The sequence below is a fragment of the Felis catus genome, chromosome D4, assembly GCF_018350175.1.
Source record: "Felis catus isolate Fca126 chromosome D4, F.catus_Fca126_mat1.0, whole genome shotgun sequence".
Classification (NCBI taxonomy): Eukaryota; Metazoa; Chordata; class Mammalia; order Carnivora; family Felidae; genus Felis; species Felis catus.
The window spans coordinates 94,027,630-94,163,760 of NC_058380.1; the positions used below are offsets into that span (position 1 = coordinate 94,027,630).

At 60.6% G+C, this 136,131-nt stretch overlaps 3 protein-coding genes, 4 long non-coding RNA genes and 1 other non-coding gene across 15 annotated transcripts in view; 4 read left to right on the forward strand and 4 right to left on the reverse strand.

Annotated features, from left to right (window-relative positions):
* The first annotated feature begins 4,058 nt into the window (after window positions 1–4,058).
* On the forward strand, window positions 4,059–11,987 carry LOC109494040. Its single transcript, XR_006588760.1, has 2 exons — window positions 4,059–4,518; window positions 9,832–11,987. It is a non-coding gene; the product is annotated as an uncharacterized LOC109494040 (long non-coding RNA).
* LOC109494041 lies at window positions 10,867–22,788 on the reverse strand. The gene is made up of 3 exons (XR_006588761.1): window positions 22,675–22,788; window positions 16,773–16,918; window positions 10,867–12,261 (listed from the first exon to the last, which is right to left on the reverse strand). It is a non-coding gene; the product is annotated as an uncharacterized LOC109494041 (long non-coding RNA).
* Window positions 22,789–25,919: 3,131 nt separating this feature from the next.
* On the forward strand, window positions 25,920–28,397 carry LOC123381582. The gene is made up of 2 exons (XR_006588762.1): window positions 25,920–26,054; window positions 27,487–28,397. It is a non-coding gene; the product is annotated as an uncharacterized LOC123381582 (long non-coding RNA).
* A 23,052-nt stretch (window positions 28,398–51,449) lies between these two features.
* LOC111557672 lies at window positions 51,450–51,575 on the forward strand. Its single transcript, XR_002737906.1, has one exon. It is a non-coding gene; the product is annotated as a U6atac minor spliceosomal RNA (small nuclear RNA).
* A 2,704-nt stretch (window positions 51,576–54,279) lies between these two features.
* WDR5 (WD repeat domain 5) lies at window positions 54,280–74,023 on the reverse strand. 3 transcript variants are annotated; one of them, XM_045043654.1, is made up of 15 exons: window positions 73,885–74,023; window positions 70,839–71,027; window positions 70,124–70,232; window positions 69,724–69,797; window positions 69,263–69,352; window positions 68,938–69,027; window positions 68,667–68,750; window positions 65,264–65,319; window positions 61,306–61,352; window positions 59,695–59,754; window positions 58,890–58,965; window positions 58,106–58,139; window positions 57,712–57,786; window positions 57,090–57,177; window positions 54,280–56,042 (listed from the first exon to the last, which is right to left on the reverse strand). In XM_045043654.1, the coding sequence occupies exons 2-15, from the start codon at window positions 70,917–70,919 to the stop codon at window positions 55,942–55,944; spliced, it is 1,065 nt and encodes a 354-aa protein (XP_044899589.1). In that variant the 5' UTR covers window positions 70,920–71,027; window positions 73,885–74,023; the 3' UTR covers window positions 54,280–55,941. The 3 variants fall into 3 exon arrangements, with proteins under 3 accessions (XP_044899589.1, XP_044899590.1, XP_006939681.1); XM_045043655.1 differs by lacking the exon at window positions 73,885–74,023 and adding an exon at window positions 73,189–73,520; XM_006939619.5 differs by lacking the exon at window positions 59,695–59,754 and having other exon boundaries at window positions 73,885–74,022.
* A 1,794-nt stretch (window positions 74,024–75,817) lies between these two features.
* BRD3 (bromodomain containing 3) overlaps window positions 75,818–136,131 on the forward strand; it is a 64,647-nt gene continuing 4,333 nt past the window's right edge. The window contains exons 1-11 of one of the 4 annotated variants that reach the window (XM_019816736.3): window positions 75,818–76,814; window positions 119,024–119,348; window positions 120,087–120,224; window positions 120,868–121,015; window positions 121,829–122,043; window positions 123,938–124,309; window positions 126,853–126,981; window positions 129,049–129,240; window positions 130,378–130,619; window positions 133,954–134,246; window positions 135,374–135,499. In XM_019816736.3, the coding sequence (XP_019672295.3) occupies window positions 119,136–119,348; window positions 120,087–120,224; window positions 120,868–121,015; window positions 121,829–122,043; window positions 123,938–124,309; window positions 126,853–126,981; window positions 129,049–129,240; window positions 130,378–130,619; window positions 133,954–134,246; window positions 135,374–135,499 (2,068 nt within the window). In that variant the 5' untranslated portion in view covers window positions 75,818–76,814; window positions 119,024–119,135. Of the gene's footprint in view, window positions 76,815–105,763; window positions 105,913–118,682; window positions 118,818–119,023; window positions 119,349–120,086; window positions 120,225–120,867; window positions 121,016–121,828; window positions 122,044–123,937; window positions 124,310–126,852; window positions 126,982–129,048; window positions 129,241–130,377; window positions 130,620–133,953; window positions 134,247–135,373; window positions 135,500–136,131 lie in introns of those variants that run through there. The other 3 variants (XM_023242981.2, XM_023242982.2, XM_011288711.4) reach the window with 3 other exon arrangements.
* On the reverse strand, window positions 101,413–105,639 carry LOC123381769. The gene is made up of 2 exons (XR_006589177.1): window positions 104,961–105,639; window positions 101,413–101,725 (listed from the first exon to the last, which is right to left on the reverse strand). It is a non-coding gene; the product is annotated as an uncharacterized LOC123381769 (long non-coding RNA).
* Window positions 115,615–118,426, reverse strand: LOC109494043. Of its 3 annotated transcripts, none has more exons than XM_045043657.1 (3): window positions 116,961–118,426; window positions 116,166–116,311; window positions 115,615–115,857 (listed from the first exon to the last, which is right to left on the reverse strand). In XM_045043657.1, exons 1-3 carry the CDS (start codon window positions 117,331–117,333, stop codon window positions 115,744–115,746), a joined length of 633 nt encoding a protein of 210 aa, XP_044899592.1. In that variant the 5' UTR covers window positions 117,334–118,426; the 3' UTR covers window positions 115,615–115,743. The 3 variants fall into 3 exon arrangements, with proteins under 3 accessions (XP_044899592.1, XP_044899591.1, XP_019672297.3); XM_045043656.1 differs by having other exon boundaries at window positions 115,615–115,845; window positions 116,927–118,426; XM_019816738.3 differs by having other exon boundaries at window positions 116,927–118,426.

The window sequence follows — 136,131 nt, forward strand, 5'->3', positions numbered from 1 at the left end:
CGTCGGTTAAGCGTCCGACTTCAGCTCAGGTCGTGACCTCGTGTTCGTGGGCTCAAGCCCCGTGTCGGGCTCCGTGCCGACGGCTCGGGGCCCGGAGCCTGCTTGGGATGCTGTGTCTCCCTCGCTCTCTGCCCCTCCCCTGCCTGCACTCTGTGTGTGCGGATCGAGAAGAGCTGATCGCACAGGCACATGTTGTTCTCTCCCTCGGAGATGGGTGTGTGGGAACCCGGCCCTCCCGCCCTCCTGCCCCAGAGAGGCTGCACAGGCAGCCAGGATAATGATGCCCGGCTTGGGTTCCACGCTTCCGCCAAGAACAGAAATTCTGGGGCCGGGCTTCTGAAACCCTCCTCCTACAGGGGGAGATGGAAAGCGGGCACGTCCGAGAGCGAGGGGGGCCCCGGGGTCTTTCTCTGTCCTTTCCCCAACCCAACCAGCTTTGCTGATGATAAAGGCAACACGTGCTCGCTGCGGAAACGTAAATAATACGTCGGAGCCGGACGAGATGTGTGAGTGACAGCGTGTCACCGCCCCGCCGGCCCCCAGCCCTGGAGAGGGTCCGGGGGACACTGGCACGTGGCCACCAGGGTTTCCAGGGCGTCTGCAAAGATGCCGTTTCGGCAGCCGTCCGTCCCCACCGGCAGGGACGGGGAGAGCTGGCGGAGGGCCGGGCTTTCCAGTGAGGAGACCCGGCCGGGACTCCCGGCCCTGTCACCCTGTCGCCGGCGCACCTCGGGCCTCTCACAGCCGCGGGAAGGAGACGGCAGCACTCACCTCCTAGGGCAGCCTTTTGTTTCCAAGGGGCTGGGGGCGCACCGGCCAGCCTCGCCCAGGGGAGGGCAGGGGCAAAGCGGAGGTCCGGTTGCTGAGTCAGGAAAGAGGAGTGTCCGTCAGGATCCGCCCCCTGCTTTCACCCTTCGGTGGCTCCCCATCGCCCCAGGCAGGACAGGCCCAGATTCCTCACGGCCTGCGGTGATGAGGCCTCCCCGCCGTCCCCTGCTGTGCCTTCTTTTGGGTGTCAGCAGCTGCCTCGGGGAACCCCAAACCTCCACCACGTGAACGATTCTCACTGCGGTCTTTTTAAGCTTTTATTTAGTCTTGAGAGAGAGCGCGAGCGTGAGCGGGGAAGGCGCAGAGAGACAGAAGAGAGAGGATCCCAAGCAGGCTCCGCCCCGTCAGCAGCTGTCGGCATCGAGCCCAACGCGGGGCTTGAGCACACGAACCGTGAGGTCGCGAGCCGAACCAAAACCAAGAGTCGGCGTTCCGCCGACCGAGCCGCCCAGGCGCCCCACTCGCCGCCGTGCCCACCAAAGGGCTGGGCTTCCAGAATGGGACACAGCCACGAGGGCTCAGCCCAGCTTTGGGGCCGCGCCACCGCGGGTGCGTTAAATGGCTACGCCTCGTCCAGATGAGGAAACTGAGGCCTGGTGCGCGGGCCCAGCAAGGGCACGCAGCCCAGAGTGGCCAGGCGGGCTCCACGGAGGCCCCGAAGCCACCGGCCCGGGCTCCGGGCCCCCACCCTGCACTGTGCGCCCCCTCCCTGCCCCCGCCCTCCATCTTCTGAACCCAGAGGTGCGCTTTAAGAGAGATGGCCGGGGGCCCGTCCTCTGGCTTTTCTTCCAGCAGAACTCTCAGCTTCCTGTTTGCCAGACGAAAGACACGAGGCCAAGCCGTCAGACTGGGGGCAAAGTCCTTCTGAGGAGCTTCGGGTGAATAAGTTGGAAACCAGGTGGAGAAGCCCCTACCGTCCTGACACCCCGGCATGAAAATGCAGGGAAACGTGTTAAGGACAAAACTCCAGGGCCCGCAAAGTTCCCAGGCCCCAGCGAGTTCTGGGGACCCAGCAGCGTGTGGGGCGGAGGCAGGACGGGGCGCAGCCAGCTTGGCCCGTGGCGCCCATCGGATGAGTCTCCCTCAGAGACAGCCCCAGCAGGCCGCAGCCCAGAGCCACTCTCTGAGTCCCCCCAGGCCTCGGTTTACCTGGCTGTCAGATGGGCGTGCGAGCGCTTCCCGGACCAGCCCCAGCGGGGCCGCGCAGAGGCCAGCCATTCGGAGTGGGCACGTCCTCCTCGAGGAAGGCCAGGGTCGCCAGTCGTCCCCAGGGGGCTGGTTACCCATCGTCTCCAGCCCCCAGCAACTCACCACAAACCCGTTTGTCGGGGACTTGGAAACCAAGCAATTTGTACCTGCCTCTGTGGGCACCACAAAGAGCAGACACCCCTCAAAACTTCCGGGCGCTCCGTCCCCACACCTGCACCCGCACCGACCCGGCAGGGCAAGCACAAGGCCAGCCGGAAAACGCGTCGCCTCCCTGGGCCTGGCCTGGAGTGGCCGCCCTGCTTTCGGGCTGGGGTCGCTGGTCCGTGGGCTGCAGGCAGGCAGGGGGAGGACGGGGGCTCCAGGGCACCGGGCAGGCGGGCAACAGGAGGAGGGAAGGAGAGGGGGCGAGGCTACCTAGGTGGTGGGGAATTAGGGAAAGAATGGGGTGATTGCGGCCAAGAGAAAGGGACAGGGAAGCACTGAGCAGGGCCGGGATCAGACCCAGGGTCCGCAGCCGCCATCCCTCGGGTCGCCGGGCACAGGCCCCGGGCTCCCCAGTCCCCAGCGAGGGCGGGGGGGCCGTGGGAGGAGAGGCGTCAGAGAGGACACGGCAGCCCGGGAGCGGGCACCCCGGCTCTGCTGGAGCACCCAGTGCATACGGAGCACCCGCTGGAGACCCTGTCGGGTACAGAGCACCTGCTGGGGCATCCCGCCAGGTGCAGCTACGGGAACACGAACAGGAATGACAGCCATCCACACGGGCCCGGGGAAGCCTGAGGTGCACGGTGAGCGATTCCCAGACCCCGGGAAGGAGCCCACCCTCCCAGCACAAGAGTGACCATCGCTGAGGGCCCTGAAACCCTCGAGGGCTGGGCACGCCCACCACGGAGGGGCCTCTCTCCGTGGCTGGGAGTTAGTAACCTCGGGTCTCAGAGCCAGGTGGGAAGGAAGACCTGTGGCTTCCGTGGGTCATCCTGCGGCCCAGGGCCTCACCGTGATCCCTAGCCGGTGTCGGCTCGGGCACAGGAAAAGTTTCCCAGGTCGCAGGGCAAGCCGGTGGCCCCTGGGGACGGGGTCAGGGTGGCATTAGCTGCGTCCGCTCGGTCACCGAGTGCTTCGCCTCCTCAGCCTAGGCTCCCCACCCCGTCTCACACCCTGGGGAGCAGAGGCCCAGGAGGTGAACAGCACACACACATCACGGGGGTTCTCCAGCTTGTGTTGAGCCCAAAGCCCCCCCGTGACCTCGGGCCTGAGGCCCCCTGGCCAGAGCCTCTGCCCTCTGCTGGGGCCTGGACACGCTGGGGGAAGGTCAAGGTCCCCTGTGACCACGGCAAGCAGAGTAAGGTAGGAAGAGACTGGAGGGAGCCCAAGAAGCGAGAGCCCCAGAAGGAATACAGGCTGCACCTTCTCCACCCCACCTGCCCCTCCAGGCGTGGATGAAGGATCCTCCAAATGATGTCATAAAAGGCTTCTCTCTTGAACAGAAAGAGCCTCTCTTTGGTCATATTCCCCTTTTTGCCCTGTCCGCCAGGAAGCTCACCGCGGCACTCAGGACGACCACGTGGTCCCTGTGCTTGCTTCGCCACCCAACCATGCCCCCTGGAGTTGGCTTTGCTTTTCATCTGTCTGTCTTCTTTGAAACGCGTGTGTCCCTGGCAAGCCTCCTCAGACCTCGGAGGAGAGAGGTGACTCTGTCTTCTTTTGCCTAAAGCCATGTGCCAACAAGGCTGATGTCCAAAGGGGCCTCGAGCTCAGGAAGCAGTGAGGCCCGGGTACAGGTCCCAGAGTGAGAAGGGGTGAAGGGGAAGGTTCCGTGGGGGGTCACTCAGGAGCCCTGCTGGACATCAAAGGGCAGTCGCTGTGGGGGCTGGAACCTAGTAGGGCCGGAGGGAGGCACCGGGCAGGGAAGGGGGTCCGGGAAGAGGCCATCTGGGAAGACCAAGACCGAGGTCATGCTCCAAATCAGCAACGGCTGGGGCTTTGGGGGGCGTGGGGGGTGCTGGGGAACTGGTCCCTAGGGGGCCCACCCACCCTACAGACCAGGACCCTCCCACGCCTCCCCTGCACGGTGGGCCCTGTGCTTGCCCCGGGACAGTGCGGCTGCCTAGACTGCGTCCAGCCCCACGTGTCCTGCTCTGGGGCGCACCCAGCTGTCCCTTTAAGGAGCTGGGGGCTGCTGCTGGCACAGCGCACGGCCGGCCAGAGAAGAGACGGGCACGTTCCTGATCCTTCTGGAAGGCTGGCTTGCAGAGGAGACAAAATGTTCTTGCTCAGCTCAGTAAACAAGCCTGAAGTGCTTTGAAAGCCTCTGCCGATACAAAGGACTGAAAAACACACAAGCCTGGCAAAAGGAGGCCCAGCTGCGGGAGGAGTGCGTGTGGGAGGGCATCCGGGCTGCCCCCGGCCCCGGCTCCCTCTGGGTCACCTCAGAGGCCACCACGGGTGCGCCCGGGCTCCCCACCGCGGCCTGAGCGTGCAGAGGTGGGTTGTGTATGTGAGCCGGCAGGTGGGAGCCCCGGGGCGGGCGCCCGGGGCGTGGGGGTGCCGTGTCTGTGCGTGTCGCTTGCCACGCGTGTGGGTACGCACGGCTCCCGGCTCATCCCAGCACTTCCTGGGAACCCAGCGGGAGGAGACCCGGGTTAGCACCGCCCTTGGACGGGAGCAGGGAGCCCCGCTCCCCGGGGAGCTAATTAAGGGCCCGTGGAACGAGGCGACCCCGCGTCTGGAGGCAGGGCGTCTGCAGGGGCTGGCGGCCAAGGCGAGCGGGGCGGGCAGGCGAGCCTGGGGCCCATCCAGGAGTGCTGTGCGCAGTAATCGTGCCGAGGGCACAGGAGCCCCCGCGGGGCCGCCCCAGGCGCGGGGAGAGGCGGGCCCTTGCGTGGTCCGGACGCCAAAGCCTGGCCTTCCCGGCAAAGGCCGGGCTCTCGAGCCAGCTCAGCCGCTCCCGGCTCTGTCGACCTGAGGCAAGTGGCCACTTGCCTGGTCTGTAAAATGGGCAGATGTGAGGTCCGCCCGACAGGCCGCGCTGACGGCCACCACCGCCCACCTCTGCATCGCAGGCGGGAGGCGTGCGGCCGCGTCCGGGCCCTGCTCGGTGACTGGGTCAGGGCCCTCGGCCTCGCCCGGCGGAGGGGCCAGAGTCACCTCCCCCTGTAATCTGCCCCCCCACGCCGCCAGACCTGGCCGTGTGCCCGACTCAGGGCCGGGTGCTGGAGGGACGGCACCGTACTCAGGCCGGCTCACCCTGCTGGAGGGACACGCACAGACCGGGGCCTGGCCGGGCGAGAGGTGCCACGCTGTGCGAGAGACACACGTGTGGCCTCGGGCCATCAGCCTGGCCTGGGGGGTGGGGGGAAGATAAGGCATGAGGCCTGCAGGCAGGGGCAGCCAGAATAGTGACAGGCACACAGTAGGTGCTCAGTTAATGCCTGATGAGTAAGTGAAATGAACCCTGTGAAGCAGGAGAACACTGAAACCCAGGGGAACGTCCTTCTAAGGTCACGGGTGCCCCCTATTTGCCTGGCCCCAGAGCTGCGCCCCTCCCTGCCCGAGAGGCCAGGCCGGCACCCCCGGACCTGCCCACAGAGCGAGGATGGGGCACACACACAGCTTGCACCTCTCCATGCGTCGAGGCCCCGGGGCTCCTGCCCGGGAGCCCGCTCTGTCCTCTGTTTTGCTGGCGAGCCAAGCGGGGCAGGAACGGCCAATTCCCTGAATTCCTGCCCAAACCCGGGGGGCGGCTCCGGGCGGGCAGAGGAGCTCCCTGCGAGCCTGGCTGCTTCACGAGGCTTCCCCGCCAGGAGGCCCATTTAGGAAACGGGTGGCAGGGAGGGGCTGCGGGGGCGTGAGGGGTGACGGCTGCCAGCCAATGCCGGGGCCGCCAGCCGGTCCACCCCTCGGGCTCCCAGCGGCTGGGGGCGGGGGGAGGGTGGCACTCCCCGGCAGGGCTGAGCCTCTGGGTACCTGTGGGCCAAAACCACTCAGAAACCACAGGCCAAATGAGTCCACTTTCTAAAGTGCCCAGGGAGTGAGGGAGACACCGTGGTTTCTGTTCCAGCATCCCGGCCCGGTGAGGCGCGAGGCAGCGACACCACGGGAGGGACGGGGAACGTGCCCCGAACTGCCCCCCGGGTCTTCGGGCTTGCGCTGACCGTGGGCCGCGGGACATGTGTTCGGGACACCCTCCGGTGTCTGACAGGTCTGCTGATGCCCGAGGTGTCCTCCCCCAGCCCCAGGAAAGCAACAAAGGCACCAAGCATGTCCCGGCAGGGAGGAAAGAGGCCAGGAGGGGCGACCGGGCCCAGCCGCCAAGACTGACGCACAGGGGACCGACCTCTTGGCCGCGGCAGTGTTCCTGCCGCAGTCTGGGTGCCCCCTCCCGGGGGTCAGGCTGGGTGTCCCCTCCCTGGGCCCCAGTGTCCACATAGCACCTGCTGGCCCTGCCCTGGAGGCGGCAGACCCCGGGCTGGGTCCCCCCTGCACCGCCTCCCCTCCTCGTCATCTGGGAACCGGGCCCCCAGACCGCCCTGGGGGAGACGACGCCGGTCCAGCCAGCACGCCCGGGGGCACACGGTAGGTAGAGCGACAGACCTTGGACCCAGGGCCTGCTCCTGTTCCTAAGGGCTAAATGGCTGGGTCACCAACCCCTGGCTGCCAAACCCCACCTTGGGGAGGGGAGAAGGGAGGGAGGGAGGAACAGGGGCCCCCCAGCTCCGAGGGGCAGGGAGGGGGCAGGTGGGTGAGGCCAGAGAGCAAGTGAGCGTGCCACAGGAGAACACAGCGTGCCACCCTGTCGGGGGGAGGGGGCTGGGCAGGAGGACAGAGCCGCCCCTCCCTGCCTGCGTGCAGGAGGAAGCCAGGGTGGGAAAATTCAGCAGAGGGTGCAGTGGGAGGAGGCAGGGGGTGGAACGATGGGGACTAGGAAGATTTGGGGTGGGGGAGGGGGCAGGCCACAGCGGCCACCGGCCGGTGACCCTGAGCCCCTCGGCCCCTCCACGGCCCCCTTCCCCATCGGGAAAGGAGGAGAGGTTGCTGGAACAGGTCCCTTCTCGCCGGGGTCAGGGCAGCAGGTGGACGGGGAAGCAGCCCCAGGCCCCGTGCCGGGCTCCGGGCTCCGGGCGACACCAGTCCCGCCTCAGACGGAAGGACACGGGCCACGGGGAGGACTTCCCCCGGTGCCCGGTGTCCTCTAGGCTGCTCCCGTGGGTGGGGCCGCCCTTCCCGGCCGGCGGAGCCCTGAGGGGTCCCCTTAAGCCTGCACGCCTTGATGTCCCCAACACGGCCCTCGCCTTGTGGGGAGCAGGGCCAGCCGGGGCTGGACCCGTGCGGGCAGGTGGGGGCTCCCGGGCCTGTGGAAACGAACAGGCGCGTGTGGATCCCTGAGGAAATTCTCCAAGCAAGGCCCCAGGGAGCCGCCATGCAGAGAGAGAGAAGCGGTCCAAGCAGGAAGAGGAGACGAGAGAGGCACAGGATGGCCCTCTGGGGACCCAGGGGCATCTCAAAGATGCAGAGGGGGCGCCCAGCCCGCCAGGGAAAGCGGAAACAAAGCTGAGAGTCTTCTGGAAAGCAGAAACAGGCTTCCCTACCCCCGGGACTTCAGGGAGCGCCGAGAGGAGGGGGCCGTGGTCTGGAGCAACAGGGGTGCTGGGTGGCGGGCAGGTCTGGTTAGAGGCTCCACCTCCCGCCTAGAGATGCCCTTTGACCTGCACCCGGGCTCCCGGGACCTCTGTACCCCAGTGCCCTTTCCCCAGGGACACTGCTAACATGTCATGTCACAGAGCTGGTGTTCCAGGAGCAGCTTCCAGGAGCCCCGGAGCGGCCTCCCCCCTCCCCCACGCCTCCACCAAGCCCTGAGGTTCATCATCAGGGAGACAGGGGCCTTGAGGTCTGGGGGGAGCCCCATGCATGCGACAGGGCCACCAAGTCAGGCTGCCACGTCAGCCGAAGGCTTGGTGAGCTCTCCAACAGGCCGTGAGGGTCCCGGGTCCCCCCATCCTCAGCCTCCTCTGCCAGGTGTTTCTCAATGGGGTTTAGTGGATATTTAAGAGCTCGGAGCCCCCCCCCCCCATCTCTGCCACCAGCCGTCCACCACGCGCTCACTGTCAGCATCAGCGTCCCAAAAACGTGGGTGCCAGCCCATCACACGCTTGCCGAACAGCCCTCCTCGGCTGCCCAGCCCCCCACAGGGAAAGCTGTCGCCATGCACGGGCTCCATCGCCCTGTGCCAGCCTCCCTTCCCCCGTGCAGTCCCCCAGCCTGAGGCCATACCTCCTCCCCCCGGGGCCCTCTTCCCAGGAACCCTCAGGATGTGCAGCTTCCCCAGAGGCACCTCCCAGCCTGCCCCGCTCCCCTCGCCACAAATGGCCTGCACCCCGTCCCCTCCCTCCCGGCTCTGCGCACAGGCTGGCTGAAGAGCTAACTCAGACTAGAGTGGGAATGGCTGCAAAGTGGGCTGTCGAGTGACTTTGCCCTGGAGATGCATCACTATTGACAAAGAAGTCAGCCTTTAGCCAAAGGGGTGGGGTTCCAGAGCAGAGAAAGACCCTGGGCTCCAAGGTGGGGTGCTGCCTAATTCACAGTCCGCTTTGCAGTTCTGACGGCTCCCCTCCCTTCTCAAGGCCCACAGTGGGATAGTGACTTGACCAGCCTCTCCCCCAGCCAGTGGCAGGGCTGGGTCAGGATCCCAGGGGTCTGGCCTGCACCGGACCCAGCCGAGAGCAGGAGGCGGAGAGCCCTCTGACCCCCAGAAGGGTCCCCCGGTCATGAGACTCCAGGAATCGGAGAAAGGGTCCCACGGGAGCGGCCTGGTGGGGGGTGGATCCATGGCCCCGGTCGCCAGGCAGGCGGGGAGGCCACAGGCCTCCAAATTCCAGGCTAATTGGCATCTGTCAGAGCATGCTCCTCCACAGCAGGCCTGACTTTCACATCCTGTCCCACACTCTGACACGAGCCCCGGAACAACCCCCCCCCCAACCCCCCGACATCCAAACTGACACGGCCCTGTCCCGCCTGGGCCGCCCCAGGAAGCCTCTGACCCGAGCCCTCTCCGAGCCCAGAGGCACCAGGGCGGCCGGGGCCACAGGCCTGGAAGGAATGTGTCCCTGACCCGCGGGTCGGAGCATTGCCGACACAGGCCCCAGAGGCTCAGGAGATCAGAGCCGGCCGCGTAAACAGTGATAGGGAGCCAGGGAACCGCGTCTGCTCTGATCCAGACCCCGGGATGAGGAAACCAAGCTCCGGGCAGAGCACGGCCCCACAGGAATTGCCCAACGGGTCTGTTGCAACGGGTTTGGATTCCGGGGTCAGCCCTCCCAGCCTCCCTGCCTCCCGGCTGCCCTGAGCGCCTGAGGTTTGGGGACACGGCTGCCGGGCAGGGAGGATAGGTGTCCCTGGGCCCCCACACCCCGTTGTCCATGGACCGGACGTGACGGGGCAGAAATGGGGCCTCGGGGGCAACAGTGGCTCAGGGCCGACCCTTCCCCTCCCGGAACAGTCCTGGCTGTCACCTGGGAAGCCGGGAAGGCAGTGAGGCCTGACAGACAGCCTGCCCACGGGCCCAGCCCCCGAGGGGCAACCCGACCTTCCCCGCAGCAGACAGCTCACCAGCAGGAGGGCACTTCGCCCTGCCCCTGGGCTCACGGGGGCCCACCTAGGCGGCCTGGCCTCACCCTTCCTGTCACACACGGGCTGCCAGGCCACCTTCAGCCGCCCCCCTGCTTTCTCCTCCCAGGAGAAGAGGCAAGGCTGACCGCCATTCACCGTCGTTCCCCAAATCTCTCCTTTTTTTTCCCGCAGAACCTAATTTCTTTTCGGTGCAGCCCTTTCACGTGCAGGCGGCTGTGATGCCGTCTCCTCCCTGCACCCCACCATGAAGCGGGTGCCGTCACCCCATTCTGCGGGTGAGGACGCCGAGGCCAGAGGAGAAGGGATCAGCCAGGACCACACCCGGAGCCGCGGATTTTACTTCTTGTTCCTGGGCCAGCAGCGAACCAGGTACGGGGAGACAGGCCCTGGTGCGGCCCGAGGTCAGATGGACCCCCCTGTGGCCTGTGCCTCCCCGGGCGTCTCTCCCCTTTCCAAGCTGGGGTCCCGGGAGGATTCGGGAGGACTGTCCACGGAGCAGCGGCTGCCTTCCCACAGTCTTCCGGGTCAGGGAGCTACCCCGCGGGAGAGTACCTCCACCGGCTAGGGGACCCTCTTCTGCATCCATCCCCCTGGTGAGATGCCCACCACCCCGGGGCTCAGCCCCCCACCCCAGGGACACGCCTGGCCTGGCGTCCAGGGGTCAAGCATGTGGCTCACCAGTCAGGAGCCCGGACATCCTCTGAGAGCCTCAGGCTCGCCTCCCGAAAGGGAGGGGTGACTCACCCACCTGGAGAGCTAGCTCGGGGGACACACGTGTGACACGTGCCCGGCACACGGCAGGCCAGCACCGTCCTCCTTAGCAGGGTCCTCCCTCTGCCCCGCCTCCCGAGACAACCAGCACCCCCCACACCCCCACACCCCGCTCCAGGCCGCCTGGTGTGGGGTCCTCGTCCCGCTCAGGAGGTCTCAGAGCCCCGTGTCCACACCAAGGCGCTGTCATTGGGATCCCGGCGGCCTTCTTGGCGGGCGCCTCCGTGCCACGTGCTGGGCTCTGGGCCCCACCTCCAGCGCAATCCGCCTGGCCGTCGTGCAACCCCAGGCAGGAAGCAGCACCTTCAGGAAGGTTCGAGTGACCCTCCTGGGCCGGGAGCCCTGCCGTCCAGCTGTGGCCACGCTCGGGGCGGGTCCGGGCCACCGGCCGGCCAGTCCACTGCAGGACCCACGTAATCTGCCCAAAGCAGCACGGCTAGTTAGAAGTTTTATTGATTGAACACAATCGAGTGGAAATAGTAAAAGTTCTCCCGATGTAACCCACTTTTTCTTAATGGGTAATCTCAGACACTCGAGTTTGTATGTTAAAGGAGCTTTAGGACAATTTAATAGCTCATAAAATTTTATAGTCCCAGTTGAAATCAGAGTGATAACTCTGGCCTGCACAGCTATAGTTTGCTAAATGTCTCTCGTCTTTTTTTCTTTCTTTCCCTTCCATTTATTGGAGAGTTAACATCTGCTCGGCTATGGGGCGGTGGGGGGAGACGGAAAGGAAAGGAAAATAATCATCTGTTTCTCCAGAAGAGAGGGAAGACATTCGGGCTCTCCCGGCAACATCTCAGTTTCCAAGCACGTGGTTTTCCTTGAAGTCAGAAAGAGGTTGAGGTTGAATAAGCCGCCTGGCCCACCGCTGCGAGGCATCGGGGCCCCTCCGGTGACCGCTGGTCCTGGTCTGCCCCGGGCCGCAGCCACGTCCTGGGGTCGGCCGCAACCGGGAGGGGCCCGTCGAGAGTCACAACCTGGCCACTTATAAAGTGCCCACTGTGCACACCGCCCGGAGGACCCACGGAGAAGGGCAACATGAGCTCACTGCCTGGGAGGTGCTCACGCTCAGAGGCCGAGGCTGAGGTCCTCACCCGGGCAGACGGGCCAGAGGGGCCGCCCTTTGAAGGCTTCATGGAGGAGGCGGAGACGGGACGGGGAGCCCGGGGGCGGGCAAGACGCAGGAGCCGCGTCCAGAATCCTGGCTCCACCCGCACGGCCCCCAAGAGAAGAAGCGGGAAAAGGCGTATGCCACAGCACGGGGAGCCCCCGACGCGTCCTGTCGCGTGAGCGAAGGCAGACGGGAAAGGTCGCGTGGTGTCGGGTCCCTTTTACGCAGAGGCAAGAGGCAGGTTGGCGGCGGCTGGGGCTCGGGCTCGGGGCCGGGGCTCCTCCTGGGGTGGATGAAGAGGTTTCGGAACCGGGTAAAGAGGTGCTTAGCTGTGCCGCACCGTGACCGCGCTAAATGCCGCTGGACTGCGCACTTTAAACTCGTTCCGTCCATCGCGTGTGAATTCCATCTCAATAAAACAAAATTCCTTGAAGGGAGGAAATTCGTACCGACAACGGGACATATGCAACACTCACCGGGGACAGGCCCCGGACCCCGTGCCTCCTTTACCTCTCCAGCCTGTGCAGGGATCTGACCCCGGAAACTCGGGGCAGGGCAACCGGTCAGCGGGGCGGGACGGGGCAGGGTTGAGGGCGCAGGCTGGCTGCTCCTCGAAGCGCGATGGCCTGGCTGTGTCCTGGGGGCCGTGGGAAGGGCTGCGTCCCATCGGAGCTCACTTACGGGAGGGCGGCTTTGCAAAGAGCCTGGGGTCAGACCTGCGGATCAGAGCACGTGCTCCGCTGGAGAACCCACAGGGGTCAGAGCAGAGCCCTCGCCCTCCCGGGACGCCCCAGGGAGCCTGCCTCTCTCCCCACCTCCCCGCCACACCCCTCTCCTGCCTTCTCTGGATCCCCCCAGATTTCCCGTTCCTAATTCCTGCCCGGGAGAGCCCTCCTCGGAGGCAGCCAGACCCTTGGCGTAAGGCTGGCTGCCCCGAGAGAGGGCCTGCCCCCCACAGCAGCCACGGAGAAGGCCCCGGCCACACGTGGCCACCTGTGAGGTGGGTCCTGGGCTCTCTCACTGAGCCACCGCTCCCTGGACACCCTCCTGGCTTTTGCCCAGCGGCGGAAAGGATAGAATGAGGCCACAGGACCTTTGTCTCCTGCCACGTGGAAGCACTTATGCACGGTGAGTCCACACCGTCACACAGACCTCGGACGCCGAAGAACAAAGCGGGTGTCCAGCCGGGTTCGTTTCGGCGGGACGGGCCCCCACTGCCTGCTGGGATTCGGGGATGAGGGGAGGCTGGGCTCAGGCCCGAGGTCTGCCCTGGACAGGCTGCAGCAGCCACCCAGTACGTGAAACCTCGCTGGACCAGCAAGAAACATACCTGCCAAGGAATCTGCAAAGCCTCACTTTCGTCAGGGCCCTCGGGGGCCTGGCAACCCCGGGAACGCAGGCAGGCGTTAGGGAAAAGTGCACGGGACCGCCCTCCTTCTCACGAGACTCCCACGTGACCCGGGGACTGGTTTCTCAGAGCGCTTGGCTCTCCTCATTTTTTTTTTAATTGTTTTAATGTTTATTCATTTTTGAAAGACAGAGGCAGAGCACGAGCAGGGGAGAGGCAGAGGGAGAGGGAGACACGGAATCCGAAGGAGGCTCCGGGCTCCGAGCTGTCAGCACAGAGCCCGACGCGGGGCTCGAACCCGTGAACCGTGAGGTCATGACCTGAGCGGAAGTCGGAAGCTTCACCGACTGAGCCCCCCAGGCGCCCCGACTTTTCTTGGGGTGGGCTCGGTGCTTTCTCTGACCAGCAGCCGTCATCCACCTGGGACACCTGTGCCCCTGAGGAGGGTCTGGCTGCGGCAAGTGGGCGGGCGGCCCGTCGCGGGAGCCTCGCGCTGGTCCCGGCACCCAGATCCCATCTGCAGCTGAGGCAGAGGGCGAGATCCACATCACAAGCCTACGTGGAAACCTTGCGAACGGCTGAAACAGCACAGGACGCTGCACAACACTCCCGGGCGCCCCCTCCAGCCCCCCGGCCTTTGCCGCCCCATCTGTCCAGAGCAGGCACCTGTCCCTATGCATCTGCCCCATCTGGGTGGCCTCCTCCAGGCCGTCCTGACCCCGCGCACAGAAGGCCCGGCCCCCGCCACCCAAGCAGCCCCCTGTGGCCTTTCCTCGAAGCCCTTGGCCGCATTTAAGTCATGTGATCTGTGGTTTCATCCACCTGTCTTTTCTGCCGTGGCCTCCGTGGGGCCTGACGTGGTCCCTGCAGGCTCGCCCGAGCACTGAGCCTCGGAGGCAGGTGAATATTTGCCAGACGATGCCCGAGTATTGAAACGGAGAACACTTTCCGATCCGGACACCTGAGCTCGAATCCTAGCCCTGCTGCTGAATTGCATTGTGACCTTGGGCCGGTCACTCAGTCTTTCCCGTCCATAAGATGGAGACAGCGGCACGGAGACGGCGGGCCAGCCTCTCCCAGCACTCCGCCGGCCCGTGGATCTTAAGAACGAAAGGGTCTTTTTAAGAGGTCTCGCTCGCACCCCCACCCCCACAGAGAGCGGCTCCTTACAGGGCCCCTTTGCTCTCAGGAGAGACTCCGATGTCTTGGCAGAGTGCATTGTGGGAGCCAAAATAATCACATTGCAGACGAAGGGAGAGAGGGAAGGGGAAGATAATTGAATATCAGAGAGGAAGCTAGTCTCAAGCCAGCCGTTTCATGGTTCCTTCTCGTATTTATGTTTTCGGGGAGGTCCCCCAAATAAAACAGCGCTATTATTTTATGACTCATAAAATATACGTTACGGTTACAACATATCATAGCCATAATCATAACCACACTTACTGAATACCTACTATGCGCCGTAAAACTCTCAAGGCGGGTCTGACCCTCTCACTTGGCAGCTGGGAAGACGGGGGGCCACGGGGCCACGCTGGTCTCCGCCCAGAGTCGAAGGCAGCGCTCTCCCGGCCCCGCCACCCATCCAGAGCCCTTTCTGGGCTCCCCGGCCCCCGGGCTCAACCCTCTCCCATCACGGGGTGGCGTCACACCCTTTTCATTTCCAAGTCTCGTTGCTACAGATGCAGCATGAAAAATGAGCCAATAACCCAGTAAATCCGAGCCACTCGGCACGAAATGTAATAACAGCTGTGAGGCAGTGCCAGCCAGACAGATTGAGCAGGCTGCGCCTCCGAGAAGCTGCCCTCTAGGGCTCCGGGGGACGACGTCGAGAGGGCACAGAAAGGTCTCAGCCCTCCAGACAGAGAGGGTCACGGCCCGGCGGGGGGCAGGTGCCCGGGACCCGCGCACACACGACCCGCGAGGGGCTCCGGGTGGCTGACTTTGCTCCTCTGTCCCTCAGCCTCCGGTTCTGCGAGATGGGGCGCCCGCCTGGGGTCCGCCCCGGGACGCGGAGAACACGCGCAGCTGGGGAGCCCCTGCGCAAGGTGAGGCCCCCCCCCCGGCACGGGCTCACCCCGGGTCGCACAGCGGCGTATGACCTGGCTCATCAGGAATCACTGCTTCCCGAAAGAACAAGGTGGTGAAGGCGTTTCCAAAGGAAGACGTATATAGTACAAGCTGCTAGGCCTCACCACGCTGCCTGTCCCCGCCCCCTGCTCCCACCCCTGACCCGGGAAGGGTCGGGGGCAGCCTGACAGCAGAAGGCACTAGAGCAACTTACCCCCCGAGACTCACAGGTCCACTGGCTCTCAATCCCGGCTGAGCCTCCTGAGGCGGGTTCTAAACATTTCACACCCAGGCCCGGGGACGATTTCACTGGCCTGGTGTGGCCAGCTGGCCAAGGACACTTGACCCCTGTGCCCTGCAGGGCACCCAGCAAGCGGGCTTCCCGCCTCTGTGCGCCCCTGAAGGGGCCAGGAGACTGCAAAGCCCCCCGAGCAGGCCAGCACGGCCGGTTCCACACCAGCACCGGAGTCACGCGGCCTTTCGGGTGAAGTGACACCGCCCCGATGGACCTCACAGATGCCCACGGGGGCCCAAGAGCCCCTGAGTGCCCCGGTAGCTCTCAGAGGAGTGTGGCACCCAGGGGGCCATCACCCTGGCCTCCCGCCTCCCGTGCCAGGCCACGGGGCTCTGAGTCTGTCAGACAGGGACCCAACAAGGCAGCAAAGTTAGGCCCCACCTTGACGGGTACTCGGCGGTGTGGCCACGAAGGGTCTGGAATGCTCTGAACATGACGGGGCCACGTGCCGTAGGGCCACCGCGAGCGGATGACCCCCTCTGCCAAGGAGACAGCCCTGAGCAGCCTGCCTCGCTGAGGCGAAAGGGAAGCACAGCAGTTCTGACCCTCTTTTATTTTATTTATTTTTTTTTTTTATTGGGTGTTTGGGGTGTTTTGTTCACTGTGGGTATTTTAAATTAATTATAACTTCTAAGAATATTCCATTAAAGCGTGATTTCTCTTGATTGTGGGGCTCCCTGGAGCCCAGATCGAGAGCCTGGCTTTCCACACCCCAGCCCCAGCCTCGAGTCGCCTGTGCTCTGTCCTGCTGGTGTCGCCCTGCCCACTCTCTGTGCCTCTGGAAACTCCGCCGGTCACGCGGGTGAGTCCCCAGGCCCCCAGCAGGTGAAGGCGCCCTCTGTTCAGGCTCCTTGTTTCCCAGACTACATCGTGATGGTTAAAAGTTCAGTGGCTTCAGGGGCGCCTGGGGGGCTCCGTCCGTTAAGCATCTGCCTTCGGCTTAGGTCATGATCTCAGGGTCCGTGGGTTCGAGCCCCGCGTCGGGCTCTGCGCTGACAGCTCGGAGCCTGGAGCCCGCTTCGGATTCTGTGTCTCCCTCTGCCTCTGCCCCTCCCCTGATCATGCTCTGTCTCTCTGTGTCTCTCAATAATAAATAAACGTTAAAAAAAGGAAAGGAAAGGAAAGGAAAGGAAAAAAAGAAAAAAAAAAAAAGAAAAGAAAAGAAAAGAAAAGAAAAGAAAAGAAAAGAAAAGAAAAGAAAAGAAAAGAAAAGAAAAGAAAAGAAAAGAAAAAAAACAGCTTGGTGGCCTCGGCTCCAACGGGGTGTTTTGGAGTCAGGAAGTGCTCCCGGGGTCCTCACGACGAGCACGATGTGGCTCCGTGAGCAGTAAGGGGACCCCTCGTCGTGTAGACCCACGCCAACAGCACTGCCTGAGTCTCACCCCAGCTCTGGATGTCCCACTGACGTCCTGGGACGTGAAAGGCTGTTTGCGATTTACCCAAACTGGAGCCTCACAATCCGCGAGAGTCTCGGGTGCGTGTTCACGAACCGCTGGACTTCCCAGGAAAGCACCTACCTGAGGGTAAGAGGCTTTGCTCTGTTGGGAACGTCACCGTTTGGGGAAGTCACGTCACAGACGCGGCAACGGCCGCCCACAGTCTCCCGGGCACCTCCAGCTGCGGCCGGGACTGCGGATCCGTGCCACCGGGGCCAGGCTTCCTGCTGGAGATGGGGCGGGCGCTCACACATCGAAAGACACAGTACCTGAGTATCAATGATTCCCCTTTAACCATGGTAATACACCCTTTATATTACACTCAGAACGTTATATTGACTTTTTTCGAGATCCTACGCGAAGTGAGTTTTATTTCCCGTGATTTTCATTTCAGGACAGTCAAGGGGGTGCGGAGGGGTCCGTCCAGGGATCCAGGCTGCGCAGCAAATCGCCTGGGAACGTTACAAAATGCAGGATGCTCCTACACCTGGTCTGGGGAGGGGTGAGGGCAGGAGCGAGGGCAGGGGTCAGAAGGGATGCTCTCCTGTGCAGCCACAGTTGGGACGCTCCGAGTGCCCTCCCAACCCGGGCAGGTGGCCCCGGGCTCTCCTGGCCTCTGCTTCTGCATCTATAAAATGAGAACGTTCCGGAAGCACCCAGAGCCGGGCACACGGACACTGGAAAGCAGTTGCTGTCACTGTGATTCACGCCCTCCCGGCTGCACGGCAGTCTGTCTGTCTGGTGGCCTCGGCACCGCACAGCCCGGACCCTCCACACGGGGCTGGCACGCAGTAGGTGCTCATCAAACGTGTGTCTCCACCAAAAGAGCCCCCCCTCCGGGGCCCACAAGGAGGTGAGACTCCCAATCCTCGAGGGGGGCCGGTGGGGGCTCCCCTGCCCTGTGGGGGGACATACGTAGCGCGGTTACAGGGGGCCAAGAGCACGATGCGACACTGCAGACACAGGCGACCGTGAGAGCAGCCACGTGCTACAGGGGCCGAGGCAAAGGTTCGTGACTTCTGCAGACGGAGGGAGGGAGGGAGAGCCATCCGCAGTCGCTATTCCCATCGGCGTGCGATTCCCGCAGGGGGCTGTCGGTGGCCAGGGAGTGGGGGGCTCGGGGGGCAGGGGTTGGGGAGACCACCAGCCCTGCATGTGGCTCTGGAGCTGGGGGGGCAGGGAGGCGGATGCCGGCGGGAAATAGGGGACAGACCCCTACCGGGAGCCTCCCTATAATCTCAGTTACTGCTATGGAAGGGCAAATGGGAAGCCCCCACCTTGGAAGGGGCCCCGATGCTTCATTAGCCCGTCAGCTTCCAGCCATCTGACTGGAATGGGAAAGCGGGCCCGGGGGGCTGAGTAGCTGTGAGATGCCAGCTCCGACCTCCACCCCCGTCCCCCACACCGGCATCTTTTGGGGGCGGGTTTGCTTTTGGTGTTTGGGGAAAGTCCCCAACAGGCCAGGGAGGCCAGGAGGCTGGGCCGGGGCAGGGGGGGGGGGGGCAGAGAGCCACCTGAGAGCCCAGAGAGGGACAGAGGGACAGGGTTTCCGAGCGGGGCGTCTGGCCCAGACCCGTCCCAGGCTGCCGACTGTGTCTGCAGCAAAGGAAAAGAATCCTTTTTGCTGTTTTATTCTCGTATAATGGACACGCGGCAAAGCTCACCCTTCTCCGCGTTCGGTTCTGAGAGTCTTACACACGCACGTGGTCGCGTAACCGCCGTGCGTCCCGACACCCCCAACTCCCCTGTGCGTCCAGCTCGCCCCCCGCCCCCCGGCCACCGGCAGCATCCGCTGCGCTTTGCGTGGCCGTGGTCCGGCCACGGCGGTGGAACAGGCGGCGTGCGGTCTTGGAGCCGGCACGTTGCCCGCGAGGCTCACCCACGGGGCCGCAGCCTTTGAATCGCCGAGCGCCACCCCTCGCAGGCACGGGCCTGGGCCGTTTATCTGCCTCCCAGTCGAAGGACAGCTGGGCTGTTTCCAGTTTTCGATTAGCCAAGTTCCAGAAAATAGTTTCTCAGCCCAGAACAGGCTTCCCAGCCACCAGCTCTGGAACTGAGCCCCTTCCACACGGGTGGCTGTGTGCGGACATCTGGGCAATCACGAGAATTGCTGGGGAGCCGCGAGGCTCAGGGACCCCGGGTCACCAGACCCCCTCCCCCACCCGAACACCCATGCACTCAGCAGGTCAGTGTCGCTGCCGACTGCTGCCTCCCACCCAGAGTCACGGGCCTTTTTCAAACCTGGGGTCCGGGGGTGGCTGGGCGTGGGCTCTACCCTCTCTGTGCACCCTCCCCGTGTGGGTGGCACCCAGGGGCTGTGCCTGCCCTCACCCGGCCGGCCCAGACATACCAGGCTCCAACTCAGCACGGCCGAGGGGGACAAGGGAGACCCGTGCTGCCGTTTCTCCGCCCAGCCAGCCACAAGGTGCGTCCTTTGGTTCCCGAGGGAGGGCTGCTGGGTGGCCGGGCTCGCTGCCCCCTTGCGTCCCCGCCGCCCGCCAGCAAGGAGATCACTCAGGCACTGATACGATCGCCGCGGGACAGACGGAAATTGGAGTGTCCCCGGTGCTTGATCGCGCCAGCCGCGGCCGCAGGGACATTAGAGGCCCGCGTAATGGCCCATATTCAGCTCCCCTCACAGCCCCATCGTGACCTTGGGCGGCTGGGAGCCCGCTGCTGTTTTAATGAAAAATCAGGACTTGGGGAATGGCTATGGCTTGGTGGGGGGCAGGAAGGGGGAGGGCTCTGTGCAGCTGCCCTCAGTCCATCTGTCCACACCGGCCCCTCATGGGGGTTGGGGACCCCTGAAGACACAAAGAGAGCCCCACCTCGCGTAATGCTGGGTCTAACCTGTGAGCTGGGGAGAGGCCGGGATGGGGCGCAGCGGGAGGGGGGGGGCGGGGCAGACACAGGGGGAGGGGCCGCCGTGCGTTTGTTGCTCCCACGCCGGGACAAAAGGACCCTCCGTCCAGGCTGGGCTCACCACCCACTCGCCAGCCTCAGTTTCCCCGTTGCAAACAGCTTGGCCCCTCCCACTCTCCCAGCGAGAACTGACAGCTTCCATGGAGCACCTACTGAGTGTGTCCCCACTGCCCCCAGAGCCCCCTGGGACCCTGGGCTACCATTCACCCCATTTTCAGATGGGGAGACAGAACTGACTGCCCAAGGTCATGCAGCAAGGGGAGGGCAAGCCGCCGGGGTGCCCTGGCTGGGTCCAGTGGCCCCCATGCACACCCTGGGCTGTTTCTCCCAGCTTTTTTCGAGAGGCCAGACCCAGGCTGCCCTCCGCGGCCAGGGCCCTGCCCCCCACCGCCCACCCCCAAACCCTTGCCAGTCCTCTGGGCTGACAGCACACCAGCCAGGTGGGCACCTGGCTCTCTGCAGCCAACTCCAGGCCCACAGGGAATTTAAGTGCCAAAATCAAGGCCAGGGGCTCCTGGCCCTCCTTCCCCTCCAGGGGCCTGGCAGGAAGGTCCACCAGGCGGCCGGCCACCCCCTTACAAGCCCCAGGCTGACCCCAGAGTATCGGAGTAGGGGTTCCCAGCCCCGCCCTGAACTGGGCAGGGCCCCCCGGCCACCACCGTCGGCCCGCTCTGCCCTGCCCGTGCGGATGGAATTGGGGAGCTGGGGAGGGTCCACTGCAAGTGGACCACTCTTTCTGGCTGGGCTGGGGTAGGGGGAGTCCTCCTGCACCTCCCTCCCCTCCCCAGAGGTGCAGACATCGTCGCTGGGCAGAGCAGAGAACAAGGCCCTGAACTTGGGTCGGCGAGGGGCTTCAGACTGGATGCCCCCAGCCGGACCCATGATGCTGGCTGGCTTCCCCGGGCAGTCCCCCCGAGACTGAGCCTCTCTGTTGGGGCTCCTCCTTCCCCCACTGCAGTCCAGGGCTAGCCCACTGGTAACCAGGCCAGCTGCCTGCAGGAAGTTTCCTGGAAGCCTTGGCCTTGACCCTCTCTTGCTGCCTCTTTGTTCTCTTCTCTCGCCTCCTTGGCCTCTCCTGGGGTTCGAGAAGGAGCCTGCCCTCATTAGCCTCAGCTGCTCCAAGCAGGCTCAGAAGGGCCCTTCTCGCCGCTCATAACCCCCTCAGAACTCCAGGTCGGCCCCTCTCTCCGAGTGGCTTCCTCGGGGACATCAGCCCTGCTCTGAGGTCAGAGAGAAAACAAACTCCCAGTGCTGATGGCCAACAGGGACAGGGCCCTCCCCCGAGGCCGGCACACGCGAAGGGCCCCGTGTCTGTCCACGCTCGAAAATTCGCAGCAACCCCAGACGGCAGGGATCAGCATGACCCCCATTTTTCAAGCCAGAGCACGGAGGTACAGAGAGATAAGATGACTTGCCCGGGCTCACACAGCTCCCAGGTGGGGGTGGGGGTGGGGGTCCAGGATGCAAACCCAGACAACGAGTTCCAGAATCTGTGCCCTGAACGGTCAACCCGCCTTCCACTGCCTTGTCGTCCTGTAACTTCCCACGCCTTTTTAGAAAGCCACGGAGTACTGGTTCCGTTTTCCTAACGTGGCCTCACGGGAGCCTTCCTGGCCAACCACCGCGCACATCCCACCTCCCTGCGTAGCCTCCAGAGCCCCGTCCCCAGCACGTGCAGTTACTTCCCCAAGAGGCCTTGGACGGGCCAACCCTCCCCCCAAGACGGCGCCCCCGGAACCGTGTCTCCTCCTCGCTCCTGGCGCATGGGAGAGACTGCGCAGGGCAGGGGCTCGGAAATGCTGACTCAGTCTGGAACGTTGGAGTCACGGGAGTCTGTGGCCCACAGGAGAGCGGCGACCCGGTGCCCACAGGTCCCCAGGGGCCCGAGGCAGGAAGGAAGGTCAAGGTGGGGGCGGGGGAGACACCACTTACTGAGCGCTCCCGGGCCCGGCTGAGCCCGCTGGGCCGTCTGCACCCCCCACGTGGCCTGTAAGAGCCTCGTGGCACCTCTGAGCCAGACGGCACCTGCTCCCGGGTGAGGAAAACCGGGCTCCAGCAGGTGAACTCGCTTGGCCTGCACGAGGCAGGGCTGGCGTTGGAACCCGGCACTTCTCCCTGGTGCCAGGACCCACGGCAGGTGTCGAGGGCCACGGGAGCATAGAGAGCCCCCCTGCAGACCCGCTCCTGCCGTGAATGCGGCCCGCAGCCACCCCACGGCGCGAGCCCAGGGCCCCCCGCGTCCCAGCATGGCCCGCGTTCAGAGCCCCGCGGGGTTTCCAATCAGTCCCCACACGGAGCGCAGATGGGACACGGCTGCCTCCACCCATTGGATTAACACAAGGTTTTGGTGGCACCCACCGGCTGCTTGCTTAGCTCACAGCGAGTCGCCCTGGACGATTCCCGCCACGAGCCAGCAGCAAATATCAGCCATGCCTTCCCCTTGCCGGGGGAGGGGGGACAACCTGGCCGTCTCAGGACCCGGAGGGGAGGGAGGCTGGGGGTCACTGCTGCTGCTCGTGGGGCAGTGACGCCGATCCTCCTCTGGGCTGGCCACTTGCCCACCCTCACTCCCGGCCAGGTGGACTCAGGCTGTGAAGCCAGTGAGGGGCAGGAGGGCTGGGCTGGAGTGAGGCCCCCCCCCGGCCCCACAAGGAGGAGGGAGGCAGGGAAGGAGGAGGGAGGCAGGGAGGGCCTGTCCTCACCAGCGCCTTCTTCCCACTCCAGGCGCTAAGAATGGCACCCTGTCCCCCAGCCTAGAGTCACCGGCACCCTGCAAGGACCCCCTGGTCCCCCCAGGCACCTCTGTGGTCACCTCTGACGCAGCCCCCCTCCTGAGTTACACCCTGGAGCCCACACTCCGCTAACAGCCAGCAGCAGGTGGCATCACCTCTCCGAGCCTCAGTTTCCTCATCTGTAAAACGGGTGCCTACGCCACAAGGCCCTAGTATGTTTTCTGTGAGATAAGATGGGTCACCCAGTAGATACAGAGCCTGGCTCGGGAAACGCCCTGCAACCAGGAGCCGTGACCATTGGCGCTGTCCCTGGGGCCCCGTGCCCTCACCCAGCCGTCCTCCAGCCTCTCCCACCGTCCCATTCTCCGCCTGAGGCACAGTGTTGCTTGCCTGGCTTCTCCACTCCAACACTCCGAGACTCATCCTCCCTCTGCAGGCCGGCTCCACTGCTCCCCAGACTTCCAGGCCCTCCCAGAGCTGGCTTCTGCCCGGTGGCTGCTGGTCACCGGGGACCCCACGCTTCGCCCCGTTGGCCCAGGCCGCTCCCTGCAAGGGAGGCCCCGTGGAGCTACGGCCTACTTGGCCGCAGGTCGGCCCAAGTGGTTGGGCTGGTTTGTGGTGGAAAGGACACCGGGCCAGGGCCCAGGGAGGGTCCGATGCCTCCCCGGAGCCCGACGACTTGGCTGGGCCGCCGCGGCGAGCACGCCAGAGGCCCAGGGCCCACGGACACCCAGGCGCTCCAAGGATCTCTGCCCTGCTTGGAGACCAACGGGGCCAATTTATCCCTGCTACACAACTAGGCCAGCAGGCTTCGCAGAGAGGGCTGGTGGGGAGCGTTCGGGCTGCGTGGAAAGAAGGCGAAAGAAAGAGGAGAGTCAGCATTTGTTTGCCAGGCCGGCTTTCGCCCCTGGAGAGCATTTCAGGGCCCCGAATGCCAATCACAATGTGCTCGTGGGCGACGAGACCAGGAAAGTCGGGGCGGGGGTGGGGGGCTCCAGGCTCGGGTTCCAGCTCTCCCGGGGACGCGCCCAGCCGCCAAAAAGTCCCGGTGAGCGCACGCGCACAGCCGCGGGAAGTCGTGAGGACGTGGCACACGCGGGACCCCGCTGCCAGCCCCGGCCCCCCGCGCCTCTCGGAGGCTGGGCACAAGCCCTGTCCCCACGCGGGTGGGGGTGACAGCGCCTGCCATCAGGGTCAAACAAGAGCGGGAAGTGGGACGGACCCTCCACGTCTTCTGAGTTCACGTGGCTTCCACTCTCCAGACGTTAAGGGGTCCTTTGGCCCCGAAATCATGGTGATAACGGATGGCTGGTGGGTTTTGTCTGTCTGAGTGTCTTCGGTCAGTAAAGGGAGAAGTTTGCAGCTCTGTGCCAGGCCCCACGTGGGCTCTCTGGACCCGGTCTGGTCCGGGAGCCGAGGGACTCGAGCCCGAGGGAGCAGCACGTTCCGGGCCATCCTGGGCATCCTGCCTGTCACCACAACACCAGCTCCTTTCTTTGTTATTAATTCAACAAGTCCGCTTGGAATCTAGTCATGAGCAGCGCACAAAAATCTACTGCTTTAACGGAACTTCCATTCTAGGGATGGAGACAAACAACTTGTGAGTAAAGAAAGAATGTAGTTTCTGACGAGCCGATGAATACGCTGGATGTTACGCAGCAAACACGCAGGGTCGGGGACAAAGAGGGCGCAGAGAGGGAGTCAGGGCAGACCCCCAAGGATGGGACCCTCCAACTGAGAGCTCATGCAGTGAGGGAGTGAGCCTTAAGAACATGCGGGGAGGTACTCCAGCCAGGGGCACAGCAGGTGCAAAGGCCCTGAGGTAGGAAGGAACGTGGCTGGACGGCAGACACGCAGAGGACAGTGTCTCAGGGTGTCCAGGAGAGTCACAGGGTCAGCAGGGCCAGGTGGAGAATAACGGGGCAGGCAGACGCGGGGAAGATCGCGTCTCTGGTTTAGACACGCCAATTTTGAGCTGTTAGGTGATCTTAAAATTAAGGTGAAAGGTGTCACGTTCGGGTGCTGAGTGGGTGGTGAGATGTTTACAAGTATGGATCTCAGGGTGGAGGTCAGGGCCGGACAGACCCATGTGGAAACACCACCACGGGTGACACTTCACAGGTTGGGTCCGTGGGACGTCGAGGGGGAGGGGCATGGATGGACTGAGCCGCGGCAGTTCGAGGACGAGGACGGGAGGCCATGAAGCTCCCAGGGCTCCTGGGAGGCAGGAGAAGGGCTTGGAGCGCTCCTGGGGGGCTGCTAGACCTTGGTGGGAAATGAGGAGTCTGGAATGAGAGGGTGTGTGGGGTCCGTGGGGTCAGCTTGTTGGAGGTTAGCAGGAATGAGCCTGCATGGAAGGAAGTGCGTGGCCAGGCCAGAAGGGCTTTGATGCTGTCCCGGTCCCCGCTCTAGAGACCCGGTGCCCATACCCCCAGCCCCGGGCATCCCCGCGGCCAGAGGAGGAGGGTTTTCAGGCAACGAGGAGCCACAAGCCTCCTCTGCTGGCGCCTACGGGCACCCCAGCACCCTCAGGGCGGAGGACGGGCTCTGGCCTTGCCCCTTTAAGGCCCCGCCAGGAAGCCCTCCCCTGTCCCGGGGCTCACTGCTCACTGGGGTCCACTCGCCTCCGCCCCTGAGACCGAGCTCCGGAGGCCCCAGCGGTGCGGCCAGCCGGGCTCGGAGAGGGCACCGAGCCACGGCCACAGAGCCACAGCGCGTTGCGGCTAGGGGGGACCGCGGTGGTCGGTGGGCCAACCGTGCACCCCGGCACCTCCCGCCCCTCTCTGCCTCCCCGCTCTCGTCATCCAGCTTCCCCTTGAATGCCCCTTGGGACGAGGCGCTCAGCACGCTCAGGGCAACCCTGTCCCCACTCTGGTCATTCCGTCCCGGAGTCAGGTGGAGGCTGGAGCCGGGGGCCAGCCTGTCACGGCCACGAGTCGGGGTGCGCGCTCCCCGGCTCGGGGGCTCTGCCCCTCTGAGGCCCGGGCACCCGTCCAGGGTGGGCGACTGCACTCCGCTGACCGGGCCCTCGGACATGGGAACCCGTGTGACCCAGTGGAAATCCAGCACCCGCCACCCGAGACAGTGTCACGCAGGTGCTCCTTCTCCGAGCCCTCGGAGGCCCGCCCCCCGTTCACACCCCTCATCCGGGGGAAGAGCGCGTCCTTTCTGTAACGCACACCCTCTCCGCGGAGGCGCTATAAATATGGCGAGATGACATCGCCAGCAGCGGCTCCTGTGAGTGATGTCATCCTGGGGGTTGCCTAGCAACCCCGACAACGTTTGCGAGGCTCTAATTCTCGAGTAGGGTAAAGTCACATTTCTGCAGCTCAGTTAAATCGGCTTCCTGGCAACTCCACCACGATGATCTCATTTTATTCATGATTATTTTATGTGAAACGCACTTTTAGCTCTAAGAGAACACAAAGATCTAATTCAAAACCCACTATGGCTTTATGTTTCCAGGGTGCCGTTAACACGGCATCCACGCAAATAACCATGGTAACACACGGGTAATTAGTACGTGCAGCACGCGGCATTAACACGGAGCCGGGGCCAGCTCCCCAATCAGCGCGGATTACCGCACGTTATTACCGGAGTAATTACCTGCAGCAACACACAAATTGAACTAAATGGTCAATTGAAGTAAAGTGAATGGCTTTTTATTCTAGTCCCTAAATAATGTGTCTGCTTGGCTGAGCCGTTCAAGGTAAGTAAAACTCTCAGACTGATGGCCTCCCCGGGCCCGGCCCCGTCGTGGGTGGGGGGGCTGGCCCCGCCCGGACGGGTACTGGGGCTCCCCGCTCGCCCGCCACCCCCAAGCCGCCGCAGGGCCCGGCCCTTACGTGACAGCCCCGAGGACGAGGACGAGGACGGCTGTCCTCCTCGTCCCCCCAGGGAAGAGGGCACAGAACTTTCCAGAAAGAGGATGGGGTGAAAAGGCAACGGCCTTCCTCCCTGGGATGTTGTTCTCGCCCCTCTGGTAGGTGGGGCTTCCTGTCGCAGGATGTGAGGGGGAGGGGAGGTCAAAGGTTACTTCTGCCTTATTAACAGAGCGTTTCTCAGATTCCACACACTTACAAGATCTTCAAACAGGAAGTCGCCCGGGCTCCTCCAGGATTCCGAGTGGAGCTGGGCTGCGTGGCCTCCCCTGGAGAGGGGAGAGCGGCGGGGAGGCAGGGAGGCCCCACAGCGGGTGGGAGGGACCTGCTGTCCTGTCCTTCCCCGATGGGCGAGGCCCATCACCGTGGCGAGGGGGCCCGGGGACTTTGGGCGGAAAGCTCCCAGTCCTTCCCGCGACCCATCCCAAGGGCCGGCCCTCAGCACGACGGCCACCACCCTGCGGGCCGCCCATCCAGGCGACGCGGAGCCGCGAGGACACCAGGTGCCACGGAGGCAAAGGACAGGGCTCCAGGAGCGCGACAGGGGCTCCCCGGAGGGAGTGAGGATTATGGTGGCTGCGAGGGGGAGGCAGGGAGGAGGGAGGCCCCGAGTCAGAGGAACCGAAAGAAGGCCACCGATCTTATCACCACCTTGATGTGCCGCGGACGCAGAAATACGGAGGGAGATCGAGATGCAGAGAAAAGGAAAATGTGACTTCAAAACCCACAGCTGTGCCTGCACCCCGTGGAGGTGGGGCAGATTCGCCTCGGGGGGAGCTGCTGCTTTCAGAAAACATTCTGAAAGGTTTTGGCGTTCGGGGCGGGGGCATCTCATCTACCCTGGATGGGAGAGGCCCAGACGGCCAAAGGCAAGAGATCTGACTCCAAATCAAAGGGGATTTCCAACCAAAATAGCTGACGGGTGCACACCACTGCTGGGGCAGCATAGAGGAGGTGGCCCCAAACATACGGTGGGGCGGACAACACAGTGACCCCCACCGCCCAGAGACAGAGACAGAAGGTGAAGGAGGCGCGGCCGGCTGAGCCCAGGGCGCGGGCAGGTCTGGAGTCAGCACCCCCTGCAGGGAAAGGGGGACCTAAATCCCGGTGGGGCCAGGAGGCAGGAATGGGAGCAGGGGAGCCCCCACAACAAGGCTGAGAGCAGACCGTCACCCACAGATGCTGAAACGCAAACGACTAGCAAACTGAACTCAGCCGTGAAAAGGCCAGCGCGTAACCAAAGAATTGCGTTTATGTCAGAAATGCAGATTTGGCGATCCTCAGGAAGCCGATCCGTGTAAGTCACCGAAGTGACACACACGAGGAAGAAAAATCAGACGCGGGTCCTAAGACATGTGGCGAAGACACTTGTGAAAATCCAACATCCGCTCGTGATTAAAACGAAAAGAGCTCTTACAAACCCGGAGCCAAAGGGGGCCTCTGATGCCGTGGAAGAGGGCCTGCGGGAGGCCGGCACGGTCGTCATGCTTGGTGGCAAAGCCTCGAAAGCTTTCCTTCCAAAACCAGAAGCGAGGCCGGACTTCCTCCCCTCGCCCCTTCCGCTCGACATGGTGACAGCTGCCTCCACCACTGCAATAAGGTAAGAAAACTAAATAAACGAGGGGCTCCCGGCTGGCTCGGTCAGGAGAGCATTCGACTCTTGACCTCGGGGTCGGGAGTTCCAGAGCCACGTCGGGTATAGAGATGACGTAAATCAACAAAACTTAAAAAGAAAAAGAGATAAACCAGAGGCGAAAAGACTAGAAAAGAAGAAACCAGACCGCCATTTTTCGCCAGGCAGGCGATTCCGAACACAGGAGGTCCGAAATGACCTGCAGATCAATACTGACAGTTTACCAAGGTTGCTGGATGTAGAGTTAACACGAAAACTCAGATTTCTTTCTATGTAATGGGGGCAAATAGATAGACAATGGGAATTTTTGAATGATACCACCTGTGATAACATCAAACCAGGTCAAGCGCCTGGAAATAAATACAGTAGCATACACACGAGACCTCTAGAGAAAAAAAAATCTGAAATTTTATTGACAGACATTCACGAAGACCTAAGTAAAGAGGGGACATTTGTTTATGTTTATAGTTGATGGTTTATGAAGTCCTTATGGTTTAGAAAATTCAACATTATAAAGATCTTAATTCTCCCAAATTGATTTATGTTCAAGTTGAGTTCATTAAAGTATCTATCTAGAGTAAAATTCTCCCTGTTTTAGGGGCATCTGGGTGGTTCAGTAGGTTAAGCATCTGACTCTTGATCTCTGCCCAAGTCTTTATATTTAAAATGTTTTTAACATTTATCCATTTTTGAGAGACAGAGAGACAGTGTGCAAGTGGGGGGCGGGGGTGGGGGGCAGAGAGAGAGGGAGACAGAATCCCAAGCAGGCTCCGGGCTCCGAGCCGTCCGCACAGAGCCCGACGCGGGTCTTCAACCCACCAACTGTGAGATTAGGACCTGAGCTGAAGTTGGACGCTTAACTGACCGAGCCACCCAGGCGCCCCGACCTCTGCTCAGGTCTTGATCTTAGCATCGTGAGTTCAAGCCCCTCCCCCCGCCATTGGGTTCTGTGCTGGGCTTGAAGCCTACTTAAAAGAAAATCCTTTTTTAGTGTATAGTTCCGTGAATCTTTACAAACTTAGGTAACTGCCATGGTAGAGAGTATATCCATCACCTCCCCAAATCCGTGCCTAGCAACCTTGCTCTATGGTTCGTCCTGATAGTTTCTGTCTTTTCTAGAATGTAATTTAAATGAAATCAGACAGTCTGCAACATTTTGAGCCTGACTTCCTTCGCTTAGCATAATTCGTTTGAAATTCAACCCCGTTCGCGCACGTGTCCATAGCTCGTTCATTTTTATTGCTGAAAAGTATTTCATTATATGGACGTACCGTGGTTGGAACAACACGCGAGTTGCTTCCAGCTTGGAACAAATACAAACTGAGCTGCTGTAGGCATCCACGCACAGATGGCTGGGTGGTTTTCTTGGGTAAATATCCAGGCGTGAAATTGCTGGGGCTGGGGCATAGTGTAAGTGTACGTTCGCCTCTGTGAGAAACCACCAGACTGTTTTCCAGAATGGCTGGGCCACGTTGTGTCCCCACCAGCGATGTGTGTGAGTTCCAGTGGCTCTGCACCTTCACGTGGAGTTGTCGGTTTTTAAAAGCCACGACTAGGGGCACCTGGGTGGCTCGCTCGGTGAAGCGGCCGACTTCGGCTCAGGTCACGATCTCGCGGTCCGTGAGTTCGAGCCCCGCGTCGGGCTCCGTGCCGACAGCTCGGAGCCTGGAGCCTGCTTCCGATTCTGTGTCTCCCTCTCTCTCTGACCCGCCCCCGTTCATGCTGTGTCTCTCTCTGTCTCAAAAATAAATAAACGTTAAAAAAAAAATTAAAAAAAATAAATAAATAAAAGCCATGACTACAGGTTGCCGTGGCTCGTCCTTCAGCGCTGACTGACGTAATGACTGAGACCACTGAGCATCTTTTCATATGCTGATTTGACCCCCATATGTATCCTTTTGATGAAGCCTCTTGTAACCTCTTTGTCAGGTTTTGGTATCAGAGTAATGCTGACCTCATAAAAAGAGTGGATTCCTTCCTCCACTTCCATTTCCTGGAAGAGGCTGAGTGTGGGTGGTATTATTTCTTTCTCAAGTGTTTGGTAGAATTTGCTGCAAAACTCACGTAAGTCTGGAGTTTATTGTTTTCAGAAGGTTTTTTTTTTTTTTTTTAATGTTTATTATGTATCTTTTGAGACGGACACAGAATGAGAGTGGGGGAGGGGCTGAGAGAGAGGGAGACACAGAATCCGGAGCAGGCACCAGGCTCCGAGCTGTCAGCACAGAGCCCGACACGGGGCTTGAACCCACGAAGCCAAATTCGATGCTTGACCAACTGAGCCACTTAGGCGCCCCAATGTTTATTTTTTTTATTTTTTATTTTTTTTAAACGTTTATTTATTTTTGGGACAGAGAGAGACAGAGCATGAACGGGGGAGGGGCAGAGAGAGAGGGAGACACAGAATTGGAAACAGGCTCCAGGTTCTGAGCCATCAGCCCAGAGCCTGACGCAGGGCTTGAACTCACAGACCGCGAGATCGTGACCTGGCTGAAGTCGGACGCTTAACCGACTGCACCACCCAGGCGCCCTTGTTTATTTTTGAGAGAGAGAGACAGAGCATGAGCAGGGGAGGCGCAGAGAGAGATGGAGACACAGAATCCGAAGCAGGCTCCAGGCTCCAAGCTGTCAGCACAGAGCCCGACACGGGGCTCGAACCCACAGACCGTGAGATCATGACCTGAGCTGAAGTCGGCCGCTTAACCGACTGAGCCACCCAGGCGCCCCAACGTTTATTTATTTTTGAGACAGCAAGAGACAGAGCATGAACGGGGAGGGTCAGAGAGAGAGGGAGACACAGAATCCGAAACAGACTCCAGGCTCCAAGCTGTCGGCACAGAGCCCGACACAGGGCTCGAACCCACGGACCATGAGATCATGACCTGAGCCAAAGTCAGATTCCCAACCGACTGAGCCACCCAGGCACCCCTGTTTTGAGATTTTAAACAACCAACTCTCTAATATACATGGGACTATTGGGGAGCCTGGGTGGCTCAGTCGGTTAAGCGTCCGACTTCGGCTCAGGTCATGATCTCACGGTCTGTGGGTTCAAGCCTTACGTCGGGCTCTGTGCTGACAGCTCGGAGCCCGGAGCCTGCTTCGGATTCTGTGTCTCCCCCTCTCTCTGTCCCTCCCCTGCTCACGCTCTGTGTCTCCCTGTCTCTCAATAATAAATAAACGTTAAAAAAATTTTTTTTAATATATATACACCGGACTATCACCTATTTCTTTTCTTGAGTGAGTTTTGGTAGTTTATGTTTTTGAAGGAATTTGTCTATCGTAAGATTGTTTGTAATATTATTTCTTAACATTTTAATATCCGCAAGATCTGTAGTGATGCCCCCTTTTCCATTCCTGACATTGGTAATCTGCGTCTTCTTTTTTTCTTTGTCAGTCTGCCTAGAGATTTGTCAGTCACATACGATCTTTTCACGGAGGCAACTCTGGCCTCATTGATCGCACTTTGCTACAGCCTTTCTCTCTCCTGTTTCATTGATTTCTGCTCATCACTGCTTCCTTCCTTCTGTTTGTTTTGAGTTCAGTTTGCTTCTTTTCCTAGTTTCTTAAGGTGGAATTTAGATCATTGATTTTCTTTTTCTTTTCTTCTTGTTTTTTTCTGTTTTCAGTGTAGTGGACGCACGGTGTTACGTTAGTTTCTGGTGCACAACTTAGCGATCGGACAAGTTCACACAGTTATGCACGTTACGCATTATTATCACTGACTGTACCCCTTATGCTCTGGTTTGTCTTCCCATGACTTACTCATTCCATAACTGAAGGCCTGTATCTCCCTCTCCCCTTCCCCATTTTGCCCAACCTCCCACCCCCCTCCCCTCCGGCAACCATCAGTTTGTTCTCTGTATTTATAGTTTTGATTCCGCTTTTTGTTGGCTTTTTTAGATTCCATTTATGATTAGATAATATGATATTTGTCTTTCTCTGCCTGACTTATTTCACTTAGCGTAATACCCTCTAGATCGATCCCCGCTGTCACAAATGGCGTGATCTCGCCCTTGTTTATGGCTGCGTAATATTCCACAGTACATGCCTACCACATCTTTATCCATTCGTCTGTCGATGGACACTCGAGTTGCTTTCTTGTCTTGGCTACTCCAAATTATGCTGCAATAAACAAAGAAGTGCATGTAGCTTTTCAAGTTCGTGTTTTCCCTGGATAAATACCCAGCAGCAGAATTACTGGATCGTATGGTGGTTCTATTTTTTATCTTGTAAGAAACCTCCATAACCTACTGTTTCCCACACAGCGGCTACACCAGTCTGCATTCCCACCAACCGTGCGTGAGGGTTCCCCCTTCTCCACACCCTCGCCAACGCCTGTTATCTCTTGTCCTTTTGTTTTTGCCATTCTGACGGGTGCGAGGTTGTTTTGATTTGCCTTTCCCCGATGATCAGTGACGCCGAGTATCTGGACGTCTTCCTTGGAGAAATGTCACTCCAGGTCCTCTGCCCACTTTTTAACCAGACCGTCCACATTTTTGTTGGTGTTGTAATTTTCTCTTTCGGTGTGAGCCTTCAACGATGAGTTTTCCTTTGCAAATTTCCTATATGTAAATTGCCCACAAATCAATTTACGCTATAATTTTCCCCTTAAATGTTGTTTTAGCTGCATCACACAAAGTCGATATGCCATGTTTTGATTTTCAGTCAGCTCGCGATATTTTGTCATCGGCCCTGCTGTAACCTGTCCTCCACACTAGCCGCACGGCGCTGGGCAGCTGGGGCAGTCAGGGGTTGGGGACCCCCTGCGTGGAGGAGCGCCGAGGGACTCTGGGACCACGCAGAGGTCCACAAGGGGAGACGGCGCAGGGCCCCAGGCCCATCCCAAAGGAGCTGTTCAAAGGAGAGAGAGAGTCGGGGCTCGCTGGCCATCCCAGGCAGCCCAGCATCCAGGCCCCGGCCTTCCTGACACTCCGGAGAGGTTCACACCCCAAGGTCACTCACCCCATTCTCCGGGATGAGGGACCTTCACCCGTGTGTCCCGTGTCCACACGTGAGAACAGCCGTCGAGAAGTCCCCACTGTGCGCCAGGGGCCGCGGGCCAGCACTGTCCGGTCATTGTCCCCCAAGCCCACGATATTCCTCTCAAGTGGGGGGTGTTATTGCTCCTCTCCTTGTTCTCCGTGGTCACTGGGCCAGTGGGGTCCTGTGTCCACAGAAGCCGCAGGGCAGGGGGCTTGCCTGTGTGATGCACGGAGGCCCCCCCCACCCCAGAGTGTTGTCACAGGAAGGAACGAAGCAGGGAGCCAGGACAGGGGCTGGGGGGGGGGGGGGGAGAGTGCCCTGTGGCCCTGCCCACCGGCCCCCTAGTTCCTTCCTTCCAGCCTAAAGGCTAGGTGGGTGTTTGTGTGTCTGAACCAAGGACACGGATGTTTTTGAGGAGAAATGCCAAGTCCTGAACCGGGAGCCTCGCCCCACAGCCAGCTGTGACCCGGGCACCGGCACTGGGGACCGTGCTACCGAGGGGCCGTGCCCACCCGGAGACACCCAACTAGGGAGCCGGCTCATCCCAGGCCGGGCAAAGGGGTGCTTCCCGAGTCCCGCGGGGTCCCTGCCGGGCCCGTCACACTACGCTCGCCCTGGATCTCCTGTCAGTCCCCACACAGGAGGGGAAGACTGAGGCGGGGAGCTTGTGGGACCCACCTGGGCGCGCTCAGGTGGCCCAGGGTGGCTCGCAGAGCCGCTGGTAGGCGCGGACCTCGGCTCTGCCTTCGCCCTGGCCTGCGAAGGAAAAGCTCCCTTTTCCACCAGCGGTAGGTGCCCGGCCCCAGCGCCCTGGCTGAGGAAGAGGCTGGCGGGGCCTGAGCCCCCCCACTCGCCAGGCCTCTTAAGCAACACCCCCCATTCCTGCTGCATCTGGAACAGGCCTCACACCGTCCTCTGTTTCTCCAAGATGCAGAAATGGCCAGTGGCATCCGCGTTCTTGTACTAAATTAGCCACACTTGACTCAAGCGCCTGCCTCCTGCCCCTGCCCGCCCGCCGCCCATCCTCCGGCCCACGCGCCCGAGCCCTCGGCGGGCCTGACTCACTGGCTCGATGCCACTTGAAGTCACAAGCAGTGAGTCGTGGGCTCTCACCCGTCCCCGCGTGATCACCAGCCCGTGATTACTGGCCTCCAGGCCCCGCTCCGCTCAGCTGCTGTGTGACTTGGGGCGGCGTGCCTCCCCTCTCCGGGCCTGGCTTCCCCCTGCATAAAACAGGGGCTGGGGCTACACCGGCCCTCTGTGCCCCCGCCGGGCCCATCTACCCGGGAGGAGATAGGGCTCAGGCGGGATCCAGCAGCCAGAGCCCGCCTCACGGTGAGCCCCCCCACCAGCCCGGCGCGCGGCTCCTGGACCTCCTGTTGGGGACCGTGCCACTGGGGGGCGCTGTGCCCTCCGGAGGACCCCCGAGGCCACTGCGGGCAGTGGCAGAAGACATGCTGGCTGGGGCCAAGACACGGAGGGGTGGAGGTTTAGGAAAGCGGGTCTGGAGGCTCTGGGCTGAGGCCCCACCCCGCCGCTCTCTGGCGGTGACCTTGAGCAAGCCCGGCCCCCTCTCTGAGCTCCTCGTGTACAACGCGGGGCACTGACGCCCGCGTCACCGGGTACGGCATCTGAAGGACGCGGCACACAGCCTGGCACCCCCGGCAGGCTCTGGGGGTTCGCGAACAGCCGAAGAAAAGAGTACGTGTGCGTGAGCCAGCTGACAGCACTCCGTGGGCTCCAGGCAGCGGGGCTCCGGGCTCAGGTCCTGGGCTGCTCCCTGGGCAAAGTGACCCGAGCCAGGGCGGGGCTGCCCAAGGAGCACTGGGTTGAGGGTCCAGAGACCCGGGCCTGCGCCTGGCTTCGTGTCTCCCCACCCGTGACTCTGTTGCCCCCCGATCCTGTCCCTTCCTCACCCGTTGACCCCAGAGAGTAACTCCAGGTGGGCAGGGGGGAAGGAGCCACACTCTCAGCCAACGGAGGCTGCTCGGGGGGCCTTGGCTCCTTTGCTCCCTGGCACAGCAGGGGGGGACTCAGGTAGCCTCTTTTTGTGCTTAAAAAAATTACACATGAAAATGATGTCAAACCTCCTAGAGCTGTAGGCTCACCACTGGTGCACTTGACTGTACAGACGTTAACCTTAGTTTTTTTAAGGTTCTAATTTTTTTTCATGTTTATTTTTGAGAGGGAAAGAGAGGGGAAAGAGACAGAGCATGAGCAGGAGAGGGGCAGAGAGACAGGGAGACACAGAACCGGAAGCAGGCTCCAGGCTCCGAGCCGTCGGCACAGAGCCCAACACAAGGCTTGAACCCACAGATGGTGAGATCATGACCTGAGCCGAAGTGGGACGCTTCACCGACGGAGCCACCCAGGCACCCCTAAAAAGTAGTTTTTAAATCAAAACACTAATTCAGCTTATTGGACACAAAGCCATCACTCCAGAGACAGCTCACTGTCTCGGCCTACCCGCTCCCCATTCCCCAGGGGTAACAGGGTCAAAGGGAGTCAGGGAGGCCGGCTCCCGAGGTCCAGAGGTGGCAGACAGGCCCTCGATCCCCTTGCTGGACACCCCTCCCTGCTGGGGCGCTGGGGACGTGTCACAGGGCTGCCCCGGCAGGAGGTTCGTGGCCTGCAGGAAGGAGGAAGTCCCGGCGATGAAGCCAGGTGGGCAGAGCAGAGGGAGGCCAGCCAAGCCTGGAAAGGAAAGGTAGGCCGTCCGAGCCCACACAGCGGCCCCGGAGCCGCCCCTCCCTCACGACAGCCTCTTCCCGCTGGGAACGTGTTCTTGCACATGAACTGAAAGTCCAGAGAAAGCACTCGGCCTGGGCGGCCCTGGGGTGGGGGTGGGGGTAGATGACGCAAAAGACACACAGCCCCCTCGGTCCCCGATTCCAGGGAGCCCCCCGAAGGCCCGCTGCTGTTCTCCATCCCCAGCCCTTCTCTTCCATCAGCAGCAGGCTCGGGGCTTCAAGATGCCAAAGGAGGAGGGAGAACAGCACAGGGGAGACAGCAAGGGCACCTTTCTGGAAGGTTCCAGTGCAATGCCACAGCCAAAATCGAGGGAAGCTCTCCCAAGGGTAGAAGAGGCACCAGCCTCCTCCTTGACTTTGCCACCACAGTCCAGCCCTTTCCTCGTCCGGCGCCCTCCCACCCACCCTTCTGCTTCCTTGGCCCCCCTGGCCCAGCGCCCGTCAACCATGGGTGCCCCCCCACCTCGGCCTTCAGCCCCCCCACCCACAGCCCACCTGCAGCTCTGACCCCCTTGCCTGTCACCTGCGAGTTTCTGTGCCTCGTTCCTTTCCCCAGTAACACCCACTCAACCTGCAGGAGCTCCCGGCTCAGGGTCCTGTCTGGGCATCTCAGGGCCCAGTGCTCGGAGCCCTCAGGAAACCTTTGTCAAAGTGACAGGCAGTCACTTGTGGAGGAAGAAGGAGCAGCCTTGGTGGAGGCCAAGAGCTGAGGCCCCACCCTGTGGGGTCTAAGGGCACTGGGGAGCCATGGAGGGCTTGAAGCAGGGGAGGGCCGGATCAGAGCAGGTAGCAGCTCCTCCTGAAAACCTACCTCCCCACCCCTCCATCCCCACCCCCCTCTCCCCCCAGGCCTGATCTCCAGGCTTTGCCTCGGGGTGGGGCCTCTTGTAACTCAGACAGCATCCAGTGGACAGACAGGTGGCTTCAGGGCCAGCTACGGTCGCCACGCCCTTCCACCCCAAGGACTGGACAGGACTAAACAGGGCACCCGCACTCATGCACCAGGGCCCCCTCGCCACGCTGGCCGCTGGGCACCCCGCCGTGGCCGGCCCAGACCCAGACGGCACACATACGAAACACACTCCTGGTCGCAAAGACTGGCACGAGAACCGAAACACGCACGAACCCTTGTTTTTCCGTCGCGTGTTGGGATGACCACGCATGGGGTACGTTAGGTCACCCAAAATAGATCGTTGGAATGATTTCACCAGTTTCTTTTGGGTTTTTTTCTCTGTGGCTACTAGAGAATTTTAAATTTTGTTCATGGCTCCCACACGTGGGGGTTGTCGTGGCTCCTCGGATGCAAGGGACCCGGGAGTGGAGACACGGAGACGCCGAGGGGGGCAGAGGGCCCAGGCCGGGAAGGGAGAGGACCGGCGGGCGGGGACGCGCCCCGGTGGGCACCAAACGGGCCTGGTTACAGCCAAGGGGTGTGGCCGCGGGGATCAGCTTCCTGGGCTCTGGGCCCCCATCCCCACCGCTCCGGGGTCCGGGTCCCCGAGCCTGGACGCGGCTTCCCTTCCTGTCTCCCTGCTCTGGGCTGTGGCCCTCCCGGCCTCCCCCTGCACTGGATGGAATCAGGGAGCGTCCAGACCACCCTCCTCGCTGCAGCCACTGGGCCAGCAGCTCCCACCCTCGGCTGCCGGAGGAGAGAAGAACCAATTCGCACCTCCCTCCCCGAGACCCTGAGACCTGCGCCCGTTCCTCTGCTTCTCTCCTCTCCCTGACCTCCTCTGCCTGCCTGCCCCCTGCCTCTCCCTCCCGCCCGCCCGCCCCTGCCCACCCTCTCCCTCCAGCACCAGCGGAGTGGGAAACCACAGCAGCCACACGCGGTAACAAATCTTCTGCCTCACCCCCCTCCTTTATTTACACCGGGCGCCCAGCAGCAATTCAATCTGAAAAAGTGCCGTGTTTTCGGAGGCGTGCAGCCCGAGAAATTGATGTTTGTGTTAATCAATCTTGTAGGAGCCTGCGGGGCTCAGAGAGGTACCACACGAGAGATTTCTTCTATTGATTAATTGGATTCCGAGCGGGCAGGGGTGGGGAGGAAATCAAACGCTCCAAGCGCCTGAAAGCTCAGGAGATGGGTCGGGGCTCTGTCCCCGACCCTGCACCGCCCGAGGTGTGTTTGGGGGCCGCTGGGCCCTGGGTTCCCGTAACTTCCTCCCCACTCAGCATCCAGCACCGGCTGGGGGTCAGGACCCCCAGCATCGGGGTCAGCTCTGCCTGACTCGTGAGACGCGGGGACTCTGTGCTGTCCGGAAACATCCCTGCTCACGCCGTCACCCGGGGTGATCTCACGCCTCCAGAAGCGCCAGGCCCCGTATTCTGAAAGGGACCCACGTGGCCCCGTGGCCAGCACAGAGGGGACGGGGCTCTGGACAAGACCGCATGTGCCACAGGGGAGGACCAAGCCCCACGCCCCATCGGTGGAAAGTCTCTGGGCCCTGGTCCAGAGCCGCCCGTGGCTGGCTGGGCCTGCGGAAACGAGGCTGGCACCCAGGTATTGGAGCAGCCCGCGTCATCCAAGGCAGGCTGGCAGTGAATCCCGAGGGCGCACCGCCTGGATTCAGGAAGCCGAGGCCCAGCCTCTGGAGCCTGCTTCAGGGGCATCAGCTGGTCCCTCCCAGGGCCCGGGAGGGCCAGGAAGTGGCGGGCAAGCAGTATGGGAAAAGTGTGGCAGTGCCCTGTGTCCGATGAGGCTTGTAGGGCTAACACAGAGAAGGACCCCGCCCAGTGGTTCTCACCAACGGGGCGGGCTGGACAGACCCACTTTACAGACATGAACACCGAGGCTCCAGCTGGAGAAACACCGGGCCCTGCTCCCCAGGAGTCCAGCGACCCGGTGCCCGGATGTCATCCTCGTCACTCGGCTTGGTGGTGGGACATGTGAGGCGGGCCCACTCCGGGGCATCCCTGGGAGGCTGGCCATCTGACCGCTTCCTGAACTCTACACATTTGGGGTGTAGGGGCACCCACAGGGCCCATCAAGAGAGCCGCTAGACTCTCCCTTCCGCTCCGGGCCAACAGCCTCGTGGGAATCCTGGAAGCAAAGCTGTCACGGCAGAATCCAAATTCAGCCCTCTCTCGTCTGCCATCGCCATTGAGTACCTACTGTATACCAGCACTGACCCTCATTATCTGATTCTATCCCTGCAATCATGACCCTTAAATGGGCGCCTCTTCCCCATCCCGTGGCCGTGAGACAGACCACACCTGAGCCGCAAACAGGTGTCTCAGCCGTCCCTGCAGTCGGAGACCAGGCAGGAGCAGGAGAAGGGTCCCAGTCCTGCAGAGGCCTCTCACTCGCCAGGCCTCAGCTTTCCCATCTGCAAATGGGTCCGAAGAGAGACCTCAGCCATAGCCCCACCCAGGGCATCGTGCTGGGAAAACTGTCGGCCGAGCAGGTCTTGTCTGGAACAACTGTGATCTCCAACCAACTGGATGGAAGGCACTGGAAAGAGCCCAGGGACCACCGCTGGCCTCTGGGGAGCCGCTGGCCTCTGGGGAGCCCCCGGGTGAGGGATGGGGGGAGCATCGGCTTGGACACCCTGGGATCCTGTCTTCCCTGCACTGCCACGTGCTGGAGCCCTCTCGCTTGCCGCGTCCCGACCAGCGGGCTCTCCCGCGACGCCCGGACAGCCAGGAGCTCAGGGCAGGGGACCCGGCACTGCTCTGGACTGAAAGGAAACGGATCTTTTAAAGACAGTCAAGCCTTTTTTTTTTTTTTTTTTTACCGTCAATTGGGTGAGTCTTGCCCCATTTCCTACGCACGCTTGCGCACACACGCTCACATACCTTTGATTTCCCAACAAACAAACAAAGCGTGATCTCTGTTACTGCACAGAATGTCCTGTTTAGCTTGGCGAGAGCCAAAAGGGATGACCCCAAGCCATCCCACCACGAGATGCATTTCCAGGAAGAGGCCGATGGCACGCGTGCGTGACCCCCACCAGAGAGCCCCCCGTAGCGAGAGCCGCCCTCCAGCCCACCTCGGCCGCCTGGTGGCCGCACCCTCCCCAGGCTGCCCCCCCCACACCCCCAGCCTCGCTCTAAAATCGACAGACACCAAGACCCCCCGACCAAGGACAGCAACTGGGCTGCATAGAAAAAAAAGTGAAACGTTCCGCGAGAAAAGCAAATCAGAAAGCTAACGGACAAACGACAGATTTGGAAAAATATGTGTAACATACACGGCTGACAAAGATTTTATGAAATTCACATATAAAGGGTTCCTTGCAAACCGTTGAACTTCACAAAATTCAAAGGTTGAAGGAGCAGTGACATCTCTTCGCCTGTGCCGAATTGGCAGTCTTTTTTTTTTTTTTTTTTTTTTGCTCACACCTAAAATTAACGAGACAGAGGGAACAGGCACGCGGGGTCCCTCCCTATCGTCCCTGGCGATTTTCACACGCACACAAAGTCGCACACGGCATGCCCTCTGACCCACGGCCTCCCGTCTTGCTTTGTCCGTCAGGGACGTGGGCAAGGATGTTCGTCTGAACGCTGCGGTTTGTTTCAGCAAAACGAGTCAAAACGGTTCGTGGGGGACTTAGGGTAAATTAACTGCTGAGTGTTTATACAACGCGACACCTCGTGGGCATTTAAAGTCCTGTGGCAGAAGGACCCCCCCCCCCCCCACGCTGGGATCTCACAAGAAAAGGGACACGAGGGGCAGCAGTAAGGCATGATGCCGGTGAGGCTTACGTGGACACACGTGCACACACACGCACACACACACACTTGTGCACACGCACGCAGACGTACACGCAGGAAAACAGTGCAAAGATGTGCCCCCCAGTGCCGACCCCGTAGAGCTGGGTCTGCGGCTGGTGGAACTGGTCTCTGCCTTTTCGCTTCCCCGTCCCTTCTGTTCTGTGTTTGATGAGTCCGTTGGATTTTTTTCATGACAACAAAGTACGAGAACTTACCACTCCTCCAGAGCCCTGCATGGAGCCCAGAAAGGGGCTCTCGAAGGGCGCGGGAGGATGTGTCTACACCAGCTGCACTCCGTCCCCGGCCTCTTCCCTGTGAAGGGTGGCGACGCCTGACCCAGCCGCCCCGGGGTCTCTGAGGACCCAGCCGGACCGGAGCTGTGACCCGGCCCCCCAGTTACGGCAGCGGCCCCCGAAACCACCTGCCGGCCTCTCTCACCAGGGGTGCTGGGACTCAGCCCTCAGTACCCACGGCCGGAACCCCACCCGCCACCCTGTGGGAGCACCCATCTCGGAGCCCCTGCACAGAGAGGGGCTCACCCCCAGTGCCGCCGGGGCAGGCCACATGCCTCTCCAGTGACCCCCCAAGGGGGAGAGGCCTCACACAGAAAGCTGGGTACTGAGGCGGGAGCCGAGCCCCTGCCCGTGGGGAGCCCACTCCCCCAACTTAGCAGGCCCAGAGTGGACATGGAGCCGCTTTGTCCCCCCCGAGGCGGGACAGTGGGGCACAGACAGCGATGCGGGGTCCTCGGCCCGTAGAAGGAACAGGAGGCCTGGCCTGGAAGAAACACTCACAGGCCGAGGACGGAAGGGGCAGCCCTCGGGGACCGAGAAGGGGCAGGGGTACCGGCCGGGAGGGGTCCCGCGGCCCACGGGGAGGAAGGAAGGAGGAGGAGGAGCAGGGGTGACAGTGTGCAGGGTGGTGACGGCCCAGCTGGAGAACTGGGGTCTGAACGCTGGCTGCGGTCACGTGGAGGTCACGGGTGACTCAGGAGGCAGAGCCCAGTTCGCGTGGAGGGGTTCACGGGCGAACAGCTCGGGGAGCAGGCGGGGCCCCTCCCAGTAGCTCCGGCCTCGCTCATGCACACCTGCAGCCTGACGCAGTCAGCGACTGGGGCCCCCGCCCCCAAGACCCGGGCCTGGAAGGAGGGCAGCTAGCAAAGGAACCAGAATCCCAAGGTCGCAGGGCCAAGCGTGAGGGTGCTGAAGCCCAGCTGAGCAGAGGCCTGTGGAGGTGGGGGGGACGGGCAGCCTGCAGGGAGCCTGGGGCGGCACCGAGTTGGGGGGGGCACCCTGAGGGGGGCTGCAGCCTGTCCGCTCAGGCGACATCAGAACCTCCTGTGCCCTCTCGGCCCTGGGCACAGAGCCTGCCCACCTGGGCCACACCTGGGCTCCCGGTCAGGCCTCCCTCTCTGCACCTGCCGCCTGGAGACCCTCTCCTTCTCCCTGCCTGCTGTCCCCAGCCCTTGCTTGTGAACTTGGCTGGAGCCCCGCCCCCCTCCCCGGGGGTCAGGAGCACAGCAGACCTGGAGACCCTGAATACCTCCAGTGGGCAGGTGCGAGACCCTGCAAACTACGAGCCGCAGGTGTGGGCCACCTGGAAGGGAACGGAGCAGGGCTGAGGGCGTCCCGGGAGAGAAGGCGCTGGAGGGGTGCAGGCAGAGGGAAGACGCTACGGAGAAGGGAGAGGGGTGTGTGGACGAGGTAAGGTGGGGGGGGGGGTGCCGGCCTCCGCATCTCGTTCCGGGCCTGAGGGAAAGGTTGATTGTGAACCCAGATCCCCGGGGTCTATGAGCCCCTGGATCGGTGTGCCTACAGAGTGGCATTTTTCTGGGGAGGGGACAGGCTTCTATCAGAGCCTGAAAGACCCATGGCCCCTCCCAGGCCGGAATCTTCCCGTTTGACAGGTTCAGGAGCAACTTCTCCAGGGTCGCGAAGGGCTGGTGACAGATCAGGGCCAAAACCCGGTCCTGCTGCTTCACTGGGGCCTTGAGATGAGGTCATCCAAATGAGGGTGGCCCTACACCCAGTGACAAGTGTCCTGATGAGAGACAGACGAGGAGAGGCCCTGTGAAGACGGTGCAGACTACAGGGTGTGGCCACAGCCCAGGGGCTGGGGCACCAGACACGAGAGGCAGGAAGGACCCTCCCCCAGAGCCCCCAGGGGAAACGCAGCCCTTGACCCCTGGACGTGGGGCTTGTGGCCTCCAGAACTGGGAAGGACACATTCCTGTTGTCAGTCTCCAAGCCCGTAGGCCTTTGTTCCGGCAGCTGCAGGAACATCATTCGGAGGCCAAGCAGGGGTCCGGCCACGTGGGAGGGCACCAGCCCTGTGCCGCCCGGGACTAAGGGCCCCAGAAGAACGGGACGGGGCCCCTTCCGGCCCGATTTCGGGTCCCCGCCACCCCCCAGCACCAGCCCACACCTGGGTGGCTAGCGGGAGCTCCCGGGACCGCGTCGTCTGCAGCACGCCCAGGCGCCCAGCGCGGTTCCGCTCCTTCACGCGGGCAGCAGGCCGGGCGTGGACCCTGCAGGGAGCTGGGGACGTGATCAGGCCCGGGCTCGGCGGGACCGGAAATAGCAGAGGCTGCTGGGGCACAGGGACACCAGGGTCACGGGGTCAGGGGAACCGAGGATGAGCCGGGCCAGGCCTCCTCCCGGGGCCGCCCCCTCGTGCCCCACCGCGAGACCTTCCCAGGCAGGCCTGCCTCTGGGGCTGTGCCCTCTGCGTCCACTAGAAGTCCAGATCGGGGCCCTGGGCACATGACCCGAAAGATACCCCCAAGCCGATCCTACTCTGTGCTTGCCACCTGGTCTGCCGTGGATGGGAGCACAGCCCCTGCGTCCCCTGCGTGGACGGGAGCACACCCCCTGTGTTGTGGCTCGGGGAGGCCCAAGCCGGCACAGAGCCAGCCCTGAGAGAGCACGCCGCCCCCCACGACAGTCTCAGTGGAGGTGGGGCAGAAGGCCACCCCAGTGACCTCCCCGCCTCCCTCCCAGGGGCACCCTGGGCAGACGCCTCCTCCGCAGCCGTCCCCAGGGCTCCCTTGGAGCGTGGCACAGTGACAGTCCATGCCTGGACCAGGCACAGTCAGCGTGCATATCTGGAACCGAGTCCCAGGAAACGCTGCCCTTCTCGCCTCCTCCGCAGCGGCACTGCCTGCATCTGGGGCAGCTGGAGAGGGCTCTGGGCTGACCGCCTCCCCCGAGGAGTGCACGGGCAGAGCACACCCCAGCCCCCTGAAGTGCCACACCCAGGGGCCCCGCACAAGAGGGACGGGCAGGGCAGGGGCTGCTGGAAGCCTGGAGGGGCATCAGGGTGGGGAGGCAGCCAGCCCTAGACGAGCTGGACAGCACAGTGATTCACCGGGCTGCCTCCTCCACGCTGCCCACCTTTGCCCTGTGGCATCGGATCCTGTCATCTGCCCCTACCCCTGCTCACCTGTGCAGCCTCCCAGACTCCCCCCACCCCTGCCCAACCTGGCCCCGGCTCCTGGCCTCTGGGCCTTCCTGTGCTTCCCTCCTCCTTCCAGTCATGGGGCGGGTGCTGCTTTTTCCCACCCCGGGGCCTTTGCACAGGCTGGGTCTTCTTCCCAGAGCCCTCCTCGCTCTCCCCGGACAAACTCACCCTGCAGGCCCTGTTCTTTCCTGCCCCCCTGCCGACGAGTTCCCTTGGCTCCTGGAACGCACGGATCCAAGCCAGGAATCATTTGTTCACTGCTGGCTTTCCTCCCAGAGGGTGGCCATGAGCCTTTGGGGGATGGTCTTCTTGCCAGGGGGGGGGGGGGGGGGGCAGATGCCGAGCAAGACACACAGTAGGGTCTTCAGCAAGTAAGAGTTCCCTGGAAGAAGAACGTGAACAACTAGCACTTAGCCGTGTCCCCCCAGCAGCCCTGTCGGCTGGGCCTCGTTTCTCTCCCCCCTTCAAGGTTGAGACGAAGGTGAAGGGAGGAAGGGACTCGCCCCAGGGCCCTGCAGCTCATTCACAGCGGGACATTCTGGACAGCCTGACCACAGCAGCTCACAGCAGCTTGTCGGCCACCAGGCCTGCCCTTACCCTGCCCCCCGCCCCCTCCGGTGGATGGGCCATACCCCAGTTTGGCAAACACTGGGTGAGCAGAGGGGAGCAGACTTCTTGCATGCGGGACTTCTCAGAGCCTTAGCTGCTCTGCACGTCGGCTCCCCCCCAGGAGGGAACTGTGAGCAGAATTTCCCAGACGTGTTTGGCCACGGGTGGCACCGTGGTGGGCGAGGGGCTGTGGCTTCTGAGGGAAATCTCCGTCTCTGCTGGAGGGTGGGTCTAGCCTGGGCAGTTACCCGGTGCTATCTTCAAATCCCTGTCTGGTCCCTTCTAGCTGGGGGTCCTCTCTGAACCTCGGCTTTCTCCTCTGTCACATGCAGAAGAGAGAGCCCAGGTCCCGGGGGCAGACGTACTCTTGGAAGCACCTGGCTCCTGCAGGGCCCTGGAGGGCGGACAGAGGCAGCTTTGATGGGCCTGACTGGGAGGGAGCCGATAGCCGGGTGGGGATGGGGCGTCCGCCTTCCTCCTGAGAGCCAGGTGCTCTGCAACGGCATTTTTTACACTAAACCCTTTCCAGTGCCTTTCTGAGGATGGGTTTTGCTGTCCTATGCGAAGGATTTGTAAACCCTTCATCACGAGCCCCCCACCATCCCTGCCAAGCCGGGCCCACCAGGGCCAAGAACCAGGAGAGGCTGTGTCCCCTCCCAGGTCCTGGGCCCACGGTGCTGGGAATGCCCGGTCCCTCCTCCAGCATGAGTTTCTCTGGGTTCCAGTGGGAGGGACCAGCACCCGCAGCCTTTCCGGAACATCCAGGAGACCGTGGTGGGATTTACCCACCGTGTGGCCTGCAGCGGCCTTGGCGTCTCACCTATGCGTGCCGGGCAGCCCGGCTGTGTGCGGACAAGGTGAGGGAACAGAGGCAGAGTTCCCAGCACAGCGCCAGGCTGGGCTGGGCGAGGTGTGAGACGTTCAGGGCCGCCACCCGCCGGCCACGCCGGCCCTTTCGGGCCTTAGTCACTCGTCTCCCCCTCCCGGAACCCCGAGGCCCGAGGCCCCGGAGGGGCGCCCACAGGTGTAGATAAAACTAGGCTGCGTACTGCCCCCGTCACACCCTCCCTATGTCTCCGGCCACAGGCAGGGCCCCCCCTCTGTCCCAGCCCGCGTCCGTCCACTTCCAGCAGAGAAGCGAAGCAGGGCCCCGTTGCCAGCTGCCCCGGGGGCCTGCAGACAAAGCCGGACGGCGGGGAGGCCCTGAGCCAGCTCCTGGAGGGCCATGACCCTCCTTCCCTCCCCGGCCCTCTCGGGAGGCTGCAGGAGGCCAGTCCTGGGATATTTATATCCCAGAGGAAGGGCAGCCCCCGCACTGGGTCCACACAGAGCTTCCGGTCCACAGAGGCCACGGGGCCAGGGCAGAACCAGAGCGCTCTGGAGGCCTCCCAGTCACGCAAGGAAGGCCTCGGGCCAAACGCCAGGCCTGGGAACGCTCCGTCCCCACCTCCCTCCCCACGTCCGGGGGTCAGCGGTCACTTTATTAATAGCAGCCCCCGAGGAGAGGCCTCACCCCTGGACGGTCATCGCCCTCCCTGCAGGCATGGCCGAGTGACCTGGGGCATCCCTGGGAGGGATCCAGGGAGCCCCTGGGAGTGCCGGCCAGGGGACGTCACCAGCGTGCCTGGAGGCTCCACAGAGGCGCCAGAGAGAAAAAAAAAGTGGGTTTCAAAGATCCCTGCCACTAACCGCAAGACATTAGTTCCGTCACACGGTTCTTGGGGGTAACGAGAAAGTGCACTGATGTTGTGCTTCGGCAGGGGAATGTCCCCCCGTCCTCGGGATGAGAGGGAAGCGTGTCCGCACCACGAGGAACGTCCCCTTTTCAGACCCTCTGGGCCCATTAATACACAGAGAAAACTCTGGGGAGTTATGCACCAAAAGGCCCTGTCTGCACCCCACCTCCCTCCCCTGCACGGCAAACCCAGGTCTCCGCCCACCGTCAGCTGTCAGCTCGAGGCTATACCACTCTGCAACTTACAGGAAATAGGAAACTGATAATAATGCAAATCGTTCTGTAGAAATGCAAAAACAATGTGCCCATCGAATCGAATTTGTTGCCTGGTAAGGTTAGGGCCATTTGCTCGGTGTGGTTTTAAATGCTCAAGCAATGAGCATTGTAGAATACAGGGAAAATGGACTTCTGAGAAACTAAGGCCAGGAGAAGTGTCCAGGCTACGCCTGACGGGGCATTTCCGTGTCAGGCTCTTTCCAGGAACCCCACAAACCCGCCAGCCCACCGTGGCACCTGCCAGCCCCAGCCGGTGCCTCTGGGGGCTCAAGAGCCTGGAGTGCAGACCCCAACCGCCTGCCAACCTGGGGTACCACCTTCAGGCATCCTGTAAACAAACGCTCAGAGCCTCAGTTTCTCTACCTGGAAAATGGCACGGGAAGGGCCAGCCTCTGCTGCGCCTTCCCTGAAGCCAAGCCCTGAGCTCTGGTCCCGCCGGTGCCCCGAGGCACCGGGCAGTTAGGTGACTTTTCCCAAGGCCACAGAGAGCCAGACTGTGCGCCAAGGAGGCGGGTCCACCCACACTGGCCGCGCGGACCCTGAGAGGTGCAGCCCCGCCCCCTGGTGGACACTTCTGGAATTGCCCAGCGAGGTGCCCCTCCACAGATGGCACAGCGCAGGACAGGGGCAGGAACCCGCTGCCTAAGCAGGCAGCCCACCAGCCACTCCTAGGCCAGCAGGTCAAGAGCCAGAGGACGGGGCAGCGGGGGGGAGGGAGGGGGCATCCACAGGCCCTTGGACTCAAAAGGCCCCTGGTCTGTTTGGTGGCCATTAGCAGTGGTCTTGAAGCTGACCCTCCAGGCCCCAGCGTTCACACCAAAAGGCTCATGACAGCCCCACTTGGGCCCTGAGTCACCAAGGCCTTCCGTTCCAGAAAGCAATGAGTCCTCAGGGCCTGTCGCTTTTCCTGGGAACGTCGCCACTCTCCCCTCCCGGTGGAGAACCTCCCAGGAACGGGCCTTTGGGGCCGGCTGGACAGTATGCAGAGGAGGTGAGCGGGGCAGGGGGCCAGGCTACCCGAGGGCCCCGCCACACAGCTCACAGGCGCGGTCAGCACGATGTGTCTCCAGGAGAAATTCCCTGAATCCAGATGTGGCTCTCATCCCACCACCGAGCCCTTCATTCTGCAGGATTGTGCTGGGGCGGTGGGTGTTTTCACCGTGCCTGGCTCTCCCCTTCCTCGGGGGCCCAAGGACTCTCAGCTGTGGGAGCCAGCAGACCTGGCCACGCGGCTGGGCTTCGGGGGGGGGGGGAGGGGGCGGAAAGGCCCCACGCAGACTTGCCACCTGAGTCCCGATTCTTCCCTCCTCCAGATCTGATGCAGAGACTTCGTTGAGGCCGGGAAAATTCAAGTTCTCCAAAGCCACAGGGGCCTGGGGAGAAGAGTATGGGAGGCAGGGCCGAAGCAGGGTTTCTGCTCCGAATAACGGCGACCCCTGCCTGAGGCCATCTGTCCCGCCTTGCTGAGTCCTGACCGACTGGACGCGGCCTGGGTCTGCAGAGCCAACGGTCAAGGCCAAAGCACGGTGCCTGCACACCCGGTGTTTGCCCCCAGGAGGCACTCGGGGTGAGCCCTAGTGGGTCCGGATCAGCCCTGGGAACCTACCCCCCTCCCCCTCTTGCTGTCTGCGCCCCTCTTTTCTCTTTTCTCCCTCCTGCGCAGACCTCCGTTCCACGGCCCATCCGCCGGAATACTGCGCCCCGGGCCCCGTTCTCACATTCCCACGATGCAGGCCCACCAGCCGGCCTTTCCTTCCAGGGGAAGAAGGCAAGTCCTACGGTTTGGGTTCACACACAATTCCCCACGTGAGCTTCTTCCCTTTTCTGCACAGGGACGGCTTGAGTGGTCACGTGGCGCACACTATAGGAAATGCTGCCTCGTGGGCAAATGACAAAAGTCCCCTCCGTAGTCACCAGGGTCGCAGGACCTAGCAAATAAAACTGAGAGGCCGTCAGCTAGGTTTGAGCTGCAGGTGAATGGCAGAAACCTTTAGTATAAGTATATCCCATCAAATGTTTGGGACATACCTACACAGTAACATTGTTGCTGACTGGGCATCCTGGATGCAACTCCACAGGGCACTCAGGGAAGGGTCTACACAGGCCGGGGCCTCACCAGGGCTGGAAGGGAACCCACTCCCCCCCCCCCCACTGCCACCATCCAGGGGTCGGGGGCTGGGTCCTCACCCCAAACACTCTAGCAACAACCTGGTGGGTGCCCTCGGGCAAGTGCCTCCCCACTCTCAGTGTCGGTGGGTGCAAAATGGACAGGCCAGCAAAGTGAGCTCGCCTTCTCTTACTTCTAGAACTTTCTCTGGGTGTGGCCTGATTTCACGCGGGAGCCGATAGGGACGGCCCCTGGGGATGGCCCGGTGAGTTCTGTTCCCGGTGAGCTCAGGGGGAATGAAGGGCGAATTGCCCCCGTAGGCGATGACTCCGTGCGTCCAAAACTGCCCAGACAGGAGGCACGTGGTCAACTCTTCCTCTGGCCCAGAGCAACCTGCCAGCCCAGGAGGGCTTTTCCCGCCAGGGTCTCGCTGCGTGGAGCCGAGGCGGGAACACGCCAGGACCAGAGCAGAAGGCGTGGGCCTCGCAGCAGCGACACCGATGCTGATCACGCACTTATTCAACACACACTATGGGGTGCCCTCCGGCTCAACGGTGAAAGGGACAGGAGGCACCGTGTGGCCTCGGGTCCTGGAGGCCCTGGCAGCCAACGCCCGGAGAAGCAGCCTCAGTAAATGCAGCCAACGGGCCCAGGTCCCGAGAGGGAGCTGCTGCCTCCTGGGTCCCCCCCGCCTGGTGCCCCCAACCTCGTGAAGACCCGATCCTACAGACCCTTCCCACACCTGTCACTATGGCTCTGTCCCCCAGGAGACACGGAGCCTCCCATCCTGCACCCAGAGCAGACAGCTGCTACGTTGGGGGAGCTGATATGCTTTGTGAACGCAGATTCCTCAGATTCAGACTCCGGGGGGTGACCCCAGGTGGTCCCGATTCGCCCTAAACCTCGCGAGGCCTGGCCCGGGGCTCCTGGGGGGCCAGCTGCGGCTCAGTTCCTAGCCGGGGGGGATCGGGAGCTTGCGAGCCCCGGGGACGGAAGCGGGCCCACGGGGCCTGGACATGGGCAGCAGGCATGACTGGGGCCCAGCTGCCCCTGACGGAGCCCCCCGTGTGCCCAGACCTGCCGGGCAGCCGGCCGTGGAGCACGAGAGCCGGGCACGAGCAGATGAGACCGAACAGACTCCCTACCGCAAAGCCAGTCCAAACGACCCAACCGCTTTGTCCTCTGCAGGTTCCGCTGTAAAAGAGGGGTGCGGACGGCCTGTTCCTCGTGCAAGCTGGGGAGTTGTGCCCAGGCCACACGGCTCGCCCTGACCAGGGCCCCTCCTTGCTCAGTGCCGGTGCCCTAGTCACGCCCGGCTCTTCTGTCCGGTAGGTGCTCTGCAGACGTGGGCAGGGTCCTCCCTCCCACCCTCGGCTGGCTCTCCACCTGTAAGGATTCACCCCAACTTCTCGTCGGAGTGCAGGGCGCAGCGAGGCTGGCCTCCGGCAGGCAGGGTCTGCCCCAGCCAGCCCCCACCTCCCTTCATGGACCGACCGTCCACCCCTTCACAGCAGCTTTCCAGGATGAGGGCATAGAAGAAACTTAAGAACTGCCTTAACCAACAAACTAAGTTTCGTTTTTTTCTGCTTAACAATAGGATATTTTCTTTCTTTTTTTTAATTCAGAAACTTTTTTTTTTTTAATGTTTTGTGTACTTTTGAGATTGAGAATGCGAGCTGGGGTGGGACTGAGAGCGAAGGGGACACAGGACCCAAAGTGGGCTCTGGGCTGAAAGCAGAGAGCTCCACGTGGGGCTCGAACTCATGAACGGTGAGATCATGACCTGGGGCTCGAACTCGTGAACCGTGAGATCATGACCTGAGCCTCGAACTCATGAACCGTGAGATCATGAACTGAGGCGAAGTCAGACACTTAACCGACTGGGCCACCCAGGCGCCTCACCATTAGACGTTTTCTAATTTCAAGTTTTTTAATGCAGTTTGAGAAACGGGTATCCAAATGAGCACATGAGAAACGCCATACAGCTGTTCACAGCCACCCAGAGTGGCCCCTGCAGGTCTGTGTTCCTTCCTGTGACACATACATATGCGCTGACACCCGCACGTGCACGCGGGTGTCCATGCGTGTGGGAGCGCAGGATCACGTGCATGGTGAGCACACGTTATGCACACTGGTGCACGCGCACACGCGTGTACACCGTGCCACACGTGCACCCACACGTTCCACGCACGCACGAGTGCATCCACCGCACACACGTCTACACAGCGCACACCGCCTCTCACACGTGCTTACTGCACACGTGCACGCGTACGCACACACGCCCTTCCACGGCACGCGCGCCCGGGGCTAGGGCCCTTCGGGAGAGAGAGGAGGGGAGCGTCGGGTTTAAATCTCCAAGCCCCTAGCGCGCTGCGGCCCGCTCCGGGCCTCGAACCTGAGACCCACGAATTGCGCGCAGCGCTCACGGAGCTTGCGCGAAGTCGCGCAGAACGGACTCCGGGCATGCGCAGACCGCGCCTCGAGCGCCCCGCCCCCCCCAACACCCACAGTTCCAAGCGCAGGGCCGTGTCCGGAAGTCCGTGGAGCGGATCTTCGTTCCTCGTCCTCTGATTCGCTTCAAACCACTTCCATTTCCGCAGGAAGTGCCGAGTCTCTGGCCCACAGTCCGCGGGGCGTGTCGCTTAGGAAGTGAGCGCCGGCCCTGTTTTGTTTCCGGGGGAATCTGGTTTTCTGAAAGATGCTCGGGACGTCCGCGCGTCCCTCCCAGCCTCTGATTGGCTGGTTTCATGAATATATTAGGGAAGGGGGAGGCAAGTTTTTCCACGCGCGGCAGCGCCTGTGGGGATTTGAGTGGCAAGGTGTGAACACTGGTGGCTCCGCAATGAGGACAGACGCCTCCGCCGGCGTGTCTGCGCGGGGCGCGCCGCGTCGAGTCGCCCTGAGCGAAAGGTGGCCTAGGCAGGGGCCTTTAAATACCCTGCGGACGGGTATGAAGCCGTGTTGTATGAAAGGAGAGAAGGTTAGCACTCCCCTTGACAAGGATGGAAGAGGCCCTCGGGCCTGACAACACGCATACGGTTAAGGCATTGCCACCTACTTCGTGGCATCTAACCAACGTTTTTTGGGGGAGACCTGGGGCGGGGGCTCCTCCGCTCGGTGCCAGGGCCGCAGGAGTTGCTCCCCAGTAGTGTGTACTGTGCTCCCTGCGGCACCCCTGCCACCGTCCGCGGGTCGGTGTCGCCCAGTCCCCCCGCCCGAGGCCGTCCTGAGCGCCTGCCCGCCAACCCGCCGGCGGAGCGCTCCGTTATCAGGACAAGCGGTGTGACCCTGACTTAGGCCGCGACGGCGCGCCTCTGGTCCACAGAGACCCGCACCTGCCCCGAGGGCCGTTACCCCGTTTGCCAGTCTTGAATCCCCCCGCACACTGATCTCGGCATCCTGGCTCCTGGGCAGGTGTGCCGAGCTCTCTGCACCGCCCGTGACGTCCCGCCGCTTTCCTCGCCGAGGGAAGTAAATCCTTGGGCAAGCGTGCCTTTCATTCGTAGGAGTCGAGCTGTTTCTATCCCCACCACGGGTCGGGCTGGGTGTGAAGCTTGGGGTCTCCTCCTGGGGCCTCGGCAGCCCCCGGCTGTACCTCTCTCCCTTGCGTGGGCCGTGACGCAGCAGTGGACAGCACCACGGGCCGGCCCTTCGGCGACGGTGCCTGCCTTTCCTCTGCAGAATCCGGTCCCGGGCCGCCGCGAGCCCTTCCTGAGCCCCCCACCCGCAGTCACGCACGTGCGGGGCGAAGGCATCGCAGGACGGACCGCGACGTCGTGCACACGCTTTGGGAGAACTTAGATTCCCAGGGACGGAAATCCCCAGAAAGGCCACCTGAAGTGTAGAGAGGGCGTTCCCCCTTCGTGTCCAGGGCACAAAGTGCTCTGTAAGCTCCACGGTGCAGGGCTCGCTTAACGACCCAGGAACGTGTTTATCGACTTAAATATAAACCAACCCGACCCACAATTCCACTGCTAACACTGCAAAGAGGGGCGCCTGGGGGGCTCCGTCGGTTAAGCCTGTGATTTCGGCTCATGCTCTCACGGTTCATGGATTGGAGGCCCGCATCGGTCTCTGTGCCGACAGCTCAGAGCCTGGAGCCTGCTTCGGATTCAGTTCTGCTTTGGATTTTGCTTTGGGTTCCCCCTCTGTCTGCCCCTCCCCCGCTCATGGGCGCGCGCATTCTCTGTCTCTGTCTCTCTCCCTCTATCCCTCCCTCCCTCCAAAATAAATATCTTTTAAAGATGCAAACAGCACCATCCAGCTCGCATTACCTATCAACAGTGGGGGGAAATGGTCAGCCTCCGCTCTCAGGGCACCGGAGTCAGAAGCTGCAAACGCGGACCCGGGAGCCCATAGGACACATGACTGTTTCCAGGTCCGAGGTGAAGAGCAAGCAGCAGACTTCAACCAACCAGGGCAGGCGGGGTCTTGCTGGGGCCCTGGTTCACCCCAGCCAGCCGTGGAGCGCGTGTTCGCGTACATGGACATGCACACGTGTGTGAACACGTGCATGCCACATGCATGCGAACGTGTATTTGTGCAGCTGTACACACGAATCTGCATGCGCGTGAGCATGTGCGTGTGCGGCACGCGTGTGAACACGTGTGCACACCTGTACACATGAAGTGCACGTGTGCGCACGTTCGGGTGCGCCTACATACACGTGAATGTGCACACACGTGTGTACGTACACGCTGAGCTTTTAAGACAAGCGTGGAAAGCTGGATACCCGATACTTAAGAATTCACATTTGAGGGGCGCCCGGGCGGCTCCGTGAAGCATCCAGCTCTCGGTTTCAGCTGAGGTCGTGATCTCAGTTCATGGGCTCGAGCTCCACGTCAGGCTCGGTGCTGGCAGCGCAGAGTCGGCTTAGAGTTCTCTCTTCCTCTCTGCCCCTCACGTGCTCGCACACGCACGCACCCTCTTTTACGTGTGAAAAGGGTTCTGAGCCAAAGCTTCTGGAGAATTCCCTTTTACAGACACTGTATTCACTGCCTAAGTCACCAAATGTCCGGGATTAATAAAACCACTCGGGAGGGACACAGGAAACGAGACGTGTCACAAGCTGGAGTTGAACGGCCCGGGCTGGCGCAGCTGGAGGAGGAGGATTTGACGCTTGATCTTGGGGTCGTGAGTTCAAGCCCCATGTTGGGCGTAGAGCTTGCTTCAAAAAAGAAAGTTGAAAAGATAAAGCCAGGAAGATGTTCTCCACATTTACACATGCCTGAAATGATCCCCAACGAAGTCTTACTTTTAACGAACATACCACAAGATAATCCCCCAAAGCGTTAGTGGTAGCAGCAATCCGGGTGGTTTATTTTCTTCTCCTATTTGTTTTACACTGTCCGCAACGAGCACAAATGGTTAACCTTCTTTTAAAACAAATTGTTTTTAATGTTTTTATTTTTGAAGGAGAGCGAGAGCGAGAGCGAGAGAGAGAGAGAGAGAGAGCATGAGTGGGGGAGGAGCAGAGAGAGAGAGGGAGACAGAATTCGAAGCAGGCTCCAGGCTCCAAGCTGTCAGCACAGAGCCCGACGCAGGGGTCGAACTCACAAAGTGTGAGATCATGACCTGAGCCGAAGTCGGACGCTTCACCGACTGAGCCACCCAGGCGCCCCCACAAATGGTTAACTTTCACAGTAAGAAAAGGTAATTTTTAACAGCTAGGACCTTTCCTGCAGGGCACGCTGGCCTGAGCAGCAGAAGGGCCGTGTCACCCGCCCGCCCCCGCCCCACCCCCACACAGCTGCACGGTAAAAAGGTAAAAAAGTCTTCTGGGACAAAGTTACAAGACATGAAAATCTTTATTTTTAAAAGAGAGATGTATCTTTACACAAATCTACAACAGAGAATTCAAACGTAGAAAAAATAAACTATATCCAAGGGCACAGCGCTCCACGTCCACACCCCTCTGCTCCGAGGGCCGAGCTGAGCTGTCACACCAGAACCAACGAGACAGTCCCAAGGTCTCGGGAACGTTGCCGACACGCGGCCTCCGCCTTTCCTACCAAAATACGCTGCCAAGTGGGTTTCCCCGGCCCCGGGTGCTGACCGCATTCTACTGCAGTTCACCTCTGCACAGACAGCCCGCCCGCCGTCCGCCTCCGGGGAGAGGACGGGGAGACACAAGGGAGTCCGTTTCCAGATGCCCTTTGCTAGAATCGCCACCCCCGTCTGAGCAACCACGGCCACTGGGGTGGGGCCGGGAAGCCTGTCGAGAGCAGCCCCGTTCCCCCAGCCCAGGACCCGGGGCCCCAGGAAAGGCAGGGTGGGGTGGGGGTGGGGGGCCCGCTGGACACAGGGGTCCCCGAGCCTGGCAATCCCAGCACCGCCCCCTCACCCCGCTCTCCCCCCCACACCCCTTCAGGAAGCCGCGCCACCGGAGGCTCCCACCCCCGCACTCGGGCCGCGGGGGTGGGCGGCACCCGGCTCCCCCCGCCGTGCCAGCCCCGGGAACCCCACGAAGCCCTCGGGTCCCGAGGTCGGCAGTGGGGAGACGAAGCCCAGCCTGAGCTGAGCCTGGACCCGCGGCCTCGGGGCCTCCTACGGCCCAGCCTTCGCGCACACGGCCGCCTGCGACGTTCGACGGGACACTTCAGGGACACCAGCTCCCCTCCAGCTAAACGGAATTCCCGGGTTTGCCCCCGGACCCCCTCACACATCCCCGGCCCACACGGGGAGGGGAGCCCTCCTCCGTGGCGCCGAGCTTCCCGGGCGGGGAGGGCGCGGGAACCCTCCACTTCCTGCCATCGGGGAGACTTTCCGTGAAAAGGCCAAGCGCAGACAGGCTTCGCGTGAGAACTCCGTCGCCACGGCTGTGCAGACTCCTACCTTTTATTACAGCTCGTGGGGGCGCGCGGGGGGCACGCGGGGGGACACAGGGAGGTACCAGAACAACGCCACGCTGTCCGCACGGGAACCACGAACTCCCACATACAAAGGGTTTTACACGGAAAGAATCTTACAGTGTTCTGTGTTTTCCGGAAAGACCGCACACACTGGGCATGACGACAGCAGGAACCGGTGACCGCGGACCGAGTGGCTAGAGCATCTACTGAACAGACAAGGGGGGCCGCGGGGGCGGCTGCTCGCCGCACTTGCACTGGGTAATAAGATACCAGAGAAGGTACAGAACATTTACTGGAAAAAAACACAACTCATGATAAATTGAACGTCACCCTTCTGTAATAAAAAATTAAAAATTTGTGTTGACTCTGTTTGAACACAATACAGACCAGAAACTTCCCCAGACAGCGTGAGAGGGATCGGCAAGAAATGTCACCAGCAACCTGTAGAACCTTCTGGTGGTAGACACCCCCTCCGCCACATCGTCCTCAGCGGTGGCTCCATCCGGGCCCCTCCCGACCCCCAGGCCCGGACGGAGGGGCCCCCTCCAGACACCGCGCTGCTCGCCGACCGGCCGCCTTCCCGCCAGCCCCCGCGGCGCCTAGCAGTCACTCTTCCAGAGCTTAATGGTCTTGTCGTTCTCCAGCGCGGCCGAGGCGATGATGTTCTCCGTCGGGTGGCAGGCCGTGGAGATGACGACGTCTGAAACACAGACCGCCGCTGCCCTGTGCCCCCTGGTGCCGAGACCCGCTCTGCCACCCAGGGTCGCGCCCCCACCGCCCCCGGGGTCCCAGCCGCTGACTGTGCTGCCCCCGCTGGGGACGCCTCGAGGGAGCACGATGGCCGGGTGGGACAGTGGAGAGGCGGCACCACGTGCTAGCGGGCCATCGGGGAGGGCTCCGTGCAGCCTGGCCCACGGCAGCGGTCCCCAGAGGGGACACAGGAGCACCTGCCTCGCTGCGCGGACGTGCCCGCTCCCAGCGCCCCCCCCCCCCACCACTGCTGAGCACGGCACACTCCACCTCCACCAGGAAGCCCCCCACCTCCGTGTGCTGGCACCTGGGCTAATTCCAGAACGTTCCCTCTTCCCGTGTAGCTTCAAAGGGGCCTGAGTGTCCTGGCCACACCAGGAGCCAGGAACGACCGAGGCACGGGGCTGCTCCCGAGGAGCTGGCCATGAGGGCAGAACACGCAAAGTCGTAGCTGGACTTTAGGTCTGAGCTGTGTTCCCAGTGGGTGGAGGTGACTTTAAGGGACCAGAATAGAGCACTTGTGCCAAATTTCCAAAGGATTTGACAATCACCCTCCCTCAGAGGGCAGGGCGACCAGCACAGGTGGCCCCTCACAGCCTAGAGGCGTGCGGAGCAGGCCCGCGGGGAGACAGCGGGTCGGCGCCGGGAGGAACCGGAGCCTCCAGACCACAGCAGATGTCCCTTGGCCTGCGCTAGTCTTGACGCGGGACAAAAGCACGGGCCACGTCCACACCGGAAGCCACGGAGCCCGCACGGACTTTGAGGACAAGCGCCAGAAGACGGCCACGAGAAGAGGTTCGAGTTGAGCCTGGCCTTGGCCAGATGGAAGCTGGGACAAAGCCCCCTGCCGACCGCTCACGGACCAGTGGCGTCCCCCAGGCCACCAGAGGGCGAGGAAAGACCAGAACAGCAGGCAGCACAGCACCACACTCTGGTGCCCCAGAAGCCGTCCCTGCGCACACGCGGGCACACGGTCCGCACACATCCTCGAGCTCACCTGTGTGGCCCTGTAGTTTCTGTACAATCTCCTTGGTCTGCAGGTTCCAAATGTACACCAGGTTGTCCTCGGAACCAGACACGATCCACTAGAACCGAAGACGGGTGAGAAAGACCCAGGTCAGAGCCGGCTCGCGTGGAACCCACTTCGCCCCGAGGTCCACGCGCTCCGCCCCCGCCCGCACACGACCTCGAGGCCACGCTGGGTCGTCGGGAGGCTCCTGAGACCTAAAGCATGTTCTCAAATCACCACCCCTCCAGGTCACACCCCTCTCCGCCCAACGCCACCCCCCCCCACCCTCCCCACCCCCTGCTCCAGTCACACACCACCTGGCGAGCGCGAGCGGGGCCCTGGGCTGGGTGGGAGGCAGCGAGGCCAGTTGGGACCCGGCACCGGAGCCCAGGCCCCGAGCAGCAAAGCGCTTACGGGAACCGTCGCCCTGGGGACGCTCTGCCTCCGTGAGACCCGGGAGCAGACGAGCAAAGCCGTCTGTCACGGAGGCACCTGCTTTGCTCCGTGGGCGCAGGAGAGCGTCTGTGGCTACGTAAGCCAAGCTGTGACAGGGTCACCTCTCAGGACAGCTGGGGAGGGTGAGAAGCTCCTTCACTGGGGGAAAACTCACCTTCCCACCAGTGACAGAGAAATTTGCAAAAATGCAGTATTTCTCGTTCTTGTGGCCGGTGTAGGTCTTCAGGCACTGAGAAGGTAAGAGAGCCGGTATGTTCACCAAGTCAACAACTCCCTGCACTCGGGACAATCCCCGCGTGAGCAGCGCAGGCGTCTCGGCCGACAAACCTTAGCTCTGAAAAGCACTCCAGAGACACGGTGCAAAGCCACGCGGCTGAAGCTTTAACTTACAGACTCGACACCTGCTAAGTCCCGAGTCTGAGAAACGTGCCCCAGGCCAACCCGATGAAGGTCGCTTTCCCGCGCCCCTCTTGCCTCAGACCCTGGCTCAACTCTGCCACCGGCCAAAGCCACAGCCCAGACCCTGTGAACCCGCCCCCAGCGCTCACCTTCCCTTTGCTGTAGTCCCAGAGCTTCAGCGTGCTGAAAGGCAGAGAGGGGGGCAGTCACCTGCATGTCCGCGGGGGCCCCCGAGCGGGGCCAGGTCTGTTGGCACCGTGCATCCCCACGGCCTCATGTGCAGGGCAAAGCCAGGGGCCGGGCCCCTCACCCTCCGCAAGTGCGGGTGCCCAGCACAGCAGGCACACGGCCAGTGGTTTGAGGATTTCACAGTGAAAGAGCCCCACGCATTTACGGTTCAAAGAACTACAAGGTTCTGTCACCAAACAGAGGCTGCCAGGGGCTCCCGGGGTCAGTATGTGGCTCGTTCCCACTACAAGAGGGATGTGGAGAACTTTGGTTCCAGAAACATCCAGAACCAGATTTTAGTGGCTGCAAAAAATCCCCTCCTCCCCAGGCAGGAATTCACTCTTCCCAAGGGTGCTGATGAGAAGTGCTGACCACGGGTCCTCCTGGGGACGAGGCGTGGCCCCCAGAGGGCTGCCCAAGTACACACAAGCAGCCAGAGTCTGACGGCCCGCCCACAGGGCGCGACACCTGCTCTGGAGTTTGTGGGGTGCCGCCCAAGTGCTCACGGGCAGAGCCAGAGTCACCGGACGAACTTGGACCCCAAACCCTTCTTCAGACCGGAGACCCAGCCGCCAGCAGAGACGGGGCCCTGGGTTGAGGAACGCAAGGACCTTTACTAGATGTAGACATCTTCTATCTTTCCGAGTGTAGTTCTGGCAGGAAACGCATCCCGGGCCCACCCCACAGGGAGGTCGGAACACTTACTTGTCCAGGGTCGCAGCCAGGATGTACTTGCCGTTTGGAGAGAACTTCACAAAAGACACAGGTGGGTTGTCGTCATCTGCATGGAAAACGCAGACGCGGGCTGATGCGCGAGCGATGGGCCTGAGCCCCGAGGAGGGAAGGGGAACGGCACCCCCATCACCACACAGGACCATCCAAGTGGGGACACGGCCACCAGTGCCCACGCCACCACCCGGAACGGGTCCCCGAGGAACCCAGGACACTCCCGTCACCCGACCCTGTGCCGGTCACAATGGCCGGTTCTCCTTGGGTCCCCGATGGGGCCCAACTACCCCTTTGCCACCAAGGCTCGAAGAGCAAAGGGCCTGTGGCAAATCCCACAAAGGGATGCCCGGCCTTCCACCAACACGGGGCTGCTAAGCAGACCCAGGGTCAACTTCCTTACATGCAGCAAGGTCTGTAAAGGCCCCGCTGACCTGGGCAAGTATTACCACTGAGGAGAAAGGACGCAGGCGAATCAGCTCAGGTGTTTCCTGTCGCCTAGTCAGGGCAAAGGACCTGTCAATTCTCCAAAAACCACCTTCTGGCAGGAGACCCACGTCCTTGCTTCCGTACCCAGGTCTGAAAGCTCATGCCCGGCGGCCTGGGAAGCTGGGTAAGAGCCGCCGTCAGGGGCCGCCAAGGACAAGGCCAGCACTTGCAGCCGCATGACGGCCCTGTGACCCTCACATCGGGGGGCGTGCGTCCCCCCTCCCAGGTGAGAGGGACGGAACCGGGGCCGTGCACCCTGGTGCCGGAACGGGGGGAGTGGTGCGAGCGTTACCACCTCGAGGGACCTGGCCCCCGGGCACTGGGGGCCGCTGCTCCCTGCGACAGCTCCCAAACACTGCAAAAGCACAGAAGGAGGTGTGAGGCCACACAGGGCCGTCCTCGGTCCCAGGGGCCACAGCAGGAAGGCAGGCCCCATAATGCAGACGAGGGGTGGTCGCACCAGGCTCTCTAACCCAGAAAGCTCTAATTCCTGAGACCCGGTGTCAGGAACGGGGTGGGACAGGGCGACGCGCCGCCCCCTCCCTCGCGGTGGGTGCTGCGGAGTTCAAGGCCCGGCGCTGGCACCCGTCTGCTGCCGGTTGGCCAGCTAGGCTCTCCAGGCCCCCGCTTCCCGCCTGCCTGTGGGGTGGAGCGCCCTGAGGGTCACGTTAACAGAAGGACACTTGACACGGGCAAGTGCCAGGCAGCCTCAGAGGTGCAAACGGTGGCGCCGTCCCGCCAGGCCTCTGGGGACAGACGCCGTGGACTCAGCGTGATGTCATATCCGAAAGGTGGCCTCGTAAACCGAAAGAAACGGCAGAATGGTTCCCACCCCGAAATTCCCATGGTGAAGTCCTGACCCTTGCAGGTCAGCCGATGGGGCCCTGTGTGCAGACCGGGCCCTGCAAAGGGGGGACGAAGCTAAAGGGAGGCTGGTGCGGGGGACCCTGAGCCAGTCGGACTAGCATCCGGACGACAAAAGAGGACCGGACACAGGGACGCACACGGAGGAAGGGCCCCGTGAAGACACAGCAGGAAGGTGGAGGAGAGGCCGCGGGAGACACCAGGCCTGCTGGCGCCCAGATCTCGGATTCTAGCACCGGGACGCAGGGAGGAGTTTCTGCTAAGCCGCCCAGCTCGGGGTGCCGTGCTACGCTGGCCGGGGCTGGCGCGTCATCAGGCCACGTGCGTTCCCGTGACAGCCCAGGGAAGGGTGCCAAGCTGAGGACACGGCACCCCCCGGGTGGGCGGTGGGCCGGTCCCCTCCCCCGGGGCCCCCCAAGTCCCCCCGCAGCACAGAACTCGGTAGTACCTGCTCTACCTCACGCTTGAACCTGGAGCCACGGGGACCCTCCGGGCTGACCCCAGGCGACCTACCGCCTCAGAACCCTCCCAGGACGCCCTCCCCATCACCTTCGGAGGTCTGGGGCCCTGCAGGGGCCCAGCACCCACCCTCCAGCCACACATACACCCTGCCTGGTGGCACCACCTGTCTTCCCAGTCTGCTACTCCCCCGGCCGCCAGCGGACGGGGCGCACTTCAGGGCTGGGGCTCAGTCACGTGCGCTCAAGGAACGATCGAGGACAAACCCCCACGCGGGGTCTGCCGAGCGAAGGCAGAGGGTCCAAGGGGCTCCGAGGGCCTTCAGAGGACACGGCACGGGGCCCAGCCTGGAGAGGGGACTTCGCGGGGCCAGAGGCCATCCAGAAGGAGCTGGCAGGAGCCGGAATCCATCCGCAGAGGAGGACCCCTCCCAGAGGGAGCAGATCCAGGACAGAGGAGAGAGAGGGCCTCCCGAAAACCACACAAGACGGAGGACGGAGAACGGCGAGGTGCCCTCCGCGGCTGGCCGGGCGACCGCCACTCGGGGGACACCCAGCCTGGACGCAACGCCAGCAGCACTCACCGATCAGGGTCTTCAGGCACTGGCCCGAGGCGGTGTCCCAGATCCGGCTGCAACACAGAAACGGCAGCAAGTCTGTACAAACACATCAGCAAAGCAGCCCGACGCAAACGTAGCCTGAGCAAACGTAGGTCTGGGGACGGACACCACGGGTCGCAGTTCGGTTTGCTTAACTCTTCTGCGCCATCGTCCCTCACCCTGGGGCCACCACGGGCGCCCCAGAACAGGCGTGTGCACTTGCTCTGCCACCGGCAGCCGGGTCGCCAGCACACGGGGGACACGGGGAGCAGAGGCCGTGGCACAGGGTGCCAGGAGCCTGACCCGTTTTCTGGCACCAACGTCCCAAGTCGCCCAGGAGAGGGCTTGGTTTTCACAGAAAAAGACTAGCGCAGGGGATTCTCTGGACACCCTCTGGTTCAGAAGGGTGTGCAGAGAGCCGCTACCCAAGAATGGACGAGCCAGCTCTAGCAAGCATGTTATTTCCACCCACACCAGCACCCCACCTTCAGCGGCAGGTGCCCGTGTATCAGCGCCTGCCCCTCCAGGGCACGGATGCCCAGCAGTGAGGCCACCGGCTCACAGGGGACACGTTGCTTTCCCAAGTCCTCTCCCACCTTCCCACCCCTGCCGATGTGCCCTCCTGTCTGGGACGGCACCCCGCATCACTGGCTGCCGGGAACTGGGGGGGGGGGGGCAGTGGGTGGCGGCAAGTTGGCTCCCGCGACCCGCTCTGCTTGTCCCATCAGGTCCCTCCTCCGGGCGGGACGCCCCGCACTGGGCTCTGCGGGTCCCAGCTGCCACCTCCCCACCTACGCTGGGGGACAACCATCGAGTGTTCAGTCTGACTCTGCTCCCCAACCGCCAAGCGGGGGTGGCGGGGTCCCGGGTCAAGGCAGCTGTGAGGGTCAGTACCGGTCAAGTGCCAGGTCAGTGGCCCTTAAATTTTGAAAACGAGTAGATCATCCACCGAGAGCTGAGCCTCCATCCGCCTCTCCCACGGCTACTTTTTCTCTCCTGGCCGCTCACCAGGAACCCCAAACACGGAGCGAGAGGCGAACGGGCCAGTTCTGCGGCTGATTTTCCCAGAGACGGTTTCGGTGCGTTGCCACTTCTCCTAAATATCGTAAAGTTTCCAGGGGCGCCTGAGTGGCGCAGTCGGTTAAGCGTCCGACTTCAGCCAGGTCACGATCTCGCGGTCCGTGAGTTCGAGCCCCGCGTCGGGCTCTGGGCTGATGGCTCAGAGCCTGGAGCCTGTTTCCGATTCTGTGTCTCCCTCTCTCTCTGCCCCTTGCCCGTTCATGCTCTGTCTCTCTCTGTCCCAAAAATAAATAAACGTTGAAAAAAAAATTAAAAAAAAAAAATATCGTAAAGTTTCCAGTAAGAGGGTGCCACACAGGCCTCCTTGCTAGAGTCGCACCCGGGGATGGTTGCCAGATCCTAGCAGGGGCCCGCGTGGCCTCCACCAGTAACAAGCCACGGAGGTTGCCTCCACTTGGTGGAGACATTAAGCAGATTACGGACTTTTCTGGCGCCGATCACGTTACTACGACCTCTCACTGTTCAATAAACCCACGTGGTTGTGGGTCACTATCTTCCGACGGGCTGCCGGGCTCAGCTTGCGGTTTCTTTGGAATTCGGACATCAATATTCCGCCGCGAAGCGTCCTTCGTGGATTTCTCTCTGGACTAGCTACGCGGCCTGGAGAGGAGGGGCAGGCCGGACCCACCACATGCGTCACATCGGGGCCCCCGTCCTGCTCTGTGGTCCCAACGTGCTCACGGCCTCGGAGGTCGGCCGACTGAGCGGGACTCCCCGGCCCCAGACCATGTGTAGGCCTTCCCGGGCCAGCTCGGAACCCGGAGCCACCCAAACGCACGGCTCAGGGCGGACGCGCGGTCTCCTCCTCCTGTCCCCCGGACCCGCCACGTCTGCGCCCCGTGTTCTGTTTTCACCCCGCTTATTCACCGTTTCCTCACTGGAGCTTCTAGGGGTTAACACCTGCGTCTTCATTTTTTCCACCGCTTTTCTCCTTTCTCCGTCTGTGTACAAATTTCTTCTTCCTTTTTTGGGGGGGCGCAGGGGGTGGGCGTAGCCTCTTCTAACTTCTTCAGGAAGCTCTCGGAGCCAGTCTGCAGGTGGCCGGGAGATTGTCCCGAGCTCGCAAACACACAGCCGCGGCGTCGCTCACGCCCGCCAGGCCACACACGTTCTTCCAAAGAGCGACGTGGCCCGTCGGGTGGTCGCCGCGGCCCGAGGCCTCGCGTGCACTGTGAGCACAGGCCTCTCCCTTCGGCGGCGCCTGGCTCACTCCACGCCTCTCTCTTCCTGGGTGATGTTCTTTCGTCCCACTGACACAGACGTCGCTCTACTCTGAGCCTGCCGACGCTGTCCGCCCGCCCCTGTTTCAAACCTGCTCTTACTATTTTGTTCTAATGAAACGGGGGGCAGGCGGGGGGGGGGGGGGGGGGCGGGGCGCCTGGACGCCTCAGTCGGTCAGTGTCCGACTCTTCACATCGGCTCAGGTCATGATCTCACGGCTCGTGAATGCAAACCTTGGGCCGGCTCTGTGTTGCCAGGGCAGAGCCGGGCCCGGGATCCTCTCTCTCCCTCTCTCTGCCCCTCCTCTACTCTGTCTCTCTAAATAAACTTAAAGGAGGGGGCTCCGGGGTAGCTCAGTCGGTTAAGCATCCGACTTCAGCTCAGGTCACAATCTCGCGGTCCGCGAGTTCGAGCCCCATGTTGGGCTCTGTGCTGATGGCTCAGAGCCTGGGGCCTGTTTCAGATTCTGTGTCTCCCTCTCTCTAACCCTCCCCCGTTCATGCTCTGTCTCTCTCTGTCTCAAAAATAAGTAAACGTTAAAAAAAAAAAAATTAAATTAAATAAATAAACTTAAAGGAAAAAAGAAGGTACACAACTTTAAAAAAGAGAGAACGAGAGACGAAAGGCTTTCTCCCGCGAGCCCGGCGGCCTGCACGTGGGTGACCGCAGCACACGTTTCCGCTCTCCCGCAGCACTTCTACGCGTATCACTCACGTGCCCCCCTTGTACTGAACACAGACCAACTCCCGGTCGCGCTCTCTCCGCCTTGTAATCGGGAGGCTCTTGAGCGATCGTGCCACCAGCGGCCGCCGCCTCCCCGCCCCTCCCGGTGACCGGGCCTGACGAGCCAGGACGCGGTCCCCGCAGACCCAGCCTGACGCTCCCCAGCCTCGTGCCCCCATCACGGAGTCTGCCGAGTTAAACGGACAACGCCGACTTCCACCTCTTCCTCACGCCTCCGGAAGAATCCTCAACACTCAGGTTACAGGTCCCAAGCTCTACGAGCGTCCTTCACGCGGCCTGGACCGGACGCTCCCCGCGAGGCCACGTCCCCTCGACCTCCTCACCTCCTCTGTGGCGGGATCTCCGCTCCGCTCCACCCACTCGGGACGGGAGTCCGGTCCTCCCAGGGTCCGCACGCCACCCGCGCCCGTGAACTCGTCGAGGGCACGCTCCGTGCCCACAAAGAGGAGTCCTGAGCAGAAGCGCGTCCCTGGGCCTCCCTGTACCGGGAGCCCTCCCCGCGGCCCTGCTGTCCCTCCGGAGGCAGGGGCTGCCGTGTGTCCGTCTGCCGCAGCCCCGTGACAGCCGTAAGCTCTTCTCGGGGACAAACCCGCTTGCCTTGTTTTCGCTACTGTCCCCCCCGGGGCCAAGACGGCTCCTTTAAATAAATGTTTGCTGGGGTGCCTGGGTGGCTCAGTCGGTTAAGCGTCCAGCTCTTGGTTTCGGGTCAGGTCACGATCTCATGGTTTGTGAGTTCGAGCCCCACGTCAGGCTCTGTGCTGACAGTCAGAGCCTGCTTGGGATCCTCTCTGCCCCCCACCTCTGCCCCTCCCTGCTCGCTCTCTCTCTCTCAAAATAAACATTTACAAATAAACAAACACACGTTTGCTGAGCGAATGAGGGAAATGCCTGCACTTACCAGAGACCATCGTAGCTGCTTGACACGATCAAGGATCCATCCCGGTTAAAATGGACCTGAGAACGGAGTGGGGGGAAAAGCACGTTTACTCGTAAGTGACGAACACAGACCGCGCTCCGCTCGCGAGCGCCCCGCGCGGGCATCTTGCCGAGCGCGGAGCAAACAACGGAACCCCCGTTCGCTTCGAATTCTGATTTCCTGTGGACACTGACGGACACACGAGCTGCACGGACAAGGTGACTTTACCTGCGTGTCCAGCAACAGTGCCCCGGTCTCACCACGGAGGACCCAACTTTGAAAGAAATCCCGCCGGAAACACGGGTCGAGTAGCTAAATCACTTACTGCAAAAGGTGCCCTCGAAAAGACACGAGCTCGACTGAGTGACCCGGACCCGGATCCGGACCCGGAGAGAGGCCCAGCCTGTGAGAGCCGGCGTGTCCACCACCGCCGCGGGGCGGCCTGACCCGGGCGACCGGCTGGAAACCACCTGCCCTGACCTCACGTCAAAGAGAAAAGCCGGAGAGAAAAACCCACTCGCCGGGCAGGTACCACAGGAACGCCCTCCGCTGCCCGCGGCGAGGACCAGGAAGCCCGGACGCCCGAGCCTCGGGACAGCGGTGACCCCGTATTTGCCGGTCCTAGGAGCCGACCGGCCTCCAGCACCCCACACCTCGTGTCACCTGGATGCCTGACTCCGCCCACCCCGGGGCAGCGGCTTCACGGAAAGAAACGGCAACCTGACGCGTCCCCGTCTAATGACTGCGTGGCATTTGTGCTTTGTTTCCTGCTTTCCTCCAGCTGAATCCTGGTGGGACTAAAGGACCCACAATGGCAGGAGTCCACACCTTTCTGAGGCGGTCCCGCTTCCTGCTACCTGTGATAGGCTTTCTACATAAAACAGAGCCGCACAAAGGGCCGTGTGCCCCCCCCCCCCGCCTGCCATGCCATGCGGAGTGGCGCCCCCACCTGGCACCACCGCCCTGCCCGCCGGGACTCTCCTGCTCCGGGCCCGCCCCCGGTGGCCACGCTCTGCCCGTGACTCACGAGATGCCAGTACCTCGGCGTCTAGTTGTGACGACCAGAACAATCCCCAGACTCTGCGGGACACCCCCTGGGGGCAAGCCCACGTGCCCCAGGAGCACCCGAGAGCTTGGGGAACAAAGTACCGACCCAGGAGCCAGGCTGACACTCTCGGCGGCTGCCGACGACCCTCGGCCTCCGCTGAGGAGCCCCGCCGCCACGCGGACACTCTGACGCTCTGGCAGCTGCGGCGGGAAAGTAACAGGTGAAACGAACTTGGTTTTACTGAACTCAAAGTACCTAAGGTGTCACCTCAGCACGCGCCCGGTACCGAAAGGCACCAGCAAGCTCATCCGTTCCCTCCGGTCGCACCAAATCTTCGAAGGCGGAGAGCGTAGTTCATCACGGCGAGACCTGATCTGGGCTCGCCGCGGGACTGCCACATGCGGCGGTGGCCTCTGCGCCGGCCCGCTCGGCACTGTGAGGCCTCCAGACACCCGGGAGGATGTTCTGCTTTTGTTCTGCTCCTACCAGGAGCTCCACGTGACCGTAGCCACCTGCTGGCGAGCCCCTCGCTTTAAAGCTCACGGCAATCTAACCACGTCTGTCCCTGTCTTTGGATTCACAGAACATTCTACCAAGACCCGCCAGGCCAGACACGGACGAGCTGACACGGGTCCCCGAGAGCTGCAGCACCAGCCCTGCGCTCTGCGTCATTCCCAACCGCATCCAGGCACCCTGGGCATCCCCACGTCGAAACCTAAGCACCACGAAAACGCGAGAGAGGCAACAAGTCAGTACCTAACGGGGATGCCACGGCTCCTCGGAGGTGACCATCCATCAGAGCCCTCTGCAGAGGGGACCCCCGGCAGACAGGTGAGCTCATACAGAAGCGGGGGGGGGGGGGGGGGAGGAAACAGGCTGAATGCAAGGAAAACCCAGGGCCGCTCCAGAGAGGAAGCTGATGCAGGCGTCGTCCAGTCGAGAGGGCACGGCGGCCAGGCCCGAGCGGGAGGGCGTGCGGGGACGGGGAGCTGGCAGACAGGGCGGTGCCTGCAGCGTGAAGCTGCCAGCTCCCCCCACATGTGCGGGAAACCACGTGTGCCTCTTTCACACGGGGTCTCGAGTTCTCCCTGCAGGAACCGTCACACAAGCGTGCGGAGCAGTTCCAACATGCCCACCGCACTCCTCGTCAAGTGCGAGTCGCAAGTGCCTGTGGGGAGTGCCCGCTGCCCACAAGGTGCCCCGGTGCCCGAGGTCCCAGGGTCCGGGCACAGACGCCCGAGGAACCTTTCCAAGCGGACGGACAGCCGCGGCACGGGGCATCCTCACCACTACTTGAGGGAACGTGTTGGAAAATATGTATTTAAAAAGCCAAAACACCACAGAGGGCAGGGAAGCCGTGAGCGGTTGGTCCTGGAGGGCGGGCGCTCCGGAGACTCTGATTTTCTCGTTGCTGCCTTTCTTTGCCTTTCTTTCTTTTCAAATGAGCACTCCTCACTTTGGTAGGAAGCAAAAACTTCACAAACCCCACTGCGGTCTAAGCTATGGGTCCCACCCGCAGCCCCCGCCACCACCGAATCGCAGACAGTACTGGCCGTCGCGACAACTCATCTCCCGGTTCCTTCCCTCGGTCGCGGCCGGGCCGGTCTCAGAGTCCGCGCTCCCCGCACCGTGAGTCCACAGAGGCGGGCGGAGCTCGGGCCTGCCCGCCCACGCGTCCCTGGCGGAACCCCTGAGCCCCAGGCGTTGGCCGGGTGTCCTCGAGGCCACCGCCGGCAGCACCCGTGTGTCTTCTACGTATCGGGGAGCTGCGAGTGGTCTCAGTTGGGCAAAACAGCCCTTCCGAGGCGGAAAATGCTTTAAAAGCGCTCACCTACACGATTTCAGAAAGTGAAAAGGACCATCTGCTCAGTAAAAAGCAGCACACTGTTTACACGATTCTTTCCCCTTTCCAGAAAAAGGCAAACTTGGCCAAGAAGCAGCTCCCGGCTCTTTGCTGACAAAGAAAGGAATCGTGTGGCCGTTTTCAAGTGCCGTGGTTTGTGAGCGGGTGTGCCTTTGACTCTGCACGTTCCCCTGCCCCGCGGCACACACAGGCACAGCCAGAGCGCACGCGGGGCCCCACCTCCTCCACCACCGCCCCACCGAAGCCAACTCCACTCAACACTCACTTCTCCACGGCCACGCTTCCCAGCGCACGGCCCCTCTTCGGGCCTGGCCGCCCGGTCTGGGGTTCAGTTCGGGACCGCCTCACCCGGCCCCTCGCCTGCCTGTCCTACGGGCCCAGGACAGGGAGACCTCTCTCGGGGTCGCCAGTGCCCACTCTCTGGCCATCACCCCGGTCCCGCTGCGCGGGGTCCGCAGCCCGGTGGGACTTACAGCTGAGACGGGGTCCGAGTGGGCAGGCAGAGTCTTCAGGCACTTTCCGGTTTTCACGTCCCATATCCTCACGCTTTCGTCAAACTGAAGACCAAAGAAGAGGTTGAAGCCGCTCCACGGGCAGGGAGCAGGTCCTCTGGACCCCAAGCCCTGCCACCACCGTCCCCTCGGCCCCCAGCACTGACGACTCGAGGCTCCACTCGGAGCCCCGGGCTACAGTCAGGCGCACCCCACCCCCACCCCCACCCCCACCCGGAGGCGCCACACTTACAGAGCCCGAGACGATGAGGTTGGACTGGGGGTTGAAGTTACAGCAAAAGACGTAGTTACTGTGCCCCTTCAGGGTTTTCAGACACTTTCCCTAAAAGCAAGTATTGTCGGACTAAGGCATTCCGGGTGCTTGTTTCGGCACCTGTCAGCATCAGGCCACGCCCACCAACACCTAGGCAGAGGCAGCCCGAGGGCACATCCTGCAAGGGGCGGGGGGCACCCCCTTGACCAAGACGGGCTGGGTCCCAGACTCAACTCCAGCTCCCGCACCGTGCCCTTCTCCACACACACCAGCTTCCCAGGGAGGGAGGCCGAGGGCGGCTTACCGAGCTCACGTCCCATATCTTTAGGGTTTTATCATCCGAGGCGGAAACAAGGAGATTAGAATCTGAAGACCAGGCCACGTCGGATATTCCCTGGGGAGCGAAAACACAGGGTCACCACCTTGACGGACAAAACACAGTTAACCAGCAAACATCAGAACGTCCACCTAAAGATAACTAAGCGCAGCGCCCCAGCATCCCAACCCTCGAGCTACCGCTGGCCACACGGACGGAAGGCCACACGGGGCCCACAGGACAAGCGTGTTCTCTTGCAGTCAGGCAGAGACTCGTCTGGGAAGGGCAAGAGTGTCTGCTCAAAAAACAAGAGGCGGAGAACTATCAAAAACGCGGGGGGAAGAAGCTTCCACTTTAACCTGCCGAGCCCCGGGGACGGGCCCCACCCCCGGGACCGCTGGCCCTGCCCCAGCGGGAAGTCAGTCTCGGCATACGGGGTGCACACCTACCAGCTTGTGGCCAGATATGGTTTTCTCAAACTTTCCGTCATATGCTCCCCAAATTTTAATGAGCTTATCAGCGGCTGAAAGAAAGGAAGACAAAGGAACCGAGCTGGTGCAGTCGTCCCGAGTACAGAATCTGGGCTTCCCACAAGAGCCCCGGGAAACAGCACGAACCCCTCAGGAGCCCTGCACGTGCTCCGTGCACGGGGACAGGCAGCGCTGTGCCACGGCCGCCCGTGCCCTGCCCTCTCCCCCAGGCCCCTGTCACTTCAGGGTGGCAACGGGCTCCGGGTAGGGTGGGGGCACGCGGCTTGCTGCCATGCCCCAGGGGCGGCGTCCCCGGCTTCCGGTCTCGGCCCAGACGGACTCCCGAGCGCCGAAGCCCCGGTGATTGATAGATACGTACACGAACTCGCCAGCCACTCGCCGTTCGGGCTGAACTTCACGGAGGACACGGCTTTCGTGTGGCCAGCCAGGGTGAATTTCAGGGCATAGTTTGGTTTAACAGGAGTGGGCTGTTGAAGAGACAGTCCTAGTCATCAAACAGTTAACCGCTGTGACCCCCTATTCTAAGCTCCACGTCCGTACTCCAAGTGCCTGCTGGAACTCTCTGGAAGTCACCTTTCAAACTGAACGTGTTTCAACCTGAGCTCGCGACGTCCCCTCAGCCACCCCTCACCCACCCCAAAGCGGCCTGAAGCCCCCTGCCACTGCCACGCCACGGAGGCGCAGCAGGTGCAGCCTCCCCCGAGGCAAACCTCAAGGCTGCAGCCTTGCGTAAAGGCTTCTGCGCGCTGCCTGGCGTCCACAGGAGGGGTCTGCAAACCCGCCCTGGCGTCAGGACCGTGGAGCCAGGCAGGGCGCTTAGTAAGAGGCTCTGTGGGCCCTGAACGGAATCTTACGATCAGGACCGAGGATCCACGTTATTGATAAAGCCCCTTCCCAGGGGACAGGTCTGGGGATCCTCGACTCGGCAAACAAGCACTCAATTAGGTCTATGGTCAGTGACGAAAACCCCAGGGTCTAACTGAGGGGGGACAGCAGACTTTGAAGTAACATCTCCAAGGCGCGTCCCAGCCTGTGCGCCCCTGGCACTTCCCCGGGAGCCCTCAGGGACGTGCCTTGCTCTGCGTGGCCGAGGAGGAAGGGGTGGGCTGTGCTCTGGCCGCCTCCGTCTCTGGCTTCTTCTCCTCCGTTGCCATGGCTCTGAAGCCCACCGGGCAGAGAGACGCGAGCAGGGGAGTTCACGGCTCCAAGCGCAGACTCACAGTGGGAAGAGCCGCCTGCTACTCAAAACCTACAGTGGGAGACTAAGGCCCATAAACAAAGCACATTGTGAAAAAGTAACTCCCAGAGAAAAGGATAAAAACCTTTTGACCATCTCACCGAGCCCTGTAGCAGACGCGCAGTTCCCAAACGAAGAAGCCAGCGGCGGCCCTCGCTCTGCGCTAACACTTCTCAGAGGCTAACAAACGCTTCTCAGAGGTGGACGCCCTGTCCCGGGCCCTTTTGTGATCGCAATCCAAGGCCCCAGCTTCAAGGGTGCCCCCTACTGTTACCCGGGTCCGTAGGAATGCGGCCCAGTCCAGGCAAACAAAATGCAATTTTTTTCAAAGAGCCCTCGAAACGGTAGAAAAACAAACCCACCCAAATTACAGGAGACCGAGCTGCAGGGTGTAGAAATTTGGGAACGCGTCCAAATGCTCACAAGGGCCGCAGCAGGGTTAAGTGCCGTATTTGAAAACACACAAGAGCAGCCCCCCGCGGGTCCTCGCCTCCCCGGGGGGGCTTCTGGGCCTCTGGGTGCCGGGCGCAGACTCGAAGCTTGCCTCCAGGATGCCCGCAGCGCAAAAGGCACGCTGTCCCTGGTGAGGGGACCGCAAGACCCCGCCGGGAAGCGTAAACCAGAGCCAGCCCTGCCTGACTGCAGAGGCCCGAAGTGCACCCAGACACGCGGCAAGCCAGCCCACGCTGCGGCTCAATTAGGTCTCAGCGTGACAATGGAACCACCCGGGCCGTACGGCAGGCGACTCGTTTGCTCCATCACGGGAACAGACCCCGTCCCCAGCCTGCATGCGTCTCACAGAGGTGCACCTGGCGATTCCAAGACCAGGGAAGACGTTATTCAAGAGGGGAGCCACCAAGACATCCTCGCAGACAAGCCTGCCCTGCCGTCCGTCTAAGCATTTACGCATCGTCGTCGTCGTAAATTCTAGCGCTTACAACTGAAGGCTTGCCTGACTGCTCGGCACACCAAGGCAAAATGGAAGCCACCGAAAAAGAGCACGTCTCAAAGTCTTCGTCCCAGAGGGCAGAGAAATTACAAGGCAACACAGCTGAGCAGAGCACAGATGCGGCCACCAACGGTTACCTGTAGCAAGGCCTGGGGCTCACACCCAAGGATGGATGGTGCTGCGCCCAAAGCCCGAGGACCGGAGTGGGGGAGGGGCAGGTCCCGCAAACGCACTCAGGAACCGAGTGCTGGCACCAAGCTGGTGCTCAATAAACGCTAGCTACTTGGTGATTGAATTTAGAGCAACCTGGCCGTGCCAGCTAATCCAAGTGCTGCCTTCCTTTAGGTGGGATGGACAAGTGGGGGAGGGGGGAAGCTAAGGAAGAGAGCTGCCAAGACTTTTCCCAAACCCATCCTCTGAAGAAGGTACCAGCAAGGGCTAAAAGAGGCGTGGGGAAGAGACGGCAGCTGGCAGCTGGCAGCTCGAGGAGCCCCGACCTGCTCCTTTTAACATAAAAATTGAGACCCACCAGGAGGCGGGGCGTGAGTCCAGCAAACTGCCCGCCCTCTGGTGAGGACCGGAGGATACAATACCTAATCTTACAGAAAAGGTGCCCAACCCCTCCCTGCTCTGGCCCCATCCACCGATCCCTTGGGCTAGCAAAACATTACCACGCAAAAAATCAGGGGGGCCTCTAAGAATCCAATTTCTGGATTCAACGCCCCAGGTTTCCATTTAAGAGGGGGGCAGAGCCTCGCATTTTCCATAAGCCCTCAGGTGACTCTGTGGAAGCACCGGGGAGGTTGGTTAGGGACTAGCTCGTAAGGAGACTCGGGGAAGGTGAAGGCAATCAGGCTTGCAGGGAAGGCGGCTCAGAGCCCACCTCCAGAGCACGGTGTCGCCTGCCCCCTCTTACCACCCACAGGTCTCTTACCCTGATGAGCCGGACCACCCAAGGCTGAGCCTCCCAAACTTAAGTGCTCTCCTGACCTGCTTGTGAAATGCAGATTCCTGGATTCCACCCCAGAGAAGGGGCCCACAGGTGAGGTAATTTGGTGACTCACAGGTGGCCGGACCAAGAGCGGGGGAATACGATACGACATCCCCCCCCCCCACCTGTTCTGCAACCTGTTCGCATTCTAGCTTCCCTATCTGTTTCCTGCGGGGCCGGGCCAACCTCCCAGGCAGTGTCTAGCACGGCACCTGCCAGAGTGTCTGAAGGCCCCGGTAAACGGACCTGGGAAGGTAGAAACTGGCACGAGAAGGCTAGTAGGGAGCGTCTCTGCCATCACTCAAGATGGCTCTGGCGCACCAGAATGGAAGTGGTCCGAGGCTCTACAGCAGGAGCCGGGGTCTCTCCCCACAGCCGGGGAGCCCGGGTTCTCGGGGGAGAGGCTGAGGGTGAGCAACAGGGGGAGGGGGCGTTTCTGCAGAAGAGGAGAGCGTCACGGGTCCGCGCGCCACGTCCAGGTACCCGTCGGTGGGTCTGGGGTCTTTCTTTGCAGCAGCGGAGAGCAGGGGAGACGCGAGCTGGTTGCAGAAATAAGTCCCGGTCCCCGGGCTGAGAGCTTGTCACCTGGCCGCTGGGGGAGGGGGCCCTGGGGAGTGGCCACTCGGGTGAGCGCCGGGGGTCCCCGGGAGGCGCAGGGGGGCCGTGAGGACACGTTTAGGGAGGGGGGGGGACGGAAGCTGAGTGCGGGAAGGGGGCCGCCCCCGGGGGACGGGGCTCGACGCGGGGGCGCAGAGCGGGCACCCGGAAGGGAGGCGGTGGGGGCGCTGGGCGCCTGCACAGAGAGGGCCCCGGCGGGGCTGGGCCAGGACCGGGGCCCGACCCGCCTGAACACGTGCGGCGGCGGGGCGACCCGGGGGCGCAGCCGGCGTCGGCCCCCGCCCGCAGCCCGAGTGCGGTCCCCTGCCCGGCGGCCCCGCTTACCTGCCGGCCGCGGCGGCGGGGCGGGCGCTCGGGGCGTCGCGTCGCCGCCGCCTGGGCGGGAGCCGGGCCGAGCTGGACGAGGCGGCGCGGGGGGGCGCCGGCGGTGCGCCTGCGCGTGCGCGAGGGGCGGGGCGGCGGCGAGGCGGGGCGAGCGCACAAAGCCGGCCTCTCTGAGGGGTACTACGGGGAGCGGCGAGGGTCAGGATACCTCGGGCAGGCCAGACGCCTTAAAGGATCGGCTCGCAGAGCGTGCCTTCGCCTCCGAAGCGGTAACCCCAAAGTTGGCCAGTACAGGTCTTTCTACTGCAATCCAAAAACGGAAGTATGATGATACCTCCAGGAAAGTGCTAGTGTGCCCCTCGAAAGTTCACCTCCTGAGCCCGGCCTGCAGCGGCGCCCCTCCCCCTAGGAGTCGAAGGGCGGCCGTTTCTCCCGAGACCCTCACTCTGGGGTCGCCGCTCCGCTTCCCCGTCGCTCCCGCACCTGACAGCGGCAGCCAAGCGCGTGCACAGCAGCCGGCCCGGGCTGATCGCTCCACGCATGCCCGGCACCTCGGCACACAGGGACCCTTTCAGAACCCCCCCCCCGCCCCCGGAAGCGAGGACCCTGAGCCCACAAGGCCAGGGGTGCCGGTGCCCGCGGGAAGCCACGGTCAGGGGCGGTCCGTACCAGCAGTCCCCGCGTGCAGGCCTCTCTGCTGTCTGCAAGGTGGGGTCCCAGACAGCGTGTCACCGTCAGTTACAAACGGGGAAGGGGAACCTCGGAGGGGAGGGCTGGGGCAAACGGAGAACCTGTTGGAGCCCGTGTTCTGGTCCCAAGTCCTGTGCATTCTCACCCGCTGCCCCCCTCCCGCTACCCGCGTGAGTCTTACGGTCTTGGAGGCGGTCTTGGTCTCCCCAGCTCCGCGACCCCAACCCAGGCAGCATAACGTGCAATCTTATTTCCCAACTAAAGATGGAAACACCAAATATGTCGCAGGAACCTACGCAAACAAAAGAATAGCATTTGATATGGAAATGCCCAGGGAACCAAGTGTGTGGTTGTCACAGATACAGGAGCTTGGCTGCAGGCGCCTCCAGATGAGGACGCAGGGGCACGAAGTCTCTGTCTGGCGCTAGCATGGCTCTGTGTGGATCTCTGTGCCTGGGAAGCCTTAGTCACCTTGGGCCAGGTGCCATGGAGTCTTCTGGCTGTGACTACAGATGTTAACAAAACCGGCTGGGGATGAAAGACGACGTCTCCCTGCACCTGGCCACCTGGGCCAGAATCAGCCCCTCGTGGACACCCATCCATCACCTCTCGGCTGTATCAGCCATCCATTTCTCTCCATCCCTGCCCCAGGGCCTTCTAGCGGGCCTTTTCTGAACCTTTCTGAAGCACAGACAGAGCCCAAACCCCAACTCCAATCTGTCCCCTCTCCTGATTTTAGACTCACAGCCAGCTTCCCATTGCTCTCCTATCCAAATCCAAAATCTGATGGCAAAGTACCCCCTTTAGCCTGGCACCACCCCCAGTCTGTGCACCCCAGATCCCTGCCCTGAATCAAAAATACTCCCAGCCCTCCCACCCTCTAGACAGCTGGATAAGATTCCAGATCTCAGAACTCAAACCAGGTTCCCCAGTCAGTTGGTCTTGCCCAAGGAGATGGAGCCTTCTAATGAAAATGAGAAAATCCTCTCTGTTAAGTGTTCTTGCAAGCAATCCTTGCGGTCACAGCTAAAATACTAGAAACAAATAACACAGCAGGTAAGGCAATTTAGTAAAAGGTGATTTCCTTTATTGTCGAAATTTTAAATCCTTTTATATCCCTCCCGAAATGTGTTCGGGCTCAGAAAAATCACAGGTGGAAATGGAAGAGAGAATAGAAACCACAGAGAAGGGAAGAGCATTTTGGAGATTTTGTTTTGTTTTGTTTTCCAGAATATCGACCATTCTTTGGCCAACGGCAGCTAATTGGTAAATGAACCTGTTTCCGTGAACAATGCTTATAAGAGACAACATTTCTCAAGGCTGTCTCATCAACCTGAGAGTTTGAACCTGTCTGGGCACCCTCCCCACTGGCCCAGGTCCCTCCACCAGGCTCCTCACAGCACTCATGGCAGGTGGCACTGGGAGAGAGGAGGAAGAGAGGGGGAGCGCCTGGGGGCTCTATTCTCTGGTAAGTTTGTCGCATGGTATTTCCCGCACCTTCACAACAAGCCTGTGCAGTGGGCGCCTTTATTCTTTTTCGCAATGAGGAAACTGAGTCTCAGGTTGAGAAGTCGCCCAAGTGCCCACGGGCACCACCGTGGAATTCAGTACTGGCTCCAGGCAGAGCCCAAACTCCCAACCGGCAGACCACACAATACACAATGGCAGGTGGATGGATGGATGGATGGATGGATGGACGAAGGATGGAAGGATACACAGATAAACGCTGGATGGATGGATGAGTGAATGAGGGAGAAGCAAGCACCGAGGGTCTTAAAAGAAGAGACAGCAACTTGTGTCCACAGAAGCAGTCAGCAAGGCTCTATGACAGTGGCAGAGCTGAAACTAAGAGCGTCACCTTCTTCTAGGACTTGAAAGGCCGTATTTGGTCACCCGGTGATAAGTATTTCACCAGGAACAGTGCATTGCCAAATCCGCAGGGCTTGCCGGGAGGTGGCAAAGGAACAGACCGCGTGGCAGGGATGCTGAGACGCTCTGTGTAGCCCCCAGAGGGCTGGGGGGCGGGTGGGGGATGGAAGTGCTGGCCCTTTAATGGCCAAGCCCAGGGCTCTGGATTCCGATGGCAGTTGATGAGGGAGGGTTGCAGAAGAAGAGAGACACAGGGCTTCCAGGAACTGTTCGCCAGCCTTCCAGACTAGACGGCCCACCTCTGCTGGGCCACCATTTTCCAGGGAGTCGCTGTCACTGCCTGGAGACCCCCAAGGCTCCCGCCAGCCCAGGTCAGTGGGGTTTGTGTTAATTCCCTTCCCCCAGGTAACTATCCCAGGGCAGCTGGTTTGGGAGACTTCTGTCCCTATTTCCCCTCCTTGGGTTCTCCTCTCTTTTCCCCCGTCCCTGCCCGTGGTCCATCAGGACAGGTGTTTTGCCCACCATCCCGTGGGTACCGGTGGGCCTTCAGCTGACTTCCCAGGTACAGAGGGAGCAGGTCAGACGGGTCCTGATGTCACATTCCCTCCTCCTGCGGCCTTTGCCCAGTCTGCACCTCCTGGACATCCGTCCTTCACTCCCTCCTCCATGCTATTAAGCACCTCAGCCTCGTTTCCCCTGTATCACCTCCCCTCTTGGTGCCACCCTCCCAAGGGTGACTGAGAGCCCACTTTGCCTGGCACTGTCTGAGTTTAGAACTGAAAGCCCCCATTCCCGGCAGCCCCCTGTTCCACGGAAGCCAGGACGGTCCCCTGCACTGTCCCTTCCTTGAGGACCCTAGGGTCAATCCCCATTCTGTCCCTTCCAGTCCCTACCAGCACCGTGGCCCTCATCAGAGTCCATTCACTTTTCCACCGCCCTCATATGGGGTCATGGGAGCAGGGTGAACCCGTTAGGGCCGCAGTGCCTGCTGGGAGGGGCACTCGGTAGGTACCCAATAAAGACCCTCTGAACGAATGAATCCTGGAATATTCACTTTCACTTCCTGTTGGATTTAAGCCTAACCTACCTTGCCCCAAAGCCCCCACAACTAAATCTGTCTGCTCTCAGCTTCCACCCTCCTCCAGGCCTGGACGTCTCCGGGGAGGGCCCCCTCCAGGTGGTGCTGGGTGCAGGGCACCAGTCCAGGGCACCCCCCCCCCCCAGGCCAGGCTGGGCGGGTCATCTAGCAGGAATCCCCGGAATGCGGCTCAGACTTCCAATGCCAGGCCCCACCTGTTCCGGTCTGCAAATCCCCTCCCCACCTCCGCTGGGCTAATCCCCTTGGTTAGAGAAGGGTCCCGAGGAGTGAGAAAAAAAAGCAGCTCCTGTGACCTGAGCGGCCACATTGAAATAGGGAGACGAAACGAACGGGGTTTTCCAAGGCTCCGGAATGGGGGGGGGGGGGTATTCTGCACCAGTGGTTTACCGGGTCATTTTTAAGGAATGTAAATGGGGCCGCTAGTGCTCCCCCCTGCACTCCCCTGTCACGTCCAACTGTTTCCATTTGTCCGTGTTATTAAAACCCCCGCAGCTGTTCTTACTGAGCGCCTACTGTGTGCCGTCCCCTCGTCTGAGGACGTCAAATACAGCCTTGTGAATTCCCAAACATGGTCGTGAGCTATTCTGATCTTTACAGATGAGGAAAAAGATGGAGGTTCAGGGGGGCCCCTGCCTTGCCCCGGGCCACGCTGCGGGGAAATGACGGAGCTGGGGCTGGACCCCGCTCGTCCCGCCCCCAGAGCCCACCCGGTACAGGGTACCGACCCGCGGGGGCCCTTCCCCTCTGCAGACGCTGCTCCCACGGATGCCAGTAATCCCAGCAGCTTTCAGGCTGCATCTCCGGCCGACGGCTATGGCTCCTGGCCCCACCAAGCACTTTCCAGTGCTGGCTGCCCCTTTGGGCTGTCCCCGGGGCCTGGTGACTATGAACGCTTCTGTGGGATAAGGTCCAGGAGCCCTGCCGTCGGGGTGCAGCCCTCACCTGCGCCCGGAAGCCCACGGGGTGAGCGCGAGTGCATAGGGGCCCGGCCCCCCAGCTCCCACCTTTCTGGATTTCCCGGGCTGGCTGCGACGAGGAGGAGCCAGCCGCCTAAAATAGAAAAGCTGACATGGGGTGGGGGGGGGGGGGGAACGCCAAGGGCCAAAGTCCCGAAGTCCCAAAGTCCGAGCGGCGCCCAGCTGCTCTCCCCACCAGCTGCAGGCTGGCTCCCTCTGTCCCTGGCTCCCCCAAAGAGCCTCTGTGGCCCCTCTGTCTGCCCACCCCTTCCCTCCGGGGTCTTTAAATAGACCCCCGCCCCCACCCCCCAAGCTACGGAACTGAAGGGAATGAAGCCCGGTCTTCTCCAAGGCAGCCCGGAGGCCTGGGGTAACACAGCTGGCAGCTGTCTTCCTGCGTGAGCCCCACCTTGGGGGACAGAATCGGAGGCCCCGATCCCTGTTGCTTCCAGAGCCCGCAGGCAGCTGGGGCAGGTCCCTGCCCTCTGTGCTTCTACTTTGGGAAGCAGGGGCAGGCTTCAGATTGGGGCTGTTGGGTTGTCTGGGTCAGAGGAGGTGGGGGGTGGATGGTTCTGGATAGTTCCAGCCCCAGACTTAGATTCCCTGTCGATCTCGGGGTCTCATGTTAAAGCTGTCGGGGACCGAAGTGGGAGGGACTGTGAGCATGGAGGAGGTCATTGAAAGGGTAGGAGCGGTGCTCCCTAAAACCGAAACGGAAGACAGACCCCAGTGCCCGTTTAGAGCACACAGACCCTGCAGTAATCCCTCCCTGGGACCGGCCCCGCCCCGCCCCCCCAAACCACTGCAGGCGGCACGAGGCTGTGACAGAATGTCCACGGCAACGTTATTTATAAGGATGAAATAATTGGAGACAACTTAAATGCCCATCCTGAGGGGAAGAGGTGAGTCAGTCATGCTCCCTCGGATGCTGGAACATTCTGCAGCCACCAAATGAATGAGGGAGCTGGGGAGGCCGTGCCGGGGGTGGGGGTGGGGGCGGTCATGGCATTTTGAGAGAGAAAAAAACAAAAGAACGTGCACCGGATGACAGAATTTTTGTAAAACAAAGCTACGTGTGGGGAGAAAGAGAAAAGAATCTTAGAGCAGAGGCTCTGGAGGACACAGAAACTATCACGGGGCACCCAGGGGGAGGGACCGCGGGGGCCGCCGTCAACCTTGCTTGTACGTTGCCCAAATTCGTCCAGCCGGTGTCCCGCCTTTGTCACTAAAGAAAATAAGCGTGGGTCTCGCTCACGCCCACGGTGGGAGAGGGACGCTGGATCCAGCTGAGCTGTCGCAATTGTTCTCTCATGTCAAGCCGGTTACCTGGCCCTCACTCCCCCCCCCCAACCACCCCTGGTGCTGCCGGGAGATGTGGATAGGAGGCTGGCCCCACGTGGTCCCCACCCTCTGGGAGCTCTCTGTCTAGGGGGACGCGCAGCCTTGCTGGTGGGTTGATAGAAAGTCAAAGAGGCCTTCCCAGATGCCGTTTGACCGGAGGCACCCCAGATGCAGGGGCTGCCCCCAAAGCAGGATGCAGGCATTTGGGGGCAGAAGAACAGGCCGCGTAAACAAAGGCCAATGGTTGGGGGGGGTGGGGGAAGCAAATGGGAGGAGGCTGGGGGAGCATGGAAGACGGGCTGGGAGGGGTGAGGGGAGCCCAGCCAGCAAGCTGCGCAGAGACCATGATCTTCAGAGGCAGACCAGGGAGGCCGGAGGTGCTCAGAGCCTCCTGCTGCCTGAGGCCTGGAGACAGCTCGGTGGGCGGGGAGGCGAGCCCCCAGCACCCCACGGCGAGGGGAGCACCAAGCTTGCAGAAGGTCACGATGACGGCCCAGAGGATGAAGGAAACCAACCTTCTGGGGCAGCAGAAGAAACCGGGTCAAGAGCAGGGCTCTGGGCTCAGACTGCGTGCGGTCCCCAAGGCTGGCTGGGTCTCTCGGAGTGGCCCAGACACTGGGTTCTGCTTCCTCCCCCGAAAAATGGTGCTGGCGTGGGGACAGACCCGCCTCGGAGGGCTGTTTGTGGTGGCAAAGGCATCAAGGGTCTGCAGCATGTAGCCCGACCCCCATTAGGAGCTGCTGGGAGGGGGTGGGCCTACTCCCAGGGATTGGGGATCGGCAGCTTCCAGCAGGTCCTGAGTGAGGAGGAGTTTGATCTCAGAGCACAGGGTCCCCGCCCCCCGGTGGCCCAGGCAGACGCTGGTGGGTGAAGGAACGGCAGGAGGCTGGCAAGGGCGGACAGAGCACGCCCTCGTGAAAGCAGCTACTGGAGGCCCTCGGCCGCTAGGCTCCTCGCTGGGCAAAGGGCCTCTCGGACGGCGGGGCAGAATCCCACGGGCCCCCAATGTGTCTGGGCCTCGACTCTAACTGGCCATCTGGAGGGTCCTATGTCTAGTCCTGATGTGACTGCTCTCTCTCCCCTTGGCTGAGATCTCAGCCAGGCCCGGGGTCCCCCCGGCCACCCCACGGAGCGTCACTCTCTCCAGCGCTCCCAGGTCCCCTGCCCAATGGCGAGCCTGCAGGAGGCTTCCTCTGGCCAGCACTCCCCTCCTCGATGCTCTGGGGGTGCCCCGTCGGCAGGGCCTGTGGCAGCCCCGTGGGGCTAGGAAGCCGCTCTGCCGGCCCGGCGTCCAGATGGCTCCGGCTGTCCCGGGATGCGCGTCCGTCCATCCCTTGGCATTTCCGCTTTGGGCCTCCCCCTGATGATCTGTCTGGTGTCCACACTCGGAGAGGCCCCTGGAGGGGCTTCGGGCATCTTCCCAGGCTCCACGAAGCCTCCATCAAGTGAGTTCGGCTGCCCACACCCAGCTCTCAACGTGCGGAATCAGTGTGAACACAGTAGTTGATTCTTAGAGGCTCGGAACCGCGCAGTGGCTGGAAGCGTGACTTCCACAGTCAGACACGCCCAGGCACGTCCTGACACCTCAGTTTCCTCATCTGTAAAATGGGAACGGTCAGGCCGACTTGTCTGGTGTTCCAAGGATTCTTACGCAATAACATGGAGCACTTAGTGCCAGGCCTGGAACCCAGGAAGCACCCAGAAGGTACAGGTGTCCACAGTCTCTTTTTTTTCTTTGTAAATCTGTCATACAATTGAATGTGGGAGGCCACACAGTTCTGAGAGTTGTGCACACGGATACACCTGTGTCACCAGGACTGTCGAATTCCAAACCCCGAGATTCCCTCCCGTCGCCCCTTTGCAGTCCTGACTCCCCCATCCCCGGCCGTCACCAACCCGTTCCGTGTCCCCAGGGTTCTGCCTCTTCCAGGATGGCCTCTAAATGGGATCACACAGGGTGTGACCTTTGAGACTGGCTTCCCCCGGACAGCATGATGCCTCTGAGCGTCACCGACGTGGTTGTGTGTCCGGCTTGTCCTTCGTCACTGTCGAGTGGTGCCCGTATGGCCCACTTTACCGGTGTGCTCGCTCAAGGACCTTTGAGTTGTTTCGGTCTGAAGCGATGGTGAACAGGGCCGCTAGGCACGTTGGGAGAGCACAGAGCACAGAGTTGGATTTTGCTGGATCTCTTGTCAGCACGGTCTTGCAGAGTGAGCGGCTGCCCCGTTTTGCTGTCCCGCCAGCGGTGTGTGGGAGCCCCGGCGGCTCTGATCCTCACCAGAACCCGGCCCGGTCAGGCTCTCCTGTCCCCTCCCCTCCCAATCAACACGCAGTGGCCTCTCATTGTGGATTTGCTGCCCACAGTCTATCGTGGCCAAATGCGCACGCCATAAAAGCGACCCTTTTAGCCACTTTTTAAATATACGATTTAGTGGCATTAAATACAATCAGCACGTGGGCATGCGGCCGTCCCCGCTGTCCATTTCCAGGACTCTTTCAGCATCTTAAATAATTTTTTTAAATTTTTTTTAACATTTATTTATTTTTGAGACAGAGACAGAGCATGAACGGGGGAGGGGCAGAGAGAGAGGGAGACACAGAATCGGAAACAGGCTCCAGGCTCTGAGCGGTCAGCACAGAGCCCGACGCGGGGCTCGAACTCACGGACCTCGAGATCGTGACCTGAGACAGCATCTTAAACTCTACTCACTAAACACAAACTTCCTACCCCCCGCTCCCCCCCCCACGCCCCTGCCCCGGATAACCTCTCTCCTCCTTCTCGATGGATCTGCCCATTCTGGGCATTTCACATAAACGGAATCGTACGGCATTTGTCCCCGCGTGTCTGGCTTGTTAGCACGATGTCTTCAAGGTTCGTCCGCGCTCTAGCAGGCGCTGGGACTCCGCTCCTGTTAGTGGATGAATAGAGTTCCGTTGCATGGGTCTTCCACATTCTGTAAGGCAGCGTCTTTTGGCTCCCGTGAACAAGAGAGCCTGTGTGTACTTGGGTGTGTAAATATCTGTTTACACACTGTGCACTTGGGTGCGTAAATATCTGTTTGAGCCCCTGCTTCCAATTGTTTTGGGTATCGAACTGTGGCTTTGACTTGCCTTTCTCTGTGGCTAATGATGTGCCTTTCTCTGTACCTTCTCTGGTGAAGTGTCTGTTTAAACATTTTGCTTATTTTTTTACATGGCTTGGCTTCCCATTGTTGAGTAGCGAGAGTTACTTCCAGAGGGTGGACACCATTCTTCGTGGGACGTGTAATTTGCAAATGTTCTCTGCCAGTCCGGGTCTCGTCTTTATTCGCCCGGCCGGGTCTCTCACAAAGCAAAGCTTCTTTTGTTTTGATGAAGTTCCCTCTATGACTTTTTTTTCTCTTATTAATTGTGCGTTTGGCGTCATATCCAACCGTCTGCCTAATCCACATGGTCACAAAGATTTTCTTCCAAAAGAGTCATTGTCTTACATTTTCGCAATCAGATCGGCCATCCAGGTGGAGTTCGTGTTTGTAGTAGGGGTGAGGCATTGGTTAAGGCTCAACCACTTTTTAAAAAAAAATTTTTTTTCTATCTTTTGATTTTTAACCCACCTCTGTCATAATTGAAGCTTGCTATAGACAGCTTATTGTTAGGTCATGGATTTTAATCCATTTTGACAAGTTATCTTTTCTCTTTGCTGTGTGTAGGCTGTTTATGTTTTATTTTGTTGCGTACAGAACACATAACGTGGTAACTACCCCCTTAACTAATTTATAAGTGTAAAATATATTCTTACCAAGTCTAGGGAAGCCATTTACATGTAATATAATTATTGGCATGTCTGCATTTGGGTCTATTGTTTTATTATTTATTTTCTATTTGTTTTTCTCTTTTACCTCTATTTATCTTTTCGTGCCTTAAAAACTTATTTGAATACTTCTTAATGATCCATTGTAATTTATCTATTGGGAATTCTGACTATGTGTTTTGTGTGTGTAGTTTTTTGTTTTGTTTTGTTTTCTGAGAGAGAGAGAGAGAGAGAGAGAGAGAGCATGCTTGAGTGGGGGAGGGGCAGAGAGAGAGAGAGAGAGAGAGAGAGAGAGAGAGAGAGAGAGAAGCTCAAGCAGGCTCCATGCTCAGCACAGAGCCTGGTGTGGGGCTCGATCCCACGACCCTGGGATCGTGACCCAAACTAAAATCAAGACTTAGACACTGAGCCACCCAGGCGCCCCTGGGTGTAGAGTTTTTTAGTAGATTGTTTAGGGACTAAAATAAGTATATTTCTAAGTTTGCTTCACAGTCCACAGCATGTCAATATTTTAGACCTCACCAGCACATTGGTCCCTTTGCCTCCGTCTCTTTATCTATAGTTGTCATGTGAATCGGAACCAAAGACACTGAATATCCCACTAGACAGTGCAGTGTTTTCCTCTTTCAGCCATCACACACATCTCTTAAAAATTAAAAGGGAGGGGCGCCTGGGTGGCGCAGTCGGTTAAGCGTCCGACTTCAGCCAGGTCACAATCTCACAGTCCGTGAGTTCGAACCCCGTGTTGGGCTCTGGGCTGATGGCTCAGAGCCTGGAGCCTGTTTCCGATTCTGTGTCTCCCTCTCTCTCTGCCCCTCGCCCGTTCATGCTCTGTCTCTCTCTGTCCCAAAAATAAATAAACGTTGAAAAAAAAATTTTAAAAAAAAGTTATTCCACTCCCTTGTGGCCTCCATAGTTCCCAACGAGAAATCTGCTGTTATCTTTTTTTTTCTCAATAGTTTTTGATAAAGGATGTTTCTTTCTTACCGTTCTCAAGATTTCTCTCTTGGCGTTTAGTGGTTGGCAGTTTGTGATGCGTCTTGGTGTGCATTGCTTCAAGTTTAAACTATTCGAGGTTCGCTCGGCTTCTTGAGTCCATAGGCAGGTCTGTACCTTTTGCCAGATTTGGAGAGTTTTCAGCCATTTTTTTTTCTTTGAGTACTTCTTTACGCTCTGCCCTTCTGGGAATCCAGCCAGCGTCACAAATGTTAGATCCTCTGTGAGAGTCTCACGGGTCCCTGAGACCCAAAAAATAAATAATTTTGAAAGAGAGAGAGTGCGAGCATGAGCAGGGGAGGGGCAGAGAAAGAGGGAGAGCAAAAGAGAATCCCCAGCAGTCTCCTCACTGCCAGCACGGAGCCCGACATAGGGCTCGAACCCACGAAACCGGAAGATCATGATCTGAGCCGAAACCAAGAGTCGGACGCTTAACCGACTGAGTCACCCGGGTGCCACCAGATGTTCTATCTTCCGATTCATCATTCTTTCTTCTCTCCTCTTCATCGTGATGAGTCTGAGCCCATCCCGTTGAGTTTTTATTTTTAATTTTTTTTCAATTTTTTTAACGTTTATTTATTTTTGAGACAGAGAGAGACAGAGCATGAACAGGGGAGGGGCAGAGAGAGAGGGAGACAGAATCTGAAACGGGCTCCAGGCCCCGAGCTGTCAGCACAGAGCCCGACGCAGGGCTTGAACTCACGGACCGAGAGATCATGACCTGAGCTGAAGTCGGGACGCCTAACCGACTGAGCCACCCAGGTGCCCCTCATCCATTGGATTTTTAAATTTCAGTTATTGTATTTTTCAGCTCTGAAATTTCCATTTGGTTCTTTATATATTCTCTTTCTTTGCTGAGACTTTCTAGTTTCTCATTTGTTTTGAGTATGTTCACAAAAGCCTTTTTATGATGAATGCTTTAAAATCTTTGTCACATTGGGACACCTGGGGGTCTCAGCCAGTTGAGCGTCTGACTCTTGATTTTGGCTCAGATCATGAGCCCAGGGGCGTGGGATCAAGCCCCACGTCGGGCTCCACGCTGAGAATGGAGCTTGCGTAAGATTCTCTTTCTCCCTCTGCCCCTCTCTCCCACTCGTGCTCTCTCTCATGCTCTAAAATAAAATAAATAATAAAATCAGATAAAACCTTTGTCGCATCCTTCAGAGACCGCTCTGTCATTTCCATGTTGACATCTATTGTCTTTTTTCACTCTGGGATCTTCCTGGCTCTAAGTATGACTGCTGGGTTTTGTTGTTGTTGTTGTTGTTGTTTGTTTGTTTGTTTTTGTTTGGTTGTTTATTTTTGTTTGGGGGGAAGATGAATCAAAACCTGGACATTTTGGGTATTATGTTGTGAGGCTCTGGGTCTTATCGGAACCCATTTTAGCTGACCTCCTCTGACTCTGCTCTGGCAAGGGGCTGGGATGAGGGGTGCCACGTCCCTGTTGCTGCCAGGTCGGGGGAGAGGTCCGGCCCCCACCTGACGGGGGCGCTCTTTGTTCGTATCAGGTGTCAGAGTTCCAGCTCCCGGGTGGGCTTCGACTGATGCCTCCCTGGCTGGAGGACAGAGGAGGGTCTTGGTCTTGCTCCCCACACGGCCTCCACACGCACTGCAGCGGTTGCGGGAATGGGTTACCAGCCAGCAGAATGAAACTCCTGGCTCCCTAACGTCCTTCTCTGACATAAACCAGCAAAGGGTGTGGAGGTGCGGTGCCCCAGTACAGCCTGGTGAGGGTAGAAGGTGGCTCCCTTATTGGTCTTTGCTGGCCGGGACAGGGTGGTGCCACAGTGTTTTCGGTGGTGTTGGGCTGGAGAAGAGTGGTTATTGTCTGAAGAATGTCTCTCCTGCTAAGCTGCCCCTTTTCCCGTCCTGTGGCTCAAGAGAGCAGGCTTTCGTTGGGCTTTTGTGTCCGTGCCCATTGTACGTTTTGAGGTTGCTGGCTTCGCAACTACGATACAGGAGGCACAAGGAAAACTTGGGGAACTTCGCACCATGGCATTCCTTGGGGCCAGAGAGCCCCAGCAGCCTTCTCTCTGCTTTTCAGAGTCTTCTTATGTTATTCATATAAAGTTCAGGATTCTTAGTTGTCCTTAGCAGAAGGAATGTAGAGAAGTAGGTTTCTGCTTCATCTTCCCAGAAACAGAAGTCATTTCAGTTGGGTAAATACCACCAAGTAGCCCTCCAGAAGTGCTGCTGGTTCACCTTGAACTAGGAAGTGGTATACCTTGAGTCTGCTTTAGACAGATACAAGGAGAAATGGGCTCAGGACTTCCCAACATCCCAATGCCTGCATGTTGTAGTTAATCAATGTTAGATGGATGGATGGATGGATGGATGGATGGATGGATGGATGGATGGATAGGTGGGTGGGTGGGTGGGTTGGTGGATGGAAGGGTGGCTGGCTGGCTGGCTGGCTGGCTGGCTGGATAGATGGGTGGGTGGGTGGATGGATGGATGGATGGATGGATGGATGGATGGATGGATAGGTGGGTGGGTGGATGGGTGGGTGGATGGGTGGGTGGCTGGCTGGCTGGCTGGCTGGCTGGATAGATGGGTGGGTGGATGGATGGATGGGTGGATGGATGGATGGATGGATGGATGGATGGATGGATGGGTGGATGGATAGGTGGGTGGGTGGATGGGTGGGTGGGTGGGTGGGTTGGTGGATGGAAGAGTGGCTGGCTGGCTGGTTGGCTGGCTGGATAGATGGGTGGGTGGATGGATGGATGGATGGATGGATGGATGGATGGATGGGTGGATGGATGGGTGGGTGGTTGGAAGGGTGGCTCACTGGCTGGCTGGCTGGCTAGATGGGTGGATGGATGGATGGATGGATGGATGGATGGATGGATGGGTGGATGGGTGGGTGGATGGGTGGGTGGATGGGTGGGTGGATGGGTGGGTGGGTGGATGGGTGGGTGGATGGGTGGATGGGTAGATGGTGGATGGGTAGATGGTGGATGGATGGATGGATGGATGGATGGATGGGTAGGTGGATGGGTGGGTGGGTGGATGGGTGGGTGGATGGAAGGGTGGCTGGGTGGATGGATGGGTGGGTGGGTGGATGGGCGGGTGGATGGATGGGTGGGTGGGTGGATGGGCGGGTGGGTGGGTGGATGGGCGGGTGGATGGGTGGATGGGTGGGTGGATGGGTGGGTGGGTGGCTGGCTGGCTGGCTGGCTGGCTGGATAGATGGGTGGGTGGATGGATGGATGGGTGGATGGATGGATGGATGGATGGATGGATGGATGGATGGATAGGTGGGTGGGTGGATGGGTGGGTGGGTGGGTGGGTTGGTGGATGGAAGAGTGGCTGGCTGGCTGGTTGGCTGGCTGGATAGATGGGTGGGTGGATGGATGGATGGATGGATGGATGGATGGATGGATGGATGGTTGGAAGGGTGGCTCACTGTCTGGCTGGCTGGCTGGATGGGTGGATGGATGGATGGATGGATGGATGGATGGATGGATGGGTGGATGGGTGGATGGGTGGATGGGTGGGTGGATGGGTGGGTGGATGGGTGGGTGGGTGGATGGGTGGGTGGATGGGTGGATGGGTAGATGGTGGATGGGTAGATGGTGGATGGATGGATGGATGGATGGATGGGTAGGTGGATGGGTGGGTGGGTGAATGGGTGGGTGGATGGAAGGGTGGCTGGGTGGATGGATGGGTGGGTGGGTGGATGGGCGGGTGGATGGGTGGATGGGTGGGTGGATGGATGGATGGATGGATGGACAGATGGATGGATGGGTGGGTGGATGGGTGGGTGGATGGGTGGATGGATGGGTGGGTGGATGGGCAGGTGGAAGGATGGATGGGTGGGTGGATGGGTGGGTGGACGGAAGGGTGGCTGGCTGGATGGATGGATAGGTGGGTGGCTGGCTGGATGGCTGGATGGCTGGATGGCTGGATGGCTGGATGGATGGATGGATGGATGGATGGATGGATGGATGGATGGATGGATAGGTGAGTGGATGGATGGATAGGTGGGTGGCTGGATGGGCGGGTGGGTAGATGGGTGGGTGGATGGAAAGGTGGCTGGGTGGATGGATGGAAAGGTGGCTGGGTGGACAGAATATAGGAAAGGCAATTAGGAGACCAATAAACAGTCCAGGTGAGACATCACAGCATCATTTGTGGCCATGATACAAGTAGCCATTACTGAGTGCTTCCACTTTGCCAGGTAAACGTTTCTGCCACATGATCCTACTTAATCCACAAATGAGATATGTCCATTTGAGAGAGGAGGAAAACATGGGCAGAGAGATATAGTATTGAGCTGAGATTCAGGCCCAGAGCCCCCTGGTTCGTGGACCCAAGATGCCGTGAGAAATTCCCAAGGAGAAGGAGATGAGCAAGCCAAAACACCCTGCTGACGATCAGAGGTTTTCCTGCCCCAGGGAATGTCAGTTGAGCACTTTTCAAAATCTTCTCCTGAGACAGAAACCCAGACTGTGCTGTGTTCACGTATTCAGCAAGTATCAATCAAGTGCTTGCTCTGTGCCGAGCCCTGTGCCGGGTGCTGAGGGTACGCCATAAGCCATAGGACATACGTGATCTTTGCCCCAGGGACATCGGAGCATCTGAAATCACCCTCCCCACTCCGGGTCCACCGTGTTGAAAGCAGACGGAGCAGAACCCCAGGTGCCCACCAGATGCCCTGCCCGACACTCAGCCCTTCAGTCCAGAAGATTCTATGAGTAGCAACAAATATCGGTGGTGGGCTTCCAGGCCACGGGAGGAGAGCAAGCCGGAGGAAATGACCCCGAGGTATGAGGGACACTCAGTTCTGGCTGTGGCTTAGATCAGGAGCCAGAAAGCCCAGCCCCAGCCCGACCCAGCATGCCCAGTCTGTGTATTTGTGAGGGAGACTCAGGCCACTAAAGCCCGGCAGCTAGGTTTCCTGGGGGTCCTCAGGCCCGCCTGCAGCCCTCCTCTGACTCAGCCTCCCCAACTGTTAATAAATAACTGCATACATCCCTCCCCCTTCTTCTCCCTTTCCGCCATTTGCCACAGTTTGGTGAAGGTGGGGAGTGACAGGTCCTGTAATGTCTGAGGCTCTGGAGGCTTCGTGTCGTTTCCAGGGAGTGAGCGTCTCACCCTGTGCTCTGGGTTCGCCATGTGTGTTGACATCTGGGTGCAAGGCGGGGCTGCTTGCAGCAGCACAGATCGCCAGCCTGCTGGCCGGCCCCGGCTCCCCGGTCTGGCCCCGGAGACCCGGGCGGGTCTGCCAGGCCCTGCTGGAGGCTGGTCGCCGTGGTGACGCCCCTCCACCAGCATCACCATCCTGGGCCATTTGGACACACCCGCATTCGAGTCCTCTCCTCTGTCCTAGAACTCCACCCCCTGCAGCATGACGAAGGGTTCTGGAAAGGATCCCCGCACATTGTCACATGCCACATGGTCCCCCGGAGGATGGCCATGGCGGCTCCCTCCAAAGAGTCTGTGTAGAGCCAAGAGTCCCTGTCCCCATCAGTCTCAAGGGGCTCTAAACTCTCCTGACTACCTTCTGCATAGACCTCAGCACGGTTCCAACTACACAGGTGCTGCCATAATTAGGGTTTTAGGTCTCTTTGCCCCTCTCCAGGGCATGTTCTCCCATCGTGTTCTCCAGAACCCCCCGGCCCCCGCCCCCGCCAGAGACAGAGCAGCAGCTTGACCAACCGCTCTTTGCCGGACAGAAGGATGCAGAGTTGTCTTACGAACACTGATTTTACTCCCGGTGTCCTTGCAGCACTGCGTATACAGGAGGCGCTCAATAATGACTTACCAAGGGGTTAAGTTGATCAGCCGGAGAGTGGGTGTGACAACTTTTGAGCATGTTGCAGCGCCAGAAAGTGAAGGAAGCTTCTGGAAATAGCAAAAGGGTGGGTCGTGTCACAGAGTCGTGGGGGGCCACCCCCGCTGGGGCGATTTGAGGGGGGAAACCTCTCATGTTGGCTTATGACCCAAAGCATGAAATAGATACACAGGGGGTGACACGGATAGACAGAAGCAGCTGTTCCTCAAAAGGGGGGGTCCCGTCTGCCAAGGTGGCACCCGGGAGACACCCGGGTAACGAAGGTTCCTCCCCGCTGACACCACCCCCCTCCCAGGACAGCGGGGCCCCAGGGAGGGGATGGTATGGGGTGGGAAGGGCTCTTCACCTCTGTGGCCTTCTTCCCAACACCCATAATCCCAGAGTCCTGGTGAGAAGACACATGACCAGCCCAGCCTGGGGGGCATTCTACGAGATAACCTGGCCACTGCCCCTCCCAACTGCCCCGGTCCTCCCTCCTCCCGAGGAGCAGGGACAGACTGACGCGCTGTCACAGATGGGAGGAGACGACCGCAGGTCGCGTGTGGTGTCCGGGTCGGGTTCTGAGCAGGAGGAGGAAGCTGACGGACGGACGGACGGACGGACGGACGGACGGACGGACACACTGGCGAAAGCCACATGCGGTCTGTGCCGAGGGCGCCTTCTTGTTGTGCAGGCACCTTGACCTTGGTGATGCGAGGGGGTGATGATGGGGACTCTGGGAGAAGGGTCTGCGGGAGCCCCTGTGTTACCTGCAGCTTTTCTGTAAATCTAAGAGCAATCTTAAATAAAAAGTTTATTTAAACAAAGAACAGGCACACCCCTGGTCCCCCCCCCCCCCGGCAGAGAGAGATGGGGTGGGGGGGCTTTGGCTCATCAGCGTGGACCAGACGGAGGCGCTCCACGCGAGAGGCAGCCGCCGGCCTTCGGCCACTCTTTTCGTTGCCCTGGATGGCCCTGGGCACAGGCGGGGGCCGGGGAAGCCTGGCACCCGGGTGGCCAGCAGGGCCGCAGCTCCCTCTGCGGTGCTGTCCCGGCCCTGCAAAGCTCTGGGGGTCCCCTCCCCACTCCACCCTCTGACTCGTTGCTTGACCTGGGATTCCGGCACCCCCAGGGCCTCTGTGGGCCCCCTGGCGTTGCGTGCAGAACTTTGGAAGTATGGGCACGAGGCAGGGGAGTCTAGCGGTTCGGCCCAGGGGTGTTGGCCGGTCCTGGCTCTGACCCTCTGGACGCCTGTGTCCTCTCAGCCTCGGTTTCCTTGTCTGTAAGGCGGGACAGCGGCAGCACCCGACGCAGGGCGGGCGCCTGCGGGGCCAGGGACGGGGCAGGGCTGGAGGAGGGACGTGCCGTCTGGGTGGGGCGCTGTGGTCCCGCATGTGAAGTGGTTCAGAGGGAACAGACAGGTGGGAGCCGGGACGGAGGCCCTGAAGGGAGTGGCAGGTGTGCAGGGCACCCCCCCCCCCCCGCCCCAGTTTCGCCTTCCCTCCCCCACACCTGCTTTCTGCTTCGCCCCAAGGCTTTTGGGAAGACGATGTCTCAAGAGCATCACACGCCATTTTCTCCCTCTGTGTTTTAGAGAAGGTCAACTTGGTGTCACAGGCCCCTCCCCACCGCCCCCCCCGAAAATGCAGAGGCTCACCGGGCAGTTGTAGATAGACTAGAACTTCCAGATGGACTTTTCCTGTTCCAGGAAAGGGATGGCCTGCTGTTTGGGCCAGACTTAAAACACTGACTCAGAGAACTCTACAAATCTTTCTAAAACGAGCAGCTCGGGGCGCCTGGGGGGCTCAGTCGGCTGAACGCCCAACTTGGGTTCAGGTCATGATCTCGCGGTTCGTGAGTTCGAGCCCCGCGTCGGGCTCCGTGCTGACAGCTCGGAGCCTGGAGCCCGTTTCGGATTCTGTGTCCCCCTTTCTCTCTGCCCCACCCCTGCTTGTGCTCTGTCTCTCTCCATCTTTCAAAAATGAATAAACATAAAATTTTTTTTTTTTTAAACGAGCAGTTCTCAGCAGCGCCTGGCTGGCCCAGTCGCTGAAGTGGGAGACTCCTGATCTTGGGGCTGTGAGTTCTAGCCCCTCGTTGGGTGTAGGGATCACTTAAAAAACTAAAATCTGAAGAAGAAATAAATATAAGATAAATAAAATGAGCAGCTGTCACGATTAAAGCAGCCACAGGCCAAGTACCACCTTAGTGACTTCATTTGCTCCTGGTGTCTCCCAGTCACCGCTTGGCAAGGGCCCTGCGTGGAGCCCCGCCCCGCCTCACCCCGCACTCGCAACCCACGGGCCGAGAGCCATACCCAACGGATCCGTCCACACGTCGTTTGTCCCGCTCATCTGTGCTAAGCACCAGTCACGGACGGGGAGGTTAATACAGCCGCAGGGCCACAGCCCTTGGGAGCGACACACAGATTAAGACTTGTTGCCCCACGGTGGGGGCGAGTCCTGCGAGGTGTGTGAGGGATAAAAAGAGGGGGTATGATCAGGCAGGCTCCCTGAGGAGGAGACCCCTGAGAGCCTGAAGGGACATAGGAAAAGCGAGCAGCAGGAGCCAGGGAAAGCCAGGCAGAGGAGACGAGTGTTCCCGGCAGGAAGAACAAACAGCTTATGCAAAGGCCCTGTGGCAGGAAGGCGTTTGGTGAGTCTGAGGGCCAGGATGCGCGATCGGCCGGAGCGTGTGGGAGCTGCAGGCCACGCTGGAGACGTGGCGCAACCTTGACGGGGCTGTGTCCCGTCCCACTGCTCTGTGGAAGCTGGAGGCTGCTGTGGTTTTATAGGAAGAGACACAGTGGACACAGTGGGGTGATATTCAGGAAGCAGGACCCGCAGGAGATGGTGGCCAGCTGAATGTGGGGAGTAGGTTGCTGCTGGGAGTCAAGGGCATGACACCAGTTCCTGATGGGGCATTTGGGGCACGGGGGTGCCCGTGCCCGAGGCAGGGAGCCCCACGGCTCCGCCCCTCCATCTGCCACCTCTCAGGACTTCCTCGCTGTCGGGTCCATTGCCAGTTGCCCTGTTCGGTCCTCAGCTCATGTCTCAGGGCTGTGACCGGGGCCCTTCTGCTCCTCTGGCTGCACAGGCACCGCCTCCTTCCTCCCCCAGGACCCCGCAGTGCACGTTCCTCATCATCTCCATTTCACGGCTGAGGAAACTGAAGCTCAGAGGGGTTTAGCAACCAGCTGGAGGTCACACGACAAGGGGGTCAGTTAGGACTCAAACCCAGACCCGCGTGACGCTGAAACACACACCCTCCGCGATCACCTGCGCTGGGCCTCAACAGCCAGTGCCCAGGGGCCACTGTTGCGAACCCTCACTTGACCCCCCACGCACACAGCGTGGGGTGCACAGGTGCGTGGGATAGAGGACAACTTATTTTCTGGTGCCCGTTTAATGGCTTGAAATTCTTCTACTGCTATTATCTTTGTGGGAACCTCTCCAATTTCATTTATTATTTATATATTTTTCTAGTATTTATTTACCTTTGAGAGACAGAGAGACGGAGCCTGAGCAGGGGAGGGGCAGACAGAGAGGGAGACACAGAATCGGAAGCAGGCTCCAGGCTTGAGCCATCAGCCCAGAGCCCGACGCGGGGCTCGAACTCCCAGACCGCGAGATGGTGACCTGAGCTGAAGTCGGACGCTTCACCGCCTGAGCCACCCAGGCTCCCCTATACGTCTCCAATTTTAAAGGCAGACTGCCCTGAAGACAGCAGTGGCCTTCATCCTGCTGAGCACAGAGACCTCAGAGTCCTGCCTCCCCCGCCCCCCACCTCCCCTCCCATCTCTCTTGGGACATCAGCAGGGGTTCATATCAGCTCTGCGAGATAGACACCCAAAGTGATAACAGTAAACAAGGCAGAGGGAGGTGGCCGGGGCTGGGCGGGTGGGGGTTCCTCCTCTCTTGCAGATGGAAAGGCAACGTGGGGCTGCTGCCCACATCCAAGACTACTCTTCACCCCAAAAAGAAACCCCGTACCCACTGAGCGGTCACTCCCCACACCCCCTCCCGCCAGCCCCTGGCAAATACCCATCTGCTTTCTGTCTCTACGGGTTTGCCCACTATGGGCGTTCGACATCACTGAAATCCTACAACATGTGATCTCGTGCCTGGTCTCTTTTCACCCGGCATATCCTTTTCAGAATCCATCCACGTTGTGACAGACGTCAGCACTTGGTTCCTTCTTATGGCCGAATCCTATCCCATGTGCGGACATCCTACATTTTATTAACCATTCATCACTTGACGGACATTGGGGTTCTTCCCACTTTGGGGCTCTTACGAACGATGCTTCTATAAACTGTGTAAAATTCTTCGAACACCTGTTTGCAGTTCTCTTGGGTTCCCACCTGACAGTGGAATTGCTGATTGGCAATTCTGTGCTTACCTTTTCCAGGAAAACCACCAAACTGTTTTCCAAAGGGTCTGCTCCATTTCCCACTCCCACTGTACAAGGGCTCCAATTTCGCCCCCTCCTTTCCAGCACTGGTTATTTTCGGGGTTTCGTGTGTTTGTTTGTTTGTTTTGTTTGTGTTTGTGTTTGTTTTTTAATAGTTATCCTCCTGGGTATTCTCACTGTGGCTTTGACTTACATTCTTGATGACTAATGGTGCTAAGCATCTTGTCATGTGCTTGTAGATCACTTCTAGATCTTTGGAGATACAAAGGTTGATGAAGTCTTCTTAAGGTCTTAAGAATTAAGATCTGTTTGGGGCACCTGGGTGGCGCAGTCGGTTGAACGTCCGACTTCAGCCAGGTCACGATCTTGCGGTCTGTGAGTTCGAGCCCCGCGTCGGGCTCTGGGCTGATGGCTCAGAGCCTGGAGCCTGTTTCCTACTCTGTGTCTCCCTCTCTCTGCCCCTCGCCCGTTCATGCTCTGTCTCTCTCTGTCCCAAAAATAAATAAACGTTGAAAAAAAAAAAAAAAGAATTAAGATCTGTTCAAGTCTTTTGCCTGTTTTTAAGTTGCGTTGCTTGTCTTTGGGCTGCTATGTTATAAGAATTCTTCATATATTTTGGATACTAGACTCTAATCAAATACATAATTTGCAGATATTTTCTCTCATTCTTTTGGGTTGTCTCTTCACTTTCTTTAGTGCTCTTGGATGCATGAAGGTTTTTAATTTTTTTTTAACATTTATTCATTTTTGAAAGGCAGAGAGAGACAAAGCGTGAATGGGGAAGGGAGAGAGAGAGAGAGGGAGACACAGAAACAGAAGCAGACTCCAGGCTCCGAGCTGTCAGCACAGAGCCCTACCCGGGGCTCAAACTCACAGACCGTGAGATCATGACCTGAGCCGAAGTTGGACGCCCAACCGACTGAGCCACCCGGGCGCCCTGAAAGTTTTTTATTTTGATGAAGTCAAATTTATCTGTTTTTCCTTTTGTTGCTCATGTTTGGGCTTAGTATCTAATAATTCATGGCCAAATCCAAGGTCTTGTAGATTTATTCCTATGTTCTCTGCTAAGAGTTTTGTGGTTTTAGTTTTTACCTTTAGGCCTTTGATCCATTTGGAGTTCATTTTTGTATACGGTGTGAGGAAGGGGTTCGTTTGTATTCTTTTGCATGGGGATGTCCAGTTGTCCCGGCACCATTTGCAAAAAAGACGATTCTTTCTGTGCACTTTGGTGCCCACATTTTTTCTTCTTAGGATGGCATCTGTCATTTTTGGTTAGGGTCCACCCTAATGACCTCATTTTAACCCAAATACCTCTTGAAAGACCCTATCCTCAACTACAGTCACATTCTGAAGTTAACGAGGGTTATGACTCACATAAGAATTGGAATTCACCCCATAACAAGATCATCTTTTTCTCCCCAGTTCTTTTAACGTGGTGTACTGCATTCATTGATATTGATGTGTCGAACTACTCTTTCATCCCTGGAGTAAGTCTCAGTTGTTGTGTGATCCTTTTAATACGCTGCTTGCTGGTATTTTCTTGAGGATCTTTGTGCCTGTACCCACAAGGGATATTGGTCTGTAGTTTTCTTGTGGTGTCTTTGTCTGGCTGTGGTACGAGGGTAATAATGGCCTCATAAACGATAGGGGAGTGATCCCCCCTCCTCTATTTTTGGGAAGAGATTGAGAAATACTGCTGTTAATTCTTTAAACGTTTGATGGAATTCACCAATGAGGCCATTTGGTCCTGGGCTTTCCTCTGTTGGAGGTTTTTGATTACCTATCCAACCTCTTTTACTTATTGTAGGTTTTTTGAGGTTTTGTGTTTCTTCTCTCTTTTTTTAATTTTTAAAAATGTTTTATTATTTATTTTTTTTGAGAGAGAGAGACAGAGTGTGAGTGGGAGAGGGGCAGAGAGAGGGAGACACAGAACCTGAAGCAGGCTCCAGGCTCTGAGTTGTCAGCACAGAGCCCAACGGGGGTCTCAAACTCATGAACCGTGAGACCATGACCTGAGCCGAAGTCGGATGCCTAACCGACTGAGCCCCTCAGGAGCCCCAAGATTTTGTGTTTCTTCTCAAGACAGTTTGGCCAGTGTGCACATTCCTAGGGGTTCATCCATCTCATCTAGGTTATTGAATTTGTTGGCAAACCCTAAAAAGGAAGAAAAGTAAGCCCAAGTATCTTCACGTAAGAAAGTTAACCTCCCATTCTGATTCCTGCTTCTACTCATATGAGCTTCTCTCTTGTTTTCCAGGCCAATCTACCTAAAGTATGGTCTATTTTGTTGACTTTTTAAAACAATTTTTATTTATTTTGACAGAGAGAGAGAGAGCAGGGGAGGGGCAGAGACAGAGGGAGACACAGAAACTGAAGCAGGTTCCATCGAGGCTCTGAGCTATCAGCACAAAGCCTGATGTGGGGCTCAAACTCATGAACTGTGGGATCATGACCTGAGCTGAAGTCAGATGCTTAACTGACTGAGCCACCCAGGCACCCTCTGTTTTGTTGATTTTTTTCAAAGTAGGCTCTATACCCAGTGTGAAGCCTAATCCAGGGCTTGAACTCACGACCCTTAGATCAACACCTGAGCTGAAATCAAGAGTTGGACACTTAACTGACTGAGCTACCCAGGTGTCCCTGTTGATTAAAAAAACAAACAAAAAATCTTTTAATCTTTTAATTTAGTTAGCCCTCTCTCTTGCTTTTCTATTATTTATTTCATTCATATCCTCTCTAATTTGTATTGCTTCCTTCCTTCTGCTAGCTTTGAGTTTAGTTTGCTCCTTTTCTAGTTCCTTTTGGTGGGAGTTCAGGTGATTGATCTGAGATGTTTTCTCTTTTTTAATATAGGCACATATAGCCATGAATTTCTCTCTGGGTGCTGCTTCTGCCAAACCCCGTTAAGTTTTGGAATGTTTGGATTTTTTTGTTTGTTTGCTTAGTATTTTCTAATCTCCCTTGTGATTTTCTTTGACCCATTGGTTGTTTCAGAGTGTGTTGTCTGATTTCCACATGTTCATGAATTCTCAAATTTTCTTTCTGTTAGTGATTTCTCGCTTCCTTTGGTTGTGGTCAGAGGAGATATTTTGTATCATTTTAATATTTAAAAAAATTATTATTTATAAATTTGTAAATGTTTATTCAACTTTGAAAGAGAGAAAGAGAGAGCAGAGGAGGGACAGAGAGAGAGAGGGAGAGACAGAATCCCAAGCAGGCTCCACGCTGTCAGCACAGAGCCTGATGCGGGGCTCGAACCCACATACTGTGAGATCATGTCCTGAGCTGAAGTCCGATGCTCAACCAACTGAGCCACTCAGGTGCCCCTCATTTTAATCTTTTTAATAAGTTTTTGAGACTTATTTTGTGGCTTAACATGTGGTCTGTCCCGGAGGACGTTCCCTGGGCCCTTGAGAAGCATGTGTGTTCTGCTGCTGTTGGGCAGAGCAATCTACATAAGTGTTAGGTCTGGTTGGCTATAGTATCATTCACGTCCTCTGTTGCCCTGCTGATCTTGTCTACCTGTTCCATTTATTATTGGAATGGAGGTGTTGAAGCCTCCAACTATTCTTATTGAGCCGTTATTTCTCCCTTTGATTCTGTTAGCTTTTGTTTCATATTGCCCCTTGTTGGGGGCTCTGTTTGTATGGGCATACATGTTTATTATCGTTACATGTTCTTGTTATGTTAAACCCTTTATCATTATATAACGTGTTTCTTTGTCTCTTGTAACAATTTTGGGCTCAGAGTCTAGTTTGTCCGATATTAATATAGCCGCTCCAGCTCTCTTTTGGTCACTGTTTATTATTTTTTAAATGTTCTCATTTTATTTTTGAGAGAGAGAGAGAGTGAGGGAGTGAGCATGAGTGGGGGAGGGGCAGAGAGAGAGGGAGAAACAGAATCTGAGCTGTCAGCACAGAGCCGACGCAGGAACACTTGAACCGTGAGATCATGACCTGAGCTGAAATTGGATGCTTAACTGACTGAGCTACCCAGGTGTTTCTGGTCACTGTTTAAATGGAGTATGTTTTCCTATTCTTTTACTTTTAACTTATTTGTTTCTTTGGTTCTAGTCTCTTGCAGACAGCATATGGCTGGATTATGTTTTTTCCCCCTTTCATCCATCCTGTCAATTGCTGCCTTTGAATTGGATAATTTAACCCATTTACATTTAATGTAACTACCTACACAGAAGCACTTCTGCTGTTTTGCCATTCCGTTTTGATATGTCTTTTATCTTTTTTGTGCCCCAATTCTTCCACCAGTATCTTCTTTTGTATTAGATATTTGCTACTGCACCATTTTCTTCTCTTTTACTAAATATTTTTTAGTTGTTTTCTTCTTATTGGTTGCCCTGGAGATTATAATTAACGTATTAATTTATAATAAACTATTTTGTATTGGTTTCACTAGTATACAAAAATGATGCTTCTGTATCAGGCTATTCCTCCCTCGTGTTGTCATTGTTACAAATATATCTATACACATGATCCACTGACATAGATTTATAATTATTGCGTGTGTAGTTGCCTTTTAAATGACATAGGTAGAAAAAGAGGTGTTACTAACCAAAAATATATTAATCTGACTTTCATATTTACTGAAGTAGTTCCCTTTACTGTTCTTTATTTCTTCATGTGGATTCAAGCTACTCTCTCCTGTCCATTCATTCCTCAAAGGGCAGGTTTCTGGCAACAAACTCTCAGTTTTTGTTTATCTGAGAATGTCTTGATTTCTCTTTCTTTTTTACAAGATAGTTTTGCTGGATATGGAATCTTGGTTGACAGGATTTTTTCTCTTTTAGCACTTTGCATATGTCATCATGCTGCTTTCTGGACTCCATGTGGTTGTGTTTTTTTTTTTTTTACAAGTTTATTCATTCATTTTGAGAGAGCATGAGCAAGGGAGAGGCAGAGAGAGAAGAGAGACTATCCCAAGCAGGCTGCACACTATCAGCACAGAGCCCAACACGGGGTTTGAACTCCCAAACCATAAGATCATGACCTGAGTTGAAACCAAGAATCGGATGCTTTACAGTTGAGCTACGCAGGCGCCCCACCTCCATGGTTTCTGATGACAGATAAGCTCTTGATCATACTGAAGCCCCCTTGTACATGATGAGTGACTTCTCTCTGCTTCCAGGATTCTCTTTGTCTTTCAACATTTTGATTATAATGTACAGATCTCTTTGAGTTTATCCCACCTTGGATAACTTTTTTGAGCTTCTTGGCTATGCAAACTTTTGTCTTTCATCAAATCTGGGAAATTTTTGGCTGTTATTTCATAAAATATTCTTTCTTCCCCAATGAGTCTGTAATTTTCCCATTGTACATACGTTAGTATGCTTGATAGCATTCTGCCAGTCTCTGTGACTCTGTTCATTTTTCTCTCTTTTCTCAGTTTCGATCATCTCAATCAACGTATCATTAAGTTCTTTGATTGTTTCTTCTGCTTGCTCAAATTTGTTATGGAGCGCTTCTAGTGAATTTTCTGTTTCAGCTATTGCTCTTTTCAAACCCAGAATTTCTATTTGGTTCCCTTTCATTATTTCTATCCGTTTTATTGCTGTTCTCTATTTGGTGAGATATTGTGCTTATGGTCCCCTTAATTCTTTGTGCCTGGTTTCCCATAGCCCTTGAGCATAACAGGGTTGATTTAAAGTCTTTAGCCAGGGAATCTAACGTTTGGGCTTCCCGAGGCACCGTCTTTATTAATCTCTTTCCCAGTATACTGGCTACACTTTCTTGCTTGTTTGCATGCCTCACATTTTGTTGTTGTTTTTGGAAATTGGACATTTTGAATATTATAACGTGGCAGCTCTGGAAGTCAGATTCTCCTCCCTCCTTAGGGTTTGCTGCTGATGGCTGCTGTTGGCTTGATTTTTCTGAACTCACTTTGTAAATCCAGTATTCTGTGTTGTGTGTGTGGCCAGCAAAGTGTCTGTTTGATTAGCTCAGTGGTCAGCTAGTTATTCAATGGAAATTTCATGCAATGCTGACATTAAACTGCCTCTTCCTTGATTGTTTTTCCAGTTTATGTAAACCTTTGACTAGTTTCCAGAGTTCAGATAAAGTATATTCTGACAGTTTTTGCCAGTTTATTTGCTGTTTCTGCAGAGTTATGGGCCCTTGGAGTCCTCTGCTCTGCCATTTTTGATGACTTTATCTCAGTCGATTGCCAGTCAGATCTCGTTTTCTCTGATGGCTTTCGTTCCTCTGTGATACGTTTAGGGGCACACTGACTCGTTTATCCTGCTTGTGCTTGAAGGATTCATTTCCTCCATCTATTTTCTTCAAGTTTCATCTATTATCTGTACAAATATTTCTTCTCCCCTTTAATTCTTACTTCTGTCTATCTGGAGTTCCTATTAGAAGGATGACATAACATCCCTTTCCTGTTTTTTAAATGAATTTTCCAATTTTCATATTTTCCACCTCTTTGTTCCTCTAACTAATTCTCTCTTCAACAGTGTCTAAGCCACTCTGTATCCCTTCCTCTGAGGTTTAAATTTCCATGTAGCCTGTATTTTTGGTTTTGGTTTTTTATTTTTTAGCCTGTATTTTTGATTTCTAGAACTTCTAAGATTTTTTTTTCAAAATTTCAAAATTTTTGTTAGCCTTTTTTTTTTATTACTTAGTTTACATTTTCAATCATTCTGAACATACTTATCTCGTCATCTCGGGATTCCTCCTCAGAGGCAGGGGATAGGAGGAGGGAATACAGACAGGGCCATGATGTCACAGGACGTCAACACAGATAGCTTTCCTGCAGGTGGCAAAGCCAAGAGGGGTTGTCACCACGGCCTTGTAATGCCAGGGGCACTTCCACTTTGAGCGAGGATTCCAGGAGACCAGAAACCGCAGCACTTCCCGGGCCAGCCCGCCTCCGTTCTATTACCATGATTGTTTCTGCAAACAAAACGTAGGTTTTGGTTCATAGCCATACCTGTTTGCCATGGAAGAAAGCAATAATTGTCAAGGAGAATAAAGTAAAAGCACTCACAATCCTGGTTCCCTCCCACGCTTCGCTGCCATGACCACCCGAGCCCAGCTTCCCCGGCTTCCTTCCCGGCTTGATCTTTCCCCACAGCACCGAGCACCGTCAGGCACCCTCATCCCCTGACTGAGGCTCCTCACGCTTTTCTAAGAGAACCACCAGTTAAGAACAGGAGCCTCCGGTTCCTCAAACTTGCCCCTCGCCTCCCCTACCAAAACGCAGCAGGGTTCTAGAAGGCGCCTTGCGGGTGTAATGTGAACCCTCACCTGGCTCAGGCTAGTTAGCAATTTAACCTCGCTGTGCCTCCATTTTCATCTGCAAAGTGGGCACGGTAACCCCTACCTCATAGAATTGTCTGCGGATTCGGTGAAATTATGTACGTAAAGCTGCTGACACCGTGTGCTGGCACACAGTAGGTGCTCATTAAATGACTGTGCGGTCAGAAACCTCTGCCCTTCACCCCCAAAGCTCTCTGCAACCCAGCCTTTGTAAAGACAGATAGTCCTTTCTTAAAAAAAAAAAAAAAGTCAACATTTATTGATTGTTGAGAGACAGAGAGAGGCAGAGCGCAAGCAGGGGAGGGGCAGAGAGAGGGAGACACAGAATCCGAAGCAGGTTCCAGGCTCTGAGCCGTCCGCACGGAGCCTGACGCGGGGCTCGAACCCACGAGCCGAAGTCGACGCTTAACCGACTGAGCCACCCAGGTGCCCCATGTGGGGCTCAGAAACTTTTTTTTTAACGTTTATTTATTTATTTTGGGGGGGGGGCGAGGGAGAGAGGGAGACGGAATGAATCCCAAGCCGGCTCCGTGCTGTCAGTGCAGACCCCGACACGGGACTCAAACTCACGAGCCGAGACATCATGACAGGAGCTGAGATCAAAAGTCAGACACTTAACCACCCAGGTGCCCCCCTCCTTTTTTTTTTTTTCCTTAAGTTGTTCTGGGGGCTGATGAGTCTCCTGGGAAGCTGGGGAGGACTCACAATAGCTATTTATTTATTTATTCATTCATAAGAGCAAGCAAGTGCGCCCTCATGAGCAAGGGGCAGGTAGAAAGAGAGGGAGAGAGAGAATCCCAAGCAGGATCCGGCTGTCAGTGCAGAGCCTGATGCGGGGCTTGAACCCACGGACCGTGAGATCATGACCTGAGCTGAAATCAAGAGTCGGATGCTCAACTGAAGCGCGCCATCCAGGCGCCCCACAATAACTAAACTTTTGAGAGACTTGTGTAGAAACTGTAATGCAGTAATACAAACTGCTCGATGCCTCCAGGGTCATGACAGGCAAAGACCGCATAAAAGCGGAGGAGGGAGTTGAGGCCCTGGGCCCTGTCCTGGCCTGAATGTGGGTTTAAGGCTGAGGACAAGCATTATGTCCATGGCCTTAAGGCTTCCCGCAGGGTTCTGTGTGGGGGTGAACGGGGCAGCGGCCTTAGCTTGGAGGAGGTCTGGGTGTCCTGAGGTTTCCAGATGCAGGCTGCAGGGTGGGACAGGAGCAGGAGAAAACAAGTCATTCCTTCATGCCAGACCCCCCATAGGCCCTGGGGACAGAGCCCTGCTGTCACAGAGCTGCCACACTGGAGCGGGGACAGCTGATAAATGGGCCATGCAAGTAAGAGACGGAGGTGGAGAGGGGAGCCCCGACAAAGTTGGGGCCACAGGCCCGGCCTTTTGCACACACCCTTTTCCCTCCCACAGCAGAAAGCTCAGGCCCTATTTCTGTACTCCTTTGACAGATGAGGAAACCAGGGTTGGGGAGATTAAGTGACTCCATTCCGGGTACTCAGCAGTCCCCAGGGGCCCGACCTCAGTGGTGTTGAAACTCCAAGAGCCTGGGCTGATTAGGGGATGGTCACTGGGGCCGCCGTGGGTTTCTTCCCAAGGCAGCCCTGCCTCTCAAGAGGCCCCAGGGAGGGGCCACGGCACCAGGCCTGACAGGTAGTTAGCCAGGGCCCAAATGCCAGCCTCTGTCACATTCCTCTTACAGATTCTGCTCCTAGAGACTTCCGGCCTCACGGAAGGTTACCCCACCGAGCCACCTGGGCAGCACAAGTGAGCACGAGGAAGGGAAAGGTGGGGACTCACGTCCTTCCATCAAAGCCAGGTCCCCAGGGAGAGCCCAGGTTCCTGCTATATTCCTGGTGCGGGTACTCTTTGGATCAGCAGGCTACCCAAGGAGGGTTCTCAGGGTCCTGGACATTCGGTCAGCAGCCTTGACAGCCTGGCTGGTCAGGGGCAGCCTCTGTGGACTCCAACCAGGCTCTGCAAGGCCAAGACCAGGTGGAGAGGATCTTTGGTTTGGCCCGAGGAGGAGTGAGGTGGGATCATCCTGATGGCGCGTGCCCAGGCCGTCCTAGAGGAGGAGACCCAGACGACAGGAAAGGAACGCAGCCTTGGAGATGACTAACGCAGGAGTCTGTAAACCCGGGCTTCCGGAGGGGTGCTATGAGGACCACAGGTCTAAGGTGTCAACCTGCAGATTCTCATCATCCACTCCTTGGCCTTCTCCCACTTTGGAAACTAGAAAGGCAAGGTTTTCCCCACGGGCGCCTTGCTCTGGAGTCTTGCCTGGGGTGTGTAAGGGGTCCTGGGCTCCCAGGGAAGGGGCAGCGTGGATGGTCCGGGAAGGTGTTGGCCTGTCCTGCAAACTGTTTCCCAGGCCCCCAGGCTCTGGCATCTCAGCTCTCCCACATGTTAGCTCTGTGACCCAGGGCAAGTCGCTCCACCTCTCAGAGTCTCAGTTTCCTCACCTGTAGGACAGGTGGGACATTCTGGAACCACAGGATGGCTGAATGGGCTCAGGGGAGACCGCACTCACTCTAACATTAGTAAGATGCGTGCATTTCCGCGGGAGAACGCCTGAGCACCCTGAAGTAAACCCAGCGACCCCAGGGGCTTGGGATGGGTCCAGCCCACACAAGCAAACTTGACCTTGCAATTGGCAGGTTCAGCCAACACAGAGGAAAACCTGTCCCTAGACACTTTTATGGGGGTCTCACGTACGCAAAGTGCGTCCACCTGATATTACAGCTGGATAAAACTGTTCTCGTGTATACACCTGAGGAATGGCCACCCAAAACAAGACCCGAAACGTGTCCATGAGCTGGGCTTTTGAAAACACAGAAGAGCCAAGGGTCTCTGCTGTTACCTTTGTGGCCCACTCCTGGAATCTCAGGATGGGGACCTTTAGCTCATTCCTGCTCCTCCCGGCGCAGATGGGGAAACTGAGGCTGGCGGACCGACCAGGGCTTTGGGCAGAGCCGTGAACACCCCCTGCTCCCTGCCAGCTCCGGCGGTTCGGCGCCTTCTCGCATGCCAGCGGCATTGGGCTCTTGACCCCCCGCGCCAGGGGGACGCGAGCTGGGCGGCGGGCCCAGGCGGAGAAGGGTAGACGGAGGGGGCGCGGCCGAGCGCGGCTCCTCCCCGGGCGGGGCCGCCCCTGCGCGCGCGCGCGCGCCGAAGCCCCGCCCCCGCCCTTCGCGCGCGCCCCCGCCGGGCTAATTAGGCGCGCGGTTTGTTTACAAACACGGGGCTGGGCAGGTGCGCGCCGCCCCAACGGCGCGCGGCTGGGGTTCGAGGGCGGCCCCCCACCCCCGGGCTCCAGGGTCCCCGGGCGGGAGTGGCGGCGGGAGGGCCGCCGTCGGCCGCGCTCCTGCCTTTTCCACGCCTCCCGCGGGCGCCAGGAAATTCGCCCGTGGGCCCGAGCCCCCCGCGCGGCGGGGCGGGCGGCGGGGATGCAGGGCTGGCCTCGCGGGCCCGGGCTAGGGGCTGCCGCCGGGGGTCCCCGCCCCGCCCCGCCCCGCGCGCCCCCCGGGCCGGGCCCGCTCGCGGCCGGGTCGGCGGGGCGGGCAGCGGGCGGGGGCGCGCGGGGCGGGGCGCGGCGCCGGCGGGGCCGGGACATGTAGTCCGCGCGCCGCGGCCTCCCCTGGGCGGCCCCAGCGCGGGCCCGGCCGCGGACTACGACTCCCGCCAGGCGCCGCGGCGCAGCGCATGAGCCCTGCTCGGCTCCGGCGCGTCTATTATGCTGCCGGGGCCGGCGAGCCAAAGAGGAGCCGGCCGCGCGGGCCGGGAGGGACGGCCGCTGGAGCCGCCGAGGCCAAGTACGCCTTTCTCTTGCTTCCTTGCGCGCGCGGGGCGGCGGGCGGCGCGGGCGGCGGCGGGCCGGGCGGGCGGGGGAGCGCGGCCCCGTGCGCCCCGCGCGGGCCGCCGGCGCGTCCCGGGAGCCGGGCGCCCCGGCCGCCGCCGCCTTTGTGCGCGGCCACGATGCAACAAAGCGCGGCGGCCGCCCGGGGTCGCGGCGGCGGCGGCGGCGGCGCGGGCTCCCTCCCCTCCGCCCTCGCCCGCGCCCTCCCGGCCGCCCGCGCCCCGGGCTGGGGGCGTCACCGCAGCTGGGGCGCGCAGCCCGGAGTTGGCACGGCCCGCGCGCCCCGCGCCAACCCGGCCTCCCGCGCCCTCCCTCGCGGAAGGGATTTTTTTCCCCCTTTCCTCTGCCCGCCATCTTTCGGAGGGGGGAACGAGGGAGGACGCGGAGGGGAAGGTGCGCGGCGGCGTCCCGGGCCCGCCGTGCGCGGCGGCGCCACTTTCCCGGCGCCCACCCGCCCTGGCTGCGGCCCCTCGGGGCTCGCGCTGGGGGCCCGGCGCCGCCGCCGCCGCCGCCCCCGGGGCGGGGGGCGAGACCAGGCCGGGCCCGCCTCGGAGTGGCGCGGGGCCGCTTCCTCCCAGAGTTAGGGGCCCCGCGCTGACTTTGAGCCCCTTTGAGTTGCTGGGTCGTTGCGGCCAGGCCAGGCCAGGAGGAGACCCAGTTCCCGTTTTGAAATGAGCCCGAAAAGCGCTTAATCCGGGCGAGGTCGACATGGAGCGGGAGGAGCGGGGTGCTTCTCCCCTTTCCCACTCGGGGTGGGCACCGGCCTGACCATGGCACAAGCCCATCGGGGAGGAATGCCCGCCACGCAGACCCCGAACGTCCCCGTGGCCCTAGTGGGCTCCTCCGTGAATAAAGCTGGGGGCCCCGGGGAGCGCTCTCTCTCTCTCTTTCTCTCCCCCTCTCCCTCTCCTCCCTCTCCCTCCACCGGTTGCTCATATGGGGGCAGGGCTAGCGTGGAGCCTTGTGCGGCCTCCTTTCCCGGGGCGGGGGGGGGGGGGGCAGGAACGATTTTGGAAAGCTGGAAGTGGGGAAGCAGAATGGGGTCTGCTAGGTGGCCCGCTTGGGGCGCGTTCCTCCTGTGAATTCTCTCTATTGAGCCCATTCCCCCAGTGTCCCGCGACCCTTCATTTTGGCTGAAAGCTTTCTGCCCAGACGTGCAGAACTGGCGTCCCTCCCCCGTCTGCTAACTTGGTTATTGACTGCAAAGTTAACGTGGTGGGTGTGGGGCGGGTATTGTGCATCAGTGGGCACACTAACGGGCGAGAGGAAAATGAGGGAACCAATCCCTCCGGCCACTCCTCCTGCTCCCCCACCCCGCTGAGGACGAAGAAGGGAGTTTTGTTAGCTATCTCCCTTACTCTTTTTCTTTAAGATGGGGTTTCTTTTCTTGGGTCTGTGGCGTGGCCCTGGGAGATCCTGAAGTCTATACAAAGTCGCCTGGCCTGGCATTTTGGTGGCGGCAGGGGACAGGGGAGTAGCTTTGGCTGCAAAGGGGTCAAAGAAATGTGTGAATCTGTGCAGGGGGTCCGTTCTCAGGAGGTAAGGACCTCTTCTCCTTCCCAGGGGCCCTTCGCAGCAGCCCTAAAGGTGGCCTCTCATTTGCAAATAAAGCTCTGTGTTTGCCCTTTTCTGTCTTGAGGCCTTGACGTGTGCTGGTGGTTACAGATAAGGAAAGATAGGGCACACAGTGGGGAGGGACGGGAGGTGACGTGGGCAGCGGAGGGCCATTTCTCTCTGACCTTTCTGGTGACCTGGGGGGGCCTGCCTCAGCCCCTGGGCATGTGGAAGCTACCTCCAAGCAGCTCCTCAGAGGCCTAGATCTTGTCCCAGCCCTGCCACGGGGACGTCCAGGGAAGAGGGATTTAAGACGCTTTCTTGGGGTGGACGTTGGGCACCGTTTTGATCTTCATTTTGTTTTTAGGAAGTAGAGTAATTGATTTCCGTCAGCAGCAGCTTGCGCGTGCTTTGGAAGTGCGCTTCGAATAAAGGGCGGGATTTGTAAACATTGGGCTCCCGCCTTTGACTCTCAGGCAGTCCTGGGCAGAAAGTGAAAGTGGAGGGGGGGGGCCCTCCAGCGCACCGCCCAGCCCAGCTCGCTGCTGCAGCCCGCGGCTCCTTCCTGTGCCCGCCTCCTGCAGGCTGGCAACTTGCCAGCCGCCAGAGCCGGGTGCCCGGCAAGTGGTGAGGTGCACGGCCACTTCCTGGTTCTAGGTGGCGGAGCTTCCCTGGGGGAGCACTGTTCTCCCCCTCCCCCCGCCCCGAGCAGAGTGGTTCTGGTCCTTCTTTCCCCCCCCCCCAACTGATCTTTGAACTGTAACCAGGGGCCCCCCAAAGGCAAGCCCCGGATACCTGGCCTCAGCGGGTCGGGTGCCAGTTGAGGCGGTCTTTGTTTTGCGAGGAAATTTTAGTGGACCGTGGCAGAAAGTGGCACCCTGCTCGTTGCACTCGTGCCTCTGGGAACTCGGGGTGCCCCAGGGACTCGTGTCTTCTTGGGAGCGCGCCTCCCCTCCCGCCTGAGGCTTTGTCCTTTTGTTTGAGCGGAAGAGACCAACAGGTGTCCCCGCAGTGCTGGGCCGCCTGGTGTGCTTGGGCCGGGCGCACCGGTCACCATCCAGGTGCCCAGGTGGTGCCCGCTGTGTCCACGAGGCCCTTTGGTGCTCACACCCCCGCTCCGGGTACCTGTGTTCCTGCCATCCGAGAATCGTGGGGGGGGGGGGCGCTTAAAGGCAGAGTGTCATGTTTGGGGATCATTCACACGGTGGTGGTTTGCATTTGAAGTCTGGCTCCTGGATGCACGTTTGCGGTGGAGATGGCGGGGACCTGCGTGTGTGTGTGTGGCCGGGGCTTTCGGCTCCGCTGTTCAGTGCTACCGGGGAGTGTGGATTTCTTTTGCCAGCTTTTAACTGTTCTAGAACAGAGTCTGCTCTCAACTGACTCCTTCCTAGGCCCTTTACAACTTGCAGCGAGAGCCAGCTGAAAGCTGTGTTTTGAAGGAAGCCCCCTCCCCCCCGCCGCAGGTCCCAGAAGTACTGGGGGGCCTCGTCAGAAGTTACTGAGGTGTTTGGCAGCACTGTTCCAGCCCCTCAAAAAAGGTCACCCGGAGTGCAGTGACAGTTCGGGTGTTCCTCGCTCACTTTCTCTGCGTGCGGTTGAAGTCGGGCTCGGTGGCTGGTGTGGGACGTGATCAGGACGTGCTGGTGGCTGCGGTGGGGGCCCCGTTGGGGTCCTGGGCACCAAGTGCCTCAGGACATGGAGGTGGGGATGCCTTCACCTGCTGGCTGCTGTCACGGCGGCCGCTGCCCGCAAACAGGAACACGTTCGCAGGTGCGTGTGGCCGGACCCTCGTAACGTGTTACTAGAAGGAAAAGGAGCCGTTTCAGGTCTGTGACTAAGCTGAGGGGATGCCTTTCCCGTACAGGGGCAGTGACCGGAGGGTGTCACGGGGGTGCAGCGTGTGTGTAAGGGGCAGAGAGTGGCACGGGCCTCCCGAAGGGGGTGATTCCCCCAGCTGATGGCCGGCTGCTTCCAGCACCAGCCCTGGCGTCGATGGGCACTCGCGGTTGAGAGCTCCGGCTAGGCTGGCCGTCGGCTCCCGGGTAAGGTCCGCGCCCTCTGGACTCCGTCCTCACTGCCTCCGGGCTGTCCCGGCCGGGCCGGGTGTGGGTCTGGGCTTAGAGACACAGATGACCTGGCCACTGTCCCCTGTGATGGCAGAAAGCCCCCACGGGCCTGTCAGAGAGGCCGAGGAGCGCCGGGGAATAGAGCTTGGGGTACACGCAGGCACTTGGGCCGTGGTAACTCCAGCACCGCGGGCGGGTTCCCAGGGAGCACAGGGCTGTAGTGACGTCACCACCGTGGGTACCGTTCCCAGCGGGCACTAGGGCGGTGGCAGCATCTGCACTGTGGGCAGTATTCCCGGTGAGTCCTGGGTTGTAGTAACACCTACGTGATATCCCAGTGAGCGCCGGGGCCTTGGTGACACCACTACCGTGGGTACCGTTCCTGGGACCGCTAGGGCGGCGGTACTCCCAGCGCGTGTGGGCCATGGTAACGTCCACTAGATGCCGAGGGTGGCCAGGGGCTCAGGAGGTCCCTGCTCCTCACGCCGCGTGTCTCTGAGCGGCCTTGTTTGGGGAGCGGAGGCCAGGCCATGGTGGGCGGCAGCCTGGCCTGGCGTGGGGCGAGGTGGGGTCGGGACCCCGTCAGGCGTGGCGGTCAGCTCTCCGGGCTCCCTTGGCGGGTCCGCGGAGCTCCTGGCAGCCCGGCACGGCAGCGGTTGAAGCGGTGCCCGCCCGTGACGTGGTCTGGTTCCCGTCAGGCGACTGGGCGCTCCCGTCTCCCTTCCCGGGATGGAACACGCTGGGGCCCGTGGGCTGCACCCCACACCGGGCAGGCCTGCCACAGCCGCGTGGTAGAAAGTCGGCAGGCCGAAGGAGTGGCCAGGGCGCCGAACCCTGGTGCTCATGGGGCCGGGCTCCCGCCTCCGTATGTGTGCGGGGCCACTTGGCCTCCAGCGTCCTCGGGGAGACCAGCTGTCCCGAGCGGATGGTCCTTCCCTCCCCTGGACGAGTGTGGATGCCAGTCACTCTGTCCTCACGGCGTCTGTCCCCTGAAGACATTTCCCTTTGAGCCGCGGGTCACTTGCCTCTTCCCGGCCCCATGGAAGGTGTCATTATTCAGTGCGGCCTGTGGCCTGGCCTTGAGGGGTGCCCTGCAGGGATGCATATGGGTGTTGCTGGGCTCCCCCACCGCTGACACCAGATTCTGGCCCGCCAGGTGCCTGGGCCAGGGCTCAGCGTATCCGAGCGTGTGTGTGTGTGTGTGTGTGTGTCTGTCTGTCTCTGGGCCTTCACACCCGTTGAGAGGCACCCTTAGTATGGTGGGGGGAGGTCAAAGACATATGGAGATGTACGGAGACAGAGCCTCGCAGTGGCGACAGGGTGCGGCTGGTGAGCCGTGAGCCCCACTTGGCAGTGGGATCTCAGGTCTGTGTCGAGGCCGATGTTCGGCCAAGAAAGCAGCCCTTCGGAGGCGGGCTTCCCCAAGGAGGGCCGGCGGGGTGGGGAGAAGTGTAAGACCTTAGCAAACAGCAGGCTGAAGAAGCATGAGGTGAGCCAGGGGCCCGGGCCCCGGGCCCCCAGGTGCTGTGGGTACGGAGCCCGGAGGACAAGGCGGGGGGGGGGGGGGGTCGTCAGGAAGGTTGGGGCCACAGTGCAGGTTGGTCTGTGGGCCAGGCACGGGGCCTTGGGACAGTCCTACAGACCCAGTGGAGTGGCTGCACGTTGGATGGGCCTGGGCCAGCCGGGGTCGAGTCCCGTGCTCCGGGAGAGCAGGTGTGACCTAGACCCAGGGCGCGTTCCCTGCCTGAGCGGGTTGTGACAGGCCCAGCCTCCCCGTCTGCTCCCCTCCCCTGGGGTCCCCTCCCCTGGCCCCACAGGAAGAGGCAGTTGGCTCTGTCTGTCATGGGAGCCGACCCTGGCCTCACGGATCCCGTTTCTGAGACCTGGATGGCCAGCCCCAGGGCAGCCGCCTGTCAGCGTGTGCCGCCCGGGGGCACAGGTTGTCCGGCTCTGGGGCGGCACTCCGCTCCCGTCTGCTGGGCGGGGAATCTGCCTCCTCCTGGCCGGGTGACCTCGTGCCCCTTCAGCCCCGAGCGTCCGTCCCCCCTGGAAGACGGAGCTCACATGGCCTCCCACGGGTGCCGTGCCAGGTGGACTGCGAGGACACTGGAACTGGAGTGTGGCCGTGGGGGCCCCCAGGGGCACAGAGAGAGAGAGAGCCCTCCCGCACCTCCCTCAGGAGGCCGAGTGTTTGAAGGCCGTCCTTGTTGCTGGTGGGAACTGTGGATCTGAGCAGGACAAGGCAGCATAGGCAGTCTCCGGCCCTGCCCCGTGTCCCCTTCTCTGACTGAGACTGGGGACAGACCCCTACCAGTGACCTCCCCCTTCAAAGACAGCGTCCTCGGTGCCTCCTCCCAGGACGTGCCACGGTCTCCGCTCAGATGCTCCCCATGCCAGGGTCCTGCCGAGGACCTCCACCGACCCCTCCCCTATGGTCCCTCGACCCTCCCTTTGAAAGCTGGGGCTCCTGCCCCCCCCTCCCCAGGCCCAAATAAAGGCTCCTTGCTCTGGGCCAGGCGAGCCTGGAAATGCCCCGTGTGGCCCCTGCCCCCTCCCGGTCTCATCCCCCCATGGCTTAAGGTGCTCCAGGGCCACCTGCAAGTGAGTGTCCGTGTGTCCCTCGTTTCTGTCCCCTGCCAGCCTCCGTCCCGGCTGCCTGGGAGCGTCCAACTCTGCCTGCCTCCGACGACGCCACCTGTGGGCGGCCGCTGCCCCGTCTTAGGGGCGTTTTCCACGGTGGCGACTGGACCGAGGATCCTACTCATTTGTCCGGGGACCCCGAATAAGGGGTCTTTCCTGATGTCCCTGTGGGCTGAGTGAGCCTCCGGTGGACTTCTGTGTTTTATCTGGGATCCTAGTTCCCCGTGGAGGAGGGAGGTGGGTCCCAGAGGCTGGGTCCAAGACCCTTGGGAAGCGGTGGGGGGTGCCGGCCGGCTGGCTCCGGGCCAGCCCCCACCTCGCCGCCTGCAGCCCGGGGCCCGTCTCCCACCCCCCCCCCCCCCCCCCCGCCACCAAGGCCCGGCACAGAGCCCCTCACAGAGTGGAGGAGCGTGTGCAGCCCCTGAGGGTTGGTGGCCAGTCTGCCCCCTGCCCTCCCCTGCCACCTGCCCACTTTGGGGACTCCAGATCTCTGGCTTTCACTTGTGTTTGAGGGTTTTTGTGGTTTATCTGAGTTTCCGCTCTGGGCAGTTTCAGATCCTCCAGAGTTGAAGGCGGCCTGTCTCCACTTTGACCTTCACCCGCTTTGCACGTGCTGCCTTCCTGCCCTGGCGGGCATCCTCTGGGAAGTGGGGCAGGTCCCCTGTGCCTCCGTCCTCCCCCTCCGAGGAACCGGGCTCCCTCCCTGCCTGGCGGTGCTGAGCGCAGAGTGGGCACTTGGCGGAGGCTTCCTGGCTGTCCCTGGAAGGAGTGCCACTTGCCTGCCGTCTGCAGGGCCGTGTCGGAGAGGAGTCCCCGCTCGGTGAACGGGAGGGCTGCCGGTGCAGACGGGGAGGGCCGTCTGTGCAATAAATAGCTTTCCGGGGTGGAGCGGCTGCCAGCGTGTGCGTGGGGAGCCGGAGGCTGCTGGTCTACGGGGAGGCTTAAACGTGAAATTAATTGCTCCCACGTCATGTGTGCTTACAAACCTTCAGGCCCACGTTCTAGAAGAACGGTTTCCAGCCAGCTGGCAGGCCCGCGGGCTCTGATGCCGGTGAATTGGAGCCATGCGTTTCGTTCCTGTTTAGCCCAGAAGACGAGACCCTTACCCTGTCCCCTGGGAGCGGCTGGGGCGGGGGCAGGGCAGACTTCGCAGCTTACAGATTCTACATGTCCCGTGTCTGAAGGTGCTGGGGTCTCTCTGGCACCCACACTTCCCGCGCTTTGGACCTGCATGGGGGTCCTCTTCCTAGCCAGGTGAGGGGGGGGAGTGGGGAGCAAGGTCGTGTCCCCCAGATCTCACAGCTGCTGTGAGTGGGGGGGTGGGGGTGCAGGGTCCTGAACACCCAAGGAAAAGGGGTTCACCCTGTTCTGGTGCTGTAGGAGCTTCCAGTGCAGTCCATAGCCCCCAGGGTGCCCAGCTTCTCCTGGTTTGTCCTGTCTCCAGAACCCCCACTCCTGTTCAGGCTCCACCCCCACTATCGGGAAGCAAGCTCTGGGCGTGTTTCATTCATAAGACTCTGAGCACCTGTCTCTGGAAGATAGTAGCCCCAGAAAACTGAAAGCCGCAGTATCGCTGTCACCCCCAGAAAACCGAAAGCCGCAATACCTCTATTGCCCCCAAAGTCCTAACGCTGAATCCAAAAGATTACCAAAGAGTGTTGAAGGAAGCGCCCCTCGATTCACTTTGCAGCCTGGCTCAGGCGCCAGAGTCCGGGGCCACCACCCAGCAGCCCTCGCCCGCCCGTGACTGCCAAGAGCGTGCAATGGAGCAGCACAGGCCTGTCCCCTTCCGTGCGACCTGGGAGTCCCAGGTGGGTGTAGAAGTCGACCCCAGGGACGGGCAGCCTTCCGTGTCACCCAGCTACGACGGGGTCGGACCCTTCTGGTGCCCCGGTCTGCCTTTGTTTCCCCCTCGATTTGGGGGCCCCAGGGCGCCCCCACTGGAGACTCCCCCGAGGAGGTGCCGGAGCTCCCCAGCAGTAGATGCAGGAGCAAGCCAAGCCGGCAGTTTTCTGTGTCTTCTGTCCCCGGCCAGTGCAGCAGGGCGGGCTGCTGCCCCGCTGTTTCTCCCCCGCCCGGCGCGGCCGAGGGGCGGGGCTGGGGTGTCCCGTGTTCCCGCAGGGAGCTCAGGCCTGTTGGGGCAGAGAGGGGCTGGCGCCCACCCGGAGGGGCAGGCCCGGGGGAGAGCAGTGGGTGCGGCAGGAGCCTCCCTGCTCCTCTGACACGTGTGATGCTTCTGTGTGCGTGGCTGGCTGGGTGGCTCATGGTCATAACGTGTGGGGTTGGGAGGACGTTGAGGGGCCGGTCCCGGTCCGCCGGGACACAGAGGTGAGGTGCAAGGCTGTGTTTACCTTAGGCGAACATGTTTCCAATGTCTGTCCCGCGTGTGACCTCCGCGTGTCCGCATAGCATCCCGTAATGGGCATACAGAGACTCGCGGCTGTGGTCCCCGGCCCTTGGCTGTGCTGAGTCCCCCTCCCCGGGTGACTTGGGAACCAGGGCACCTAATTTTCTTCCAGCCCAACATGCCAGAGTCACCCAGCTCCCTAGCCGTTGGCCAGGATGTCTCTGGTCTCCATATCCTCGTGGGTGGGAAGCCATGCCGCCCGTGTTTCTGTCCGTGGGGCTGGGTTGGGAGCGCTCGGTAGGGCGACGGCAATGCTGGAGGTCGGCCAGCGAGGAGAGCCGAGTTTTGAACCCTGGGGTGGAGACCCGGGCGGGTGTTTCTTGCCGCCCTCTGTGCGGCCCCCCTGGCCTGGTGCCCTTGATGTCGGTGTGACAGCAGGACCGTCACCTTCTTCGGCTGCCTGGGTCCTGTCCCTCGAATGCCCAGCTCAGGAAATACGCCGAGGGCAGGGAGCCTCAGCCTTGTCATCTGTGAGCCTGCATGGTCACTGACCTCATAGGTCACACGCGCGTCTCGGCACCAGCAGAGGCGAGGGGCTCGTGGCCGCGGCCGACCGCTCCGCGTGCCTCTCGGTGTTTTCTCTGCCGTCTGCCGCTACCAGCCTCGCCCGGGGTGGGGTGGGGGGGCAGCCGTGAGGGCTGGGCCTGAGGGTGGTGGGTGCTGGCTGGTGGGTCGGCCCTGCTCCTGGACACGTCCCAGGGAGAGGCTGCTCCGGGCGCTGTGGGCGTCCGGGGACCGGTGGCTACCCTGGGAGCTGTTGTCGCGGGATTCCACGGCAGCCGACCTTCACAGCACGTTAAACCTCCCTGTCAGATTTTTAGTTCGTGGCTGAACCCTGTGAGGGGGTCGGCTAGTGGTCTGTGTAAGTTTTTTTTGTTTTTTGTTTTTTTTTTAATGTTTTATTTACTTTTGAGAGAGAGAGAGACGTGAGTGTGAGTGGGGGAGGGTCAGAGAGAGGGAGACACAGGACCCGAAGCAGCTCCAGGCTCCGAGCTGTCGGCACACAGCCCGACGTGGGGCTCACACTCAGGAACCGTGAGATCATGGCCTGAGCCGAAGTCGGACGCCTGACCGACTGAGCCACCGAGGCACCCCAAGTTTTAATTTCTTTCTGGAAGCATCATTTGCTTCCTGGTCTCAGAACGCAGCCCTGATCCCACGCAGGGAGGCTGATGGATGGTGTGCCGGCTCGCGTGCTCTGGGTCTTGTCCTGTGCTTTGCCCTGAGGGGTGGGCTGGGTCCGGGTAGCCGGGGTGTGGCCGGTGGGACCCCAGGGGCTGGCCACGCTGCTGGGTGCCACCCCGTACTTTGGGGTCAAGGTGGCCCTGGGGTTTCCCCTCCCGGAGCTTTCTGGGCTGCTCAGCCCTTCCCCTGACCCCAGGTCCGCGGCCCCAGGCCTCGGAGGAGAAACGGGCGCTCCGAACGCTTGGCCGTGAACCGAGTGCAGGACTGGGGTTGGCTGGCGCTCGAGCGGTTTTTCGAAATAGAAATTCCTTTATGCTCTTCCTTTTGCAAAAGAAACGGGTTTTAAACACAACCTACCTGTTCAGAAACCCAAGCAGCGGGTGAGAGCCCCCGTCCTCGCGGGCTGGTGTGCAGGTCCTTGCCCATCATCTGCCTCCCGGTGGGGGTTCCCACGGTGGCCTGTGGCTCTCCTTCGTCCTCGTCAGCGTCTGTGAGGCCACCGCCTGGCCCGGAGAAGTGTCCAGGGGGAAAGGCAAGGCCAGGCTTTCAGTGCGGCCCTGCTCGTCCTGGACCCGCCGTCCACCTGCGCTTTGAGCAGAGGTGACCGACGCCCAGGCCTCGGCTCCATCTCGAGGAGGGGATGACACCAGGTGCCTGTGCAGTTTTATGACCAGGACCAGGGGGCCTCTCCCTGAGTCCCCTTCCCTCCACGGGCCGCCTCCCAGGCATCAGGTATTGGAGGTGTGTGGCCCAAGTTCTCTGGCTGTCCCCTTGCCGGTCCAGCCTCCTCTGGAGAGGTGGGTCCTGGCACCTGGGCTGGAAGGGCTTGGGGGGGGGGTCCCCAGCCTCTTCTGCTCTGGCTGCCCTTCCTTCCTCCCCGTTGAGCTGGTGCCTGGGGTGCCGGGGAAGGAGGACCGGCTCCCGGGAGGCGTGAGAGGCCGAGGGCTGGGGGCTGTCACCCTCAGGTATTTGCAGGGGTCTGGGGGGGGGGGCGGTGTCCCCGCCCGGGTTCAGTAGAGTGTTTGCAGGAAGGGGGAGGGCCCATCGCTGTGCACAGTCCCCACAGATCGTGGGGCGTCATGGGCTGGACGGTGCTGGGCCCCTCCTGCACGTCTCACCGGGCCCCTGAGCGGAGCTGGAGGCGGGCTTCACCTCGGGCCACCGTGGAAGGCCTCCTGTGGCCTGTAGTGACCGCTGACCTTCGGTGCAGGAGCTTCCGCGGCGCCGTCTGGGCCCCAGGTCGCGGCGGCTGCTGGTCTGCCCCTGGGCACTCCCCTGAAGGCAGGGTTGGGGACACGTTCCAGTGTTTGTGGCCGGCGCTGGCTCCCTGCTCAGCCGCGGGTTTGGAGCAGCAGTGGTCGGAGGAGGGAGGGAGGGAGGCCTTGGGGCATTTCTCCAGTCCTGGTGGCCTCCTGAGTGTGTCCCTGCAGTGAGCAGTGCCCGTCTGTCCTCCTGCTTGGGGCGGGGGTGGTTGGCCCGTGTCCCCCCCCAGACCCCCAGATCGCGTTTTAGCCCCTGGCTGCATCCTGCTTGTTCCCTGGCTTCCTGGGCAGAGTGGCGGCGGCAGCAACAGCGGCCCCGGGTGGCCTGGGCCCACCCCCCTGCCAGATGCGATGCGCAGGGAGGGCTGGCGGCAGGGGGTTCACAGGGATCCCAGCAGGTGGCAGTGGTGCTCAGGCCAAGCGTGGGCTGACCTGCCAGGAGTGAGGGTGGGGCCGCAGGGTGTGAGCACGACCCAGGTTTGCGCCCGGCTCCCACACCTTTCTGGTGGTCAAGACCCACCCTCATAGCCATTGGCGCGAGCTGGCACGGCCACCCTCCCCGCTGAGCCGCTGGCGGGGGCCGAGGACACCATGCCGACCGTGCTGCTGCCCGGGCTTGGCGACCCGGAGGAGCGGGAGAGGCGCCAGCTCACCGCGGAAGTGCGTGGGAGGGGGGGTGGGGCTGTGGGCTCCCCAGGGTGCTGGGCGCGGCGCCTCGTGGTGGTGGTTCCGGGGTGTCCCTCGAATGCACCGCGGGTCTGCTTGGTGCGTCGGAGATGCCCCTGCTGTCTGTGTGAACCCTCTTCGCGCCGCTCGCGGTGGTTTGTAGCAGGAGCCCGTTACTTTGGCGTGAACACGCCCACGTGGCAGGTGGCCAGCTACCCGCAGGGTGCTAACCAGCTCACAGAACTCCCCAGGTCTTAACCATCCGCTTTTGCAAGTTGTGGGCAGGGTGGCTGATCGCGGTCACCGACATGTGCCGTCCCGGTGCCCCCCAGCCCCTCATGCAGAGGGCACTGCCCCCCGGCCCCGACCCGTCTGGATATTGTGACGGGGACCGGGACACACAGAAACCTGGAGTGTAGCAGGGCTCAGAAATGTGGCCCGGTGCTCTCATTCCACGGGCGGTCAACAGTCCACTCAACAGTCCACTCGTGAAGTAAACAGTCCACCCGCGAGTAAAGGCGGTCCGCCGCCTGGCCCCCGGGATATGTTGGGGCTCCGATGTCGGGGCCGGCCTGTGTGTTCTGGGGTGTAGTTAATCATCTTGGATTCCAGCCGTGAGCCTGGAGGGCATCCCTGAAAGTTGGCGGGGGGTGGGGGGAGGGAGGTCCACAGCAGCCCCTCATTTACTGAGAGAGGAGGGTGGGGGGTGCCCTCCCCTGCCCTCCCGATTGGCCCGGGGCCGGGCGTGTCATACCCCCGCCCGCCATCACAAACCAGCACCCGTTCTCGTGGTTACATCGGAACCTCGCTGCCCCGGGGGCCCAGCTCCGCACGCCGTGCGTGGTTCCGCAAACGTCCTGCCTGCCCGGCTCGGCTCTGCGGGGTCGATGCTATAGCCGTCTCTCCGTGTGAATCATTCCCCCAAAAGTGCCACGGCCAAGAACAGTCAGAGTCCGTCCCCAGTAGGCAGGCGGTTGGTGGGCAGCGAGCCAGGAGTGGCCGCGTCTGGGGCCACCGCCTCCCACCGCTGCCGTGTGCCCGGACGGCCGCCTTCCCGCCCTTGAGTCGCCCGCGTGGCCAGGTGGCCCGTGTTCAGTTACCTCCCTGCCCCAGCCTGAGAGCCGTAGTTAGAGTGGTTGGGTGACAGGGGAGGGCTGGTTTGACCAGGGCGACTGTCGGGAGCAAGATGAATCGGCCTCACTGCGACCACGCGGGAGTCCGTGGGGCTGGGAGAGGCGGTGGGGCCTGGGTGACCGGCCCGTCTCTGCTGTACCTCCTCCCCCGTAGGTGCTGCCCAGCTGGGCCCAGAAATGGGACGTCGGGCCTCCGAAAGGAGCACAGTGGAAGCCAGGGCGTCCCCGAGCCGCTGCTGTGACGGCCAGTGAGCGAGCAGCGGAGGATGTCCACCACCGCGACGGTCGCCCCCACGGGGATCCCGGCGGCCCCGGGCCCTGTGAACCCACCCCCGCCGGAGGTCTCCAACCCCACCAAGCCGGGCCGCAAGACCAACCAGCTACAGTACATGCAGAATGTGGTGGTGAAGACGCTCTGGAAGCACCAGTTCGCCTGGCCCTTCTACCAGCCCGTGGACGCCATCAAGCTCAACCTGCCTGTGAGTACCCGCTCATCCCTGCCCCCCCTGCGGCCCCGTTCCTGGACGGACCGCCCCTCGGGCCGAGGCAGCGGTGGTGCCGGTAAGCCAGGCACAGCCCGTGGCCCTTGGTGACCAAGGAGCGGCGGTGGGAGTGGGAGGGCCGTGTCCCCGAGTGTAGGGAGCAGGGCACCGAGTGTAGAGACCTGAGCCCTACGGGCTGGAGAGGGCGGGAGCAGGAGCCAGGACTCACCCCTCTTTCTCCTGTCCCGTGTACCCTCCTGGAGAGCGCTGCACCCGCCCCTTGGGGTCACATTCCCGGCGCGGGCCATCCATCCGATGGGTTTCTCATCTGGACCCAGGTAGAGAAACCCTGAGCGTTTGAAGGTGAAGCCTGGGGCCAGGAGTTGGTGGCCTGGGTTCTGGGCCCGGCTCGGCACCGGCCTCCGGCAGACCCTTGGTTTGGAATCCGGGAGGGAGCTTGGCCCCGTCTCTAGAATGCCAGTCAGCTCTGGGGCCTGCTCCGGCTGCACAGTCGCGTGCGTCTCTAAGAACCTCCCATGCAGGCAGAAGCCGTCGGGCGAGAGGCGTGGAGGGGTTTGCGGCTGGCCGGGCGCTCGCCCCACATCCTGCCTTTGACCCGGGCCTGGCGCCTGACTCACCTGAAGAGACTGCGCGGCCTGCAGTCACTGTCCTCGGGAGCAGCGGAAATGGCCACGCGGTGGGTGCTGATGACGTCTCTGAAAATCTCTTTCCTAGGATTATCATAAGATAATAAAGAACCCGATGGACATGGGGACTATCAAGAAGAGACTAGAAAACAGTTATTATTGGAGCGCGAGCGAGTGTATGCAGGACTTCAACACCATGTTCACCAACTGTTACATTTATAACAAGGTAAGGGCGCACGTGGCCGCAGGAGGGCCCTCGGGGCCGGGCACGTCACCCCCTGGCCCTCCGCCCTTCTGGCCACCGTCCCCACTCAGGGTCCCACATGCTGCCCGCACCGCCCCCCCCCCCCACCCTGGGGGAGGGGAGGTAAAGGTGGGAACAGCCTTTTCAGAAGGAGTTTAGGGAACCAAATGCTTCAAACCGTCCGCGCCCTCTGACCTAGACGCCCCTCCCGTAGAGATGCGGGCTCGCGTGTGTGCAGCCGCCCGAGACGGCGAGGACCCTGCACGATGAGGGAGCGTGTTCACGCAGTGGTTTGCAGCGGGCAGAGTAGATTAGGGAAGGTCCACGGGACCCTACATTCGTGGGGGTTTCGCCGTTTTCAAGAGCGACGCGATAAAGCAGAGACGGATTGAGTGGGAGCGGGTAGAAGGTTGTGTTTCCTCCACGTGATGGGCTGAAGGGTGGTTGTTACCCTTCCCGTCTCCACAGCGGGATGTGCCCCTTTGGCCGCCTCCCGCCTCCCGCCCTAGCAAATCTCTTAACGGATTCTCGAGTCAGTGTTTTCTTGAGCTACAACCAGCGATGTCTTTGGCGAACACGTGGTTCCTTTCCCGACAAGTGACCTTGGCTCCCCCTGTGTCTTCAGCCCACAGATGACATAGTGCTAATGGCCCAAGCCTTAGAGAAAATTTTTCTGCAGAAAGTGGCCCAGATGCCCCAGGAGGAAGTTGAATTATTACCCCCTGCTCCGAAGGGCAAAGGCCGGAAGCCGGCTGGCGGAACCCAGAGTGCAGGTAAAGGGGCGGACGGGCACGGTCCCTTTATCCTGACACCCCCTGGGGACTGACAGCAGCATTTCTCGTGCGGGTCCCTCGGCCCCTCTGAGCTCAGTTTCCCTGTCTATCAAGTCGGGGCCGTCTGAGGTCCCGCCGGCCCTTGGTGGCCTGTTACTGTGTGCCTTCGAGCCTGCTGTTGTGGGGAGACTGTGGTCTTGCCATGTCCCCATCCTCTGAGACCACCTCTTCCAGCAGTCTGGACAGGAGGTCCTTGTGTCCCCCCAGGACTTTGCCTCTCTGGCCTGTGTTGCGTTCTCTGTGACAGGAGAGGGGCTGTGCGCCCTGTCGAGAGGGCAGTGGGGATTAGCACTGGGAGCCTTGGGGGTCTTACCTGGCCGGAACCTGGAACCGAGGTGCGCCCCGATGGAGAGGCTGACGGGGGAGGCCGCAGTGGGTCCCCCACACCGCCGGCCATCACACTTCGCAGATGGGACCGTGGGTGGTTAAGGAGCTCCGCCTGGGTCTCTCAGCTGGTTAGAGGTGGAGTCTGAGTGAACCTCCGGTTTCGCGGTCCCACGCCCGGCCCTTCCTCCCAGGCTGCCCCTTGTCCAGCTTCCTCATTGAGATTTTAGCCTCTGGCCAGAGGGAGAGCCTGGGGAGGTGTGTTCCGTGGAGGCAGCCAAGGTTCAGGGCCGGGGCCTCAGGGGGAGGGGCTCCCTGGCGCCGGAGTGCTCTGGCTGGAGGGGATGGTCCAGGAAGCTTCTAGAAGCTTCTAGAAGCTGGCTGGCAGGTAGAGCCTGGTGTGTTCAACGTGCTTTCCTTGCCTTCAAGGTACGCAGCAAGTGGCGGCCGTGTCCTCTGTCACCCCAGCAGCCCCCTTTCAGAGCGTCCCCCCCACCGTCTCCCAGACGCCCGTCATTGCCGCCACCCCTGTGCCAACCATTACTGCAAACATCACGTCGGTCCCCGTCCCCCCGGCCGCCGCCCCACCTCCTCCCTCCACGCCCATCATCCCCGTGGTCCCTCCCACACCGCCTGTCGTCAAGGTGAGCGTCCCTGGGGACGAGGTCAGCCGGCTGTCTGATGGCCAGGCCGGGGTTCCTGGATTCGGACAGGTGTGGGGCGGGCCGGGGGGGGGGGGGGGGGGCGCACGGCCACCTGTCCCTGGGCACCGACTGCTTGTCGGGTGTTGGGTACACGTGACTTTGGTTCTCTCCATGCTCCTGATGCAGACGGGGAGACCGAGGCTCGGGTGGCTTTAGGTCACACAGCTGGTGAGGGCAGGCTGTGCTGAACCCCCACTTCTCTGGCCCTGAAGGCTCGGTCTTCGCCGTGCGAGGGTCCTGTGGGAAGGTGTGGGGAGCAGCGTGGAGGGGCCCGCAGCTCCCCCGCTCAACGCTTGCGTTTAGGGCAGTGGCCCGGGTGCGTCACGGGGGGCCTCGCACCCGCCCCTGCTGGCGTGAGCTCCGGCGCCATCCGTCCCCCCGGTGTGGCTGGCACTTCCGTGGCGGGGACCGTCCTGGCCGGGTCTGGGCTCAGAGCCGGCGCTCCCCGTGAGGTCTGGGGCAGGCCGCGTGCCGGACGCTGACGTGTGTCTTCCGTTTGCCCCTCACAGCGGCCCTCTGGGGCAGACAGTATTTCCCCCATCTTACAGATGAGGAAGCAGGCGCTCAGAGGGGTTGAGTGGCTCCCCCAAGGTAAAACGCCCCCTCCGTTGCTCTCCCTCCCCCGTGGTCTTCACCGCCTGCTCTTTCCCGGGCGGCGCCTGGCCAGGCTGCCGAGCACCGTGCCCGGCTGTTTTTGGAGCGTGTCCCGTTTGCCATGGCCGGATGAGCTCTCCGCCGGGCCTCTGTGGCACGCGCTTGGCGTCCTGTGGGTGCCCACGAGTGTCTGTGGACCGCCAGCTCATGCCCCTGCCAGCCGGGGGGCAGTGGCTCGGCCGGGGCCGAGACCGTGGTGGCGCCCTGGGGAGCAGATCCCCGTGAGGCCGTCAGCCCGGGCGCTGCGGCTCCGAGGGGCGCCTCTGCCTGTCTGGGAGGTGGGGAGCTGGCCGAGCCGGTCTCGGGGACGCACTGAGCCCTGGCCGCAGCACACACCGTGATGCCTGTGGGCCCCCCGGCCCGGTGCCTGAAGAGACGCGCACGCCCCAGGACTCCCGGGCTTTAACAGGTTCTCCCTCACCGGGCACAGCCCCTGTGAGTGCCCTGCACACGCCCGCAAAAGGCTCTGTTGGTCGTTTTAACGTTCCCTCTCCTCGGGGAAGAGAGCTCTCTGTGGCTCCCGCTGCCTTTGGGGTGAAAGTCCCAACTTGCCCGATCAGCCCCTGGGAGTCCTTGGTCCGAGACCCGCGGCTGCAACCCTGCCCTCCCCGCTCTTCCTGCCTCCGGGCCTCGGCCTGCTCCACCGTGGCTGCCCCTGGAGCTCCAGCTTTGAGGCCCTGATCTGGGGCTTTCCCACTGGCCTTTAAGAGCCGGGAATCCCGTTCATCTCTGCTGTCCCTTAGCCCGAGTCCCGCTTGGGGACGATCCCGGTCCTGGGGTCATCCTGGTCATGCTGGCCTCTGGAGCCAGCACGGCCCCCGAGGTCAGACAGATGCAGCTGAGTCGCACGTGACACCTCTCGCTGCTGGGTTGTGACCGGAGCCTCGGAGGCCTGGGGGCAAACGGACAGGGCCCGCAGAGGGGCGGCTCGGGGGACGGTTTCTGAGTCCAGCCTCACCACTACCAGCTGTGTGACCTTGGGCCTGAAACGTGGCCCCTCTGAGCCTCGGCGTCCCGTGTGCCGCGGGGGTGGGGGGCAGCGGGAGGACGGGTGCGGCTGTGCATGCGCGTGCGCGCGGTCGCTTTGCTCGGTGCCTGGCCGATAGCGCCCTGGGAGCGCGGCTGCCGCCACCCGCGTCCTCGTGCCCGGGGCTCACCGGTCGCGTCGTCGCTGTCGCAGAAAAAGGGTGTGAAGAGGAAAGCGGACACCACGACGCCCACGACGTCGGCCATCACCGCGAGCCGGAGCGAGTCGCCCCCGCCGCTGTCAGACCCCAAGCAGGCCAAGGTGGTGGCTCGGCGAGAGAGCGGGGGCCGCCCCATCAAGCCGCCCAAGAAGGACCTGGAGGACGGCGAGGTGCCGCAGCACGCGGGCAAGAGGGGCAAGCTGTCGGAGCACTTGCGGCACTGTGACAGCATCCTCAAGGAGATGCTGTCCAAGAAGCACGCGGCCTACGCCTGGCCCTTCTACAAGCCGGTGGACGCCGAGGCCCTAGAGCTGCACGACTACCACGACATCATCAAGCACCCGATGGACCTCAGCACCGTCAAGGTACGCGGACGCGGGGCCCGCTCAGGGCGGGGCCGGCGCGTTGACCGCTGGCCGCAGGGGTCCCGCGGGCCCGGGGGCGGGGGGTGGGGGGGAGGGCGCGTCCTGCCTGCTGAGCCTGCGGCTTTGGGGTCCTCGTCGCTCGCACCCGGGTCTGCGGTTTCCGTGACCTCAGCGAGGGGGCCCTTTCGGGCGAGACCCAGGGCTGGGACGAGCTCCCAGGGGTCTTCCCTGAGCACACACAGGTGGGGTTCCTGACCCCCTGTCCCAATCGGGCTCGGGTCCCAGCACACCTGCCCCCCTCCCCCCGTCTCCGGCCTCAGAGAGCGCTCCGAGCCGGCCCGGTGTTGGTTCCCGAGGTTCCGAGGAGCGCCCCTGGCAGTGGGGGACTGTAGGCCACCTCCTCTGCAAGCTGCCCGTGTGGCCCCAAGAGCCACCCCACAAAGGGGAGTGGTGGCGCCTTTGCACGGATAGGGTCTGGCCCTGGAACGGCTGGTCTCCGTCATTCTGCCTCGTTTCCCAGTGTTGCCAGACGCGGGCAGAGTCTCCTTACCGGAGCCTCCTCCCCCGAGCGCGTGTGGGTTTCAGGCAGGACAGACCTGGCTGTCCGCCCCTCCCCCCCACCCCCCACCTCGGTGGTGGCGCTTGGTGAAGCATTCGAGTGACCAAGCCTCTTCCTCAGATACCTTAGGTCCTGCCCCCACTGGGAGCCTGGTACCCTTGGCCCTGGACGGTTCGTGACCCGCACGAGTCAGTACAAATGCAGGATGAACGCAAAGGTGCCCGCAAGGCAGAGGCCGGTGGAGAGCAGATCCCAGCTCTGTGGCTGCCTCCCTTCCCGGGGAAGATTGCTAGCCGTGCTTCAGATTCGTGCTTGGCCGAGGCCGGCTCCTGTCTAGCCAGTCTTGACTGTGGGGCGGCGGGAACACGCGCTCCCAGGTGCAGTTCTCGGAGGCCGAGCGCTCGCCTCGTGGAGGCTCTCTCCCTCCGTGGGGTCTGTGGGGTCCTGGCTCCAGGCTGACAGCAGGTGGCTGGCCCCCTCAGTCCCAGACAGGGCTGTCTGCCCGTCTCGTTCTCCCCGTGCAGTGACCTGGCTGGGACTTGGGTTGGGGGCTACCGGGGCTGGGCCTTTTCGTCTGCACGCGCCGCTGCTGTTTAGAGACCGGGAAGCTGAGGCTGGACGGGTGGGTGAGTTGTGGGCGGAGCCAGGCAGAGCTCCCGTCACCCAGATGAGGGCGTCGTTGGCAACAGTGACACTCGTGCCCTTCTTAATCCCCAGAGCCTTGGGGGGCACGTGAGGCCGGATGCGAGCAGCCACACGTCCAGGCCACACAGCCAGGGAGAGGCTGAGTGGGACGCGCTGAGGCTGTGGGGAGGGGGCCGCGTCCTGCGCGGACCTGGGCGGTTTGCTCTGGCGTTCCCCTTGAAAAACACCCATCATCCGGGAGCCCCCGAGGAGCCCCAGCCAGCGGCCGACTCTCCTTGGGCCCCCAATGCACTTAGGTTGAGCCTGTCTGTGCCTCAGCCCCGCCCAGGCGGCCAGTGGTCAAGTTAGCACCAGAGCCTGAAAATCGTACAGAAGTCAAGAGGGTCTCGGGTGCCCGTTTGTGCCCGGTAGCCGGGCCTCCCGCGGTAGGGAGGCTGTGCCGAGGGCTGGAGCCATGCAGCCTGGGTGCTGTCCGCAGCTCTGCAGCTGGTGGGAGACGGGGCATGTATCCAGGGCGCTAGAGAGGCCGAGCGTCCTGGAGTCGGGCTGCAGTCAGCCCACCAGAGTCCGGGATTCTGTTAGTCTAGGCTCAAATGAGACAGGCGGTTGGGCCCTAACCTGCAGGGTCCCGCTGCAGCGGCGCTCAGCGCCCAGGGAAGAGGGGCAACCCTCGCCGACAGGAGGTCGCTGACTGATGATTTCTGCTTGGGCCTGGGAGAGCCAGGGAGCTCGCTCCCTCACCGAGTCTCCCCTCCATCTGCCCTGACTGGCAGCTTGTGCCCGTCCATGGTGGTGCCTCTGTGCTCGGCATGCAGCCTGCCTGAGTCTCACCCCTGCCAGCCCCACCTTGTTCCACTGGGTCGGCCAGGACTGTCCGGTGCTGCTTGTGGGGGGGGGGGGGGGGGCGTCTGGGTCCTCAGAGAGGTGAAGTGAACGTCTCAGTCCATGACCTGAGGAGACCCCCTCCCAGCCCAGTGTTGGCAGTGACTTTTACCGGAAGCCCCTCGTCCCCCCGAAGCTCCCCCCGTGAGGGATTTCACTGTGTATAGTGTCACACAATGTGTGGAACCCAGGGCAAGGAGAGCTTACGTGGCGGCTGCGGGAGCCAGGATGCCTCCTTTCCTTCCACCCAGGGCAGCGGCCTCTCTGGGGTGTTGTTCCAGGGGGTCCCAGAGCCCCCTCCCAAGCCCTCGAGTCCTGCTTCCTCCCTCCCTCTCTCTCTCTCTCTCTCTCTATTGGGCTTGCTGCTGGCAGTGGTCCATGCAGGCGGGGCCTGGCGGGGAGTGGGGTTGCTGGGCGGGGGCGGCACCCGTCACACCCTGTCGCTCGTGTCTTACAGAAGAAGATGGACAGCCGCGAGTACCCAGACGCGCAGGGTTTCGCAGCTGACATCCGGTTAATGTTCTCCAATTGCTACAAGTACAACCCCCCGGACCACGAGGTGGTGGCCATGGCCAGGAAGCTCCAGGTAACCTGAGGCGCTCCCGGGCAGAGGGGCCTTCTGGGCACAGGTGGGACCCAGCCCAGGGTGGGCACTCGGGAAGCACACGGGCATCGCAGGGGACATCTGGCCAGGAATGCCGCGGGACACGTTTCTCCCCGGGGGCGGACAGGCGAGCCGCGGGCACACGCCCTCCGGGACGGGCGTGCGCTCCAGCTGGGCCGGGGAGGGTGAGGGGGTGTCCCTTCTCCTGCAGCTCTCCTGCTCTCAGCTCCGCGCCTGGGGGTGTGGGGGGGGGCCTCGCCGCGAGGCTGCCGGAGGTTGTATGTGATGGCTGTTTGCGTGGCCTTTTCTGACGCCGAAAGCGGTTTGTGGGACGAGGTGTGGGAACCGTAGGGAAGGCGAGCCTGACCTTTGGTGCAGGGACTGTGTACCTGGGCTCTCACACCTCGCACGCACAGACGTGTGTGTGTGTGTGTGCACGTGCATGCGTGGGATTTTTGGCCAAAGTCTGGGTGCTGCGCACACGTTTCTGCGGGGGCCAGTACGCTCCCTTGGTGATGGGCGCTGTTGCTTTCGTGGTTAATAGCAGCGGAGTTTTAAATGTCGTGTAATTGGAACAGTATTTTGGAGGGAAGAGTAAAAATCGTGGACCTCTACTCTCTCTCTTCCAGCATTCCGTTTCTCCAGGACGCAGTATGTTTGTCGCGTGAGATGTTCCTGTATCTCTAGGAACGCTAAACGCTAAAAAGCGTTAGAACGCTTTTTTCTGTTTGTCTTGCTCAGAACCCTTGACCACCCGAGACTCAGGGAGGGTTGGGGGAGAAGCCGAGAAGCTGTCTTTGTGCCGCTGGGTCCTCCTGTGGGGGGGCCGTGCTGATGCGGGGGGGGGGGGGCGCGCCCTCTGTGGACCGGCTCCCGCTGGGGAGGAGGGCGGAGTGGCCTTGGTGGTCCCAGAATGCCGGGAGAAAGCCCGCGGGGTCTGCGGTTTCAGTTTCGGTTTCGTACTGAGACCACGCCCGCTGTGCCTCGGAGCAGAGTTCCCCTCCGTGTTTGCTCTGTGATGCTTCTGAACCCGGTGCACCGGTTCAGCCTAATAAGGGAGCCAGGCGGCCCTGGTGGCAGGTCGGGTGCGCAAGCGGAGGCCGGAGGCCCCGCTTCTGTCCTGCAAAAAGGTGGTTCTCGACAGCACAGCCACAGAGGCCGAGAGCCTTGGTTAGCGATGGCCGTTTCGCACGTGCGCTGCCACAGTGGTGCGGGGGCAGCTCTGGGGTCCGCGCCCCTCCAGGCCAAGTGCCAGGGCCCGGCCAGACCCTGGCTCTGCGCCTCTGTGTCTTTGGGGCGGTCTTCACCCCAGGAGGAGAGTCTGGGTCCAGAACCCGGAGCGGGTGCTTCTGGAGCTGGATGGCTCGTCACTGGGGTGGCATCTCATGTGAGTCATCTGGTGTGGATGCAGCCGGATGAGCTCTGCAGAGGGAGAGCTCCCACGTGGCTGCGCGCCCCCATCTGAAATGAACCTGGGCGGCCGGGAGAGGGGACCTGTGCTGGGAGGTGCTCCTGAGGGCCTGGGTCCTGCTCTGTGGGGGGCTTTTCGAAAGCCAACTTTGATAGGACAGCTTTTTTTGGGCCTGAGTCGGAATGAGATGCGATGCTGCGGTAAAAACCCCAAGGTGACCCCAAGGGGGGAAAGTAAGCCAGCCCCCAGACCCAGCAGCTGGGGACCCCACAGAGGTCACAGGTCAGACAAAGGCAGGCACTCGGGCTGCTTTGCAGGGGGGGCAGCCTCGGAGAGCCTCAGACCCAGAGGCTAAAGGGAGGCACCGGTCTCCAGAAGGTTTGCGTGCTTGAGAAAGGGGGCTTTCGGACCAGTTCCTAGAAGGCTGTGTCCGCGGCTGGGGCCCCGTGGCGCCTGTCCCTGGACCTGCGCCCGGGGCCTGGATAGGTGGGGGGGCACCCTGGGGGGGGGGGCCTTCCAAGCAGCCGTGGGTGTTATCTCCAAGGGCATCTCAGGGGCCCTCGGGTGTGTGGGTCCCCCACCCCGGGGGGCCGCCTCGTGGGCGTCCAGGACCTCAGGCGGCCCCTGCTCTCCCACAGGACGTGTTTGAGATGCGGTTCGCCAAGATGCCGGACGAGCCCGCGGAGGCACCGGCGCTGCCCGCCCCTGCGGCCCCCGTGCTGAGCAAGGGCGCCGAGAGCAGCCGCAGCAGCGAGGAGAGCTCCTCGGACTCGGGCAGCTCGGACTCGGAGGAGGAGAGGGCCACCAGGCTGGCGGAGCTGCAGGAGCAGGTGCGGGCAGTCGTCTGCTCCGGGGGCCCCTTGGCCGCGCCCGCGGGTCGGGGTCACGCCCGCCTGGCTTGCGGTGGCCGTTCCGGGGGTCCCGGCGGACCCCGGGTGCCTCGCCCGCCGCGGCAGTGTCTGAGGGGGGCCGGCTCCCCGGCCGCTGCGGGGGTGAGGCGGCCCGAGAGCCGAGTGCAGGTGCCTCCGCGGTCACCACGGTGGGGCTGGCGTTGGACTTCGGCTTGAGCCTCGTTAGAGGCGACGCCACAGGGGAGGTGGCCCTGGGTGCGGCCACCGGGCAGCCTGGGATCCGCGAGGATCCGTTTCCTCCCCTGTGAGGTGCCGCTTACGGTGGCCCCTCGTGGCCCATGTTGGGGGGGGGGTGTCCCTGAAACAAGATGGTAGCTGCTGGCGCTGGGTCAGTCTGTGCATCTGCCGTGTGGTCTCCCTGTGGCTTCTGAAGGAAGCTGTGGAAAACCTCCTTCGTGCAGACGAATAGACCTCTATCTAACAGGCCTCTATGTAGACTTGCCTTCGTCTGAAAGATAGCTGGTGAGAAGAACGTTAGCTACCATTTAAGGTTTTGTTTTGTTTTTTTAATGTTTGTTTTTGAGAGAGAGAGAGAGAGAGAGAAAGAGAGAGAGAGGGAGTGAGCGAGCAGGGGAGGGGCACAGAATCGGAAGCAGGCTCCAGGCTCCGAGCTGTCAGCACAGAGCCCGACGCAGGGCTCGAACTCGTGAACCGTGAGATCATGATCTGAGTCAAAATCGGAGGCCTAACCGACTGAGCCCCCCAGGCACCCTTGGCTGCGATTTATCAGGTTGTTACTATGCACCTGTCCTGGTCTGCACGTGTCACCAGGCTCACCTGCTGGCCTCCTGGCCACCCGTGAGCCTCGTTTCCGGTGAGGACGGCAAGGCAGCGCTTCTCCAGCCGTCACGGGGCAGTGAGGGCAGAGTGGAGCTCGATGCCACCTGCTCCGGGACCTGCCTGCCTTTCCACAGCAGGGTGTGGCCCCGGTGGCCCTGGCTCACCTCCCCGCAAGGTTGAGGTAGCTCCAAGGGCACCCCAAAGCCCCCGCCACCGCCTGTGGCCCCCTTGGGCCAGCCCCAGGGCAGCCTTGCTCAGCCACCTGCTATCTTCCAGCTGAAGGCCGTGCACGAGCAGCTGGCCGCCCTGTCGCAGGCCCCAGTGAATAAGCCAAAGAGGAAGAAGGAGAAGAAGGAGAAGGAGAAGAAGAAGAAGGACAAGGACAAGGACAAGGACAAGGAGAGGCACAAGGCGAAGTCCGAGGACGACAAGAAGGCCAAGGTGGCCCCACCTGCCAAGCAGGCCCAACCGAAGAAGCCTCCCGCCAAGAAGGCCAGCAGCACGGCCGCGGCCAGCAGGTGGGCTGTAGTGCCTTCAGACCCCCTCGAGCCCAGTGCCCCACGTCCTAGGTGCTTGTGTGGTGGGCCAGGTGCTGGATCTGGGCCTTTGAGCCTTGGGGGCGAGTCCCGGTGATGCGGAGACTGGGCTCTCGTCATCCAGCGGGATGGGAGCTGCGTGGTCCTTGTCTCTCCCGCCTTTTGGGGAGACTAGGGGGACAGGTGAGGCCCTTTTTGAGAAGACTGGGCTCTGGGGGGCCTTGCTCAGCCGTCCGTGCAGCTAGCCTCTCGATCTCGGGCACCATCTGGCACGGACCTTGGCGTCTCCAGGCTTTGGGGATGTTTTCCTGATTTGATCTGGGGGCACTGCACCTTGGCAGAGATTCTGCTGTCTGGTCTGCCTGCCTTCTGTCTTCACTCTTGCCACACCAGCCACTGCCCCGAGGAGTGCCTGCCCCTCCCCGGACAATGGGGACAGTGGAGGACGGGGGAAAGGCATGCCTCTCCCGCAAGGTAGAAGGAAGGCTTCCCAGAGGAGGGGTGACCGCTGTGCAAGAGCAGCAGTCTTGCAGCAACTCGGCAGCAGTCGGGTTACGGTTCCAAGGGTCAGGAACAGTGGGGACAAAGCCATGGAGCCCAGCAGAAGCGTTCTAGAAACTAGTGGGAATTAGGACGAGGTCGGCTCCACTGAGGAACAGAGACTGGGTCGCGAAGAGGAGTGGCTGAGGTTGGCCAGCTTTGTTGAGGCTTCTGGTTTTATCCCCTGAGCAAGTGAAGGGGAGTCAGGAAGTGTTGGAGCTAGAAGTGGTCAGATCCTGGTCCAGTGGAGAATGGGTCAGTGGGAGGCAGTAATGGGAGAAAGGACACCCTGGGAGGTTTTGTGGTTCTGCAGGCAAGAGAGGCCCGGGTGGCTGTGGAGGTGGGAGGCCAAAGGGACAGGCCGTGGTGCCTAGAAGCCAGAGGACAGAGGCGTGTGGACTCTGGCAGCTGGGTTGACGGCAGCATTGTCCAGAGGTGGTGGTGGGAATACTCGGGTTTTGCCCTTCCTCCCTCAGATTTTCTCGTCCTCTCTGTCTGGATTTGGTGTCAGTATAACACTGGCTTCAAAAAGGAGTTGGGAGGTGCTCTCTCTTATTTTCTGAGTAGATGTGTAGAGTTGGTGTTCATTCTTAAATATTAAGTAGAACTCCCCAGCAAAAGCATCCAGGCCTGGAGTTTTCGTTGTTAGGTTTTTAACAATGAACCCAGTTATTTTTGTAGCTAGGGGACTAGTCAGCTCATCAGTTTCTTCTTGGCTGAGTTTTGGGGATTTGTGCCTTTTGACACATTGCTCCTTTCCCTGAATTGTGGAATTTATGGGCATTGGTTTGTTTGCTGTGTGCCTTTGTTATCCTTGTAACATCTGTGGGGTCTGTAGTGATGCGTCCTTTCTTTTATTCCTGGTGGTGGTAACTTGTGTCTTTTTTCTCAGTGAATGTGGAGATTGATTGATTGGTTTTATTGGCCGTAGAAACAACTAGCTTTTTTTTTTTTTTTTTTTTTTCAACGTTTATTTATTTTTGGGACAGAGAGAGACAGAGCATGAACGGGGGAGGGGCAGAGAGAGAGGGAGACACAGAATCGGAAACAGGCTCCAGGCTCTGAGCCGTCAGCCCAGAGCCCGACGCGGGGCTCGAACTCACGGACCGCGAGATCGTGACCTGGCTGAAGTCGGACACCCAACCGACTGCGCCACCCAGGCGCCCCAGAAACAACTAGCTTTTAACGTCATTGGTTTTTGTCTGCTTTCGCTTCCTTTTGTTTATGGTCTTGTTTTTATTATTTCCTTTGCTTGCTTTGGACTTAATTTGCTCTCTTGAATTAGGAACTTAGGTTTATTGATTTGAGATCTTTTGTAATGTAAGCATTTAGTAATAACTATTAATTTCTATCTAAACACTGTTTCAGCTGTACTCTATAAGTTCGAGATATGATTTTATTTGGTTCAAAATATCTTCTGACTTCCCTTCAGACTTCCTCTTTGACCGCAGGATATTTAGACGTGTTAATTTCCAAGTAACTAGAGATTCTTCTGGACATTTTTCTGTTACTAGTTTCTGGTTTAATTCCATTAGGGCCTGAGAACATACTTCGTGTGATCTCAGTACTTTTGAATTTGTTCAGATTTATTTTATGGCCAAGATTTGGCGATGTTCCACGTGGACTTGCATGTGTTCTCCCGCTGTTGGGTCTAGTGTTGCCTAAATGTCAGGGGGGAGAAAGAAGACAAAAACGTGTCAGTTGGGTTAATGTGGTTGATGGTGGTGTTGGTCTTTAGACACATGCACGCTGAGGACCGTGATGTCTTCTCGGTCAGTCGATCCTTTTAACCATGTGCTGTTTCTTCCTGACGATATTCCTTTTTCTGAAGTCTGCTCTGTCTGATGCTAATACACCCACTGCAGCTCAGCTTTCTTTTGGTTAGCCTTTGATTCCCCCATTTCTTTACTCTTAACCTGGTTCCGTCACTGTATTTAAAATGGGGCTTGTGGACCACATGTGAGTCGGGTCTTGTTTCTCATCCAGCCTGACTTTGCTTTTCTTTTAGGTGGTGTCTTTAGACCATTTATGTTTAATGTAGTAATTGTCACAGTTGCATTTTGGTCTGCCATTCCGTGTCTTCTGTCATCCCTCTGGGTTTTACTCCTCTGTCTCCGTGCCTGCCTCCTTTTGGATTATGTCAGTATGGAGGTCAGTTTTTGACCTGCCGAATTTGAGATGAATTTGAGATGCCTGTGGGGTGTTGAAGGGAGCTGGCCACTGTAGTCCTTTCCTGGCTCAGGCTTGGAGCACCTTCTGCTGGAACGGGGTGTTCTGTGTCCCTGCAGGTACACATGCAGCCCTCAGCCCACCTGGCTTCTCTGCCTGGGGCACCACTTTGGGCTTGCTCCTTGGTAAAAGAGCCTGGTTCTGGAGAGGAAGAAGGCCAGACAGAATGTGGGCAAGGGGCTGGGCTTCAGGGGGGCTGGAGGGACAGGGGCTGGAGGCTCCACGGGGTGGGGGTGGGGTAGGGACATGGGGCAGGGCCTCCATGGGGGCTGGGGGAACAGGGGTAGGGGCTTCACAGGGGACGGGGCAGGGGCTCCATGAGGCTGTGGGGACAAGGGGCACAGGGGATGAGGCTGGGGCTTCATGGGGGTGGGAGGACGGGGGTCAGGGGGGCAGGAGACAGGAGGATGGGGCAGGGGCTCCATGGGGGCTGGGGAGACGGGGCAGGGGCTCCACGGGGGATGGGAGGACAGAGGCAGGGGCTCCACATGGTCAGGGGGACGGGACAGGGGCTCTGTGCCACGGTGTTCTTTGCCTTGTCCCTCAGGCAGCCCAAGAAGGGCGGCAAGCAGGCGTCGGCCTCCTACGACTCGGAGGAGGAGGAAGAGGGCTTGCCCATGAGCTACGACGAGAAGCGCCAGCTCAGCCTGGACATCAACCGGCTGCCCGGGGAGAAGCTGGGCCGGGTGGTGCACATCATCCAGTCCCGGGAGCCCTCACTCAGGGACTCCAACCCTGACGAGATAGAGATTGACTTTGAGACTCTGAAACCCACCACGTTGCGGGAACTAGAGAGATACGTCAAGTCTTGTTTACAGAAAAAGCAAAGGAAGCCATTCTGTAAGTTGTGGGGGCAGAGCACCCTACTTGCCATCTCTGTCCTCCTCCCCCCTGCCTCCCCCGCTTCCCTCTTCTGTAGGCCCGGTGGGGGGGGGGGGGAGGGGAAGCTAGGAAGTGGGGTGGGTCACTCTCCTCCCCCCATTCCCGCCATGTGCCCCAAAGACAGGTGCTGATGGCTCAGCCGGGCCCTCCTCCCCTGCCCTGGGGCAGGGGCGGCACGTGCATGCCTTGGCGGTCACAGGGACAGGCAGGACCCCTGGGTCGGTCCTGAGCCTCCTGCATTCGAGTGCCAGCTAAGGCCTTCGCCACAAGCCTCCCCGAGGCTCCATTTGGAGCAGGGCTGCAGGGGACCTCTCGATGGTCCCCCTGCCGGGGCAGACCAGTTTCCTCTTACTGGGAGTTGAGGGTCCAGAGGCCTCCCAGGACGGACATTGGCACCGGACGGGGACGAGGCACTGCCTGGGGCAGCGGGCGCTGGGGAGTGAGGGAAAGGACAGGCCCGAGGAGGCAGGAGAGCCGGGCAGTGCCCGGCCCCAGGGCACAGCCAGCGTGCGCCTACACCTGCGTGTGGCCCGCTCATCGGGCTTTCTCCCTCACTCTGAGGGGTCGGTTGCTTCCCCCTGGACGGAGTCACGTGACCCCCGCAGTCACGCACTTTGGGCCCTCGGTAAGTTCCCCTTGGACTCCGAGGTGGCGGCACAGGCGTGCGGGGCGGCCGAGCCGAGGGAGAGCTGCGCCCGTGAGGAGAACTGTGAGTTGGAGGGTCAGCGTTCAGGTCTCGACTCTGCCCTCCGCACGGGGGACGGTGTCGCCAAGCGGCACGCGCCCGTCTGTGCGCCGTGTGGAGTGAGGATGGCGTGAGGTTTGCAGAAAAGGCTGTGCCTGTGGCGAGGGAACGGCGCATGCGGGCCGGGGTCCGTATCCCGGCAGGGAGCTCGGGCGGCGGCCTTGCCGGGGTGGGGGTGGGGGGGGGGGGCCAGGCACAGCTTGTGAGCATCCGGGAGGGGGGGTGCTGGCTGGCACCTAGAGGCCGCCCTGCCGAGCGAGGGCCGGGTGCGGCCTTGGCCCCAGGGGTGGCTGCCCGCCCTCTCCCCGCCCCGCCTTCTCAGCTCTGTGCTCTTCTGCAGCCACAAGCGGGAAGAAGCAGGCGGCCAAGTCGAAGGAGGAGTTAGCTCAGGAAAAGAAGAAGGAGTTAGAGAGGCGGCTGCAGGATGTCAGCGGACAGCTGAACAACAAGAAGCCTGCCAAGAAAGGTACCTGTGCGCGGGCCACGCTGCTGCCGAGGCGTGGGGTCCCCCGGCGGCCCCTGCTGCTGCTGGCGAGGGGGGAAGGTCGGCGGTAGGGCGGTGGCCGGCGGACCCAGGCTTCGGTCTGCGGCGCCACCGGCTCAGGGGCAGTGTGTCCCTAGGTGAAGCTCTCGATCTCTTGAACCCCCGAGTCCCTTGCCTGTAAACTGGGGACCCCGGTCCTGCAGGGAGGCTGAGCAGATGGGAGGCATGGGTGGAAGCGCCCCAGGCCAGAACCCCCGGAGAGGACTCTGGAAGGGCCTCACTGTGGTCTTTGGGGGTAGACCCCGTGGCTTGAGAGGGACTGGGGTCCTGGCCCCTGGCAGCGGGCTTTCTTCCCGGCTGCCCCTGGCCAGGCCCTGTGCTTTGTGGACCGCGGAGCCTTATTTTAGGTGAGCAGGTGATTTGACTCGTTGTCTCTTTCCTCTGGAGCCTGTAAGAAAGGGCAAATAATTTTCTCCCAGCCCCGGGGATGGTGGCGCCCAGGTGGTGATCAGAGTCGGGGTCCCATCTGCACGGTAGTGTGGCGGCTGGTGCCGCCGCCTTGCCGAGTCCTGCTTGCCCTGCCCGCTCCCTGTGAAGCCTGGGAGGGTCCCCTG

Excerpts from the sequence above, each read along its gene's own strand:
- WDR5 (XM_045043654.1), bottom strand. The coding sequence starts at position 70,919 with ATGGCAACGGAGGAGAAGAAGCCAGAGACGGAGGCGGCCAGAGCACAG. Across the intron at positions 69,798-70,123 it reads CGAGTGGCTGGCGAGTTCGT|CCGCTGATAAGCTCATTAAA; the intron begins GTACGTATCTAT and ends CCTTTCTTTCAG. Across the intron at positions 61,353-65,263 it reads AGCAGCTACGATGGTCTCTG|CCGGATCTGGGACACCGCCT; the intron begins GTAAGTGCAGGC and ends TCTGTGTTGCAG.
- LOC109494043 (XM_019816738.3), bottom strand. The coding sequence starts at position 117,602 with ATGGCTATGAGGGTGGGTCTTGACCACCAGAAAGGTGTGGGAGCCGGG. Across the intron at positions 116,312-116,926 it reads CAGCTCCGCTCAGGGGCCCG|GCGGTGGCCTCACAGACGCT; the intron begins GTGAGACGTGCA and ends TCTCCGGGCCAG. Across the intron at positions 115,858-116,165 it reads CTGCTTGGGTTTCTGAACAG|CCCACCCCTCAGGGCAAAGC; the intron begins GTAGGTTGTGTT and ends ACCCGGACCCAG.